Source organism: Strigops habroptila, chromosome 16 (assembly GCF_004027225.2).
Source record: "Strigops habroptila isolate Jane chromosome 16, bStrHab1.2.pri, whole genome shotgun sequence".
In the NCBI taxonomy this organism is placed as follows: Eukaryota; Metazoa; Chordata; class Aves; order Psittaciformes; family Psittacidae; genus Strigops; species Strigops habroptila.
The window spans coordinates 3496882-3618538 of NC_044292.2; the positions used below are offsets into that span (position 1 = coordinate 3496882).

Sequence of the window (121657 nt, forward strand, 5' to 3'; positions counted from 1 at the left end):
TAGAAAGCCTGCAGCACATCACTGGGGAGGAAGCTTTGTGTTCCTGGGTGGCTAACTAACTTCTACTTAAGAACTAATCTAAGAAAGAAGAAAGGCCAGATGAAGAATGCTGTGGCACAGAACCAAGTGTTCTCTTAAGGCTTTATGGAGCTCTAGAAACACACAAAAGTAAAAGCACATGAATCTCTAGCATGTTATTCCCAACCTTTCCTTTATTTATATTGACTAGAGTTAAGGTTTCTACAGCAGTAGAGCTATCCCCCACAGGTTAAAATATGACTCAACTGTGGCATTATGCTACACAACAGTCATTTATAATCTATCTGAAGTCATTTCATCAACCCTTGGGACAATGGCTAACAACACTGAGAAGATGGTTTATTAGACCCTCTTTCCACTAGGTAAAGTTTGAGAAACTGCTTATTTCCCACAGTGCGATGATATTTCACAGCCTTATTTGCAAACACTGCATGAGATGTAAATTGCCTGAATTTGTCCCTTATATGCAACAGGCATTCAGTTTATTCCCTTACCACTAGTAAGGCAGCTGATTCAGAGAGCAGGCCCTGGCTTTTGCTTAATGGGACACCTAAAAACATGCATCATCTTTATACTTGTGCTAAATCAGTGACAAAGCACTGTTTCCCACACAAATCGAACCACTGCCTACAAGAACTTTCCATTCTACCCTAGAAGAGGAGGGGGAAAGAAGACTCTATTAAAATTGCCTTTATTAAAATTGCTGGGCTATTCAGCATTTCCCAGTTAACAAACTGGCCACTGATCTAGCATAGAACAAAGAGCAGATGCTGGGATCTCCCACCATAAAGAACACCAAAAACCACTACCAGACCAGCAGAGCTGACCAGTACTGTCTAGCCTAGAACAAGACATCTGAAAGGTGCAAATGTAGGAGGAGGCAGGCCCCAACCTCTTCTCCTGCTGCTGAGCTCTCCTCACTTTCAAGCTCTTGGAGCGGTATGCCAGATCCTGCATTTTAGCAAGGTTCTCACTACTTTCCTTGCCCCCTGACAATGAGACACATCTCTCACCCAGCATGTTCATCTTGATTCATTATTGACAGAGCCATCTGATTAATGACCAGATTCTCCTCCTTGTTTTCATGAGGAAGTGATACAATGGTGCCATAGATTTCTAATTCTTCAAAGCACTCTGGCCTTGGCAGCCTGATGAGAAGTCAGCAGAGGACAGGCAGGGTTATTTCTATTTGAATTTGTTCTGGTTTTAAAAACTATTTGGGTCTTCATGTGCAGAGGTTGTGAACTCCAGTGTATGAACTTCTCTCTCAAGACAGTGCAAGCATGAATTCTGGGACAGATGTCCAAGCATAGATTTCCTTCCAAGGGAATAGATAAACTCGGCCAGCAACCCACTGTGCCTGCAGATCAGTGAGACTTGGATGTTGAAACAAGCTGACCCCCCAGGAATGCTGAACTATGTCCTTCAAGTATTTCTTATTCAGACAAATCCATGTGGCCACTGAAACATCTGGGTTAGAACAAGGGCTTTCCTGTAATCTAGCTATATAGAAAGGCAACTATATAGAAAGCATAAGCACTAAGGGTTAACATCAGAAGGTGTAAAAGAAAACTTGACAAACACATTCATTTTGGGTCTTACTCTGAGTTACACAGAAGAGCAAAAACGTTATTTCAGACAGTAAAGCACAGGCATTATTCTGTCCAGTGCTGGGCCTGTTTCCTTTAGACATACAGCTGCAATAAGCTGCCATGCTGAGTTTTATTGAAGCTTAAGAATTTTTTAGCAGCTCTGGGAGCTATAGATTTTAGATCTTGGCTAGATATTTAGCTCCACCTTCAACTGAAAAACAGCTTTAAAAAGCCAGAGCAGCATTTCATTTCTTAAATATATAATCGAGCAAGCACAAAACTCCAGTATAAAGGTATAAAGCAACCAAAGGTGATTTAAATAATACCTACCACTAAAAGACAAACCAATATGTGAAGGGAAAGGCCTAGTTATTAAGGTACCAGACTGCAAAGGAAAACTCTTACATACTCTTGCTTGATTAAGCAGCAGTGACTCAGTTTACTCACCCAAGAAATGGGAAGCATATAGTCCAAGCTCCTAAAACCACTATAAAAGTATTAAGATTTTCCACCAGTGATTCAAGATGTGTTAAAAGCAATTGACTGAACAGAAGTACGTCTCAGAGTGTGCAGACACTGCATTTTTTTTCCCCACATGAGTGTACTACCCATTATGCACAACTTACCCACACTCTTTTGAAAGCCCAGCTCTCAGCATCTGTCCAGAGTAAGCCTATTAAGCCATCAGCAAAGGCTTTAAAAATGTAAGATATAGCCAACTAGCTTTCTTCAAATGCCTGTTCCTGCCATTACCTTGCCTGGGCCAGAAGCATCTGTCCAGACATAATCTACACATTAGAAATTCATCTGCAGCCATTTACCTTCCAAGCTTCCTTACACCAGAGCCCAAATAAGGTACAACCAGACAAAAAAAATCTCGCAGACTTACATGAATTCCTGTAAAGACAAAAAATGAGGCAGTTTTAAGTACATATGTGGAAAGTCTCCTTCTCCATTATCCTGAAAATTTTTGACCCAATGGCTGCAGAGGGGAAAAATAGTCCCAAAAATTCCTAGCTGTCATGGCTGTAAAAAAATATCCTCCCAAATAAGACAGATGTGCTGAGCAATGCAATGACCTGAGGCTGGGCAATCCCTAAAACCATACTGCAAGGAGGGACACCCTTCCTTCCTCCTCCAGTAACAACAGTCTGCTACATAAAAGTGTTTTGCCACTCAAAAAGTGAAAGGATTGTGAATCAGCCTCATAGAACAGCAGAGGAGCAGCAAGACCAGAATCTCATCCACCTCCCATGGTGAATCAGGTTTTTCAGCCTATGGAACAAGACAAAAGGTACCAGGGCAGTTCTGGGGCTCTGCAGTGGCAGTGGTCTGCCTGGCAGAGGATGCCTCCGCCTAGGGCACAGGTACCAGCGGGTGCTGCAGCAGTGAAGAACAACGATGCTGCCATCTGCAGACAATTAGAATTACAGCCTCCACCTACACAGGCACAGCATGAAAAGGTGTTCAATGGTGCATGAATCGCAAATCTCTACACATTTTCTATTAGAGGTCCAGTTTCTCTAAAATGAGTTTATGCTGACTACTAATAGACTCCGCCTCTAACAGGAAAAAGCATTAAAATGTGTTTTAAGAGCAAGTGCAGAACCATTACAGTCATAATAAAACCACCAACATGCTGTCTCACTAAAAAGGATACTCTGCAGGCTGGTTTCTGCAGATTCAGAAGTTTCTTTGGGAGGATCCTCGAGCATGACCCATGTGTATCTAGATGCCAAGATAGTCTGTATTTTACCCTCTAAAATTGTCTCCAAATGCTATGAACCTTAGGACGTGTTCTGCATCTCAAATGTAGACAAATACTTCCCAGGCCTAGCTGTCTTATAACCACAGAAAGTCCTGCAAACCCAAACAGGAAATCACTTCAAAGCAGACAATGAGAGTAAGACAGTGTTGCAGGTGAAAGCATTAGCTCCACAATGGTATATAGTCACTAAACTTTACTGCAGGAACTTCTTTCATTCTTTCCTACTCAGATGGATTTTAAACTGGAAGCAAAACGTGAAATCAGACTCATTGAATTGTCTTTGTTTCTGTTTTCACCTATGTGCAACACATACAATAGAGGTGGCAGAGCCAAGAGGTCTCTCTAGACTGTTCAAACCACTTTAACCACATATGAAAAACAACATGAGACAAAGCATGTAAGACAAGTAAGACTTTAGTCTCCTGAAGCTAATTGTACATGCATTTGTATAGTAGACAACACCAGTAACCAAGAGAGGAAAATTTCAAACCATGCTTTAGGCTCATTTATGACACACGTGGGAAGGTGTTACACTGTCACAGTCCTATACAATATAGATCATTGCAAATCAGGAGCAGAGATCACGGCACTGGAAGAATGGCAGAGCACGTAGGTGAGGAAGAAAGTCCATCTTTATTAAGAAAGATTTAAAGTTTAGCTGAAATCTCCTTCCAAACGCTGAAGAGCATTTCTGTTCTTAAAATTCTCCTCATTGATGAAAACACTAAAACCACTCTGAAATCTGCCATTAGTACGAGATGATCACTGCCACTGAACATTTTAACCAATGATAGGGAAGGACAGGACTATGCAATTCAAAACAGGACTTAATACAAAAAGAGTATGATCTTTCATGCACTTAAACACACAGCACACAAAGACCCTCCTCCTTCCAGGAAGATGCTTTAATGTATGTGCAAAAATATAACTGGAGTGATATAAAATAATTAACACAGCATAATTAACAGAATAACATTTGGAGACTTTATTGAAGAAAGGCCAGGAGGTGCTTTAGGATGCATTAACAGACAGGCTACAGATCTGTTCATCTACCAGTGTAGACTCATCACACTGCAATACAGCTCGTGAAGAGAGACCTGAAAGAAGTTTAAGAAGTTTATAGTGAGGGAAAGGAGCATGGGACAGGGAGGAGAAGGGTAGGGAAAGAGACCCAGCATCCTCATCTCAAAACAAACCTATAAAGGAGCCTCTCTTGCCACTCAACGTCTACAAGGAATTTATTTTGGTGTACTTACTGGTTAAGTCATCTGTTACGTTAGCTCATACCTAACAGGTTTTCTAGTACTAAACATGCTTTTTGAAAAGCACACACAGAGATAAAGCACTTTTTACTTTCAAAGCTCTCTATGATGTCAGCTCAGCATCCCTGTGAGGTAGGCAAAAATTAGCTGTTTTCTGAGACACAGAGAAGTTAAATGACTTCTTCAAAGCCATGGTGAAGAATGTGCTATTAATATCCTTAAGAACCTGGAATGATATTGTTTTGCACAGACAGGGAATTGGACACAACCAGCATCTGCTAGTAAGGAATTACTGAATTTTCACCTCATTCATACTATTAAAATGCTTTGAATCCCCACCTTGACAAGTGTTCCACAAACACATACAGGTACTAGTGAGCTCTTCCTTCATCTCTGTAACAAAAAGCACTGGTCCTCTCCAGCAGTAAGCAGACATCCTAGGCAGGGGCCTATTCCCTGCTTGTAAAGGGTAGCCTGGATACAACTAGAGTTAATACACTACTCCAAAGATTATATCCTAGATGTTTCCACTGTTACAGTTACTCTTATCAAAGATATGAGCCAAATATTAGTTCCTTTAAGGAATTTACCTTGAGTACTCTAGTTTATATAAAAGGAGTAGGAAGAAAAAAAAAAGGTAACTATCCAGTCTTTCAAACCAATAGCTATACAAACCCAAGCTATCATGAAATAAAGCACACAGCTGCTACAAAAGGTAGCAACAAAGCCATGCTGGGATTAACCTAATACACCCGCATAGCTGCAATTGCAAGGTTAACAGATCCACCAGCCCAGTCCATATCCCTAGAAAAGCTTTTGCTTTACAGCAAAGTGAAGTGTGTCTCAGAGCCAGGCTCTTCTTTACCCCATAGGCCCACAAAGAAGTAACAGCAGATACTGTGTTGTGTATGTCTGATTTGACAACAGTTTCCAAAACCACTTGGATAGATCTCCTCCATCCAGCTGTGCTGAACTTTACGTCTTCTCCTCTAACGAAATATTTTGCTGTAGAAAGCAGCACACAGTTGCTGAAGTCAGTGTCTCTAGTGAGACCAGAGTGATCATTTGCCCAATTTTAATAAAAGATTAAATTGTGGCTCATAAAAAACACCTGGAAAGAATCCTTCTCCCTGACCACAGCACAGCTGTAAAGCAATAGACCAATTGCTGGGTGACACTGGGTAACCCAAAGCCATGAAACAGTCACTTCAATAGCTGTACCATGTAACCTTGTACCATCAGCTCAGCTCTATTGTCAGTACAACCCACTAAATGTAACACTCAGCTGAACACACAAGGGCATAACTTACCTATGTCAGATGCAGGATAGCCCTATGCTAGCTTATTGCTCTTGTTTAAATGCCCTTCATATAGTGGTTAGCACACTCCTACTTGGTTCAAAAGGAAGGTTGCAACCCAGGCACCAGCAGCTCTAGTTCAACACCTATATCAATTCCTCTAAAGCTTTCCATAACTCCTGCAAACCTTTCACCAAAACCCTGGATACAGGAAACAAATACTTATTCTTCAACACAACAGGGAATCCAGCTGGCACTGAGCAACATGGCATAGATCTAATTCATCTTTGCACTGCAAGTCACGCTTTCTCCCCAGTGTGTTTGGCATGTTCCTCACACTGCTACATAATTGCTGAAACAATCAGTTCTCCAAACTGCCACATGAACATCAAGTGGCAAGATCTGCAGGAGAAAATAAACCACCACCATAAGGTGTACAGGGGAAAGAAAAAAAAAGAGGTGGGGAACTTCACTTCAGAGCTAACATTTAAATGTGATTCAGCCACACAAACTCTGGACTCCAACAGGAAAAATCTTGTTAATGAAAATGGTTTCTTCCCATTTCCAGTCCTAATTTTTATGCAGAGTCAATGGAACAATCCCAATTCCTTTTTTCCAACCCTGAATATCTTTCTCTTTTGCTCAAGGGGGCTTCTCACAGCAAGATATTTCACTGGGCCTCTAAACAAACAGAGAATGACAATTGAAAAAAAAAAACTATTTAATTGAAACTAAGAATTTGTTCTTCCTGTATCCATTAACCCATACCCAGCCAGAGAAATCTGCTGCTCTTGTCTGCCCCTTAACTCCAAGAGTGTCATTTCAGAGAGTAAATTATAAGCAAATGCAAAAATGCAGACCACTTGTTTTTCTATGCATTGAGGGTTTTCAGTTGCATGATGTACAATTACAGCTTCAGCTTTTGTAGCAGAATATAAATTTACTGGGTTTGGCTTGAAGTATGTGCAGTGGGCTATTTGTGCTCCATTTCAGCACCAACATCCCACAGAGATATGTAACTGAAATTCCTAGACTGCAAGGACGAAGAAGAAGCAAGAGCTAATGAATTAGTGTCTACTACATTTCAGTGGCTTGGAAGCCAAAGCTCAAATTTGGCTAAGAGAAAAAAAAAAACCAACAGCAAAAATTAAACTATGCTCACAAGGGAGTGAAGTAATAGCACCTACATTGTTGTGATGCTAAGCATTTGGCAGTGTTTTCTGTTTACCACACAGGAGCCACAGGACTCCTTGACCTTGGTAAGAAAAGGAGTCATATAAGCAATCACTGTGCTTGTGAAGGGAACAGTTTGCATTGGAGGCTCAATCTTACTTTCACTGAGTCAACAGTAAAAGAATTCAGTGGCAGAAGGATGAGTTTCTTTGAATGTTTCCTTGTCTTCACATCACCTTGCTCCCCTGAAAGCTGCACAGTTCACTCCTTCTGAAGAACTGATAAATCCCCTTCTTAAAGTCTGTTGTACAAGCTATCCAAGACCAGCAATTATAGAATTCACAGACAATCAACAGCTCAAGACAGTCTCTCCATTCTTCCCACTGTCCATAACAGGTCATCTACCCCCATCAACCACCACTAACGAGCATTAATACTGAATTGTGAGGCCTGACTCTGCAGCTCCCATTAGAGTTTGGGCAGAGCACCGGCTGGTGCTAGTGTAATACCAAACACATAGAAAAGCCCCAGGAGGAGATTGAGTTTGGCTGTCCGCTGAGGGATTTTGTTGAAGTTCTGACTCCGAAACTGCCTTTCCAGTGAAAACGCCATCGGGATGGTAAGGAGTGGCAATGCCATGCTGATGGTATAGCGTGTGGCCAGCACACAGAAAATCAGGTAGGGCAAGAAGAGCAGCACGGTGTAGAGAACATAGGAGAAGGCAGGACCGATGAGGATAGCCAGGGTGACAATACCCGCCTGCTGGTCAGACTCCATGTCCCGTGTGTTGTTGCTGTGCAGGATGGCCTCAGTACTGAGCGCTAGTGGGATAGCGTAGAGCAGTGGCGAGACAGACAGATAACCAACTTGCACAGCATGGGCAAACATGACAGCCAGGGGCCCAAAGGTGATCAGGATCACCACGTCTCCAAGTGCAACATATTTAAATCCAATTCCTGTGGCAAGACACAAGAATAAAATGAAGCATCATCAAACAACCGAAATCACAGAAGAGAATGGACAATACAACAGATCAGCCCCTTCCACAGAAGTATTGAAAAACAACCGACACATATGTAGCTACAGCTAAGAAGTATGTTACCTCTTTTTTCCAAAGATAATCAAGGAAATGCAGCTTCTCAATTTCTCCATTCAAACAAGTGTAACAGAAACTAAGGGCCAGGCTCTAATGCCCATCTTTGCATCTAGAAGCACCTATTTCTGCAGAAATCTGTAGAAATAAGGCACTCTTTAGCGTGACCACACACACTAAAACCTGACCCTGAATAAACACAAAAAATGCTCAGAACAAAATGCGAAACTGACAAGATTCTTTCAAGGAAACTAACATAACTGTTTGAAAGTCTGACTCAGTTTGAAACCAAGTTTTCCTTTTCCTAATAGTAAGGCACTAAAAATATCCTTCTCTTACTGAGAACAAACACAAATTGCTTGACATTCACAATGAGGCTTCATCTAGAGAACAACAACAAAACATCCGAAAACAAATAACAGATTCCACCAATGGAAAACACCACGTGCAGTGAGCTGTACTGCTGAGGGAGACCAGATACACATCATGAAGAGTTGCAGCAGTGGTTCTGATAAGCATCTAAAGTCACATATATAAATAACAGTGTCTCAACACCACTTTCCAACTTAAGAACTCTGTGTGCTTCTTCCCACAGCAATCAATGGCAAAGAATAGAAGTTCATTTACCAGGACTCCAGGAAATACCACCAGATATTTCCAGGGCAGTTAACTAGATACATCACTTGTGACTCCTAGAAATCCTCGAGAAGTCAACTAATTCTGTCACGTTTAAATTCAGATTTACAGCAAACGGGATATAGTGCTTACCTCCAGTGTAAAGGAAGGAGCTGGAAAGCCCTCCGAAGTAAACCAGGGCCAGGTGCTCCAGTTTGAGCGTTGAGACAGCATAGAGCCCAGCAGCACAGATACAGCCCACAGTATAAAGAAAGACTCCAAACCGGACTACATCCTGAGGCTCCAAAATCTGGTCCACCAAAGTCCTGTCGTCACTCTTCTTGTGATCGATACCTTTGGAGAAGTCATAGTAGGTATTCACCAGGTTGCCGGCTCCGTGCACAGCCAGGACGGTCACGGCGCTTCCCACCAACAGCCCTGGGTCTAGCGCTCCCTCAGCCCGGTACGCCAGAGCGCTGCCGAGAGCCACAGGGGTGAGGGAGGCACTAAAACTCCACGGTCGGAGCGCCAGCACATAGGCCGCGCACTTCTGCCTCCAGCTGCCGGGGGGGGCCCTCTCAGCGCCCGCCAGAGCGGAGCCGGCGTCGTTCCTCTCGCTGCCGCGGGGGCTCTCAGCGCTAACACTGATCTTCTGCGCCAGGTCTGCCGGCCCCATGCTCTCCCGTCCCGCAGCGGCAGCAGCAGCACCTGGAAGAAGAAGGGCCGCGCGTTACCGCGGCGGCCGCGAGGCCCAGCGGGGAGGAGGCTCCGCTGCCGCCGCCATGGCCGCACCTGAGGTAATGGCACGCACCGCCCTTTCCCGCCTGCGCCTAAAGACTGTTCCCTCCCCCCACACACACCTCAGCGCCCCCGCGGCCAGGCGCAGGAGGTTCCGCGGAGGGTCGCGTACCAGAGCAGCTCCCGGCATGAACATTAAACGGACCACGTCGCCACCGCAGCTGCGAAGGGGGGGTGTCACTCTGAGGCACACATCAGCACTGCTAAACGCGCCTTCACGGTACCGGAGGGCCTAACGCCGAGCAGCTGCGCCGCCGGGCCCGCCCCGGCTCCTGCTGTGCGCAGCCGGACACATTTCAGCGGAGCACACAGGGAGCGGCGCTAAGCTACCTCTGCGCATGCGCACATGGCAGGCAGTCATTAGGGAAGGGCGGAAGCCACCCGGCATCTGGGAGGTGGGCCTATAGCGGACTTTTCACCAATCGAGCACGCCTAGCCTTCTCATTGGTCAGTTTTACTGCCACTCGCTCCCGGCTCGCTTGATGATTGGTCTGTCTCACCTTGCGGTTTCTTGGGAGAAGGGGCGGAGCTGCGAGCGCTCCTTCCCTTTAGCTGTTTTTCTACTGGTCAGAGGCGGTGTCTATCAAAGCCGTCCTGGGACGCTATTGGCCAGCAGCCGCTCGCCGGCCCGGCAGGCGCGGGTGGAGGGCAGGGCGCGGGGCCCAGAGCGGGGCAGCCGGCGGCGGTCGGGGCTGAGGCGGTGAGTGCGGCTCCGGAGCCTCCCCTCGGCAGCGCCGTCCCCTCCCTCCCGTCACGGGCTCCCCCCGCGCGTTCCCGCTCAGTGCCAGCCGCGCTGCCGCCTTGCGCCCTGTCAGCGGCACCGGCGCTCCCGCGGGCGCTCGGCCCCGTGCCGCGGTCCCCGCCCGGAGCCGCCTGCCTGAGGCCGCGCGCCCGCCCCGCCTCACCTCACTCTTCTCTCAGCCCCGGCCTGTGGAGCGGCGGCGGCGGGATCTCCCGCCCGCTATCGCGTCCCTCCGCCAGTGCGGCTGTGAGGGAGCCCCGCGCGGGGACACCCCGGCCGGCGGCGGTGGGGCCGCAGCTACGGGCTGCTGTTAGCCCGGGGGAGCTCTTCCTGGCTCCCCGCTGTGGGGCAGCCCTGGAGCCACCTCACGCTTTCATCTGGGGGGATCTGTGTCACCGCGCGGGGATGTTTGGGGAAGAAGGAGTTGAAGTTTCGGTGCCGTGTGTCGCTGTGGGCCCTTTCTGTCAAGTGCTGGGTTTGGGCTTATGTAATCTGGAAATCCGCGGCGGGGGTCCAGCCTCTAGAATATTTTCCACATAAAGAAATGCGATAAAGTTGGGTTATGTGTTGTGATAGTAAACATCCTGCTGCAATGATTAGTGTTGCTATAAGTAGGCTTCCCATCTCTAAATATCTACTGGAGAGTGTAACACTTGCCAGGCCCCGAGCGCTGTCTTCCTTGTGCTGGCATAACGCTGGAATTTCTGTGGAGAAACTTGATTGAAAGTGTTCAAGGAGGAGTCAGATGTGATAACTATATAGTCATGGGGATGATTGTATTATTTATTAGAGTGTAATTGTAAACCCTAATCCCATCTTCATCTCATTCCTGCTATTTTTCACCTTGTTTAGAATTGGATCACCGTGGGTTTGGGCACCTGGAGCATATTTTGGTATTTGAGGAACTAGGGAGCAAGTAGGCTGGGGTCAGGATATTCTGTGGTACAGTTTTACCACAGAGTTGTAAGGCCTGAGGAATGTAGTCGTTACCTGTAATTTTATGCTCTAGTGGCACAGCGTCCTTGCATGCAATAGGGTGCGTGTTTTGGAAACGGGCAGCCTTAAGAAAGAAGCTGAGATATTTCAATAGCTGAAAGCAGTAAAAAAGAAGTGTTTTTCTGAAGCACTTACAGGATTTGATGCCCCCAAGCCCCAGGACAGCACCATCATGTCGGGCACCGTGTCCATCCTCCAACAATTTGCCAATGGCTTGAAGAGTCGCAGTGAAGAGACGAGGGCGAAAGCTGCCAAGGACTTGCAGCATTATGTCACCATGGAGCTCCGCGAAGTGAGTGCTGCGAATGAGAGAATTTATCCTTGTTTTATCATAGGAGTGTAGGATGTGGGCTGAGTACTCTTGGGATGGAGATTTTTGGAATATGGAAGCTGGTCTTAGAGAGGAGGTGGGGCACAGCACGGAGCTTGCCTTTGCCTCAGCATGTACGAGAGGTGAGTGAGTTGGTGGCACGCATGGGTGATTGAGTACCAGAATAAAGAACTCGACATGTCTGGGGCACAAAAAAGAGATAATGTTTTGTGTTTGCAATGTATGGTTGATTTAATTTCTTTAAGCGACCTAAGAAGCATTGTCTTTATGGAGGTTTTGGGATAGGAAGGAGGGAAAGAATGCTGAAAGCTGATTTGAACGTTTTGCTTTTACAGATGAGTCAGGAAGAATCTACCAGGTTTTATGATCAACTGAACCATCATATATTTGAGCTCGTCTCTAGCTCTGATGCAAATGAAAGGAAGGGTGGCATTCTGGCTATAGGTGAGTGACAGTGCGTAATGATTCTGGTGAGTTTTCTCTTCATACATCTGTCTTTAGGAACAGAGTTTCAAAAGGAATGAGCTTTTATAATTGGGGTGTTATGTCTGACTGCTCAGTATGCTGGGTGTGTGCTAGTTGCTGGGCTCTGAAGATCTGTCCATGAGCGCCAGCATGGGAGCTGCTGAGCACTGAGAGTGGCTGAAAACCTGGTGCTTAATGGGCCCTGAGCTCTTCTGAGAGTCGAGCATCAAATGTGAGTGCTGAGCATGTGAAAATTCTGTTCTCAAGCTCAGCTGAGAACAGTTTGTGCTGTCCATCTACGTGTATCAGGGTGGATTGACTTCCTCCGCTCTCTTCTAAGAGAGATTGTTTCTTGGTATTTAAATTTACCTGACTCAGTAACAGCAGCTTATATCCCTGGGAGAGGCTCACATAGCTTCTGCTTTGATTCTGATCAGCTGCTCTGGTTGCGCTTTTGCTGTGCCGAGGCTTAGCTGCCTGTATCTTGACTCTTAGGGAAATCAGCCTGCAGAAATACTTTGCCTTCCAAGTGAGTAGCCTCTCTTGTAGCAGTTACTTTAATAACCAAATAGAGGTACTTAAGGTTTAGGCTCATGGGCATAATCATCCAGTTCATCCATGTCTGAAGACAGTGGGAGCCCCATAGCTAGAGAAATCTTTGTTGGCAACATCTGATTTTAAGCTGAGAGTATCACTTTAAAATTGTTTCTGTGAATCTAGTGCTTTGAAAGGTGCCAGCCCTGGACGCTGATGGCCTCTTTATCTACAGAGTAGGTACAACCCAGGCACCAGCAGTGAAAGCTGCTGCCTGCCAGCATGCCTCCCCCTGGCCAAGAGAGACCACCTTTAGGGCTGAGGGGGAGAGCAGTTTCCTTGGTCCATTCAGCCTTTGACTTCTCTCCTGAGGTGGACCAGCTGTAGTAGTTGCATGTGGATGGATGCCTTTCTATTGGGAATGGGTCTGTGATGCCAGGAATCTTTATTTTATCTTTTTTCTCATTTAAACTAAAAAGCAGGGGGGAATCTATGAAGCTACTGACTGCATTTTCCTGCCCACTTAACAAGTTTAGACTCAAGAATGGTTGCCCTCTCCTTGATTATTTGATTTTTTTATTTTTTTTTCTGGTGGATTTGCAGTTTAGGAGGAGTTAGTGGGAATCTTTAAGGAATGGATAGGGAATACTAACTCTCCTCCAGGGATTACCTGCTGTCTGACTCACTGACTCCTAGGAAGAACCTACAGCATTGCTCCCTTTCCCTACAGCAAGCCTTATTGGTGTTGAAGGAGGTAACGCCACCCGTATTGGCAGGTTTGCCAACTACCTGAGGAACCTCTTGCCATCCAATGACCCTGTTGTAATGGAGATGGCCTCCAAGGCTATTGGGCGGCTTGCAATGGCTGGTGACACCTTCACAGCTGAATATGTGGAGTTTGAGGTGAAACGAGCTCTGGAGTGGCTGGGAGCCGACAGGAATGAAGGTCGAAGACATGCAGCTGTAAGTAATCTCTTTTTGTCTTCACCTGTCTTGGGTTGGGGAGGGGTAGTTAATAGTGGTAGGAGATGTGCACAGAAAGCTGCAGAAAAGGATCAGGTCAGGATCAAAATGGCTGCCAGTCCCTGTCTGGGACTCTCTGATGCTCTCGTGGCAGATACAGCATTGCTTCATTGCTTCTACCTTAGCCCAGTGACTAAAGAAGATTGAGACACCGCTGTGCTAGGAACTGTCAAAGTACAGAGCTGGAAACAGCTCAGTCTCACAGACATTGATAGTCTAAATAAATGATATTATGTTCTGGAAGTTACCAGGTTTGTTTATGGGTGCTCATCCTCACAGACCGTTCCTGTTTCTCTCCCCACCTCCAGGTTCTTGTCCTGCGTGAGCTGGCAATCAGCGTGCCTACCTTCTTCTTCCAACAAGTGCAGCCATTCTTTGACAATATATTTGTGGCTGTGTGGGATCCCAAACAGGCCATCCGAGAGGGAGCTGTTTCTGCCTTAAGAGCCTGCCTTATCCTCACCACACAACGGGAGCCAAAAGAGATGCAGAAGCCCCAGTGGTACAGAGTAAGAAAATAACTTTGTTTTGAAGCAGCTTCTCATAATGCAGGGCATTCTCTAAGTGAGTTCTTAGAAGAACTGTCTAAGCTAAGAACCTGTGTCTCTTTTGTCTGTATGTCTGACTGTCCATAGAAAACTGTCTCCCCTTGAAAGGGTTGAAACTGTAAGGGCTTACAAAATGAGTAGTTTGTTTAGCCCACTGCAAAAGTAATCGAGAGACTTAACTCCATCAAGAATCCATTGTTCTATCTGCAGCTCATTTTCAGCTGTTAGGCCTGACCTAGTTTTACAGTCTGCAATCATCTATCTATTGTCATCTCTTACTAGCAGATGGTTTTATTAGTGTAGATAAAACATGAATGGGAAAGGTAAGGATTCTTTTACCTGAACCTTAGCTTTGCTTCCATTGTCACATGAATTCAAGCTTCATAATATCAAATAAGGTTTGCACAGTGCAGTCAAATGTTGTGAACTTGAATTCCTCATAGTCAAATATGTGATGCAGATACTGATGAAGTTTATAGCATGCCATGGTTGACTGGCTGTTTTATTAGTGCTGCTGAAACTGCTTTGCAGAGAGTCCACAGCTTCTGGGTGAATCTGAATTTGTGGTGGTGTACTCTGTTATTACTCAGTTAAGGCTTGTGGCTACTCTTGGAAAATTATAGGCCATCAGTAACTCTTGACTGGCAGTACTACTTTATTTCCACAGGCTTTGTTTCTGCATGGTCACTGAGATCTTTTTCTTTCCCCCAAGCATACATATGAAGAGGCTGAGAAGGGCTTTGATGAGACTTTGGCCAAAGAGAAAGGAATGAACCGTGATGACCGAATCCATGGTGCCTTACTGATCCTCAATGAGCTAGTGAGAATCAGCAGTATGGAGGGAGAGGTGAGCAGATGAACTAGATGGGGATTATGGCTTGATTGACAACGTGTAGCAACTCAGCAATCTGTGGAAATACTCCATTGTGTTTGAAATGGAGTTGTTGGGCTAAAAAGTCATCTGAACATGGAGTTGGAGCATTACGAATTGAAATGTGTCAGAGAAAGAACAGTGACTGGTTTGGGCTGAGTAGGTATTAAACTCTGATGGAAAGTGCTATTAACTGGATTAATTACAGTGAAAAAGAATTTTATATGGAATGAGGACTCTTGTGTATTAGATACCCAAATATTTTTGCTGGATTTTGCTTAGTTGAAGCTGTACAGCCATTTGGATATCGATTATACAGGATGCTGCTCAGGAGATTTGGGTAGCACAGTGTTGGGAATCTCTTATTCAGCTATGTTTTGGGTTTTGGTTTGTTTTTTTTTTTGTAAAACATACTTTTCTACTTTATCCAGCGCCTTAGAGAGGAGATGGAAGAGATCACTCAGCAGCAGCTTGTGCATGACAAGTACTGCAAAGACCTGATGGGCTTCAGTACCAAACCTCGTCACATCACTCCCTTCACTAGCTTCCAGTCTCTTCAGCCCTCTCAGTCAAATGCTTTGGCTGGTCTTCTGGGGTACAGTGCTCACCAAGGAATCATGGGATTTGCAACCTCACCTGTCCCAGCAAAGTCTACACTGGTAGAAAGTCGATGCTGCAGAGATCTAATGGAAGAGAAGTTTGATCAAGTAAGTGTTTGCTCTTCAACCTGTCTGCCAATGTTCACTACACCGGTTATTGCAGAGCAATTGTCCTCTATGTCCTTACTTAGCAGGCAATACTGCCTGGTGTTGAATTGAGGTGTGAAAACTCATTAATTATGTGTATCCTGGCTTTGTCACTGTCTCTCTTGGAGCAAGTGATTTACTTTTTTGGAAGCTATCTTAATTATCCATCTTTCTGATGGACTCTGAAGCCAAATGTCAGTAGAATGCCTTAAAGCACCCAGGTAGTAAATGATTGTGCACTGGTGCCAATAGCCATCCTTCAAAGCCCAAATCTATCTCCTTTCAGGTATGCCAGTGGGTTCTCAAGTGCAGAACCAGCAAAAATTCTTTGATCCAGATGACTGTTCTCAATCTGCTACCACGGTTGGCGGCTTTCCGTCCTTCAGCATTCACAGGTGACAAGACAGATGGTTGGATGTAAGAAATGCTGCTGAAATTGGGCTGGAAGTTGTCCAGCTCTCTTTGGTCCAGATGAGCTTGCACAGGCAATGCAGCAGTACAAATGTGGTGCTTGTAAGATGAGCACATTCCTCTGTGGGAGGACAGTCTTTTTTTTTTTTTCTGAATAAGTGTGACTGGATATATGATGCCAAAATGTTGCTCTGATGAAGAAAATGGGTTTCAAAACTATTGTCTGAATTCAGTGATAAACACTGTAAGAGAGAGAACCTCCTGTTTGTTTTTTCTCAGTATGTCAGGCTTAGGGTTGAACTCTGCTCTCTTGCTTCCACCTTAATGTATCATAAATATTATCAGCAGAGTTGTCTTCCTTTTTCTCTATTGCATGTGCCAGGAAATATCAAGTAAAAATGACAAATACCTGCCAGTTCAGTTGATTTATCAAGCAAGCTTAGGAGAGTATCCGAGTTAGAAGCGAGTCACCAAGTTGCTCTAAGTGGGTTGGAACAAACTTTGTGTTACTCTAAGTTTCCAGTCACTCACTCTGAAAACAAGATGCTTGAATCTTATTTGTGTGTAAAACCTGTTGCAATGGTATTTTTTTCCCCCCTCATAGCTCTTTTATTTTGGTGATTTATTTTTTTCAAGCCTTCTGGGCTTTGAACACTTTATTATATGGTGACACATGTTTGCACCTGCTTATGGCAGCAGATTTTACATGGCTATGTCTGTTCCTAGTTTTATAATTGTAAAGGTTTAACTGCAAATGTGATGCAACTGTGTAAACCTAAATGAGTTGCAATATCTGTATCGTTCTCTCTTGTGGCAGCTGATCAGTATCTTCCAGACACAATGAATCATGTTCTCAGCTGTGTGAAGAAGGAGAAGGAACGAACCGCAGCCTTCCAGGCCTTGGGTTTGCTTTCCGTGGCTGTGAGGTCTGAGTTTCAAGCTTACCTGCCAAAAGTCCTTGAAATCATAAAAGCAGCTCTTCCACCAAAGGACTTTGCCCACAAGTAAGTATGTGAAGGTTAGAGGAAGGAACTGAAACACTTGCTCTTTGTATAATTTTTGTGATGTGGGATCAAATTATGCTATTAAAATGAGAGGTGTTTCTGTAAGACTGATAACACAGAAGTGGGAAGAGGAAAGATGTTTGAAAAATAGCAGCTCCTCTTAGTTAACTTTTATATGGTCCCTTTCCAGGAGGCAAAAGTCTGTACAGGTTGATGCCACAGTCTTCACATGCATTAGTATGCTGGCACGAGCCATGGGACCCAGTATTCAGCAGGACATCAAAGAGCTTTTGGAGCCTATGCTGGCCGTGGGCCTGAGGTAAGTACAGGGCGCGGGAGCATATTTTTCTGTTAGCCACTGGATGGCATTGTTGGCCATACAGAACGAGACCTTACAAGTCTTCAGATTGAGCAGGAAGATTATTGCTTTTAAATGATCTTTCAGAAGATCAGTATAACTTTCAGAAGCATAATGTTTTAAGTGTTAATGTGTTTGTTGGGTTACTTAAGAGCATTGGTCTCTATGTAAAGAAATATTTTAGTAGAACTAGTGAATTCAAAAGCAATCTTCTCTACTTTCCACTATTCAGACACATTTAGCAACAGCCTGCAAAAATCTAGAAAGCCTCTAAAGGCCAGCACATTTCTTCTCTACCCAATTGGCAGGGAAGGAGAATTGAAGTCCTGAATATTTGCTTCTAGCTTCTTCCATCGTTGGAACTGACAGTTCCTATAGGGAAATTTCCTAGCTCATGATGTTGTTAGTATGTGAGGGCATGGAGGACGTATCCAGGTAGCACAAAGCTGTTTAGGTTAGATTAATGCTGCCAGCTGGAAGTGAATTTAGTCACTTTTGTGTCGAAGTATAAGGAATCACTTAAATTTGTAATTACTCTGGCAATATTGCCTAGTGCAGCTGTAATACTGGCAGTTTGCCCACCAAGTTCATACAAGAAGGTCATCTCATGTGCCCAAGTTCACACAAGGACCTCTGTGCTCTGCTGGCAGGTGTTGCTGTGATCTGCGAATGCCCACAGTTATCTTCTGATGGGCAAAAAGGTGAAATATGCACCTCGTGATTTCTGTTCTAATGACTGTCTGCCTGCTTCTTACCCTCAGCCCTGCTCTAACAGCTGTGCTGTATGACTTGAGCCGTCAGATCCCCCAGCTAAAGAAGGATATCCAGGATGGGCTGCTGAAAATGCTTTCCCTCGTTCTGATGCACAAGCCTCTGCGACATCCAGGAATGCCAAAGGGCCTTGCCCACCAGCTGGCCTCCCCTAGCCTCACCAACATCCCAGAGGCCAGTGATGTGGGCAGCATCACCCTTGCCCTTCGTACATTGGGTAGCTTTGAGTTCGAAGGTAAGATGAAATAAATAAGCAGGGGGTCAAGGGGTGTGCGTTATAAACACTAGTGCATTGGAGTACATGTAGCAGGAAGACTCAGAGCGCTTTATTTAAACATCTATTCCCTGGTAAGACCAGTAATTGAGGTGTAAACCTGTGTTAAAATCCCCATCTTCTTCTTTCCAGGCCACTCTCTGACTCAGTTTGTCCGGCACTGTGCAGACCACTTTCTGAACAGCGAACACAAGGAGATCCGGATGGAAGCAGCCCGCACTTGCTCTCGTTTGCTCACACCTTCCATCCACTTGATCAGTGGCCATGCCCATGTGGTCAGCCAGACAGCAGTGCAGGTTGTGGCTGATGTTCTCAGCAAACTGCTTGTGGTTGGAATAACTGACCCAGGTTAGTCCGGGATTCAGAGAAAAGGCTTCTTCTACCACATGTTGATTTTTAGCATGTGAGCAGGTGATGATATCAAGGTTGTGGTAGAATTTGGACTTATTTGCCACTAACTTAAGCTGTTTCTCATGATAAATTAAAAAGTTCTGCCAATTTATCTTCCCAGATCTTGATTTTTGAGGTATTAATAGAACATCAGTGCAAAATGCTCCAACTGTGCCCTTGGTAATCCTTTGAACTAGGTGGAGGCCTGTGACATTTTCTGCACACTGCCTGCAAATATGCCGCTTGTAGGTGCAAGAGATTGGCATTGTACCAATCTGGTTATCGGGGCAGTGCTGAGCAGCAAGGAATTTGTTGGGCTGACCTGCCTTGTTTCTCCTGTGTGAAACACTGAGGTAGTGTCTCATGCTGGGGAAGTTCTCAACATTTCCCTGAGGTTGCAAAGAATTTCTGAGGCCAGTTTGTGATTAAGAGCAATAGTAAGGACAGGAGCTTCTTGCATTTAAAGAGAAACAAATGTGTTCTTGCAGACCCTGATATACGTTTCTGTGTGTTGGCTTCTCTGGATGAGCGCTTTGATGCTCACCTTGCCCAGGCAGAGAATTTGCAAGCTCTTTTTGTGGCCCTGAATGACCAAGTGTTTGAAATCCGAGAGCTGGCCATCTGTACTGTGGGGCGCCTGAGCAGCATGAACCCTGCTTTTGTCATGCCTTTCCTGCGCAAGATGTTAATCCAGGTAATGAAGGGGGGTGCCTGCAGTGAAAATAGGGTAGTTAGTGTTGAGACTAAGATGGTGTTAAAGAACTGCTTTATCTAGCTGTAGTGAATGTGTGGGAAAGTGGGGGAATATCTCCTCAGGAGGTTTCAGCAAGTGTTTTTGGTGGTAGATGTTTGGACTGAAGTTCTAAGGATGTACTGGGAAGGAAAGGATAGCACTCATTACTTCACCACACATTCATCATGCTGGAGTGCTTTCTGTCTGTATTGAGGAAGAATGTTCTGTGCTACTTTTAGGCGAATGGATGGCAGCACTTCGTAAATGTAGATGGTTTTGGAGCCATCTATTCAGTTTTATGCTAATTAATTTTAGCTTCATTTAGACATAAGTGACTGGATGGGATGTTAATGTAGAACATCCTTTACAAGTGCTAAGATAATTTTTTCTTTATGTTGTCACTGGACAGGAGAGGAGAAAATCCAAAGAATTTTTGCCTACCTCTATTTTTCCCTGTTTTCATGCTTCCGTTGTCTTTCCTGCAGATTCTAACAGAGCTGGAACACAGTGGTGTTGGCAGGATTAAAGAGCAAAGTGCCAGGATGTTGGGTCATCTGGTTTCTAATGCTCCGCGCCTCATTCGTCCCTATATGGAGCCTATCCTTAAGGTAAAGTCTCTGTACACTTCCTAAAGGCTTTGGAGTGAGATGATACAGCAAGGGGATACATCACCCTCAGGAGCTGCAGTTCTTTTGCTTCATCATAGCAGGAAAAAATTGGATTGATGTGGATGTTACCACAGTAATGCATGTGTGTGACAGTGTAGCCTAACTTGATTCTGGTTTGCATAAGTTTGTGAAATGGAAATTTCATTTGCTGTTGAATGCTCACCATGATACAAGTTGAGCTCCCGTGGAATCAATTGCAGGCATAAAAAAAAGGAAAGTTTTGAGTACTCTATGTGCAGCAAAGAGTCTTCTAAACACATTCTAATTTATTTTTCTGTTACCTACCAGGCACTGATTGTGAAACTGAAAGATCCTGATCCAGATCCAAATCCAGGGGTGATTAACAATGTCCTAGCGACCATAGGGGAGCTTGCACAGGTAGGGATGCAGCAGGTACCTCTTTGCCGCGCTTGTCTGTTGTTAAGCTTTTGGCAATGCTAGAAGGAGGACTTCGATTTTTTGTCTTTCAATAGGTCAGTGGGCTGGAGATGAGGAAGTGGGTGGATGAGCTCTTCATTATTATTATGGACATGCTACAGGACTCCTCCCTGCTGGCTAAAAGACAAGTAAGTGTTGGACAACTGCACTAAACTTGCCATCTGTGGCAAGCTGTTACAGCTGTGACCAAAGCTGTGATGAAATATCCATGTGTCCCACCATAGCTGCTAAAATGAACCTTTAAATCACTCTAGTCTCTAGTGGAGTATGTGGTCATGCTCATAGCACACAGGTAGGGGACTGCAGTTGTGACATAGCACAGAGTTGTTATACAAAAAAGAAGAAAAACATAAAAGGAATCAGTTTGTATTGGAAGGTTGACTCACGGAGTTGAATGCCGGTTTGAATTGTATCTCTGAGTGAGGGCAATTGTGGCAGTCAGACAAATTGTTGATTATCATTTGCTTTACTATTATTTATTTAAAAATGCTCTTTATAGACAGTTTCAAACCATGGACTATGGTTTGCAATGTCCTAAAATGCTCATTTGCAGATTCTAAAATGCTCAAGGAAACTACAGAAGTTGAATGACTGATGAATTCAGGAGGCAATAAATATCCTGATGGAAACTAGTCTTCTCTGGGCTTCATCTTTCCAGGTGGCTCTTTGGACGCTGGGACAGCTTGTGGCCAGCACTGGCTATGTGGTGGAACCATACAGGAAGTACCCAACTTTGCTGGAGGTGCTTCTGAACTTCCTGAAGACTGAGCAGAACCAGGGCACCCGTCGAGAGGTATGACCGTGAAGCTATCAAACAACCATTTCTAGAAGTTTTTGGTGGAGAAAGAGCTGTCAAATAAATGAATCTGCATGGATTTGGATGGGGGGGAGATTATTGTGGCTGATAGAAGTACAATAAGCAGAATTAACAGTGTGGAAGTGTTGAGTAAGTGAAATGGCCTCTGGCATTCGGATGGAAAGCATTGATGTCTTTTCCAGGCAGTCACTTTAGTTCCAGATCTTCTCTCTTCAATCCTCGAGACCTTTCCAGATATATGGGTTCATGTTGACTTTTGCTTTGGTGATGAAATCCTGATGAATTATGAATTTCCTTTTGTTTCTGTCTTATCAGGCTATTCGTGTATTAGGGTTGCTGGGTGCTTTGGATCCTTACAAACACAAAGTGAACATTGGCATGATCGATCAGTCACGGGATGCTTCAGCTGTCAGCCTCTCAGAGTCCAAATCCAGCCAGGATTCTTGTAAGCATCTGAATTCCTTTCAAGTGAATAGCTTGATGATCTACAGACAGATCTTGGTTATTTTGTTGTTGTTGCCAGTTTGTCTCCTCTTCTTAACAAATTATTAGAGTACATGTTTTCACCTAATACTCAGATGCTTCTGAACTGGTAACTCAAGACCATTTAACACGCAGTTTGTGACGCTCCCTTCTTTCTCCTAGCGGACTACAGTACGAGTGAGATGTTGGTGAACATGGGAAACCTCCCTCTGGATGAGTTCTATCCAGCTGTCTCTATGGTGGCACTGATGAGAATTTTCCGAGACCAATCCTTGTCCCAGCACCACACCATGGTAGTTCAGGCCATCACCTTTATTTTCAAATCTCTTGGGCTGAAGTGTGTGCAGTTCCTGCCCCAGGTCATGCCAACGTTCCTTAATGTAATACGGGTTTGTGATGGTGCCATCAGAGAGGTGAGTGTACTAGGGACCACTCCATCTTCCTTCCTGTTCTACTGCCCTAAATTAAGAATCCATATTTTAAGAGAATGCGACTGGCTTTGGGCATTGCTGTGCTGTGTGTTGCTGCCAAGCATGCTGCAGAAGTGAGGTTCAGCTTTGCTTTTTCTCTCCTGTGCGCGTTTGGTAGAATATTCAGTGGAAATATTTTTTTGCTTCTTATTGAAACAGCTACTTCTGAGCATAATCGTAAGAAAGCCAATATTTGATTCTGTTTTGGTTTTTTATCAAGCTGGTTTTGTTCAGGAAAACAGCCTGTGCAGCTTCCAGAGCTTTCAGTGATCTCTGCATTAATGTACTGTTGCAAACAGTATTCTTAAATAATTGAGTTACATTCTTTAAATTTCTGATGCAGCCATGTACTTGGGCTCAGCTGTGAGCAGGAAAACTCAATTTGCTGCAGCCTGCTAACATTCAGAGCAGTGTGGGTGGTGATTCCACAGCAGTGCTTTCTCTTCCTTCCCACTTCAGTTACAGTTTTAGAAGGAAATGAGAATTGTGTGAAGATAATAATGGGCTTAAGGTTCGCCTAACCAGAGATGGCTGCTGTTTGCCAAACCTTTTCCTCGGACAGCTGAAATCTCTGGGCTGGGAAGGGCAGTTTGTACTAGTTACTGGTACTGTGTTTTAGAGGTGGGATGGGTGCTCCCTTAGCAGAATCCCAACCCTGCTATAGAACCGCTGTTTTCTCCCAGACTGAACTACTACTCAGATTGGAAGGAAAACATCTCTCACGCCTGGGTTGGCCGAACTCCTAGACCTGACTGATCTAACTTGCTTGAAAGCTATGCAGTTGTGCACACTCTGTTTAAAAATTTTCAGGTAAAAGAAGATGGTGAAAGTGTACTGGGGAGAAGAGCAGAGGTGGGTACACGTGACACTAAAGCCTAAAGGAGGCAGGTCCTTGTCCTATATGTAAGCATCCTCTCACTACACCAAAACAAAAGGCACAGTACAGGAGCTCAGGGTTCATTTCTGGTAAATGAAGGTGTACTGCTCTTGCTAAAGAAGCTGATGTTGTTTCTTACTTAGTTTTCACAAAAATCTGTTACCTCTTTTTTCTGAGCTCTGCTTTGTATTTTGTCACTATAGTCTTCAAATACTGCATGAAGAAATGAAATTTAATATGTGGTAACTTACATTTTCCTGGAGGAAAAACCACTTATCTCATGGACAGAGTCACTTAACCCTCATTATTTCACAACAATCTCAAAAGTAAAATCACTGTCTTGAGTGAATGCTTAAGATTGTATTGGAGTAAAAGAAATTGCAAAACTATGATAGTAAATCCAAATAAAATTGTCAAAATTCTTCTATGGTACAATCAAACATCTTTGAAAAGAGTGATACTTCTGGCAAGGACCAAACTCTCTTCCCCAGTAACTTTTCACCAATATATCTTGGTGGGGATGGGAAAGAGTATCTTAAAATGTATATCATTTTTGTTTACAGGCAGGGGGAAGAGATGAGGGGCTAAATTTTTGGAAGCATCCTTCAAACCTGAATTACAAAGCTCTGTAGCTGAGGGGTTTGTGCTTGCAAATCTGTTCTGACACTGTAAATTTGCTGACATGTGATAACCCCCTATTTATGTGCTTGACTATAGCATATAGACTTTGAGCTCACAGAATTTTTGTTGTGAGGGGGTGGGTGGAGAACCCAACTAAAAACCCCAAAACCACTTCCCCCTCACTCACCCTCAAAAACCCAAACCAGTGAGATGAAGCTGCCAAGAATTTAGCCCCAGATTTTGAGCATGTAGGAGCTATGCATGCTATTTTTTTGGTAAATGAGCTTGTACTTGGCCTGTGGAACACTGTTTACCCAGAGTTGCTTTGATATTTGAATAAGCTGCATTGATCACTACATGTTTCTTCCTCCTTCCAGTTCCTGTTCCAGCAGCTAGGGATGTTGGTGTCCTTTGTGAGAAGTCATATTCGCCCCTATATGGATGAAATTGTCACCCTGATGAGAGTGAGTACAATCTTTAAGCCAGTTGCTCCCAGAAGAGGTGGATAGTGTTTCTGTTATTATCAAATGTATCAACTACTTCATAAACTCATAGAAGTGCAGCATTCCATGTACTTGAAGTAATAATTGCCTTTTGAAATAAGATGTATTTATTACAGTAATATACATCGTTACATAGAACTGCAATAAGAGCAGCTCCTAGGTTCTGCTAGTGCCTGAGTTCTTTTGAGTGCTTGGATTCTGTGCACTTAATACTTTCGGAAACACAGTTTTAGCAAGAGGTCTTTGGAGTTCATAAATAGGTGGCATTTCACTTCATTTTCACTTACTGTTTGCAAACAGAAAGATTAGGAAACACTGGTTGCCTAGGGGTTTTTAACAGCTATAAATATGGTGAAGGCAGAAAGTGATTTAAAAACAGGCAAAACCTGCCAATTTACATTGTTCTATAAGGGAAGTATAGTCCTTGCCTGCAGTCCTGAATTCATCTAGAGACTGTCTCCTGCAGTTTGCTTTTCTTGTGACTGGTACAGCTCAGTTGAAGAACTGTTTAATTTTTTCCTTTTTGATTCTGTAGGACTTCTGGGTCATGAACAATTCCATCCAGAGCACAATTATCCTACTCATCGAGCAGATTGTGGTGGCTCTAGGAGGTGAATTCAAACTTTATCTGCCTCAGCTCATTCCTCACATGTTACGGGTCTTCATGCATGACAACAGCCAGAGTCGCATTGTCTCTGTCAAGGTGAGTGGGAAGCTGCAGGGACATGCCTGATGTGCCATGCCTCAGCAGGGCTTCTTGCTTATGTGCTGCAAGCAAAGGGAGAGGTGCAGTTCAGCAGTGGCTTGGTGTGATAATGATGCAGACAGCACATTGTTTCAAGTGCAGGGTTGTAGCAACTTTTCACTGGGTAGAATTTAAGATTCATCTCTTCATGACTTTGAGTCACATTGGATCATTTTTCCCCTCCAGCTATTGAATGCGATCCAACTCTTTGGAGCTAACCTGGATGACTACCTTCATTTGTTACTACCTCCCATTGTGAAGCTATTTGATGCCCCAGATGTTCCAGTGGTGGCTCGCAAGTAAGTGTTGGTGGCTTTGCAGTCTCTTTTTTTCCCTTGTGATTCTGCAATGGCTGCCCTAGCCACAGGTAGAATGAAATACCACTTAGTTCCTTCCATGGGTTTTCTCTGTGTTAAACGATTATGGTGGAATGTCACAGCACTGTTACTAACTTTCCTTGGGTATAGACTATTACTTTCTGGTTCTTACCTGCCAGTGGTTTAGTCACTGCAACTTGCAAGCTGTCCTGCAAGTACTAGCTGCATTATCAGAGTTCCTGTGACCTGGTTTTCCTATTACTATTGATGCTTAGGAAGACAGAGATGTATTTTTACATCTCATTTCTCCTATTTTATACCACAAGAGATAAGTCCTCTCTTCTTTTTGCTCTGACTTCAGAGCTGCTCTAGAAACAGTGGACCGCTTGACAGAGTCCCTGGATTTCACCGATTATGCCTCAAGGATTATTCATCCCATCGTGCGAACACTAGATCAGAGCCCTGAGCTACGAACAACTGCAATGGACACACTTTCCTCTCTGGTGTTCCAGCTGGGAAAGAAGGTAATACTCTTCTTAGGCTTAAAAGCTCATAAGAGGAGGGACTGTCACAAAGACTAAAGCTTTAAAGATGAATATTTGTAGTGCACTCATTCTGGGTTTTAAAGAAAACAGATTTTTCTTCTCTTAGTTGTTTCTGGAATCAAGAGTTACTGAAATCAAGCTTTCAGAATCATTTTTTTTAATAAGATAAATGAAACAAAGGTGGAATTTTACTGCACTTGGTGACACTGAGTAACTAGCTTGTGATGTATTCCCCTGTACAGTACCAGATTTTTATCCCAATGGTGAACAAAGTTCTGGTGCGACACAGAATTAACCATCAACGCTACGATGTTCTTATCTGCAGAATTGTAAAAGTGAGTTAACAAGTAAATAGTTGTTTGCATAAGGGTGCTTTGGGGTTGTTTTTGTGATGAGAGAGATGCAGCTGGAAACTTCATTTTGAGTTAGAAAACGAAGAATGGTTGTTGCTGTATTTGCGAAGTACAGCTTTTAAAGGACACTGAGATTGCATTGAGAAAATTATTACTGGTATTAATTCTAATAGAAAAATCACTGCAAGTACTAGGTAAGAACTTGAAATTGTAGCCATTGTCATTACTTTTTTCTCAGTAGTTCTTAAACATGGATTTACCCTAGTTTTCGCACAGTTCCAGGACTTAAGCAGACCTTGTTATCTCAGTATTTTCCATAGCCTGTCCCACATTTCAAAAACTCAGTAACTGGTTTGCAACTTGATTAGGGTAGAACAAGCAGCACACTGCTGTTCTTGACTTCCTAGTGAGTCAAATAGGAAAGAGTGCTTGTTTCAAGATGTATTATTCTGGCTTTTAATAGTAGGAGCTAAGATTTCTTAACAGTTAACTCGAATAGAAAAGAAATATCATTAGAGTTCTCTGGTTTATAGGATATAATTATTGTAATGAAACATGGTTGGTTGCTACACAAATTTTGCTGTGAGGTTGGATAGTGCTCTGACTTTATCATCCATTTGGCTTGTAGGAAATTGCTTTTGTGTATGTGGGTGTGATCTTCATTGTAAGCTATTTATTGTAGGGCTATACTCTTGCTGATGAAGAAGAGGATCCCCTGATTTATCAGCACCGAATGTTGAGAAGCAACCAGGGAGAAACTTTGGCTAGTGGTCCTGTGGAAACAGGTCCCATGAAGAAATTGCATGTTAGCACCATCAACCTGCAGAAGGTAAGACCAGAGAACTGCACAGTGTGAGTTTGCTACTGGAGGGAGAAGCTCGTGTCACATCTAAGGAGTTTGTCCAGTGCATCTGAACTACGTTTATTTACATCTCTTTTCTGTTGCCAGTTCTGTACAAAACTAAGGTCAAAGTAGTGTCTGAGACTCTTTAAAATGAGAAGCTGCTAAGCAACTTGAAAGATAGGTGCAGCTGAATTATCAGACTGTTAATGGCCATGAAGTAGTCTTGACACTTCCTTGTTATGTGAAGAATGAACAAGACTTCCTAGGTCACAAGGAATCATCTGTAGCTTCTAGAGGCATTTATTTCAGAGCCTCTGCCTTTTTTCATCAGCCACTTATATCTTAGTACTATATTCTCTTGAAGCCAATATAGAACTTAATAGCTAAGCTCTGGCTAGTTTGAAAAGTGAATGCACGTAGTGTTCAATTCAATAGTAGGATGGATTGGTTTGAAAATGATGGACTTAAAAATTTAATGCTAAATGCATTAAGTATTTTTAAGCTGATGTTTCAACAATGACTTCAGCTCTTGATGTATTTTTGTAGGGAAAGAATTATTCATGTTAAATACTTGGCATGTCATGACAGGAATACATTGAGGGAAGATTTCTTAGAAATGAGACTGAAGTACTGCAAATTTTCTGATAAAGGTAATGGATTTCAGGGTATTGAGAAGGGAATCTCAGCAATGTGATTTGGAGCTGTAAAGAAGTAATGCTGCCTGCTGATGGATTTCTTCTGCTTTTGGGTAGTGCTTCATGTGGTAATTGCACCATCTTGCTTTGTTCTGCAGGCCTGGGGAGCAGCAAGAAGAGTTTCCAAAGATGACTGGTTGGAATGGTTAAGAAGACTGAGTTTGGAGCTGCTGAAGGATTCCTCTTCACCATCCTTGCGTTCATGCTGGGCCCTGGCTCAGGCATATAATCCCATGGCTCGGTAGAGTAATTCTGGGTTTTTTCTGATAATTTGAAATTGCAGTGCAAGCCAGATGTTATAAGGAAGAAGAAAGTTAAAAGCTCTTAGGTTCCATAAATAGAGATAGTTCTTGCATATTAGTCTAGGAATAACACAAGGCACATATAAGTGAAGCTAGAAAAATAGCAAAGCATGAAGTAGTTTTGAGGATCTGCTCACCTCTCATTCTTTTGCTTTCCTCCTCAGAGATCTCTTCAATGCTGCTTTTGTTTCATGCTGGTCTGAACTGAATGAAGACCAGCAGGATGAGCTGATCCGAAGCATTGAATTGGCCCTGACTTCTCAGGACATTGCGGAAGTCACTCAGACACTGCTGAATTTGGCAGAATTCATGGAACACAGTGACAAGGTAGAGATGCTGTTGGGCAGCTCTTCTCTAATGCTGGCTAGCTGGCTGATGTCTAGTCTATGGAAGGGGTACGAAGAGTTCATGCATACTTTCTGCTTTTTTATATTCATCATGCTTTTGATGTATGTGCTTCCACCCAGGGTCCACTGCCTCTGAGAGACGATAATGGCATTGTCCTCCTGGGGGAAAGAGCTGCGAAATGTCGAGCATATGCCAAGGCCCTTCACTACAAGGAGCTGGAATTTCAGAAGGGTCCCACCCCAGCCATCCTAGAGTCTCTTATCAGGTAGGACCACAACTGATGAGACTTCTGCTCTTGCATCAGTACCCAATTTAGGATACCATTAGGATGAATCTAGGCAATTCTTAGGGTTTCACACTCTGCCACAAAACGTTGTTGTAGGCTTACTAACCAGCTTGCAGATGTATGCTCGTAGCTTCTGAGTTCTGCCCTTCCGTTTGGTTAAAATCATGATAGAAGCTGTGGGAAGTTGTGCAGGAAGAAGTGGAGTCTTCCAGTTTCTACTTTTTGCCCTTCAAGTTCAATATGGGATCTCGTGGGGTGGCTGTAAGTTAAATGAGACAGATTTCTACACCTACGTATAAATAAGCTAGAAAAGCTGAAGTTCTTAAATAAAATTTCTCGTCAAGTTCTGCTCATCTAGCTTAGATAGGTCTCACTCTCCATGTGTCAAGAAGAAGATATTATAAGAGTGTATTGTTTCCTGAGCTTTATCAACAAGAAAGATGTTAGCCTGAAATATCTGCACAGGATTTGGTACTAAACTACATGTTTTAAAACATGAATCTCGGTTTCATCTCACAGAAATGTTAACTCTGCCATTTGAGATGGCCAAATTGATTTTGGTTAAGCAAAAACTTAGCTTTGTTTGTGATGGTTTTTTTTTGGTTTTTTTTGTTTTTTTTTCTTCTTCCAGCCCTCCCACTTCGTGGAGCTGTGCTTTCCTGGGGTGTTTTCCCCTCTTTTATTCTTTCATCCTTTGTCCTCTCTTTTTTTTTCCTGAGGAAAATACAGAATTCATTGTATTGCCTTTCCTGGCCTCAAGGGCAGCTGTTTCTGTGTGTATCAAGAAGCAAGTTAAGGAGCAGACTTGAAGTAAAACAGAATCAAAAATGAAAGGCAATTTATTAGAAATGGAAAAGTCTTGAAACCTTTCAAAATCCATTTTATAGACCACAGTTAAAATGGTTCCAACTCTAGTTCCACACAGTTGAATTTTCCAGTATGAATAGTCAAACATATGTAAGGCAATTCCCAAGACATCGTTATCTCCCATTTCACACAACACTGAACAATTTAAATTAGATTGAAACTCTCTTTAAGGTGAGTAAAAATAGATATATTAACGATAGCTGTCTTTTCCAACATACTTAAACAACAGTGTGGTGACAGGAGTGGTCTCTTTCTTTTTTTATCTGTTATTTTTAACACTGTGTTATGTAAAGGAGAAACATTCTGTGTTTTTTACATAACATCTCTAGGTAACTTGTAATTGGGGTGGTTTTCAGAACAGATTTTAATGTTCCTCAGTGTGGTATGCTAGCAAACATTCCCTTATGTTTGAATAACTTTCTGGATTCTCTGGTGCATAGCGGTGTTTTGCTTATGGATACAGTGGTTTTAAGTGCTGGAGTTGAGGTTTTTGGCTAGATGGCCAGGTCTGGACTTCTTTTGCTAATCTGTTGTTCTCTCTTAGTGACATACAGCACACTTATGTTCTAACCTGAACATAATTTGGTGGCAGCCCAGATTTATCAGCCTTCAGGTGATCTGTGAATATGAATAAATATCATGGAGCATATGGGACAAATCCTTTCTCCAGGGTTACTATCTGCTGGGTGCAGCCCCCTGTGGGGACTTCCTTGATGCAGCAGCAGGAGGTGGCAGTAAAACTTAAGGAGAGAACCTGGGCAATACTAACTAATCCAAAATCTCTGAGCTTCATTTTTTCCTCTGTGGGAGCGTAAACCGCATATTATACTCTAAACAAAGGTGCATCTGGCTTGAAATTAATATGTTGTTGTGGTTTGAGTCTCTTTTGGAAGGAGTTACTCAGGAATGCTTGCTCTACATACTGAAGGAGAGGCAACAAGGAGGCTTTCTTTATTCAGTCCCTGCCTGGCTGGTTAACACTAAGGCAACCCACTAGCCACAATGCTAGTGAAAACGCACCAGTAGGTTTTTTGAAGGTGCTGTAAGTGCATTCAGTTATAACCTATTCTAACACAGCATTTTTTTTCCCTTTGGAAAGAGTCTGAAGAGGAGGAAATAAGTCTGAGCCCTGATAACACTGATGGCTGTGACTGGCGCTTAATGTGCCTTAGTGTTTGTGTGTGTACATAGCCAGTATGTAGCTGTTGCACATATTAGATGAAATGAACTATTATTTGGCTGATTTTGAGCAGTTCATTGCCCACCTTCTGTGCAGTGGTATCATGAAACTGTACAAATATTGGTTCTCTCTATGGTTTGAAATCCTCTGGCCGGATTTTCATCTCAACTCTCTTCAGGGAATAGGTTGATCCGTGCCACCCGTACCAGGTGATCCCATCCATGTTCTTGGTGTGTTCTCCTTTCCGGTAGTAAACCCCGTTCAGATTGGAGTCTGTGCAGCAGTTGTACCAATATCCACCTTTTAAAAACCCAAATGAATAGATTCCTGGTGAGTCATTTACTTAAAACAGTATGTTTTGTATTCATCATAAGAATTACTGCTCTTTCCAGAGGAGAGTGACCTGAATGCAGCATTTAATCCCTGGAGCCCTTATAGCTGAGATTGCAGGTAAACTCAAAATTTAACATGGATACTAAATACATGAAGGCTTTACAGTTCCACAGTCAAATTAGTCCAGTGGCTTTTCATTTAGTTGCACATATCTCGTCTGATGTTTCCTTGACATGTTTCTGTCTCTGACTGTGAGAGTTAGCTTAGGAAATGAGTTTGAGATCTCAGCTTGGGCATCTTGAAGCATTTAAGAGGTCTCTGCGCACTACAAGTAAGCTGCACTGTTTTATTGAGGCTGATACCAACAATTTTGTTTGCATGTCATGTGTGGGCATAATGGGGAAATTAAAAATAAAGGGCAAGACACAGTGCAGGCAATTATCTGTGTGACAGACCTCCTATAAAGATAATAAATTGAATGAAGAGAATAACCTTATTAGAGGCTCTTTAAGGTAGAAATAAAGATTGGAATTCAGGTTAAACCTTGAAGTGAGAGTAGGATAATAATATAGGAGAGTAATTACAGGTCCCTGGTACTAGAACTTGAAACCTTATAAAAGAAAACATAAAGATCTTATACAGGAATAACTTCCTGCATCACTGAATTGCATCAAGATCTGAGATAGGCATAATGGGCTGGATAACAGTAGGTGTAGGTGAGAACATGCACTCAATCATTTGAAGAGTACTGATGTCTATAACATGCAGTCTGGCCTATGTAAATCAGCTTTAAGTGCCAGATTGCCCACATAACTGGCAAGTGGGTATTCCAGAATTGATCACCTCTCCCTTCATTTGCCATCCAGATGCTCCTTGCTAGTTACTTGGAATGAAGGAGTCTCAGGCTCTCTACAAATTATCCAGGAGCTCTCTTGGGACAGGAAGGTGTTTATTCATGTTTTACCTTTACGGAACTGGGCGCAGTCATCCACACACTTGTCATTGTCCTTGTCCTTCGTGCTGAAGGCTGTGTTGTTGTGGTACCTGAGGGAATCCCGCCCTGTGTTGCCAGTGTAGTTCCCCACAAAAAGGCGATAGCTGTTGATTTCATTGCTCAGGGTGAATTGCTTATATTGTGCATAGCGTATGTTGCCTTCCCAGTCCTGCCACACAGCAGTGAAGAAGAAATAGGTCCTATTAGTTACCAAAAACTCCACTGTTTATTGTTACATGCAGTGCATGTTACATATATTTTCTCAGTCCCGAATTTTTCATGAGTTTTTTCTGTCTCAGGCTGCAGAACTTCCCTTTTAAGGCAAAGAAACTTTCTAGAACAAAACATTATATTTCCAAGTCTTACCTACATTGGTATTACACAACATGTATGGAAACCTGGTGTGCAACTTTTGCATTCAAAGTCCTTGTCTCATAGTGTGCTGTCTCAAGTAATTTTGTTTTCCTCTCTGAAACACTGACTTTTAGACATAAAGCCTTTTGGCTTGCTTTTTCCATTATACATATCCCATCCCTTAAAACTATTGTGCCAGCTATAAACCTAGTTTAAGTCAAACCCAAGCCTTTAATAGACTGTAGACATTGTTTTGGGGTAATACAATGCAAACTCTTTTGTACACAGGCTGAAAGTTCTGCAGAAGGAAAAGATTCAGAGTCTTTAAAACTTTATGAAGCATCTCTGTGAATCCTTAAATCTGAGGTGGTCAGCAGTTTGATCTCTGTCTGCAGTGGCTTTCACAGCATTCTCTAGAGCCCCACATGTTCCCTAAGACACAACCTGTATGCAGATGGAAGGTTGTCCTACTGACTCTGCACGGTGGAGAGCATAATTCTGTCTTGTCGTTGAATGTATCACTAGGTCTATCCTACTTCCTTCTCCTGCAATTAAAGCATGCAAATTCTTTGGGCTTCCTATAGAGACAGGAGATGGTATGTGCTACTGGAGAATCACTTTGTATTAAAAGCTTTTTTTCTGCCGAAATTAAATGCTTATTGATTACCTCCAGCTCTACTCGCAGAACAGTGGGGCGCCTTGAAAGTCTGTAGATGTTTTCATTTCCCAGCCAAAAATCTCCCCGAATATTGCCAAATCCTTCCTTGTATTGTTTCCAGTCCCTATTGAAAGATGTCAAACCAACTTTACGTCTTTGGATGATAGTCCAGCCACCTCCGTCTGTCTCCATGTCACAGAACACCTACGGCAGGAAAAATGCAGTGTTTACTTGTCAGTAGATTGAAGAAGGTTCAATTCTCTTAACACAAAACAAAACATTGTTCCAGATTTCACAACTTGAAGAAATTCCTTTTTTCTTTAAGTAATGGAAAAAAAAAGTTAAATGAACCCCTTTTCTCTTTTCTCTCTTAAATGTACATTCCTTACTTCCTTGAAGTTTGCCTAAAGATACTGATTCAGTGTAGGGTATCATAACTCAGTATGCACTCTTTTCATCTCTGTAGTAGATAAGTATTTCTTGATTATATGTGAAAAGACATGTAATATACATTGTGTATTTGACATCCTTACCTCCAGCTCTGGACTCCCCAAAAATTCATCAGGAGGTAGCTTGTAAACCCCAGAGATCCGGTAGTTCCTCTGGTAGAGTGAAGAGCAGTCATAGACAGCATCTACTTGAATAGGAAGCAGAAAGTAAGAATGTGAACAGCAAGGACAACTCCCCTGTAAGGGTGGTTTCTGTGAAGCTTAATTTGTAATACAAGGAGTGATTAAGTGAAGATGACTTCCACAAGTCTCATGTTTTCCTGAAATGGTTTAGTTTTGATCAATGCATGCGTTGGAAAAGGAGGTTGTAGCACTGGGACGTTGGGGTTTTTGGGTTTGTTTTTCGCCTCTCCTATCCAAAGGGACATCTTCAGTTTCTCTTCCTATTGCTACCATGTGCTGGAAGGTAAAAAGGTGTATATTTGCTGTCCCCCTCCCATATAATAAAGGCTTCTCTAATAGAATGCTGCCAGATTGATGAAGCTCAACCTGATGCTTGAGCAGGTTAGCCAGGTTTGCAGATGAGGCATATTTGCTCAGCACTTTTTGCACCAGAGTCCGTGACAAGAGCGGGTGGCTTTTAGCTGCAGTCAATGTGTCAGTCTCTGCCAGCCTCCTTCAGTCTCTGCCAGCCTCCTTTCCTCCCTCTGCAGGAGCTGGCTTGATGATAGGGAAATGCACAGTTATTCTTCTGAGGAAGATAAACCAGCTGAAGCAAGGCGTTATCCATCCTGACAGCTTTCAATTCAGTACAGACTAAGTGTCTCTTACCTGGTGAGGTGAGACGAGACACATCTGGTTTAAATCTCTTTACTACAGCTCCAAAGAGACTCATTATGGTAGAATATTTAAGACCTCCAGTAAACCGTGGTGTGTCAAAACTAGCCAAGTGGAACTTTAGGGAAGAAGAATTTAGTAAATAGATTTGCAAGTTTTTCCTTTGCATTTAAAAACAAACAAACAAAAAAAGAAATAAAAAAATTCAAGTGAAGTATTTTGGCAAACCCAGTTCTCCCAGAACACAGCAGTTGATTTGAGAGGAAGCTTTAAGCATGTTGCAGCGGATTTCATTTTAAGAGAAGTCATCTAAAAGGATACTTTCTTCTAGAAGCGGCGTTACAGATAGCTGACCTACAAAATGCACCTTCATTCCATGCTCAGACAGGCCTGTGCAATCACTCTGTGCAGTGAAACTTTCCCTCAGGGAAGAGAGGATTTGGAACAATTTAACTGTTCTGGCGAGGTTTATATCACAGTTTGCCTCTTGCATCATCTACAGCCTTGAATGTTTGAGAATTATCATTCAAATAACAGATAACTCTTTTACTCTGGTTTCAAGATAGTCATAAAGATACAGTTACTAACCTCCAGTATGGCTTGGACAGCATTTCTAATTGTTTTACCAACTTCTAGTTCCCTGTCAGCACTGTGAATGCAGAGGATATCACTGCCAGAGCCATTCTGTGACAGAGCCAGCTCCCTTTCTTTTTGGATTGGTACTGCAGTGCTCAGAAAATGAAATATTAGACTGAGTTCCTCACTGTGCGGATACAGCCCCTGCTCAGTTTTCCCATTCCTTGTTAACAGACATACAGATACTAAAATATAGCTGGACCTTTGCACTTCTGCCAGATGAATCCAAACTAGTTTTCTCAGCATCACCCACCTACAGAAGTACTTCAGGCAGAAGCATTCAGAATGCACACTTGCTAATCACATTAGTGGGACATGCTAGCATTAAGGACTAGTCATAAGTTCATTCTGAGCATCAAGAGGTGTATCTGGGAGCTTGGTGACTCCCTCCTTACCAGCTGAAGTTTGTGTGACCGTCTGAGCTGCCTGGAGCTGCATGATATCTATCTGGTTGTTCATTTCAGAGTACTTGCTCTCAGCATCAATGAGGCGGGACTCCATCTGCTTGGTGCTCCCTTCCAGCTCCATCACCTGCATGACCACGTTCACCCAGTCACCTTCCTGCTTCTTGCTCAGCTCCTGCAGCATTCTGCTCAGGTTGGCTACTTGCAGCTTGAGCTCTTTAATCTCATCACAGCAGCCTGTCAACTTGGACTGTGCATTCCCATTGAGCGTTCTCCTTTTAGGTGGCTTCTGCAGCAGCGCTGGGTAGATTGCCACAGACACAATGACAGTGCAGAGCCAGGCCAGCTGAGCACTGGATCTTGCTGGCATTTTTGCTTACAGCAACAGAAAACTTCCAGCTGACTGTGGGTAGTCTGAATGCAGCTGGAGTAGGTATGAAAGTGGTTGCATGTGTTACAGCACCTAGTTTTCTTCCAATGAAGGGAGTCTCTGAAGGTGGAGCCTGAAGAAATAGCTTTTTTCCAGACCCGTCCTGTCAGAGTCTATGCACTTTGGAAGTCTGTCTCAAAGCATCTTTTATACTATTTTGCTGTTTACCTCCACCCCCCTGGGGCTATGAAGAGCTTTCTGGCCCCTCCCAGTTCATCTGTTCATATCAGGTGTTTACAGGGTGAAACTGGAGCAGGTTTCAGCCAAAAAAAGGTTGGGGAGAGCAGGAGAGACTTCACTCAGTTCTGTGTTGAAGGGGTGTGGTGGAGGGCTAGGAAATGCAGAGAGTTTCCAGCAGTTATTGCCTGTTGGATTGAAGCCCTCTTGGTGACTAGTTCTGGCACTTCAGTAACATTAGGGGAGTGCTAGAGGTCCAGAATGTGAAAAGTCTGTCCCAACAGGATGAGTTTATGAAAGTTCAAGGAATGTAAGTCCCTAGTAGGTTGCCTGAGCTGCAACAAGTCCTACTAATACCAGAAGTTGAGGGGGTAACTCTATGCTTGCAGTATTTCTTAATTTACACAATATTGTGGCAAATTCATCTGTTTAGCATCTGATCCTCCTCCCTCTGGACACTGGTGTCTCTGCACTATTTGTTTTGTAGAATTCAGTGCTGCTGTTGTTAGAGATGGGATATCTGAGGGTGGGATGGAAAGAAGTCTGCAAAACATCTAAGTCAAAACCCATGCCTGTGTTTACTCATAGTGGACAAGCAAAAGGACATTAAGTAATGCTGAAAGACAGATTACTTACAATTCACAAGAGGTGGGTTTTTTAACAGGCAATGTGATCAAACTCCAGTATTAGGGAGGCTAGTAGAGGATTTAGAGGGGAAAATCTATGGGTAATAAAAAGGTCCACAGTTACAGAAAGTGTAGATTTAAGAGTAAACCTTAAAATCTGTAGGCCCTTAGAGTATAGGTCAAGTATCAGTTGGCTGAGATAGCAACTTCCAGTCTCCTCTTTTGTATCTTTCAACAGTTCAAAAGTTGATTATAACTGTTTGATCCCACAGTGGAACTGTTCCAGCAATGGTGCAGCTCTTTGCAAAAGGTCTGCAATTTTTGCTCTAGATCCTTATGGATAGGTTGTTCCTCCACAGGCCAGCTGCTCTGGAATTGCCCAAAGTGTGAGTTCTTGCATCTTCCTCTCAGATTGTGATAACTGACAGAGGTAAGATGGAAAATGAAGGAGTAAAGGGTTCATGTATCTGCTCCTGGGGTAAATGCCATGAAAGCTTCTTGGTGTCCAAGAGAACAAAAGCAAGCTCCTTTCTTTGCTCCTTTTGCAAAGAAAATTAGAAGAAATCCAACTGAGATGTGCTATCCCATCTAGACTTCTCTTGTTGATCCAAAGTGGCTGCAGGATTTCTGCTTGATTAGAAAACATTAGAAAAGGCTTGGTGATCTGACATCCATTTTAGAGAAGTAGGAAGCACAGTTTCTTGTTGGTGCAGTTTCTCTTCCTCCATAGCTTTGCTACACTTATTGCTAGATGCTTTGTTTTCTGCCTCTGATTTGTACCGCAGCTGGCTAATAGTTTTTCTGCAGAATAGCGTTGAGAGACCCCACAGGGTACAAAGGTTTAGGAAGATGAGAGCATCAAAGCACTGAAGGGGTGGAATATGAATACAGATGTTTCGTAAGCCTGAACTTTCTTAGAGGAAGAAGAGGGGATCTTTTGGAGGAGATCAGAATTAGAGATCTCCAACCAGGCAGCATGAGTGCCTTGAGTTTCATTGTAGCTGAATGTCTGTGTGCTGTACGTCAGGTAGAAACCACTGTAGTATCAGCTGATGAGGCCACTGTGTGGTATTGGACCTGAAGTATGCAAGTACAATTTGATTCAAGCACTGAGGATACCTCCACAGCAGACCCTAGGCTTCAGTCACGGTTTTGTCGTGGGCATTCCAGAAACCTTCCATAGCAAAATTGCTTTTTATACTTCAGACCAGAAAGTGCCACTGCACACAGATGAAAGCCTGACCTTTTTGTTCTGCCTCTAATCCTGTCTGAGCCCTCTTCCAGCTGAAGCTTCTGTCATTCCCAGGGGCAAATTCTTCTCAGGCTTCCTGTGATGAGAAACATGTTTTTTGTCAAAGTTGGAACAAAGAATAGGACAGACTCTAGCTTCTCCACCCCAAAAAGCCACCCTACTAACACCCCCATTGTGTTAATAAGATCCATTCTGTTGCTGCTCCTCTCATTCATCGTAACTCTTGTGTCATATACAGTCTGAATTTCACTTGTACTTAAATCATGAGGGGCAGATGTGGAAGAGGGGAGCCACTTGTAAGTCCATGCATTCATTCCTTATACAAGTTTTGGAAGGATCCCAGATTTAGCCAAATTTCTACACAGTGCAGAAAGACCTCCAAATGCCCTCTCTAAACTGGAGTATTTAATTGGAAATGAGGCAGCCAGGGGTTTGCATACTTTGGTTTACCTGTTTTTAAACAGATAATACTTCCTTGTTCTGTGTAAGGGGGAGAAAACAGACGTACTATGCAGGAATGGAAAAGAGCACAAATCTTCCATCTGTCATTACTTTTGAGGAAGCATTAAGAGCGATTTGGGCAGACAGATCTCTCTTGGCAGAGACCTTCGCCTTAATGGAATTTGACTTCTTTATGAGTATCTGAAAGATGAATCTTTCTCTGTTGCTTGGAGAACTGAGTGTAGTCATTTAGGCAGCAATAGCTACTGATGCTAGTCATTGCCAGATCAGATCAGCTGTAGAAGTTGACAGTCTATAGGAAACTGTTCCACTGTCATCTACTGGTGTACTTAACAACTTGAATGCAGGATCCTATTACATTTTGGAAAGAGGCATCATTTTGGACGTAGGAAGAGAAACTAGTTGCATGGTTACTGAATAGGTCCTAGTCCTATTTTTTGACTTTCTCCCAATACTTTTAGAGAAACCCAGTATCATTTAGTCTGAAATCCATTGTCCTAGTTTTCCTCTGTTATATTTTGTATATGGAAATATTCTGTTACAAGCAGAGATCCTAAAGTCAAGAACATGAGGCAAATCCTTTTTGACTTTGTTAACTGTGTAGGTTTGATGTGGCTGGGAGAATTGAGTCTAAACATGGTTGCAGTTTGTATGTACCCTATGCTTATAATGTTGGTTGATGTTACCAAATGCAAGTATATTAGTATTACTTGATTAGAACCAGAAAACTCTTGTCCCTGGAGGGCCGGATTAAATCAGGTGGGTTTAAATAACTGCTTTCTCTGGGAAGCTGTTCTGGCAGGTGTATGTGAAGCTGAGACAAGAAGAAAAGAGCTCAGTGCCCTGTGGCTATTTATTTGGTAGCCAGTCATTGCAAACCCCTTAATATGCATCTGGCAAATGCTTCGAGTGAGGCATTCCTGGTGCTTGCTGAGGCAGCAAAGGCTCTCATCAGCACTCGGAGTCCACACTTTATCAAGGCTCTCTGAAACACAGCTTTCCCCTCCCAGGAGGTGGGAAACTGTTCACCTCTGCTTTTGGAGCTGCTTGTGACTGTTCTAACATTCACTCTGCAATAGCTTTGCAGTGATGACTAAATCCCTAGTAAAGTCAAATGCAATTGTTGCCTGCTGCAAGTAATTGTAAATCTCTGAAGTTATTTATGTAGGAACTGGTGGTACAAGTGAGAGGGCCTGATGAGAAGCAAAACACTGATACTTCCTGTAGTCATTTGTGGTTTCTTCTTTATTTAATGTATCTGTTCTTTGCATAAGCACTACATGAAGACTGTGGCTTTGTGTTTCACCTTTTTCTGCTAAATATCTTCCTTGCCAGTTGTTTTTCTTCTCTGCCTTCAGTGAATCTGGTTAATAAAGAATAGGTGATACAACACCTTTTGCAGGCTGAGCAGCAAGGCTGGCTGAGAATTTTATGGTGACAGTTTTTGCTGCTTTTCCTTTAAAAGTTCAGGAATGGTTTTATTTGGTTTACAAGCATTTCTATCAAGAGTGGGAATTTGGCCGATTTTAATGCCTGTGAGCAATGCAGTGCACCCTTGCTGAAAGATGAAGGGCTGCGAGCCTGGCCTGTAAAGCAGTCCATCCTCACAGCTGTATTGAAAACAGCTCTTTGCTGGTATTGGTTTCTCAAACATGTTTGTTCCCAGCATAGGAATAATTTTTTGTGGTGTGATGGAATTTTGTTGGGGTTTAGAGTTGTTTGGGGGCACTTGGTTGTTTTCTGAGGTTTGTTGAATCAAGGACTCGGGGATGCCTGACCACAAATAAACTGTAGAACTGGGGAAACTGGCCAACAAAGCCAATTCCTTTTGCCAGAGGATTATCTGTTCCCCAAAGTATCCACAAAGTAGCAGGGCCATCCGCTTCTAATCCCAGAATCAAGCTCTCGCTGCTGCTTCAGAAGGAAAAACAAGCTTGGCTTAGGTTGGTCAAATCTGTCACATAGAGGAGCTGTTTAAACAAACTTGGGGAGTCTAACATAAAGGAGAGTTTGGCTTCTTGTCTAGACTTTGCACACAAGCTGCTTTATTGCAAAATAAAGGTTTCTCTCCCATGTTTTGAGATGCTTTCTGGCAATAGGAAATGCGTGTGTTCCCTCACAGATAGGACTTCCTGAAAATGCTCTTTTGTTATTGTGATTGATGTCAGTTTTAATTCTACTGTGCTCAGATACGCAATTAGGTATTGAGTCCAGATGGGACAAACTCCTGCAAAACTTTATAGATAGGAATCAGTTTTGCAACTGATTAATCCTCCTTTTGAAGGAAAGTATAAGGATCTTGTCTTGTTTTGTTGTATCTTCTAATCACTTGGTTATTGCATAAGATGTGAAATCAAGGGGTGGGTGAAATTAGTGAAACAGTGAAATTAGTGCGTTAGTTCAAAGTATAGAAGAATCTTTTTGATACGACTTAGGCAATCTTGTTGTTTCTGTGGACTCCCATTTTAATAGTATCCCTGCAAACATGAAGACAGCTCTGTCTTGAAATAGTTTCAGAAGAGTTTATGTATGTACGTGTGGCATCTAAAATGGTTTTGAAATATTTCACTGGAGCATTAATGCTGGAAGACTGCCAGCCCATACGAGGCAGCATAGCAGGATACTTTGGCCTTTTCCTGGTAGATGACATATGTAACCTATGACCTACCAAACCTATAGCTACAGACTTCCAAGAAAGAGGAGACACAGTAGTCATCTTCTATGGCCTGCTGCTGAACCTTCAAGTAAAGTAAGTGGTAATGGTGGCTTTTTTCTATCTTCTAAACAAAAATTAACAAATGAGTATGTTCTACCCTCAGTCGATAGGGAGAATATTTGATTTGCACCTTAATCATAGAACAGTTTGAAACATACCTTAAGATTATCTAGTTCCAAACCCCCTGCCATGGGCAGGGACGCCCCGCACTAGACCGTGTCACCCAAGACTATCAAACCTGGCCTTGAACACTGCCAGGGATGGATATTAAACTTTATGTTATCCTGAATTAGGAATGACTGCAAGGAAATCTCCTGGTAAACAAAGACTTAAGTTACTATCTGCTGAGTTAGCTAGCAGCATTGTTTCTATCTTGAGAGAGGTTTTCTCACCTCAGCCTTTAATTCAGAAAGATTTTTCTAGTTATCTTTTACCCAAATACGGGGAGAAATCTATCCCTCCAGTTCTAATCCGGTAAACTGCCCTGATTGCCAGCAGCAGCACTGCCTAAAACCCCCTGGCAACTCTGCCTGGCTGGAATGTTAGCCCTTCGGGACCTCTTCCGTGGGCCTGGATGCTTTTCTGTATTGTGTTTCATTCTGTCCAGTCTCCAGCATGATAACTAGAAAACAGCTCTGTGGTGCTTTTGAGTGTTACAAAACTTAAGAAGATTCTGCCTGAGCACAGACCTGATCAGATCTGCACAGAGAGGAGCAATGCCTTAATGGTGAGAAGGTGAAAGGGTAGGGAAGCACAGAATTCCATGATTTCTAAATGTGTATTCTGAATGTGTTAACAGGTCTCCACGTGGAAGTGCTTTTCCAAGAGAAGTACAATCTGCAGGCCCACTCTCAGAGAACTTGTATGCAGAGAGTTGTGGGTCTGTTGAAAACACATTCCAGTCAGCTGTGGTAGCAGTGAATGTTTGAGTCGTCAATATCCTCCCAACAATCAGAGCACACTGAATCCAGCAGATTAGAAAAAGCAGTCAGAGGTCCCACAAGATCAGAACTTAATCCACACACGACTGTGTTTCCCTTAGCCTGTAAAACTGAATAGCAAAACGATGCTGTGATTATCCAGGTTTTATTATTGTGAAGAAGTAAGTCAGTGAATGTTCAGCCAGATTAATAAAAGCCACTTTGATGTGTGAGTCTTGCTTTGGAGGGATTTTTGTACTCTTCTTGGCAGTTGTGCTTCTCTGTTTAGGTCCATTTCTGCTAAAGCAGTGAATGTCCCCATTTTGTGTATATTTTAATGTCGTGCATCAAAATATGAACTGACAGGAGATTTCCCAGTCAGTGGCTACTCCTACTCCACAGAATTACTTACTCACTGTGGACTAGATGTTTTGTTACAAGAGAGTAATTTATGATTAATAATAGCAACCTAGTATTGTATCTACTGCTGTGTGTTCTTTTAAAACAAAGTCTTTCTCCTTTCCCTTCCCTTCTTTCCCCTCCCTTTGATTAAACCTAGACATAGATGGATTTGAAACATTTAATTCTACTTTGGACAGCCAAGAAAGTAAGAAACAAAAAAAAGAGTGATTGAGTGCAGCAGGGAGCATCAGCAAAAGAGCAGTGCTAATTGCTGAAGAATAAAAGATAATGGCCAATTTTGTCAGGAAGCGTTGACAAGAAAGATAACTTGGTAGTAATGAACTGTCTGACATGCTGGAAGTGATGTGACTGCCAATGACTCTTTAAATCATCAGGATATGAAATGTGACAGCCATTTATCACTTTTATGAGGCACTGCTGCCTAGCTTTCCCTTGGGAAGCATGGAGGTAGTGCATTCTTTGGCTGTCTTGCTAAAAAAAGCCATGGCTGTATTTCAAGTGCTTCCCATTTCTGGGTGCTTGTCTTGAGCCATGACTATGGTGCATTTGTAGCCTGACTAAATCTGAAGAAGCTCAACCATTTTGAGGTCCTGTTTCCAAAAGCGTTTTATTTGACCTTCCCGGATATCCAGAGTGTGTTTAGGAGCTTGGTTCTTTAGTTGTCAGGAGAGGAAACCTCCATAGACAGAAAAGAGGTAGGACTCATTTGAAAATTTTCCCTGGTTTGTGTGTTCAGAGTACTCCTTTTAATACTATAGATTTCCTTGGCTCTTATTGATCAACAAGCCTCTCACGTTGGGGGGGAATATGCAGTTGTTGTGATGATAGCAGACAAGAAGGGGCATTTCTGAAAGTTGCCTGTATTTGTAGCAGCATATTCAAAGACCATTGAAAGTCTTTTTGTGTTGCTCTCAGTTGACATATTTTGTTTCTTAAGTTATGCTCTTTCCACTCCAAATGTTAACTAGCATTAATACTGGACTGTAGGGTGTGTTGCAGCATGCTCAATGTCATTGACATTGCTTTGAATGACTTGTGCTTCTTGTTCTCCAGCACCTCTAGGGAAAGAGGAGAGCAATGAGACAGAGACTGTCTGTAAATAAGCTTCATAAAAAGTTAATTTCCTCATTAAATTGGGATTTAGCAGCTCACCAAGCACCAGTGTGCAGACAGAGCCATTTCTGGTGGGAAGATCAGAAACCCAATGTGAAATAGAAATGATTTAAGAGAAGAGCTGTATATCATGTTGCTGAACTGGAGAACCAGGCTTGTGAGTAGCCTGTCTGCTTGTACTTCAACAAATTCACCCTGGTACAGAACTGGGGACTGGTTGTGATGGTGGGAGTTTCTGATACGTTCCTGAAAACCAGCAAAAGAGCAGCACGAGCACTGGTTAGCGCCAGTGCAGATGCATTATATGAAACTGAAAATAGGGTTGCAAGCTTTTTTTGTGTGTGTTCCTGGTGACATTTGTCAACTGTTCTAATGATGTGCATTGTTTTCTGGATCATAAAAACCTCTCCTCTGATGTTTAAAAGAGTTGGTGGTCTGTTTAAGAGAAAGGAAGGGAAAAACCAATACTGATTAAAAAGTTCTTAAGAAGTGCAGTTTGAGAAACTATGCCTTTCGAGCTATTGGCAACTATTCTTCTGCCTGTGCAGGCTGCTATTTAGAATTGATGATCATATGTAATCACTGTTTTGTGTAACAAGCCTTGAGAATATGTGCAGAGAATATGGGCGTACCTGTTGTTTTTCAAATATGTAGTCACCGTGTGTCACTTTGTCTAATCATTCACTTGGAAGTTTTAAACAAAAAGAAGGGTATTCCATTGGTGTTTCTAAATGATGGAGCTTGGGATTATCAAGCAGAAGCTCAGACCAACCCCTAATACTTGCCAACTGTGTGAAATGGTCTTTCTCTTCCTACCTTTTCAGCATTAACAATAAACTGCAACAGCCAGAAGCAGCTGCTGGGGTCCTGGAATATGCCATGAAGCACTTTGGGGAGCTGGTGAGTCCTGCTGGATAACTCTCTTCTTCATGTCTTATGTCTTCATGAGGTTTGTAGGTGGGGGTTTTTCATGTGGTGTGGTTTTGTCAGTCCACCACATCTCTGCTTATAATAGTGCATCTTTCATACTGAAGGTGCCTTGCTGCCACTGGGAGTGTATGCTGTGTACTTCGCAAACACTGTATCTGGGTAAGATAGCTGGGAAAGGCTGCAATAACCGGATTCAGAGGAGCATTTAGCAGCTCTTGTTGACACTAAATGCAGCTGTGGGCAACTAGCAACTTGAGAAAATAAGTAATTTTATTTAGAAGAAGCTGGGAAGGGAGGGAGCAAGTTCCTATTCTGAGTGTTAAGTGCTTGAGGGCTTTTGAGAAACTGCATCAACACATTCCAGGTAAGGATTTAATGGAAGTTGTACCTCTGGCCTCTCATCCAGGAGGCACGTGAACCTGTCAGAGAGTTCACAGATACTATGTAGAATAGCAGATTAGCCAGTCCCTTACAACTTTGACTGTTCAGAGAAATAAAAAAACCTCATCCTTTTCTGTGTTCTGTGCCCTTCTCTGCATGACTTACTCTTTTTCCTTTTTTATTTCTTTTTGATAAGCATTGAAGTTGTGTTCAGGGACTAAAGCATCTGCGCTCTCCTGCCACTTCTGCTTTGTTAAAAAGATGATTTTGCAGTGATAATTCTTGCAATGCCTCAGGGTGATTAGGAAAAGGAAGGCAGCCCTGCAAGCACAGTAAACTAGCCTCTTTCATTAGGAACCACTAGAAAGTGGGAACATGTAGCACAAAATGGTAGAATTCCTCTGCTGTAGTATTATAGTGTGGGTTTGACCTAGACTGGAAAAGAATTCCTTTCTGGGAGAAGTACAGACTTCAGAACATCTTTGCAGCTTATGATTCCTTGGGTGGATTGAGCAAAGCTCTCTGTTACCTAATTCTGACCTCACTCTTTAGCAGTAATGTAGTTCAAAACACAGGGTTTGCCAGAACAGGCAGTGAAGAGAACTTAAGAGGAGCTCTGAGCTCTGCTTTCAGGAACTTACTTAAAACACTATGGGTGAGCTGAGAAGATAAAGGCTGGTATATAAATGTCCTAAGTGGAAGACCCGGCATGCAGAGCGTGGTTTATACTGACCCAGCCCACAGGGCTGGGAAAAGAATCTATTCTGCAGCTTATGTCAAGACATGAGCAGCCAAGGACTGCGTAGAAAAACATTGGCAGGAATAAATATGGAAAATATATTAAGGCGTTTTATTTCTTGAAAATTAGAAACAATCTAGAAACAAAGACTGAAGAAAAGTTTGTGCAGCTGATAAGGATCATTGCTTGGCTTTCTTTTCAAGTCTTTGGTACAAACCACAGCCTTTCCTTGTGAGGGCTGTGATTAGACTCCAGCATCACACTACCTGTTGTCATAAATTCTGTAGCACTACCCAGGCACACAGTGTGCTTTTTGGGTTTGGGTTTTTTTCCAACCCGCTCCTGAACACAAGACTGTTCTTGTTTAAATGCAAACATGTGCAACAACTGGAAGTGGAATATTTTATACATTTACCCTTTTTCCTACCCCACTCACTCTTCCTCTTCAAAAAGAAAAGCAGCAGCTACTGAGCTAGTATTTCACTGGCACTGAATAGGGGATGGTGTTAGATTGGTCTCTCTGGTAAACCTGAATTCATCTCTCTGCAGGTTGAAAAATACTCAGGATTCCTATTTTTGCTCTAGCTCAAGGCTTTTCTCTGCATCACAGAAATGCATGAGGATATTTAGGATGAAAACAAGGCTCAAATGACCACCACAGACACAGAATTTTTCAGGAAAAGCTGCAGTAGTTAATATAGACTCATCAATATTAATCCCACTATTTATTTGGAATGTTTTGGGGTTTTTTTCCTCCCCTTAGGAAATTCAAGCTACCTGGTATGAAAAGCTACATGAATGGGAAGATGCTCTGGTGGCCTATGACAAGAAGATGGACACAAACAAAGATGATCCTGAGCTGATGCTAGGACGGATGCGCTGCTTGGAAGCACTTGGCGAATGGTAAGAGGGGAATGCCTGAAGACTGAGGAAAATGGTGCCTTTAAAAATGGTGCCTGTCTCGTCTCTGGATGCTGTCATCCAGGTGGAATTTTTTTTGCCTGAATTCCTATTTACTCCTGCTTAATAGTTTGAGTATTTCCAGCAACTTCTCGCTTTGTACATTCAACCTGGAATTAGTAATAACATCCCCAAGCCTTTAGGGATAGCCCACCTCGTAAGTTAAGGTCTCTCTGAAAGAGAATCCACAGTCTTATGATCTGATCATCCCCATTTGTGACAGAGCAAGAAACCGTAAATAGAGGGGACCCCTCAGAAGACGTTAACTGGGCAGCACTTGTCAAAAACAATCATAGAAGGAGCTTGTTGTGGCCCTTCTTTTTAAACTCTGATTAAAGCATGAGAGATTTCTGCATTTGTTCATGGTCAGACCTGTGCTTATCCAGAATGCGTGGCCTTTTGACAACTGTTAGTGAAATTGTCTGTAAGTAAGTGTAAGATTATGCCAAATGAATTACTCCCACTTTAAAACCCTTTTGCTTACCTTGTAGCTGGCTGAGTTGTTCATTATTACTCTTTTTTAACATTCATTAAGCATTGTTTTTGTGGACATTTGGTATTTCAAACCCTGTGTTAAGTGTGTACTGTCAACATGTAACTGGTTAGAGCCAGCGTTTGTGAGAGGGTGAGCTGGTACTGACTTAGTCTTTGCTAGTTCACTGTTTTCCTCCCTGTTCAACTCCAAGAAGATAATAGGAGAAGGCATCCTGTGCACTGTAGCATGCAGTTCTACCCAGGGGCATATGTGATTTGGTCCAGGTTCCACCTTCCTACTGAACTTTTCATGTCATGAGCTCTCTCCTGATGAGTCCTGACGTGAACCCATGGGGTGGCACAGAGGAGATTCCTCTTCACTAAAGTCATTTTACTGTTAGAGAAACAGAGCTGTTTGAGAAACTGAATTCTGACAGCGTTTTCTGCCCTTTCTGTTTCTAGATGAGAGTGAGGCATATTGGGTGTAGCTTTTTCAGTAGGAAAAATAGATCCTCTTACTGAGCACAGTCATCTTTTCTTACTCTTACTCAGTCATCTTTTCTAGGAATAGGCAGTTCCCACCAGGGATTTATGGAATTTCTCCCTCCTGCAGGACACGTATTTGTGGAAAGTGTCCTCTGAACCTCCTGCTGCTTCACATATCAGTGATAAATATACTACAAAAGGATGCTTTTCTTCTGTTGGAGCTAGATAACATGCATCTGTAGCGATAAGAGCAGTCACAATCTCACAAAGAATTGTTTGCTTGCTGTTGTGGAACTGCAGATGTCTTACAATTCAGAGGTGCCTTTGCAGAGTGCTGTCTGCTACCTTGCAACTGGCTATAGAGACATCATCCTGAGGCTGAGGGTTCCATGGTTTGGCTGATATTCTTCCATAGTGTTCAACTTGACTCTTTGTGCTGCTGGAGTCTGCTTGCATAATATGACGGTTAATCCAGAACTGAACTATGCAGCATCATTATTTCACTATTCTGTGCAGTGACATTTTGAAAGCACAGCCAAAATATTCCCAGCCATTTGTCTCCTGATGTAGTTATGTCTGCAAGAGCCATACTACTGTATTAGCATCTATAAGGTCCTGATTTACTGCTATTGCTAGGTTTGTCTTGTTTTTTCATTTCTTTTGTGGGTTTAGGTTTTTTTTTCCCTTTCTGGGCCATTAAGCTGTCAAAATTACTGTCTTGCCTGTGGCAGCCCATTGGTTCTGTTTGACTAACTCATCTTCCTTTTGGGGAGGGGAGAAGACGACAGTGGAGAAGGCGAGTTGGCCTCCCACACAGTCGGCAGCTTTTCCACTGCTACAGAGTATCCAGCCTGAGAAATTCAGGAACTGCAACACCCACAGAAATAGGTTTGATTAATGGAGCATTCCCAGTTGATCTCAAAGATGTAAAAAATCCTGATGCTTCCTCTCCACTGGAGATGAAAGATTCAGATCCCCTCTGAGATCTTGCCGTGACAAGTCTTCATCCTAGGTTACAGCAGCATTGATTCTCTAGTCTCTGTCTTCAAACTTGATGATGTGTTTATCCAAAATGATTGATAGCAGGAGCCATGCACAAGCTATTCACATCATATGTTTCTTGTACTGACACTTGCAGGAAAATGTAAGTGTGCCTTGTTTCATGTGGTTTAGTTTCTTCTTGGGAATGGTTTGGGTTGTTTTCTGTATTTGTAGATTAGAGTTGACAGTTCAGTTCGTGAAGTAGTCATTGCTAACTGCTGAGGAACAAATGCAAACTTTTGTCTCTGGAGTTTTGTATTCAAAGCATAATGTGCATTGAAATTATTCTCTGACGATAGGATATTTGTCATCAGCCTAGCACGTCTGCACTGGCCAAAGGAGAAGAATCTTGTTCTCCACTCCATAAAAGAATGATGGGGCTGGTGGTCATCTTATCTGTAGAAAGTGGTTGTTTAACAAGGAGGAATTCTTAGAAGAGGCTTTTTGCTGATCCGAAATTGTGGATTCTTCTTAGGGGGCAGCTCCACCAGCAGTGCTGTGAAAAGTGGACACAGGTCAATGATGAAACTCAAGCTAAGATGGCTAGGATGGCTGCTGCTGCTGCCTGGGGTCTAGGTAATGTATCCTTCTGTGGTGGGGTATGACAGCTCACAATGTGGGAGCACAGATAGTTTTAACTTACTTCAGAAATATAAAATACAACACACAGCAAAATCAAAGAATAAAATTATTTACATTGGGCAATGAAGTGTCATTCGACACTGAAACCCTTTAGAAAATCTGCATTTACATAAGGTCTCTCAGCACGGTCTCCAGTAACGAAGAGACCATCTTACTGGTCTGAGCAGATGATCAGTTGCTTAACGGGTCCCCTTTACTTAGTCTTACATTGAACATAGCTCAGATGTGAAATGACCTTAATAGAACTTCTCTGATTTGTGTCAGACTGTTATTTACAAACCAGAACAATCTGTTGGGCATTTTGCTAAATTGTGTTTGCTGAGTAGACAATCTTAAGTGGAATGAATCTATAAATGGTCCAAATATCTGTTATGTTCATAGCCAGCTGTTTACTGAAGAAGCTTATAAATCACTTGCTGTGTGCCAGCCTGTGCTGAGAAAAATTCATCTTTTGCTTTTGGACACTAATTCACTCAAATGTTCTGGAAATGTCAGCATTTCAACTTCTCCATTACACGGAGTGCAAGAACCTTTTCCATGAGGTTAACAATTTGCCTAGAAGAAAAATGCCCGTGGTTTTGCTTGTCTATGACTCTGTCTATGTGTATATATATACAGTTTATGTGTACGTATATACACAATTTAGAACACAGTCTGTCCCTGCCAAAGACACAAGCTTCTGGAAACCTGGCTTAAATGTCAGCATTGAAGCCTAGTTGCTGATACCTAAGCACACTGTAGCATAGTTCTGTTGCAGAGAAAGCTGTTGTATTACTTGAGGATATCTGTGTCTCTGCAGGTCAGTGGGATAGCATGGAAGAATATACCTGCATGATCCCGAGGGACACCCATGATGGTGCTTTCTACAGGGCTGTACTGGCTCTTCATCAGGACCTCTTCTCACTGGCTCAGCAGGTAATTACCTTCTTTCCCAAAACCTAGTTTAAGCTGAACTAGGCTATACTGGTGCATGGAAAGACAATGGCTTTAAACAGTCTGTCTTAAATAACCTATGAATTGCCCAAAACCTTTTTATTCCATTGATGTATTAGACCTTAGTGATTGAGCTTATCTTGTATCTCCAGCACTGGAACAGCACTGAATATATGTAAAACACATGAATATATGTACAGATAGTAGTGGTCAAGTGCTGTAGAGTGTAAGAATGTTGCACACATTCTTAGGCTTCTTCACTTCTCTGTCTGTTTTCTAGACAGACAGTGCACAAGGACTATCTCAGCAGAGGACCTATTCTACAAGGCACTGCTTGATAAAAGGCATTCATGCCTTAAGACACACACAAGATTCTTCGTAGGTGTTCTTCTGTCTGTTGCAGCTTTTTCAGTGAATTGCTCGTATCCATCATTTACCAGAACTTTTCCTTTACTTTTTCTGGTAACAGTGACAAATCCTAGATTGATAGGAGAAATCAAGGTAAGGAATGATCTGTTAAACAGATCCATATTGGCATGCTTTGTCACAGAAGAGATTTGCAGAGTGACTTTTTCCGCTCTGTAAATGTGGAGCATGTTGTTTACTTTGCAAGGAAGCTCAAGTACCATTTCTCAGAATTCTGTTATGTGCTGGCTTGCCAGCTTAGATAAAGGAGCAATTCAATCTGCTCTGTCAAAACCCATATGTGGATTTTTGGGTGATGTGCACAGTAAAATTAGCCAGGCATTCAGAGGCGTAGAGTTTGTGATTAACCTTTAACATTTTGAACAGGAAAAACTATAGATGAGAGATTATATAATGACTGGAACCAGAGCAGGTTTATTTCATGCTTGAAGAGCATATCTTGGAGGATGAAGAATGGAATTTGCTGTCCTGTAAAGTTCATGAAAACCTGTTGGGTTACATAAAACAGAGAAAGCTATTTTCTATCATTGTATATTATCAAAAGGTGTTTCTTGAGGCCTTTTTGTAACTGACTCTCCTGCACTAAAATGTGAACTTCTCTTTTCCTCTATAAATGTTACTAATGATGATCCCTACATGACAGTAGGATTAGAAATACTGCAATTTAGTATTTTTAGTACAAATTTCAGACTGTGCAGGTAATAAATGAAGCCCCATTGACTTCTCCTATACCTGCCCCCTGTTTTCCTGTCCAATCTTTCCATTGGTAGCATCCTTTCATGATTCTTATTGGAGAATGGGAACAAAGCCAGCTTTGTCCATGAGTTGTGGTAAATGGCTCGATGTCCAGTTGGAAACCTGTAACGAGTGGTGTCCCTCAGGGATCGGTGTTGGGACCGGTCCTGTTCAACATCTTTGTCGGTGACATGGACAGTGGAATTGAGTGCGCCCTCAGCAAGTTTGCCGATGACACCAAGCTGTGTGGTTCGGTTGATACGCTGGGGGGAAGGGATGCCATCCAGAGGGACCTTGACACGCTTGTGAGGTGGGCCGATGCCAACCTTATGAAGTTTAACCAAGCCAAGTGCAAGGTCCTACACCTGGGTCGGGGCAACCCCAGGCACTGCTACAGGCTGGGCAGAGAAGAGATTCAGAGCAGCCCTGCAGAAAAGGACTTGGGAGTGTTGGTTGACGAAAAGCTTAACATGAGCCGGCAGTGTGCGCTTGCAGCCCAGAAAGCCAACCGTATCCTGGGCTGCATCAAAAGAAGCGTGACCAGCAGGTCGAAGGAGGTGATCCTGCCCCTCTACTCTGCTCTTGTGAGACCCCACTTGGAGTACTGCGTACAGTTCTGGTGTCCTCAACATAAAAAGGACATGGAGCTGTTGGAGCGAGTCCAGAGGAGGGCCACGAGGATGATAAGAGGGCTGGAGCACCTCCCATATGAAGACAGGCTGAAAAAGTTGGGGCTGTTCAGCCTGGAGAAGAGAAGGCTGCGTGGTGACCTCATAGCAGCCTTCCAGTATCTGAAGGGGGTCTACAAGGATGCTGGGGAGGGACTCTTCCTTAGGGACTGTAGTGGTAGGACAAGGGGTAATGGGTTCAAACTTAAACAGAGGAAGTTTAGATTAGATATAAGGAAGAAGTTCTTTACAGTGAGGGTGGTGAAGCACTGGAATGGGTTGCCCAGGGAGGTTGTGGATGCTCCATCCCTGGCGGTGTTCAAGGCCAGGTTGGACAGAGCCTTGAGCCACATGGTTTAGGGCAAGGTGTCCCTGCCTATGGCAGGGGGGTTGGAACTAGATGATCTTAAGGTCCTTTCCAACCCTTACGATTCTATGATTCTATGATGGAACAGATTAATTCTGTTAAGGTAAAACTTAGCGCATTTGCCCCAGTATCTTGTTCTATTTCAGTGCATTGACAAAGCCAGAGATCTGCTAGATGCTGAGCTGACTGCCATGGCAGGAGAGAGCTACAGTCGAGCCTATGGGGTAAGTGTGTCTCAGCCTTCATTCTCCTCATTGCTGCTTCAGACTCTTTCTAGAAGTTGCATAAAACTTCTGAGTAGTGCTCGTATTAAGCATAAGACCTGTGTAGGCCCACAAGCTAAATGGCTCTTGTCAGATAAGAAACAGAACTTTGTAGGAGCGGCTTTAGGACATGAGCTCCCCCCAGGAAAGAGATGAGAATTGACATTTAGAAAGTCTAAATTGGCAGATTCAAAGGTGAAGAGCAGCTCTGCTTTGGAGCCAGGCTGAGAGAGCTGGGCCTATTCAGCCTGGAGAAGGCTCCTTAAGGGGAGAACTTAGAGGAGCTCCCAGTGCCTAAAGGGGCTACAGGAAACCTGGAGAAGGGCTTTGGACAAGGGCCTGTAGGGATAGGACAAGTGGGAATGGCTTTAAACTGAAAGAGAGGAGATTGAGATTAGATACTAGGCTGAAGTTCTTACCATATGAGGGTGCTGAGGCACTAGAACAGGTTGCCCAGAGAAGCTGTGGCTGCTCCGTCCCTGGCAGTGCTCAAAGCCGGGCTGGACAGGGCTTGGAGCAACCTGCTCTAGTGGAAGGTGTCCCTGCCCATGCCAGGGGATTGGAACTGGATGAGCTTTAAGGTCCTTTCCAACCCAAACCACTCCATGATTCTATGATTGTCTAGATACCTGTATACAGCAGTGGATCCTTTACCTGTTGGGCAGCATATTGGGCAGTACTTAAGATTTTGATGCCAAAATACTGTTCCTTAATTGTAGATGTGTTCTGTAGTGATTGGAATGGAATGTGATTGTTTCCTTCAGGCTATGGTATCCTGCCAGATGCTGTCAGAGCTGGAAGAGGTTATCCAGTATAAACTTGTACCAGAACGCCGTGAGATCATCCGCCAGATCTGGTGGGAAAGACTGCAGGTACATCTATGCAAAGATCAAGGATGGAGATCCTGATGTGCTGTGTGATGTGCTGATGTGAACAGCTTCCTTTCGAGTCAGTGTGGTGGCTCAGCAAGTCTTTCCATTTCTCTTTTTCTCCTTATAGCATATAAGCTTACATGGCTGTGTGCTTTCTCCTTTGCATCTGTCCTAGTGATTTTGGGTTTTGGTTAATGCTTCTGAGGTGTCTACTGATGTGACACTTAGTAAGGTGATTTAAGCCTTGAAATAAATGCGTACAGAATGGAGACACTAGTAACAACTCCAAGACTGTTTATCTCAGTGTTGGATCACACCTGGCAATACTGGTTTGGATAAGGCTAGTTTGAACTTTTTACCTGGCTGGCTGCATTTTAAGAAGTGCATTCTCGTACGGTGCTGGAAAACTGAACAGAGAATTCATATTTGTAAAAGATTGTCCTGTTCCTCTTGTTTTGCTCTCTTACAAGAACATTTCCAATTGACTGGTGGCACTCAAAGACATGACTTAGTGGTAGACTTGGCAGTGTTAGGTTTATGGTTGGACTTGATGACCTTCAAGATCTTTTCCAACCTAAATGAGTCTGATTCTGTGATTAGCCTTGTCCTCTTGAAAGACCTTTAGCAATGCTGCATTTCCTGCATTTAAAGAGAAGACTGTGCCTTTCTTACTCTAAACAGCAAAAATCCAAAGCACCTCTGAAGATTTAAATCATCCAAATATTTGGAGACTGTTTCCTTACAAGAGGCATCCCTACAGTGAAAGTGAACATCATCAGCTGAAGTAGTACATACAAGAATACTGCTTAAAGTGCTGATTCCTGCAAGGGAAGGGGGGGGGGGGGAAGGCATAATTAGGGCAAAATGCTTTCATTATACCAACTTTTGATATGGTGCCTGGAGGAAGAATTTCTCCCTGTGCAGAGTTCCTCACTCTTGATTTCTTTATCTGCCTCCTTATGAAAGGCTGTTACTGCTGCATATTTTTTAGCTCTTTGGGAAACTGTGACAAAGCTTTTAGTCTCCCATCTGCATTCCTGTCTGGAAAAGCTCGGGACCATTCCCGAAATTGAGAGTGACAGGAAGTGTAATGTCTGACTATAGCTGTTCATAGTCCTAAGAGCAGTACATTCAGTTCTTGCACATTTTATAGCTGCTTTTTAATAATCTTAAAATGCCTGTTGGATTAGCTTTAATTGGGTGTTAGGGAACAAGCCTTGCCTAGCTTCCCAGCCCTCAATTTGGGGGGAAAAGGGAAAGAAATAGCTGTTTTGGTGCCAAGGTGCTTGATGCCATTGGAAATTCTTTTGTTTACCTCAAAACTAAGTGGCCTCTGGATTGATATGAACTTCAGAGCATCACTGTTACCCTGAAGTACTTGGCTATTACATCAAGCACCATGTATTTGGTTGTTACTGTCCCTTCCAGAATTCTACTTCTCTTATAGTATCCTTGAACATCTGAAATAGTCTTGTCCTGCTTTGACAATGTTGTTGTGCCTCTCCCTTCAGACAGACAAGAACCAGACAGTGCTTGCACAAGCAGCATAGCAGTTGGAACTGCAGTTTCTGGCAGAGTTATCACTTCAGTCATGCCAGCCTCTAAGAGCAACACATGCAAGGAGAAGAAAAAGGGCAATAACAAAAATATCCTTGCAACCATTTGGTTTTGTACCATCACCATCTTGAGATTTGTCACTGTTTAAACCAAAAATAGGCATTAAAACTAGGTTGAAGAGGGTTGTAAAACTCTTTTTTTGGAATTGCATAAAGAGCTTTTCTGATTTTTGGATGCATTTCTGCTTTAGAAGCTTTTCTCCTTTTTCCATTAGAGGATATTGTTAGACTTCAAAGACTGAGCTGGCTACAGAGAATAAGAGTCAGGGACTTGACCTTCTCCCCAAGTTACAGTGTTAAAGAAATAGCCACTTAGTTTGTAATGTTGGCCTGCTGTGAATTACGGGTGCTAAAGTCTCTCCATCTTGGGAAAAGTCCCTTCAGATTCTGAATTAAGGCTCCATGGAGGAGATTGGAGATAAAACGCTGACAAGTTCTCTCTTCCTTTTTCTCTCAGGGCTGTCAACGAATTGTGGAAGACTGGCAAAGAATATTGATGGTCCGATCTCTTGTTGTAAATCCCCATGAGGACATGAGAACTTGGCTCAAGTATGCCAGCTTGTGTGGCAAGAGTGGGAGACTGGTGAGCATGATCAGGCTCTACCCTCTAGAGCAGCTGTTTAAACTTTGGCTTTGTTGTGCTGCTTCAACCTTGAACATTTCCAAACACTTTCATTGCCCAAATGAGATGGGCTCTCCTCTGAGGAAGAGTGTTGTTTAAATGCTAAAACTGTAACCAGTGTAGAGTTCATCCTTGTAGTCAAGGTTATTTTTGTGGGACCTGGGAGCTTGGAGCCCATTTTTTATTGTGCGCTATACCTGACAGTTCTTGTGCAACACTGGTAGTTATAATAGTGCTCTCTACATTCTAGATTTGACAGAATGCTTTAGCAGTGGTGTTATCGTTGAACATTACAATCCTGTTTCAACATTCACCACAAGATTTATTACCAAAACTGCTTGAAACAGATTGCACACTCTCTACTGGCTTCTGAAATGAGAATCTAATGGTCTGATCCCAGTGAAGACGTATGGTTTATCATATGATATTCTTACGAGTCCAGGGAGTGGTAACAAAGCTGCTGTGTTTGTTTTATCTGGAGGGTTGGAGGTCTGTTTTTAGTGGCTGGCAGTTCTGTGATCAATATGAAATAGAGGTACGAGTGAGCTTGGTTTAACCTGCTTTTTCTCTTTGCAACTTTCTCCAGGCTTTGGCCCATAAGACACTTGTCCTGCTTTTGGGAGTAGATCCGTCTCGACAGCTGGATCACCCACTGCCAACAGTTCATCCCCAAGTGACTTATGCATACATGAAGCACATGTGGAAGAGCGCCCGCAAGGTACAAAAGAACATCGTACTCTCTGCGTTTCGTTGCTCAGGTTTTGTGCAGTGGCACACACATGAGCTCTTCGTAATCCCTTGAACAAAGTCAAGGCTGAAGCTTTTATTTTCGCTCACCTAAAAAAGCATAAAGAATCCCTTTCCTTATTGTTATTCAGAATATAAGCTTTTGAAATCTTCCTTTGCACCTCTGTAGTGACAGGGAAGGCCTGGCCCTAATTTTATTTCCTACATGGAAAGATTATTTTTACTAAACCAGTATCAGGTACCCAAGGGATGCAGCCAAGATTAATGGTCTATAGTAGTAGCTCTTCTGTCCTCACCAGGGTTTTACTGTGTGGGCTTGGTACTTGACTTTTCATCCACTGTTCTGATTGCCGGGTTTCCACACTGTACCTATGGCCAGGGTTACATGTTGAAAGAGGGAAGGAGGGTTTTTTCATTACTAGTCTTAGGCAGGTATCCTGAACAGTTTGTACTTAGTTGCTGAGTAGAACTGACTTCTATTAAGGACGTTATTGAAAATGTCTAACTGAAAGACAGCTGAAAAGTACATAGGGTTTTGTCATAGGAGCAGTTTGGCTCCAAAGAGCCTGGGGTGAATGTTTTTGACATTGCAACACAGGGAGAATTTACATAATCAAATCCAATAAGCTCCAGACTGGATAACCTATCTATTTTTTTTAATATACATTAAAGCCTCCATTTATCCTCATATTCTGCCACATCTTTTTTATTTTTCCTGTCTTTGGGATTGCCAGCACTGGAGCAGAGCCATTGCTATGGGAACATTGCCATGACCTATTCTCATTTGAATTTAAAAAACAGAAGGAGCTGCTGATGAGGCCCTGTTCTATTGGCTTTGTAAAACTCTGCAATGGTCTCTCACTTGCTTCAGTAAATGACCCAAGAAGCATATGGGTCTTCTCTGCTTGTGTCTTCAAGTGAAAGTGGACTTTTTTGTGTTTAACCTGTGATAAAGAAAGAGAGAAGATGCAGGAAACTGGTGCAGTTGTAGGAAGCAGAATGAAAGAAGGCACAAAGATAAAGGGGGTGGGAAAGAGAACGTATCTAAAATAAACTGGTGCAAGAATATGTGGAGCCCACGAAGACAGGGAAAAAAAAGATCAGAAAAGCAGCAAAGATGAGAAGGAGGAACAGATGTGGTTAGAATCACCTCCTCTTGCTCATTGAATGATTTCCTATTTAAATACAGTACATAAGCAATGTGTCTAAGGGTTTGGGTTTTTTCCTTCTTTCTAACACATTAAAACTGGGCGGTGTTTACAGTGCTGAGGGAGAAATACTTTATCCAAGCTAAGCACTAGTCCTGGACCTGCGTGCAAGGCTCAACCCTTTCTCTGAGTGCTCTTCTGCAGGAAGGGCTGAGTCAATGATTCAGTCCTTTGAGGCACTTGGAAATTAGATACTTATTTGTTAAATTCATGGTTAAAGGTGCTGCTCTGAGGCAGAAGAAGCTATATTAGGGTACAGTAAAGTTTGCAGTCTGGAGTGACACTTAGTGTTTGGTATAAACAACACTTGAAAGTGTTTAGAGAATTCTGGTACCGGAAGCATTATATGGTTGGGTGTATCCTGATGTCCTAATTGAGTGACTGTCATTAAATACATAGTTTTACCCAGTGGCAAATGTAGACCAGAGTTTTATAAAGCTCTGTGTGTTCACTTTTTTTGGTATCCTAAGTAATAAGCTGCTGAAGTAGGTTGCTATGGTAGGAAATGACCATTTTCTCTAGCTGAGTAGTTTAAGGTTGGTTGGTTGACCTGAGACCTTTTGTTTACCGCCAGTTCGGCACTTGCCAGTTTTCTTCCTGCTGGATCTGGCATCTAGGTGGTAACCAGCCTCATAGCACTTGCAGAGCTGCACAAGAATCTTTTCTTAAACATCTAAAAAGATGGATAAGTAAAGCCTATTGCATTTCTTCTAACAAGGACCTTTGCCAGCAGCTGCATTCTACAGACATACACCAGAACAAGGCTTGTGTACAGACTTAGGAATTCAATTGTTGTCTCATTCCTAAGCTCTGCCTGTTGATTTATGGTGATCAGTTTTCAGTATTAGTGGAAACTAAAGAATGGATTGTTGGGTGTGTGCAGATATGAGGGGCACATAACTGTTTGGCAGTATCCTTTTGTCTATTTTTGACATAGACAATGTCAATGTCTGGCATAACAGCCTAACTATTTATAAGATTGCTATTTCCCCCCTGCCCCCTTCTAACCAAGTATCTAGGTTACAAGCTATGGAATGGCCCCTGTTAATGTTAATAGCGTGATACTTTCTTTTATTTCACCCTGGACTAATACTCTTTTTCCTGACAATTGGCTTGTGCAGGCTGACGTTTGAGCAGGATAGATGAGGCATTTCAGCTGAGGTGATTCTTGTCTCACTCTAAAGTAACTCATTCCTCTAGATGGAAGAGAAGTAAATTGGACTCTTTAAAGCATATTCTGCAGTTTCTGACCTGAAATGACCTTGCAGATTGCAAGAGCTTTACTTTAATTGTTTCCAGTGAAGCATGCATACTTTATTTTCATTAAATCTGTAATTTTGGGGTTTCTTACGCCATAATTCTTTCCAAGGAATTTCAAAAAGAGAATTCCCTCAAAATTTGGCAGTGCAAGTTGCTTTAGCGTTGCTGTCTTATGTAATCTGCTGGCAAAGCAGCAATGTACATTTGTACTTCTTGAACAATCTTTAAGGCTTTAATTTGTTAAAACGACTCAAAGTTTACATCCCATGGTATGTACTGGAAGCCTTGCCAAAGCTGAGAGGTTAGGAGGGATGATCAGGAAGCTGCAAGTTTTCCTTCAGGCATTATTTTCTCAAATTGTTTTTCCTGTTTCAGGCCATAGTGTATTATAGACAGGCTTCTCTGGATTTGTGATCCTGTCTGTTATGATAGTGACCTGGTCAGATACAGTTTGTAAGCTATGAACATCTGTTTGATTGTTGGAATTGCTGGACTGCCTTCAATGTGCATGCTCAATTGCAAATGAGACATGTCTGTATCATTACTAGAACCTCATTACTAGAACCTCATTACTAGAACCTCACTCTGCATGGGCACTAACAGGACATTCTCTGATGCTTCTTGTACAGGTGTCATTGTCACTTTGCCAGAGTTGAGTTCTTGCACATCAGAGCACAATGGTGGCTTATGTTATGGGTGGTCATGCATTTGACTGTGTGTATGACATGAAGGTGAGCCTAGCATTGGAAGGATGTAGTTCTTTGTTCCTCAGTGTAGCAATTCAGTGGCCAGATTCCTGAGACATCAAGAATCTCTAACATCTTCATTTATTTGGTGCTACATATGTATGAACTGATTTTAGAGGGATAGCTTTGAAAAGAAACAAAATGTATTTTTTGCTTTCAATAAAAGTTCATTTCCACAGTGTCTTCCTCTCCTGCGAAGTTGTATTTAACCCCTGTGGTCCTTACTGCAACCATCATCCCATTGCAGATTGACGCATTCCAGCACATGCAGCACTTCGTGCAGACAATGCAGCAGCAGGCACAACATGCTATTGCAACTGAGGACCAGCAGCACAAGCAGGAACTCCACAAGCTCATGGCACGGTCAGCATCTGGTGCTTGGATACCCTTTGGCTATTTAGTGAAGCTGATGTCTTTCCTGATGAGGTTGCTGGATCCGTGCAGATGGCACATTTTATATGAGGCCCATGCTTTGATTAAAAGGATTGCTTCTCATTTTGCTGGTAGAGACCCCTTTGGTATTGCATTCTTATCTATCAGGTAGTTTTCAGTAAATGTTATGACACATCAGTGTAAACAAGCTTGTGTTTGTCTCTGGCAGCTGGTTGGATTTTTCTGGCACTGTGGCTCGCTGGCAGAAGGCAGAGCTCTCAGCATGGCTATTTGGTTTTCAGGACATCCAGTCACTAGGAAAGAAACACTTCCCACATGCCTGGCACATCTATGCGTGGCAGCATGTGCCCTTAATAAAACAGCAGTGCTTTGGGCAATAGGTGCCCAGCATGTGATGGTCTCTTAAAATATTTTTGCATTAAAACCACATTTTATAATCTCCATTTCCTCTATGGATCTGGAGGTGCCAGATCTGTTGTTTCCAATTTAAAGAAGCAATTGCATAGTGCTTACAATTGAAGGTTGGCCTTTTTTAAAGACAGGTATGCACTTAATTTGATTTTATGAGAATGGGAATTTGATAACATTGTCATCTAATTTTTTTTTTCGGAGTGACTATCACAGAAGATTTGAGTAATGAGTTGCACACACTATTTTTCTTGCACAATGCTTTCTGGGAAACTCAAAATATAGAAAGGACAGCTGTGTAACTGTGATATTTAAAGCCTGCTGAGGGATCAAAGTATTAAGCTTTGCACAAACCTCCACAGCCCCACCCTGCTGCAGTAAAAATATGTTGTTTTTCCTTTTCTCTGGGAGGGGATGACTTAATGGGGTTCTGGCTTGGGGGAAGAGCAGTTGCTCTGTGTTTCCACTGTTTGTCTGTCACAGTGTTCTCTCCAGAAGGCTAGTTCATATGGTGATAAGTATAGCTAGCCAGCACAGATGCTGTGTGCATTTTATCAATACCAGTGAAGTCTTTTGATGCTCCTGTTAGCTACTTCTTATTTTATAACTGATGTAAGCGAGGAGCAGTTTGACCCTCGCCTTTCTCCCTAAAAATCAAACCGTTTACTAGTTAGTTCCACACTTAGAACTAGGATGTAGGTGTTTTGAACCTTACATGTTAACACACATGCTCTCAGTCTGCAGGAGAGTGGGTTTACCACATGAAATATCTTTCAGGCTTCAGATAAGAAGTCTGCCTCTTAATCCAGCAAGCTTCATTTTCATTCTAGGTTCTGAGTCAATAATCCCTTTGCTTAACCAGGTGTTTCCTGAAGCTGGGTGAGTGGCAGCTGAACTTGCAAGGCATCAACGAAAGTACCATCCCCAAAGTCTTGCAATACTACAGTGCTGCAACAGAGCATGATCGCAACTGGTACAAGGTCAGTAAGGAAAACCCTCCAGCGCCATTGCAGAGATGAGTAAATTTGATCACATCCCATACTACAGCAAAGGAAGGTGTTCATAGGAAGATCTCCTGTAACTATCTGCCTTAACTGCGAGTACAGTTAAAACAGCAGAGAAGGCAGCCCAAGGCAACACTGAGATTCCTGTTTAGAATTTTATCTGGCTTGTAAAACTAGGCCATAGTTCAGTTTCTATTCTTGCTTTTGGGACTTTCTCTCCTGTCAATTAACAGTGAAGGAGAAAGGATAATCTAAATGGAAAAAAAAAGAACTTATTCTGACTTTGTATACTTGAACTAGAAAGTAGCCTTGTTGCTAACTCTCCAAAGAGCCTTTGATTTCAGGGTTGTGAAATTCCAATTAATATTTGGTGCCGGCTCTTCTCTGGGGCAGTCATCTCCTGCATTCCTTCCCATTACACCTCCTCTAGTCCTAACATATTAATCTTCATTTTAAGCTTTGAAAAATTAAGGTGTATGTGAATGGCATGTGATTGAATTTTTGCTACAGAGCTGGCCAAGAAATCACCTGATGTTATTTAAGATAATAAGACAGTTAAAACTACAAGCAATTAGAGAGAGCAAAGCATTGTGTTATCTGCAGGGTATTACTTACTATTGTTGTCTATGAACTCAGAAAGGTTGGATTATTATCTCTAATAATTAGAAATACAGGTTGCAGAAAGGATTCGTCTTCCTTCTGACTTTTGTTCTCTCTTGTTGGCAGGCCTGGCATGCCTGGGCAGTGATGAACTTTGAAGCAGTGCTTCACTACAAACATCAAAACCAGGCCAGAGATGAGAAGAAGAAACTACGTCATGCCAGTGGAGCCAGCATCACCAGTGCTAACACAGAGGGCAGCAATAGTGAGAGTGATGCAGAGAGCACAGAGAACAGTCCCATCCCATCTCCAGTGCAGAAAAAAGTCACTGAGGTACCCTTCTTCCCTCTTTATGTTGAGAGATTGGTACTTACTGCTTAGAAGGAAAATGTTATGGTGGGGAACAAGCTGCTATGTATACCTGACTTGAGGAAGCTGTCTGTGTGTGTGTGTACATACTCATAACTTAGAGCAAAAGTGAGGAGGTTCAGGTTAACTCAGTCTTCAGGGAAACGACTAAATTAATGCAGAGTTAGCTGTGAACTAAAGCAAAGGCATGGATGGCTATCGTAGGTTATCCTGTGTGCACCAACAAGTTCTGCTGCTTAAGATCTTCATGAAAGACTCTAAGCCATCTCTTTTTACCTACCAGTTATAGTAGGTTTGTAGTTTTTAGGCTGCTTTGCTGTCCATAGTTTTGCCAGGAGACTGAAGTATAAAAACACTTCACAGCATGTTCCCTCCCAGGCTCAAAGACCTATGTCAAGCAAAATATATATTCCAGAAGCAACATTTCCTGGGAGGAATATGAGCAAAAGTCAACTATAGTGTGTATTAGGCCTATGTTTCTGCATACTTCTTCCTCTTTACCCTTGCTGAGTTTAGGATTCATGTGGACTGATGTGCTTGTATAGAACTAATGCAGTAACTTTCATTCCAAAAGGATTTATCCAAGACCCTCTTGATGTACACAGTCCCTGCTGTCCAGGGTTTCTTCCGTTCCATATCTCTGTCTCGAGGAAACAATCTACAAGACACTCTAAGGTACATAAAGCACATAGTAAATGAAATCCACCTGATAAGGGCATGTGGTTTAAGATCAGGTAGATGCTGTTGCTGCTTCTTGGTGTTATGGTTAAACTAAGAGAATGCTTCAGTCCAAGCGAATTTATGTTAGGTGGGTTGGCCTTTATACTACTGTCTGTAGGTTCTGGGAAGAAGAGTCACTTGTAAATGGGTCTGAAAGTATTTGGCTGGAATGGGATTTCTTGCTTCATTCCTAACTAACGTATTTCTCTTTTTCAGAGTCCTTACTCTGTGGTTTGACTATGGCCATTGGCCTGATGTGAATGAGGCTTTGGTAGAAGGAGTCAAGGCAATCCAAATAGACACTTGGCTGCAGGTAAGGAACACAAAGGGCTAAGATAAATCTCAGTTCTGGGGGAGCTTGGGGATTTGTTACATGATATCCATGATGATCCTTTGCTAAACAGTTCTCTTTAGGTGAGTGGTGAGAGCAGTGTGCAGTACAATTTGTAAGTGATTTAACAAGCATCTTTAATAGATTATTGCCTTGTGGAATGACTCTTGTAAATAAATAAAAAAAAGCTTTATTTCTTACTTGAGCACTACACTTCAAGACACATCTTACTCTTTCCATAACAGGATCAGGTAACAGTTTTGCACAGAACACTTGTGATCTCAGTGAGCTGTTCTGTGTTTCTGACACTGTTTGGAACTTTCTGTTATCCTCTGACCATTTCAAAGATGAGTGGTGGGCCTCTCTTGTCTGCTTCAGAGACTGTGAGGTCTCTAACTGAGGGCGGAACAGCTCGTGAACTGAACACGTGAGATGACGGTGATGTTTATTTTGCTTATCCTTGCTACTAGGTTATCCCTCAGCTCATTGCAAGAATTGACACCCCTCGACCGTTAGTAGGACGTCTCATTCATCAGCTCCTCACAGACATTGGACGGTACCATCCCCAGGTAGGCTTTGGATTAGAGGAGGAATTTCCATGGACCGATAGCCAGTTAAGGCATTTCCTATGTTCCATTTCACCTAGTCTAGATGCCTGCACTGGAAGTCACAGGAAGTGATGATAGGGAGGATGGGCACTATTTCTGCTGCTGCTTCTTTGACCATAGCACTGTTCACATAAAAATGGAAAGAAGAGGTTAATGAGACGTGCAGCAGGGGAAGTTCTCTCCTTCTAATAGAATACTGGATAGTGCAAAGCATCTTCTTAAATCTCAATAAGTGACTAAGAGGCTACCTCACAGATGCTTTACCTGAATTTCTTCCTACAGTGTGGAAAATCACAAAATGCTAAAAACAGGTTTTGTTCTTCCAATTTGATGTAGGCTCTCAAAGTTATTTTGCTGCTCAGTGAATTAAAGTCTTGTAAGCTTTTCAGATTGGAAGACTTTTAATAGCAAATTCCTATCACTTCTTTCCAGAAGCAAGCTTCCTTTCTCTTGTCCAGCCTTAAAGCTGTTATTTATTAATGCTTTGCTAATCTTTCAATGCATGTAGCTCTTCTGCATGGTTCTAAAGTATTATTGGTTGATGTCCCTTGTAGGCTTTGATCTATCCTTTGACTGTGGCCTCTAAATCTACAACCACTGCTCGCCACAACGCTGCAAATAAGATCTTGAAAAACATGTGTGAGCACAGTAACACTCTGGTGCAGCAGGCAATGATGGTGAGTGTATGGTACTTAGTGTACCATAAAGTGTGTTGTGTTTCAGGAATGGATATACCACAGATATAATAACACAAAATGACTCATTCATTGTTAATTTTGTTCTAGTACAATTAATTTAGGGTGGTTTTGCAATTGGTGAAAGTTAAAGTATTAGTATAATTTCAACACAATGCTTTAAAAAGGACTGTAATGTTCAAACACTGAGTTCTTGTGTCTTCTTATGAATAAATTTAGAGGAGAAATAAATGAAGAATCATTGTTCCATAAAGAGATAATGAAAAGTGAAAAAAAACTCACAGAGCATAGCATGGAAAGAGTAATTTAATTCACTTGCTATGAATTTTTTTAATGAATCAATGAAAAGTAATACTTTCAGGTCAAGCTACACAAATATATTGAAAATGTTAAAGGCAACAAATAAGGTGAGAAAAGCCTCTTCAGCTCCTTGCAGAAAAAGTGTAACAGCATTGTAGGAGTTCTTGTAGCTCCCTCTAGCTGTCAGCAACAAGTATATCATAATCGTAAGGAGAAAGTAGCTTTGCATTTGTAAGTCAGTATAGAGTCACAGTGTTTTTCTTTAGGCATTGAATCATTTTTCTCATCCTAAAACAGGTGAGTGAAGAGCTAATCCGTGTAGCCATCCTATGGCACGAGATGTGGCATGAAGGGTTGGAAGAAGCATCTCGTCTATACTTTGGTGAAAGGAATGTGAAGGGAATGTTTGAGGTGCTGGAACCACTTCATGCAATGATGGAGCGTGGGCCTCAGACTTTGAAAGAGACATCCTTCAATCAGGTATCGCCAAATGGCCAACTATCCATCCGCATGCCCTCAAAACCAGGCAGGACAGCTGCCTGCCCCAGATGTCTTACAAGGACCTTTGCAATCTTAACACAAAGAGTAAATCTCTTGGGACTCATTACAGTAATTGCAGACTTCATTACTGACATTTGTCTTCAGATCTGTATCACTTTGAGGGACTACAGTGCTATAGGGGCCACGGTAGTACAGATTGCCCTGGAGTTTTATATCAGCTGGGTGTCTGATAGGGTCTGGGAAACATACAACTGTTCTGCAGTTTAATTCTTCTAACTCCAGTGTGCTTTGGCAAACGCTGGCACAGATAGTAGAGGTGACCTCTCTCAAGCTAACAAAAGGGATTAATTCAAGCTTGTGAACCTACTTTTAAAGGGTGATTCCATTTCTTCTGTTGCCTCCTACATGAAGTTTATTTGTGAGTAACGTTGTCTGATCAACTCAGTGCATGTCCTGGATTCAGGAATTTCTGGATCGTTAATTCGGATAGGCTATGAAAAAGTGAGATCAAGTATTTATAATGCAGTTTGAAAATAGGCTGTGATGCTTTGTCAGTTAAGAGATCTCCCCCTGTTCCACTATAGTCTGTAGAAATGTTTTTCTTCTGTTGTTTTCCCTAGGCCTATGGCAGAGATCTAATGGAAGCTCAGGAGTGGTGCAGGAAGTACATGAAATCAGGAAATGTCAAAGACCTAACTCAGGCTTGGGATCTCTATTACCATGTGTTCCGGCGTATCTCAAAGCAGCTACCACAGGTAGGGGGAGAGGTACAGTTCTTTTGTGGACCTTACAGTGCAAGTTGTCAATACTATCTTTGATGCATGTTTTTTGGTTATTCAAAACATTCAAATTCAGTATTCTGGAAATATCTCCATATGATTTGCTGCAAGTTTGCTGCTTATGAAGCGCTTCCTGCAAGCATCTGAAGTATTGGCAGTTGCCTGAACTGTTCCAAATCCCTCAACAGCATGAACTCTTCATTGAGAAGAATGAATCTCATCAGTGAGATTTAACTGAAATTCTTGGGGGGTTGTATCTCTTTTGGTTTTGGCAGCTCACTTCTTTGGAACTACAGTATGTGTCACCAAAACTCTTGATGTGCCGGGACCTGGAATTGGCAGTGCCAGGAACGTATGATCCCAACCAGCCCATCATACGCATTCAGTCCATTGCACCCTCACTGCAGGTCATCACATCCAAGCAGCGGCCCAGGAAGTTAACATTAATGGGTAAGAGAAAGCAGTTTTCTCTTAGCTGTTTTAGTGTCTAAACAGTCGTTGCTTTTAGGTCAAACTGCATGTTTACCAGGTAAAACTTCTTCTGCATTTCCTTTCAGATGAGACATTTCTTAGTGGCCTGGTCAGTCTGACTACCACATTTTCCAGTTCTTGGGTGTACTCGTGTCTGTTCAGCAAGAGTAAACTTGTGTATTAACTCCTTTGCAGGAAGCAATGGGCATGAGTTTGTCTTCCTTCTGAAGGGTCATGAAGACCTTCGCCAAGATGAAAGAGTGATGCAGCTTTTTGGGTTGGTCAACACTCTGCTAGCAAATGACCCAACATCTCTTCGTAAAAACCTCAGGTATGTGCTGTGGAAAATCAGTGTGCTTATGCACAGTGACACCCTGTGTAGGTGCAGTTTCCAAGTGACCCTTGGCACGACCAGCTGGTGTGTGAGGAAATGGCAAATCTTGGAACTAAGTTAATTAAAAAAGAAAGAACAAAACATTCATAGAATTCAAAATGGGAGGAAGTGTATCCTGAGAGGATTGCTTGTTTTATTAAATTAAAGTCCCATCCTGAAAATAGTTACGGGTTTTGAGGCAACCTCTATTTCAAGGTAGTGTGAGCGCTGCCTTAGGAGCCTGAGAACAGGGGGGTTTGGCAAGGATTTTTTCATTATAGTCACTAAATAGCTTGGTGAATAGTCACTGACTGCAATTCTGTACAGTGTCTTTCAAGCATGAACGTATCAAATATCATGTGCAAATAGTAGATCACTGTGGGTGATATAACATGTACCTTCTCAAAGCAGTCTTTCAGTGGAAACCACATAAGCTTTGAGAGTGTCTGCAGACTGACAGCAATCTATCCAACTGGATGTTTTGGGTCTGTTTGACAAGAAGAAAAGCAGAGCAGCTACTGAAGAGACAATTTAGATCAGAATCAGATTTAGTGATAGTTGTTTTAAGTATCTTGAAATGTAACAATTCACAATATACAACAATATGATCTCTGATTCTCCTTTTTTTTTTGTTTTCCTGTAGCATCCAGAGATATGCTGTTATTCCACTGTCTACAAATTCAGGCTTGATTGGTTGGGTCCCCCACTGTGACACGCTGCATGCACTCATACGAGACTACCGAGAGAAGAAGAAGATCCTGCTCAACATTGAACATCGCATCATGCTGAGGGTAAAGGCCAAAGCTGGCAGAGTTTTTGGTACATGCTTTTAGGACTACAGTGTATTAATGAAGAATAATGGTGCACAGCTTGTTCTTCCTTTGTCTGCTTTCTGATTGTTATTGGTACCTGCAATAAATGCAGAAATATCAGATAAGAGTTACAAAATGCTACCAGGAGGTAAAACTGGCCGTACTTTTATTTGTTTCTCCTTTCCTGTTTTAGCAGTGACCACAAGTTGGTACCATCTGGTGACTAAAATGTGTTTGGCATTATGTGTGACTGTAATGTGCCTTATACAAGATGCCATGCTGCTGGCATTTACAAACATTGTGTCTAAGCAACAGGGTCAAAATTAGACAGACTGGAGACACTGAACATTACTAGAAAAGTTGGAATTGCCAGCCAAACAGGAAAGCATGTGCCAACCCAGAAGACTTATTTGGATTGTAGGTTTTGAAACAATTTTACCAATTAATATGGCTATGGACAACTTCATGGATGCTGAATCATTTGCTATCCAATTTAAAATTAAGTCTTCACTGTTGGGTGGTCATTTCACTGGCACAGGGTGCCCAAAGAAGTGGTGAATGCTCCATCCCTGGCAGTGTTCAAGGCCAGTTGGACAGAGCCTTGGGCGATATGGTCTAGTGTGAGGTGTCCCTGCCCATGGCTGGGGGGTTGGAACTAGATGATCTTAAAGTCCTTTCCAACCCAAACTATTCAATGATCTCACTGTGTTTGAGAACATACTGGTCAGTCTACAAATAATTTCAATACAAACTTGATATGAAATGATTTGCAATTACTGTGTTTCTCATAGTACAGCCAGGGATTACGGAAGGTGGCACTTTTAAGTTGCTGAGTGTCACTTCTCAATTGTAGATGGCTCCAGATTATGACCACCTGACTCTGATGCAGAAAGTAGAAGTATTTGAACATGCTGTCAATAACACAGCTGGTGATGACCTTGCCAAACTGCTGTGGTTGAAAAGTCCAAGCTCAGAGGTAAGTTCAGCACATGTAATGGCTTGTGTTTGGCATTCAGCATAATGTGGGATTGCCTGCTCTGCAGAATGAGTGAGAGGTGGTGTTTATTCATCATAAACTCCAGATGAATCACTGCAGAACATGTATCCATGAATGTGTATCCCTTCACAAGGGGCCTTCTTACAAGGCTCAGAGAACAAAGATTCTGTCAGTGCAGTCCTAAGTACAAGACTGAAAACTGAAGCTCTGTATGCTGTGCATGGAGAGAGAAAAGCAGGAGCCTCAGAATATATTCTCTTAATGGTTTAGATTTCTAATTCAAGGCAAGAGGATGTTTGAAACCCCCTTAGGTTTATGGAGTGTATTGAACCTGACCGTATCACAGTTTCCCTTTGTGCATAATGCAAGTAGTTAATGTAGAAATCAAAATATAAGCTGAAACATGCAATACGCCTGCCTGGCTTTTCTTTTTTGTCTCCACTTGTAGGTGTGGTTTGACAGAAGAACAAACTACACTCGTTCACTAGCTGTGATGTCAATGGTTGGGTACATTCTGGGCCTTGGGGACAGGTAAGTGAAGTTCTAAAGGTTTCTTTTAAATAAAAGCACAGACTGTGTGTAAGCCTATCAATTCATTCCTTGGATCTGTTCTTATGATAACATCTTTCATTGTGGTCATTGCTCAGTTGTAATGATACCATCTTTCAGGACCTAATTGTGCTGCTATTATTTTCAGCACTGCAGGCAGGAGATGTGTCTTGAGTACAAATAAGAGTTTCTTTCATTTTGAGAGGAATACACCAGAATTACATCAAGGACCACAGGTTCTAATTTGGCCCTTTCCCTTCACTCACAGAATGAAATCCATTCTATGAAACAGAAATATTGTTGACTTTTGCCACCAATCTGTGTGCTTGTGTGTGCTTCATGCATGTGAGATAGTGATTGTTTTGCCAAGTCTGTTAGGACAGTACTCTACAGCCAGCTTCTTGTGGAGGAAAGAAGCGCCATGATCAAGCATCACTTTTTGTTCCCTGAGGTAGCAAAAAGAAAGGCAGAAAATATTCAGTGGCATAGGTCTTCTGAGTCTCCCTCCAAATAGGTTCAGTACCACTACTCATTTTGCATACTTTTTTACTTTGTGGATATTTATTCTGTGAAGCAGGAGCCTCTAGTGCTATGTGTGTTGTCAGAGACACACATGAAGTCCCCATTAATACTCACCAAAGATGGCTCTGTTCGTAAAACAAATGAAAGTTAATGTTGGTTTAACTATTACTTCACATGGTGCTTTTTCTGCCCTGCACTGCAGACATGTTGTGAAGGGAAGTATGGACAATCCAAATGGATTGGGTAAATAATAATAGTAAAGGTAAAATGAATGGATCTTTGATTTTAGTATAAGGTTTACTGTCAAAAGGGGACTTCATAACTTCCAAAATTCTTTTGAAGATAGTATATTTTAGGTTTAAGGTCTGTAATGCAAAAGCAGCTAAACCCTCAAATGTTCTCATAACAAAAGCTTTTATTCCTGATCTTAAAGGTCTTTATAGTGAAATTATAAACCTTTGAAAAGTGAATTAAATCAAAATTGGAACAAGTCAGCATGAATAGCAGCACTGTGGTTTTCCTGTTCTGGATTGATTGTTCTCTCCTGGTGGTAATCCAATTTGCATTACTTCAGCTGTAGCATAATCCATTATATTTTTCTATACTGAGAAAATGAAAAAGCATAAAACAAGTAGAAAAATGTATCCTGACTGAAAAATAAATGTTCATGTCCAAGAAATGAACTGATGCTTCTGGTCCAATGGGTTGTTTATCTTCCAAGGTGAGAAGATCTCTAACTCCTGAGAGGTAATTACAAAAATAATGTGATAGATGCACTGTCAGGAAGCTATTCTGTTCTTCCTGAGATTGAAGATCTCAGCCAAGCAAGCTGTCACTGGCTGTGCTTGTTCATGAAGATAAATATCATTTCAGACTGGAGCTGCTGTGATTTACGTTGTGTTTTTATAATGGTCTGTCACCCTGTTTTTTCTCCTACTCCTTCATCAAAGGCACCCCTCCAATCTGATGTTAGATAGACTGAGTGGAAAGATCCTGCATATCGACTTCGGGGACTGTTTTGAGGTAAATCTTTGTATTTGGAAATTAAACTTTCTGCAGTGATCTGCATTTTCTGGTGGAACAGAAATGAATCTATAAGCCAGGATAAACTGACTTTGGAGTATAATTGTGGGCAAGCTTTTTGGCCCTCTTTTGGGCTTCACTTTACCTACAGGTAAGGTGAAAATAATAGACACTTTACCTCAGAGGCATGTGTTGTGAAATGTCCCAACAGCATGTCTTGGGGATTAGCTGACCTCTGGAACAAGCAAAGAGGTGCTAACAACACTTTTCCATAAAATTTCTGGAAGCAATTTAAGCTGCAGATAGTCTGTGTTACTTGACACTAGCAGCTGGGCACACATTTGAGTTTTCCCTGTTGCTAAGGGGAACTTCTCCCCAGAATTCGTGCAAACTGAGGGACATAAAGCTGAGGCTTCATTTTGTATTTGGAATACAACCTTCAAGATTGTAGCAAAAATCCCACAATACTTCTTAGTTCTTAAATAATAAGTTAGCTATTAATTTACTGATTCTCCATCATTACGTGTTTAGGTTGCAATGACAAGAGAAAAGTTCCCTGAGAAGATTCCATTTAGGTTAACAAGGATGCTGACAAATGCTATGGAGGTAAGCATCCCCTCTTTAATATGAAGGGCATTGTTCCTAGGGAAAATGACACTGATTTCCCAGTTCTTCTTGTACTTTCTGTGGTGGCTAAATCTCTTCACTCCTTAGGAACCGGAGGTGTTAATATTTCAGCTGCCTTTTCTGTAAGTTAAAATATATCCTGTGATCTTTACAATGTATTACAGTGGAAAGCAACTTTTAGTTGATGCAAAAAAAGCCCCTGAAATTCGTCCAATTTCTTAGGCCTTCCTTAGTTTCCTCATTTCAAATAGCTGTTTGCAGGCAAGCCAGTGACAAAGTACTTCACAAAGACTAAGTTAATGGCTGAAGAGAGCTGCTTAGTTTGTAATGAACATCTGTCTTGTCTTAATGAACAGAGCGCACTGAATTCCAGTTCAAAGCACAAGCCACTTCCTGCTCCCTGCATTTAAGGGTTAGAGTTGCATAGCAAATGAAGCAGCGTGGTTGATTCATTTCTTTCTCTCTTGAAGGTGACGGGCCTCGATGGCAACTACAGGATCACCTGTCACACAGTGATGGAAGTCCTGCGTGAACATAAGGACAGTGTCATGGCTGTGCTTGAAGCCTTTGTGTATGATCCATTATTGAACTGGCGGCTGATGGACAGTAAGTGATTCTGAGGAAGCAGTGACAGCAAGAGAGTAATAAGCCTGGTTGCATAAAGAAATCCAGAAGCCTGAACTCCACTGTCTGTTTGAAGACAGTCTGATGAAATGATTGGTTTGCACGTGCTATTTCTGCGTGCACACGGTTTTAGGGATAGTAATGTGAAATTACCACTGAGGTTAAAACCTTAAACACAGATACAGAACTAAGCTACAGGCAAAATTTTTGGGTTGGTTGTCATTAGGAGATTGAAAGCTATTTTCAGGTGACGTAAGATCTGGAGCTAGAGAAAGGCAGTCAAATCTGGATTGTTTGTGGACAAATTTGCTATGAAATGCTGAAACTCCAGTTCATAGTTTTCAACTCCTTATTTTCTTGCAGCAAATACAAAGGGTAATAAGCGCTCCCGGACAAGAACAGACTCCTACTCAGCTAGTCAGTCAGTAGGTGAGTAGAAAAGATGGTGTGTGCCATGAATATTTGGAACAGGTTATTTTAGCAGTGCACAAAACTGGGTAAATATTTTCAGTCCCCAAAAGTGGACACACAAACAGCTTATTGTCATTAGCTGTAGGATGGGCAGTGGTGAGTTCAGTACTGTGGCTGAAGAAGCAGATGCTCCTTTACAGTTAAAGTAACATCCTCTGGAGCACATACGAAGTGATGTACTCCAAGGTGTAATTAATATGTGATTATTTATTTACTCAGCTACTACATATTACTGTGCAAAACCTGGCAAGTAATCATCTGACTGACTGTTGAGAGCTTTCTGTTGAATCTTAGCGGTTGTTTGCTATTGGACTGCAGGATAGGGACAGTGTTCATATGAGGAGCTCTACAAATAAACATACTTATGTGATTGTAATTTTAGCTTAATTGTATATCATTTCAGTATATGTTTCAATTACTCTTTTATACAAAATGTTCCTAAAAGTTGGATCAGGCGTTTTAGTATGTTAGCAGGGGAAAAATAATGTTGGTTGCTGTGGTGTGCTTCCATTAGGGATATGGGTACACTTGGTCCCAGTCAAATATGCTTTTCAAATGAGCTGATTAAGTTTTATTAATGTTTCCAGAAGAACATTCTTTTATTTGCTTTTCAGCTTCATACTTATGCTTCTACGTTTTCATGGTTTTTTCAACAGAAATGTTGGACAGTGTGGAATTGGGTGAGACAGCCCATAAGAAAACCGGGACCACAGTGCCTGAATCCATCCATTCCTTCAGTAAGTTTGATTGTTGTTTCTATGCTGATGCAGAACTTGTTCTTAGATCAGAAAATTTCATCATGATCCAGATACAATTACATGAGATGAGACAGATACAATTCCTTGTCAGCATAAATTAGGAATGTAATTATCTGTGCTCTCAATGCCAAAATGTACTGCTATCTGAGTTTGTTTGCTCTCAAAATGGTATTTGTGGTAATTGGGAAGGGAAGATATGACAGCAGTACAAATGCTTTTATTGTTTGGATGAAGTGCTAATTCTCTTTCCTACTTCTGTCTTTTAGTAGGAGATGGTCTAGTGAAACCAGAAGCTCTAAATAAGAAGGCAATTCAGATTATCAACAGGGTTCGAGATAAGCTCACTGGTGAGCATGTTTTATCTTTATATAGGATAAACATAAAATCTGATGAGGTGGATCAGCACTGCTCTTAGTGTTTGTATTTTGTGTTAATCCTTGAATTTAACATATTCTGATTAAGTGGATGAGGCCATTTTCCTGGTTTAGTCTAACACCTAAGAACTGGTGCCTGGATTTAGGTACAAATGAGTCTGATTCGAAAGTACAGAGGTGTTTGTACCTAAACAGACTTCATATTTTGCATGTCTTTGCTTGTTAAAGGAAGTTGAATTTCTACTGTCCTGGCTTTATAGTTTTGAAATGGTATGCTCTTGAAGTTTATAAGAAACTACCCCCACCTGCCAAATAATGTACTTGAAGGGATTAGGACAAGGATCCCAGCTACTTACTGGAAAGTTGTCTATTGTTGGTTTATCCATTATTTGGAGAAGATAAAAGGAAGAAACCATAATAATAGGGAAAACAGAGTTCTGGGCTCTTCATGCGTTTAGAGATTCTCCATGTTGGAAAAAATTTGCATTTTATACACTCTAAGGGAAGAGTAGTTCAAAGTCCCATCAGACCTTAACTTGCCAGCCAGAAGCAAGTTACGTTACGTGGTTTGTGACTTCCATTTATGGCTTTTTTCCATCCTTTAATTTCAAAGGTCGAGACTTCTCTCACGATGAAACTCTTGACGTACCCACACAAGTAGAATTGCTCATTAAACAAGCTACTTCTCACGAGAATCTGTGCCAGTGCTACATTGGATGGTGAGTTTGTCATTCAGCTACTCCTGCAAAATGCTTCTCTGAATAATCTCAGCAGAGAACAGCTAAGGAAAATGTCACTCGTGTAGTTAGTTATACATAGGAGCCTTACCACGTGTTGGATCTCCCCAGGTAAATTTTGCGAGACTATGACAGTGATGCCATAGACAGTCCTCTAAGAAAGCTGTTGTTATCAGTAGTGACAGGGATTTTAGAACACTTAAAACTGCCATCAGCCTCAACATTTTAAATGTTTGAAATAAGGCATGTGGTAGTCACTTCAGTTACAGTGCAGAACTACATGTTCTAAAGTAAAGATAATTTACTGTCATTCTGAGAGTTAGCTAACTTTGGATTATGCTTAAGGAAATAGATCTTTATAGCATTTTTAAACACTAGTTAGCTGGAAAGCAGCATAGGGATCACCTGTCAACTTTTCTTGTACTAAAATGGTGCCTGGTTAGTATGGAATCTCAGTCCTTCTCAGTGTTGCCTTTGTGAAACTATACGCAAGTCAGCATTACTACACTACCTTTCTTTTCTTTAGGTGTCCTTTCTGGTAACAGAAGATGCCAAAGTATCCACAGCCTTTTATTCTGGAGGCTTTTGCACTCCAAACTTGCTCTTCTACAAACACAAACTGAACGTTGGACTGAAATACAGCCTTTGTCAAATATTTTGAAATGTAAATGAAAAGAGTTATTGTATATTAAAAGTTGGTTTAAGCCAATGTATAGCTGCTGTTGGAAAAACACAAACTGTCTGAAACACAAGACTTGATTTGGGTTTCCAGGACAGCAAAGACTGATTGTAACACAGATGTCTATGGTTCCACTTGGTCTTTGGGGAACTGGTGATCCATTGAAAATAACTATATACGGGTTTTGACTTACTTTGCAATGTAACTAAGTCATTTGCAGATTAATTATTGCCCTGGTCAGTCCTGTTGGTGTGGCTGCAGTGAGTTTAATGCACTTGTGCATTGAAATGAATGCAGGAGGCTTCATTTAGGTTTGGGGGTGAGCTGGATAACTGGAAAGAGAAGCAAAGCAGAGTTTTGCTATTATTTCATCCTGTTACCTTGTTTTCAAACTCAATTCTTGCCCCCCCCAGATTGGGAACTGTATATCCACTCATGACACTAGTGCAGGAGTTGTGGTTCAGACTAGATCAGGGTATCAGAGCTCATCCAAGAGTTGAAGACCTTGAGCTGAGCAGAGGCGGGTGCCTCTGTGCGAGTTGATCCGTGGCAAACTGGATGCAGGGTACAAATGAGATACCACTTGGGAGCTTCCCTCAGTGTCTGGGTTAAAAAGCAGTACTGGGAAATATCTAGGGAAAGTCAGTACTTGGCATAGGAGGCGGGCGTGGGGAGAACTGGTCATAACTTGAAACAGAAAATAATGCTTATTAAACATGAGGGTGAGGATAAAGTTATGATTTATGAATTAAACGTATTAAAAACAATGCACAAAATACAACAGAGTAGCCATGTTTAGATGCGATGTTGTATTGGAATATTTTTGTGCCAATAAATTACACCAAAATGTAAACATTTTGACCGTGTTCTTGTTTATTCCTAAGTACTTTTTAGGAAAAGACAGAGAAGCAGGCTAAGATTTATCTTTTTGTTAAGGTTTCCTGTTGCCATGGATACGACTTGTTTTTCTGCATCTGTTAAGGTGGTTGGCGATATTTCCCTTCTGATAGCAGCTGGAGCCACAGCTACCAAGACCAAATAATGTCTGTTGCTTGTGTAAGAGAAACTTGACCATACACCCTTTAAATTTTAGTTTCCAGCAGATGCGGTGTCATCCGTGTGGTAAGAACATCAGCCTTCTTGGTCTTAGGGTCACAGCTCGAGGTACGGTGTGGGCTGTGTCACTGTCCTGGCTCTGGGGCTCTTTGGGCTTCACCAGCCACTCGTGCTGGTGCTGCACCCCAAAAACGGGACATGAGGAGATGGCAGTCAGGGGCTTTGGGTGGTAACGTCCTCGGCTCCTTTCCAGTGGCTGTTGTGGGGACTGCTCTGTGGGTACTTGTGGGGAAAGAGGGCCAGGGGTCTCTCCTTTGGTAAGCGCTGAGGGGTGTCCCAGGGGGGACCCCCGTTTCTTCCCTCCCAGGGGCCTGTTCCTCCTACGCCGCCTGGGGGCGCCAGAGGGAGGCGTGCGCCTGCGTTTCCGCTCCCGTCCCCTCCCCGCCCCTCAGCGGCCGCGTTCTCGCGAGAGCTCCTGAGCGTCGCCAGGCTGCGGGAGCAACATGGCGACGGCCAGCGGCGAGGGGTGCAGCAGCGATGCGGAGGCGGGCCCGTCGTGGTGGGACGGCCGCAGCAGCCTGTCGGAGCGCACCGCGGCCGCGGAGCGGAGCAGCGCGGCGCCAGTGCCGCTCGACATCGACAACACTGAGGCCTTCGTTAAGGTGCGCGGCCCGGGGGCGGCAGCGGGGCGGGCACAGTGCACTACCGCTCCCGGCGTGCCGTGCGCGGCCCGGGGCATGGCGGGAGCTGTGGTTCTCCCCTCAGGGGGCTGCCCGCCGACCCCCGGCTGGGGAGGTGGCACTCCTGAAGAGATGCGGGGCAGGGTGGGTGCGGGCCGCTCCTGGGGTGCCTTGGGCTGTCACCGCCCCGGGCTTGGGCCTCCTGCGCTGGGTGCGGCTTTGTGAGCGCCCCGGGTCGGGGTTTGCCGCCTCCATGAGATGCAGAGGAGCCGGGACCGCCCGAGGGCCGTTCCGGGGCGTGTGGCGGTGGGCTTTGCCCCTTGGGTAACAGGTCTCAACGTCAGCTGCCTTGTGTTTAACCTGTGCACGCTGCCGCTTCCAAGGGAGGGAGCGCCAGCCGGTTCTCAAGCAGGAAGCGTGTTGGTTTTGTTGTTTATTTGGGGTTTTTTTGGTTTGTTAATAAAGTAATTATCTGCGTTCCTGCTTTCTAGATTGAGTTTTAAGTTTTGTTATTAAGTTTTCATCATTTTATCGGTCTCTGAAGAGACAACATGAACTAAATGACTGTAAACTTCATCCCACTGAAAAGCCCCATGATATTATATAGGAGACCTGCGCAGTTCAAAGAAACTAGGCAAAATGTAGTTCTGCCAAATAATACCCTGGGTAAATGGAGGAACAAAATACCTAAAAAATGCTAATAATGTGGTGTTCTCGCACAGTATGCTCTTGGCACAATGGTAGAAGCAACAAAGGCATCTAACGGGCTTCCTCAGCCTGGCGATGAGTATGACTTCTACCGATGCTTCCCTGGCTTCCGGGTGTACTGTGAAACACAGAGTGACCGTCTCCTGGACTGGTAAGGATGCTTCTGTGCCTCTGGGCCATTGCTGATAGCTTCCAATCCAAAACAGAAGGTAGCACCCTTCTTTAGAGACTCCAAATTTGTTGCAGATGAAAGGATGGCTTATTGTACATACCTAATTGTAGCTACTTTTGTAGCACTCGATAGTTTAAGAAGCAAGTTTAAAGAGGGCCTTTCGTAATGATTTTGATAAGGAGCTGTGCAGGGAGCAGAGGCAGATATAAAACACATTAGGCTATCTGTTTTAAAAGTCACGTGGTTCCTAAGAAATTAATTCTAACACTTAATGCTGTACAGGAGTATCTCCTATTCACTGCTCACGCAATGTTATCTATAGGACCTGCATTTGGTTTATTTTCATGCCTTGAAGATGTATAAAGTTGAAGGGAATTGGATGGTTTAGTGTTCAACATGCCTGCTTTCAAAATGCTAACAGCTGTACTGTTCTCTTGCAAGCATGAGCAAAGTGATGCAGTATTATGGCTGCAGGAGCCACATGAAAGATCACAGCAAAGTGACAGACCTGGAAGATAAATTTGACCTGTTGGTGGATGCCAACGATGTCATTCTGGAAAGAGTGGTAAGCAAATCATTTCTGGTTGTTGCTCTTACAAATCGTTCAGTTACCACACTGCAAGAATGTCAGTGGTAGTGCATTCACAGTTACATTTAGTGTTTCCTCAATCTGGTGGGTTTCCTTTTTATTCCATGTGCTAGGCCAGTGGTCACAGCAGCTGAGGCAGATGGGTTATGGCCCAAAAGGAAGGAAATAATATGCTTCATTGAGAATAGGTTGATGATTGGACTTGATGATCTTAAAGGTCTTTTCCAACCTAAATGATTCTGTGATTCTGTGTGACTTGTGGCCTAAAACCCCACAACCTGAGAACAGGTCTGTAAATTCATACTGCTGCTTCTCTGAGGAAACTTTTCCTACCCCTGATGTTCACCGTATTCCTCCCACATTTGTCTGTCTCATGTTGCATTCAGACATTCATGCCTTGTCTCATGAAGAATTCAGGGGAAATGGCTGTGCAAATACCTATCTGTGTGACTTTATTCAGTCTCAGTGGAGTGGCTGAGTGTGGTAATTTAACAGGGGTTTGGTTTTCACCTTACTTTTCTGGAATTTAGGGTATTTTATTGGACGAAGCATCAGGAGTGAACAGAAACCAGCAGCCAGTCCTCCCTGCTGGGTTACAGCCCCCACAGACGATCGTTTCCAGCTGGAACCGCAAGGTGAGGCCTCTGCTCTCCGTGTGATGTGTTACCATAGCTTTTTTCCCCAGCACTGGCACTGTTAGTTTTCCAGTGGAATTGAGTAGTTAAATGATTTGTCACAATTTTTTACACATCCTAATTCCCTCTTTTTCACTTTTCCTATTTGTTCAAACTTGATTCTGGATTCTGTGTGCTTTCAATTGCCATTTCAGTTTTATGTACACAACAGCTTTTCTTTTGCTTATTCATCCGAATTCAGGATCTTGAATCAAAGAACTTTCACTCTTACGTGCTGGACTCACTGCGAAAGGGTGACTCAGTTTTGAGTTTGGGGTGTAACTTTATTCCTCTGAATATTGGGTCAGGCTGAGTAGAAGGAACTCTGAATGTCTGTTAAATCATATGAGTTTTACCTGTGGTTACCTTCTTTTAAATAGGCAGGAGACTCCCACAAGAGAAATCAAACTGAAACCTTCCGACTGCTTCATGCCAAGAATATCTCTCGACCACAGCTTAAATTTCGGGAAAAGATTGACAATTCCAACACTCCTTTTGTACCTAAACTTTTTATCAAGCCAAACGCTTTGAAACCTTTGCCTGAAGGTAAGAGGTTTATTTTTTGTTGGGTGACTTACGGAGAGTATTTGGCACAAGTCAGTCCTCACAGTCCAGAGGAGAAATCGTTGACAACAGCTAACAGCAGGGGGTACTGACCACTTAAGTGCAGTAAGCTCTGTGACTGTTGTTCACATACATGTAATGTAAGGGTAGGTCAGTATACAACATCTTGTTGGTATACAGTAAATAATCTGTTCCAAGCAGATGCATTGAGTTCTCTTTACCACCATTGAACGGACATGGTGAGAGTCACTCAGGCACCAGAAGTGGTCTTGACTAGTCTAGTTGGCTCGACAGATACTTCTTCCTAATTAGTTAGGAGCACCAGATCTGTGGTTAGACCTAGCTTTGTTTTGGGTGCTTTATCAAAGCCACCAGCATGTCATTCTGCTGCTGGTGATTCATCTTTCATCTGCACTGATGCTGTTGTACTTTTAGAAACTGGGAATGATTGAAAGATTTTTCTGAAGATTTTTCAATCTCTTTCCAAGCTCTTGAGCAGAACCACCTTGTGTCTTCCTTGACAACAGCCTGGTAAAACCTAGTAACTGAGTTGTCACTAGAGGTGCAGACAGAAATCCTACAGCAAAAGCTGCAGGTCTAAATTGTTAGCAATTTTGATACTTTAGGATTTTAATAGGATCTTGTGGTGGGTGGAGGGGAGAGAGTAGTAGGCTGAGAACATGTTATGCGTGGGACCCAGTCCAGTTGTTCCATATTGGTTGTTCAGCCCTCACAAAAAGTGGACGGCAACGAAAGGAGCGCCCTGAGGACTTGGATGTGCCACCTGCTTTGGCAGACTTCATACACCAGCAGAGGACCCAGCAAACTGAGCAAGACATGTAAGACATTAAACTGACAGCAAGGTGCTTGGAGTACCACTGGTGAACATGCACTTGTATGGTTCCATTGTGCCGATGCTCTTCATGTGTGACAGCTCTGCATGTGTTTTGTGTCCTCACACTACGTTGCGTGTGATTTGTTTTAGACATCTGCAGTTACTTTAAACCTGTGCTTAATCAGAGACACAATTTCTACTCATAGGGAAACTGCCATAGCTCTCAGAGTCTCTGTGTACTGAGATGACTGAAATTTAGTCTATCTTCCTAATTTCCACAGGTTTGCTCACCCTTACCAGTATGAACTGGAGCATTTTTCTCCACCAGATGGAGTTCTTCAGAAACCAGAACCCCAGGTTGGTGCCCACATTAGTTTAAGCTTACAGCAGATGTAGTCACCATACTCGATGAATTTCAGAATTGAGGGTGGGGGTCAGGGGTGGGAATTGACAGAGGACATACCGTGCCTAATAATTTGCTCTGCCAGATGTACAGGCCCGTCAAGGAAACACCCTGTCATTTTATCACCACACTGGATGAACTGGTAGAACTAAATGAAAAGCTTATGAACTGTAAAGAGTTTGCCCTGGATTTGGAGGTAATCAGGCTGCCCTTTCTGTTTAAATGTTACATGTGTACTGTTAGTACCTAGGAAACCATTATATTCTTCTAGTGTGTTTTGTAGTCTTCTCTTTCTTCTGCTTATTGTACTTTCTGACATGAAAAGACAGTTCATGACCTGTCAGATATTATCTATAAGGTAGAATTAAACCATGTCAATATTATGTGTTTTCCAAAGGTTGTACTGGCTGCACACTTCATACTGAATTTCATGGTATTACTTCTATAACTGATCTTAGCTTACATCTCTCTCGCACATTTTCAGCACCATTCCTACAGGAGCTTCCTGGGCCTGACATGTCTGATGCAGATTTCCACCCGAACAGAGGACTTCATTATTGATGTACTGGAATTGCGCAGCGACATGTACATTCTCAACGAGACCTTTACGGACCCTGCAATTGTGAAGGTCAGCTGCCAAATCCACCAATTTACCATCAGAATTCCCATTTTTGTTTGGTTTTTTCCCCTTAGTTTAAGTTTTGCTAAAGTTAAAAGCACACTGTGTGCTCTGCCATGGTCACTTGGCTCTGCTTTCGTTTTGTTTGTTTATGTGCCTGTTGCCTTGATGTAAGTGTGGAGTTACTTGCCAAGTGCAGTTATTTAGCAGTTTTACACTGAACAGTGAAGGACAGAGGGAAAAGAAATCTGGTCCTAGACACATCAGTATGAAACCACAGCACAGCCAGCTTGGAGCAGAAGTGTTCTTCGTGTCATTCTCAATTTGTTTTGCTTTTCAAGGTCCTTCATGGTGCTGATTCAGATGTGGAATGGCTGCAAAAAGACTTTGGTCTGTACTTGGTGAACATGTTTGATACTCACCAAGCTGCTCGGCTCCTCAATCTTGGCAAGCATTCTTTGGACCATTTGCTAAAGCTGTATTGCAACGTAGATGCTGACAAGCAGTACCAGCTGGCTGACTGGAGGATACGGTAAAAACTGACCCTTTAAATGGGCTGGAGCTGCAAGGTAGCACTTATCCTTGTTTGTACTGTTATAGCAGGAGCATGTTTCTAGTTGCAAGCCTCATAGTTGTAGGTTAGTCTCAAAATGAATGAGCACAGCATTTACCTGGCTGTGCTGTAAGTTCTTCTATGAGTGTTACATTTTCCCATGTTTCTTTAGAAAATTAGTTCTTTTGGGAAAATAAAGGAAGTTTAAGTAATGAAAAGCTCCTGGACGCTCAGTTCTTAGGAGCAGCACTTAACCACTGCAGTATTATAGAGGAAGTCAGTATTTGCTCCTCTAGAGCCCCCACTAAAACATTCAGTCACCCTCACTAGGTAGAGCAGTGTGCTGTTGGAGCAATGAACTTGGCTATGCACATGGACCCTGCACACCACAGAGGTCCCAGGTCTGCTTTATGGAGGCTCTGCAGAGAGGGAAGAGTTAAACAAATACCATAGCCAGCAGTTCTGCCATATGGCAGTCTTGCTCTCTGGCCTGTGAAGCTGTCTGAATTGGGAAGTGCACAGCTTGTTTACTGCTGTTGCCCAACAAATCCTTCAGTAAGGAAACAGAAGAATTTCTGTATTGGTTCTTGGTGTGTTTTATATGCAGTTTGCCCTAATATGTTTAGTAAGAGGAAAGTGACAGCTTGGTGGGGCAACTGCAATGTATTAGTGTACTTTTGGCTCTTTTTCTAGCCCTCTGCCAGAAGAGATGATGCAGTATGCCCGTGATGACACTCACTACTTGCTCTACATCTATGATAAAGTGAGGGAGGCGCTATGGGAGAGAGGGAACGAGCTGCCCACTCAGCTGCAGATTGTGTGGCAACGCAGCAAGGACATCTGCCTGAAGGTAAAGCTTCACCTGCTTGGATTACCTGGATCAGAGTATGGGCTTAGTAGGACAGAAAGTCCTTTGCCTGTTCTGCATCTAGTGTAGACACAGGTTTTTTTCCTCTGTGTGTGTCTGAAAACAGCTGTATAAACTCTAACTCAGTTGTGTGCACTTGGTTCACTAGCTGCCTTCTTGCTGGTTTTTGGATGCTAGCACTCCTTGGCCTCCTGATGCTTTCAGGTGTGTCTTTTCCAAGAGAGATGTTACATTTCCAGTTCTGCTGGATGTTCCTAGAAGTTCAAAGCCTAGCTGGAGTTGCACTAGGAGATAATTACATTGTGCCTGTGGAAAATACTATCGATGAAAGTAGGCCTTGTCTAATGTAGTAAAGCTTGAAGATACTGTATGTCTAAAGCTGCTCTTGGAGTTCATGAGGGTGGTTTTCCTGTAAAAATGTATGAGATGTATGTTTTTCAGGGATAGGCTCCAACCAGTAGTTTAGGGTGAAAGCTCCAAGACACATTGTACCTGAGTTGATTCAGTCCCCTTATGTCCATGTGAGATTCTGTCTGTCTCAGGCAAACAAGAAAGCACAAATCTGATTCTGATCACGAGTGTTTCTTTTTTTCCCTGTCCAGAAATACATCAAGCCCCTCTTTACAGATGAATCCTACCTTGAGCTCTACAGGAGGCAGAAAAAACATCTCAACACACAGCAGCTATCAGCATTTAGGTTGCTGTTTGCATGGAGAGACAAGATAGCACGGCAAGAGGATGAGAGTACAGGGTAGGAAGGCTTTTCTTAGTCACTGGCTTAATCCTTCAGTGAGTTTCTTGTATTGTGCCCCTCCTGCACCCAAGGTGGAACTACTTTGTTACCTGTAGAAATTGGTGTACTACCTCAGGCTGCTTTTTACACACAAGTCCTGTTATGTTATCAGTATCTAGATCAGTTAATTTCCTTTTAAGTGATTCCATCTTTTCAGACCTTGCAATCGGGGCAGACTTGTGCACTTTGAAGGTATTTTTAAGAGTTTTTAACATTCTGTTACATTCACACCACCTCTTCGTGTTGTAGGTATGTGCTACCAAATCACATGCTATCGAAGATAGCAGAGGAGCTGCCCAAGTAAGTTTTGTTCACCTTTGAGTAGTCTCGTTTGATTTTTAACATCCAACAAGTAATTTTCCTGGTGTGTGATTACTTCTGCAGTTGATCCCTTCCTTCCAGCTGTCAATACTGCTTTTTCTGTAGTTGTTCAGTTTGGAAGAGAAAGAAATAGCAATACTTATCCTTATCCTTAGAAGGATACAGACGGCTTCTGGGATACATCTCTCTCTCTGATTTTATTCCGCTAATAAAACACATTCCTTTGTCACATGTTCCCTCTGATATTCCTACCGTATTACAGAGCAAGAGAGGGATGAGTTCCCCCGTAACATGTATTTGGGTCTTTTTCAGTTCTTAAAGGGATTGGGAGGAGTGCAAGGGGCAGATCCCTTAAATCATCCAATTTATACAACATTTTCCTCAAACACTTGGCACTCATAATCTAACATCCATGCTTGTGTATAATAAAAATGCATGAATTGGTGGTTTCTCCTTATCACAAACCTGGTACAAAAGATTTTTTTATCACAGAAAATAAACCCCGACAGATTAATCTGACTTGTCTTACTCTGTCACAGTCAGGACCGCGGTTATATCTGCTTGGATGTCCTTTGAATACAAATGCCTAATGTATTGGCCATAAATACAGCACACTGAACTTTCCTCATCTCTTTAGAGAACCCCAGGGCATCATTGCTTGCTGTAATCCAGTCCCACCACTAGTTCGCCAGCAGATTAATGAATTGCATCTCCTCATTCAGCAGGCCCGGGAGATGCCTCTTCTCAAGGTAGGAGTAGCTTGTACCACACAAGAGACTCATTTCTTGCTTTCCCTAAGCCAGGGACTGGAGCTAAACGGTGACCTGTGATGCTATGTATGCTGAAGTTTGCTTTTTGAACACTGTGAATATGGTGTTCTGTAGTACAGCAGAAAGATATATAGCAACTTCTTGCCTGTGTCTTGCTGCTGTGTACTGGCTTACACACAGCGTAGTTTCCTGGAGAATTAGAGCAGTAAAAGAACAGACACTACTTGAACGTGGTGCAGTTACATTGCACATCATGTTTGCCTGCGTGAGGAAGAAGTGGACCTTGTGGAATTTGTTGATCATGTAAATGGATTCATAAATCTTTTACAGCTATGGTGAAGCAAAAACAAAACCCCTAGGTGTGAGAGGTTCATTAGTTAAAATACAGCATCAGCATGTTGATATTAATACAGACTTCCTCCTTCAGTGAAACAAAACCATTTGTGAGCATGTATGTGTCCTTTCTGTGTGAGGTGTTTAAATGTATCCATGTGCAAACGCTGCAGGACAAGAAAAAATGTCATTTTATTAACCTGCTAGCTTGTAATAAATGTGTTGAAAATGCTGATAAGGAGGCCAGCCTAAAAGAAATAGAGCAGGTGCATTTAAGTGACTTGATCTTTCTCTCCCATTCTAGTCGGAGGTAGTCAAGAGGAGAGCACCTCCACCCGTCCCTGAGGTACTGTTCACATAATATTTGTTACCTAATGTCTTAAAGCCTTAAACTCAGAGACAAATGCAGCAGAATTCTAGCTTTTAGTAAATGGTTTATTCTCATCCATTTTACATGTCTCTCCATTTTAGCTTATTGTTGCTTCTCTGTGCCAGGCCCATAACATTACCAGCTGTAAATTGGTATTTTACAAAGCACCATAACAGCAGCACTTAAGGCTTCAGCAGCAAACACTCCAGCTGCTGGACAGTTTCGTGTGTGTTAGTCTATATTGACTGATCTCTAAGAAGAGATGTTTCAGATGGGTTTCTAAGGCTGACTTGTTTACTGTCCTTGTATGTATGAAGTAAAGCATCTCTCTTAGCCAATGGGTGTTTGCACAGATAGCCTTTTGATGCCAGATGCAGTATGCTCTGCTGTATTAAGAATATTCAGTCTCTGAATTTCACCCCTTTAGTTGAATTTTCATTAAATTATCTGCAATATGTGGAAACATTCACAGATTTACAGAATAATATATTAATGGTGTCTGTAATTTGAATCTGCAGAAGCCAGAGAATCCCTTCTTTGGACCACATGACAGATCCCGGCATCCTGTGAATCATTTCCAGAACAACTCTAACTTGGGTAATTTGGACTTAACCTAAAAACTGTGCCCATAATGACATGATGTGGCTTTGGCATGGGGAAATAAGCAGCCCTGAAGGAACTTGCAGTGAAATCTCATTACGCAAAAGAGCAGTAAAATATATAGATAATATATCCAATAAAAATTTTGTCTCCTTTTCATCTAGAGCCTGCACCAGTTTTGGAACATAGTCGCCTCTTTTCAGACAACGAGAGGACGATAGATACTGAGGGTGTTCAGCCAGAGTCAACATGTCTTTTTGCTACTGCCACTCTCAGCATATTCAATGTAAGCAACGTGTTTGATAGTGTCAGGTTTTAAGTCGTAGCAAACATACTTAATAATCTGATAAAACTGTGAAAGCGTGGCAAGAAATACTAAGGTGGGGCACACATGGAAATGATACTGGCTTCCTGTCAAGCATATGGTATAATGAAGACAACAAGGTTAGGAGGCTAGCAAGGTAATTACATCTCTCTTGGAGGGTCACTGCCATCAGTGGAGCTTCAGACAGAGTGAGAAATGCCATGCATGAATCAGCAGTAGCAAAACCAACAAAATAGTAATATTTCTTTCTTTTTTTTTTCAGGAATGTGATAAAGATGAAGGAAAAAAGACTTTAACTGCTGCACAGCAGAAAGCTCAGCGTATTATGGAGTCCTTTGAAAACCCATTTAGAATGGTAAAAGCTCCCAGTACATATTTGTTCCAGGCATATCTGAAAGAGCTGGATACAGCATCAGCTGCTGCTCTTATTGAAATCAAGAGATTGTCCTTCTTGCAAAGTTCACACGTGTGGATTTGTTTTCAAAACACACTGAAATGCCTCTTAGATATATGTCTTTCTACATAGTAAACCTTCCACTGGGGTTTTTTTAAACAAGTTTGAGGGTTTCTTAATTTGCATCCCATTTTGATCTCTCCTTTATGGCTAGAGTTAGTGAGCTGGTGTTACTCTTGTAGTGCATCAGCAGAACAATAGAATACTTTGATATAGATTTGGAGTGGCAAATTACTAGGAAATAATATCAAAACAACTTCTTTGGGTGTGTGGTTGGGGTTTGGGGTTTTTGTGTTTGTTTTTAATTTAATGTTTCTCTTGGCCATAGCTGTGCTAACCCTTCTTTTTCCAAAAGGCGTTCTAGCTGTACAATGCTTCTTAAATAGGAACTTTTTGACTTGGAACATGTTAAGTAGCATTTTAGAGGTGAGCTAAGTGCCATGTGCAGTGTTTAAAGCAAAATGGTTTTCCCTCTCTACAGTTCCTACCTGCAGAAGAGAATACTGCCTATGTGTCACAGTCTGCAAAGTTTGACCCGTCATCAAAGATTTATGAAGTAAGTAAGACTTGTGCTAAAATTTCTTGCCAAGTACTACAAAAGAAGGAAGTAAGTAGATGATTTTCCTTTGGGAACTTCAGCAATATAGATTTATATTTTTTTTCTCCTTTAATTCTTCCCAGAAGAAGAAGAAGATTTGAGAAATTTGACATGTTTCTGAATCTGTAGTTCATTGTTTCTGTGACATTAGTATCCTTTGAAGAAGCAGGGATTGGAGACATCCCACTGTATATTCCCTGTCTGTCAAAGCTACAGACTACTGCTGAAGTCTGTATTCTACTTTTGTTCTTATGGCATGTTTGTAGCTCAGAACTTTTAAAGCACATAGGTTTACTTTACCTGGTGCAGCAGATCTTAATCTCTTTTACAATCCAATTTGATCGTTTGTGCTCTTAATGAAGACCAGCATGTGGCAGCAAGTTTATAAACTCCTTTTTGCCATAAAACTTCAAAGAGAGTGATCCCAGGTAATGTTTTTTCATTGCAGATCAGCAATCAATGGAAGCTGTTGACACATTCACGAGTACAGAGGGAGTCCAAGGATGAAGCAAAAAAGAAAGCAGCCCAGCAGTCAGGTGCGGCCATTCTTCCCTTCCTCAGTGTGTTGGCTGTGCTCTTCCCAATGCACATAGGTTGTTTCCCAGTTACAAGAAAACCTTAGGTGATGGATTGCCTGATGGATGAGGTTATTTGGCAAAGATTGTACTCTGTTTAGTTTGAGATTTGCTACAAGCTGGTTTGCTTTTTCTAAGCTCCTAGCAAACTCACTCCTGCTTTTTACAGTAATGCTTGTTTGTTTCCACAGCTGCTCGTGACCAGGCACAGAAGGCATATAAAGAGGAAACAGAAACTATTGTGTCTGTTCGTCAGCAAGCTATGGTATGTCATTGAATTCCCTACTTCCAGCCTTTGCCCCTCGTGACCTTTATTACGTAGTTCAGAATGCAACCCTGAGCCCTAAAACTCTGAAATACTGAATGACAGTCTTTTGATAGTGTGCTTGCTGTGGTTTTGCCCTGTGTGTAGCAGCAGGCCCCTAGCAACTGTGCTGGGCAAATCTTCACATCCCTCCATATCTTCTGTAGGGAATGTTTTCCACTGCTGCACCTCTCTGCTCCTCACTTGCCTGGGTTCCCCCAGATCTGCCTATGGGGCCACAGTGGATTTCAACCTGTCAGTGTCCTCTGAAATGACAACGTGGCTTTTCATCTGAAAAGTCCCTCCTGTGAGGGGGAAGAAAACAAGGCAGTTTAGGCACAAGGAAGAGCACAGTGCTTTCTACCTGCGCTATTATTGCCACAGGCAATAGCTGCCACTGGGCCTAGGTCCATTGGGCAGTTCATCTGCATGCTGGTGTTCCTGCCTACACAGAGATGTTTCATTCTACTCTCCTGAACTTGTCCTTCTTTCTATTCCATGGGTTGCTTTCACAGGAGGAGCAAGCTAGTAAGAAGAGGGAGAGAGAGACAGTTGGAAGTGAAACGGGAACAGAGTTGCCAAAACAGGAGAAGAAACGGCCAAAAGCCTCCCAGCAACCAGAGGAGCTGGAAGCACCCAAGCAGTTTACCCCCTTTGATTACAGCAAGTCCAACTTCAAAGTGTTTGCGGGTAAGATCTGGATCTCTTGCTAGTGTGCTGCAGGCTGTGGAAAATGTTGCCAGCTGAGCCATGAGAAGGCTCCGTGTGTGTGGATGTGGGTGCCAAGGCAGTACAAACTGTCATAATGCACCTACCTTACAGTGGGGAAATACTGAAAGAAATTAACTTGAGGAATGTGGAGTTCAGCATCCCTTTTCCAATTTGGAAACAAAGTCCTGAAACCGTTGGCCATGGGGATTAGAGATTCAGATTTTGCTTCTTTTCTCTGTTTAATTGGACCTCAGGAACTAGGAGGCAAAGTTGTGACTCCTTTGTGACAAGTATCTATGCAAAAGCATCTCCTGCCCCTAAGAGGCTGTTCTGGTTTTTAGCATGTGGGGGACTGCAATGAAACCTCCTTATCATTAGAGGAGCACTGTGGAATGTACTGTTCTTTATGGAAAATTTTAGTGACAGCTCCTCTCCTCTCTCCCTTAGGAAGCAGCAAATCGAAGCAGTCGCCACAATTTGATCCTGCCAAGCAAGCTTACATGGGCAAGGTAGGGACATGTCATGAAAGAAGGAACAGAAATGTTGGTGATAGCATGTACCCAGCTAGGGAAGGCAGATCACTTTTTCTGGATCTGCAGAATGTTCCCTAACAGCACTTAGTACTGAGGTGCAGCTTCCAGTCAGAGGCTCATACTTTGTAATATAGCCTCTTCCCATCCAGGAAGAGCTTTCTTGGGGCCCCTTGGACTCTCTTCTTGTTTCCCACCTCTTCATATATTCACACCTACACCTCCATACATCACAGGCATGATACTTGGACCACAACACATCACAAGTTCCCAATACCAAATTCAAGGCACTCTCAAGAAAAATCAGTCCAGTTATTCCAAGCCATGTCAGCTCTGTGTGTTGCCCACATTTCTCCACCGAGTACTGTCATTAGGAAAACAGTCTCAGCTCAGAGAATTTTTACTTAATTTATTGAGATTGAGTTTGAGAGATTGAAGAGAAGAAAGAAAACCTGAACAATCAAACACACACGTAGGGAAACTTATGATCAGCACAGGGCAGTTTCTCTGTCATCACCCTCTCACCCCACCCCAGGTCCCCCCTGCAGACCTGGGTTACCTCAAACCCCCCACATATACTCTGTGTAGTGTTCATGGCCTGATGTCAGTGGGCAGTCAGGTGTGAAGTAATAGGGTGCTCGTGCATGAACTCATTGGGTTCTCAAGTGTTAATTTAAAGTTCTGAAGCTCATTTTCATGCATTTCAGCCTCTTTCCTGTATATTTAACTGGAGGGCAAATGGTACCAGGGAGCATCTTAGATATTCATTAAAAATCCTGTTTCAGAAGCTGAACAAGTTTATGCCTGATACTGTAGGAAACAGTTTCCTGTGCAATCCCTTTGGTGTGTCAGTTGAAACTTGTTGGGGGGGGGGAATAACCATCTGGTGAATTTGGGACAACCTGTACAGATCTTTCTGACTAGGTGGGTAAGATTTGTCATCAGTGGGGTGTTGTGCCTTGCATGTCAAGGTTAGACCAGTAGAACAGCATTTACTCAGATGCTTTTAGCACATGTACATACAAAGAAGTCCTAAAGCATAAAGCTCACAGTGTAAACTTGAAGTTGGAGGGACCTGACAGCACATGAATCTCATGGAATGTCCTGTATTTGGCAGGTGGCTCACTGTGGTGCTGGTGTTTTTTGTTTCTATTTTCTATGCAGAGATTTGCTGGAGCTAACAAACTTCCACAGTCTGGAAACCGAAGCATGTCCTACCTGGCTGGGAAAGCTGATAGGTGTGTGTCAGCCTGCTCTGCTCTCATCAGTGCTGGAGTGTTTTCACGCCTGTGCCCCGGAGCTATGGGCAAAGCAGAGCTATTGTCCTCTATTGCTGTGGGAGCTTAGGCACATGTTCGATGGGAAGAGGTTGCATCACAGCTTGACGTCAGTTTAAAGGGGAAAAAAAAAGAGGAAAAAAAAATAGCTTTGTCAGGATTAATGCAATCAAACAACAACTCTGGGTGGAAGGTTTGAAATGCTGAGGTTAAAGTTTGTGTTAATAGATGTGGGAGTTGCTTTCTTTGGCCACAAATATAGGTAAAGGTGGGGAGAAAATCTGCCTAGCTGGGGAGGGAGATAAGTAACAGTAATGCCAAATGGGAACATTCTTGTTCTGAATAGATACTTAATGTGTAGCTTACAAGGCTTTGATCCTTGTGTTTTAATTAGTCATGAAAGAGCAACACTATGTAAGGGCAGCATTGGAGGGAGAAAGGTTGTGCCTGCATCATGACCCCTTCAATAGAATCATTGTAGACTGTCATGGCTTTTCAATCTTGAGTGAATTTAGAGCAAGAGTTAAAAGTCTTTCTGCAACTGTCTTTTGCAGGGGTTCCAGACACCACTGGCCAAAGAGATAGATAGTCCCTGTTCCAGGTCCTGTGGGAATTGCTGCTGAACAAATCAAGAGTCACCAGTGTTGTCACCATAGGAAGCAAACACCAGTCATTGTGCAGTTTTTGTACAGAAACGTTTTAAACCCATTAAATCCTTTTTTTTTTTCTTTTTTTCCCCCCAAAAAAAGGAAAACCATCTTAATTGATGTCATTTTTATTGTATTCCTGTGGGGTTTTGTGTAATTATAGTCACGGTGTTGCTTTGTAATTTTGAAAGTTTATCCTGTGTCATCAAATACAGGTTGGCTAAAGCTGTCGCTTCTTGGAGTTGCTTCAAATGCAAACCCAGCATGTCAATGGAGTATGAGGGGACCTTCTTGGCCATCTCTAAAGCCAGCACAAAAATAAGAGAGATTCAGTAGATGTGACTTAAACCCCAGCAGGCTGGAGGAGGAAATGAAGCCAGAGTGTCTTTTATGTTAGACCTTGCTTACAAATTGAACAGCACAGCTCATCTCTTACAAGACAAGGTAATATGAAACATGAGTGTGTTTACCTGGCAGTGTTTGTGTCTTTTTTAAGCAAAGGGTTTATTTTAAGGGGAAAAAAAAAGAGTTAGGGATCAGAGACCAGTGGTTTCACCACTGAGTTACAGACTGAAAGCAATAGCATTAGGTAGAAGGCAGAAATACAGAGTGCAGTATTGGTTTGGGGAAGCCAGTGAGGTTCTGTGCTGCAAATGAATCTCAGCACAGCTGTACTGTACTGAATATTGGGAACACTTCCTTTCCCAAAGGGTGCTCAGGCATTGGAACAGGCTGCCCATGGCAGTGCTGGAGTACCATCCCTGGAAGTGTTCAAAACCACATAGAGACGAGGCCCTCAGTGCCATGGGTTAGTGGTGGCCTTGGCAGTGCTGGGCAATGGTTGGACTTGATGGTCTTAAAGGCCTTTTCCAACCTACTTGATTCTGTGATTCTACTAACACTTCAAAGTTTTAAATACCTGCAGTGAGTTATCCTGAAGTCTTTGTAGAAAGAATATCAGCCCATAATGGGATGGGTGGATGACAGAGCCTAATGTAACTGCTGACAGCTGAAGGCTGGTAGTGCTGCTGCGCAAGAGGTAAGCAATGTTACAGTTTAACAGGCGGGAGTAGAAGGGTAGGGCTGATGTGACTTTGCTTGAAGCCACATTAAATCAGTGGCAGAGCTGCTCCTGGGATTACTGTCATGGCACTGAGCAATAGATCTTGTTCCCTTTCCCAAAGGCTTTGTCTTTACTCTGATTTCCTTCTCTGACTGAGGATTTTTTGTTTCACACTCGCCTGTTTTGGCAATGACAGAATTTACTTCTCTGACTGCTGGGTAGCAGTTAAAAACTTCGCTCTCTTTTCCTACCCCGAGGGCTTTATTTAACAAAGCCTGGGAGGAGGTTTGGGATTTTGTTTGTTTTCAGTCTTTCCCCATATGTCTGTGGAGCAGGGAGCAGAAGGAGCAGAGGAGGGTATCTTAGTGTGAACAGATCCGACTGAGCCAATGCTGTAATAGCAGAACAGAGTCTTTCTGCCCATAAAATCTGCTTGCCTGGCTGAATTTTGGAGAATGGTTTTGAAAAGAGGCAGTTAAATAGCAAATGTGTGTAAGTGCATTTGCAGGGGCTGCCAATTCCCTTTCTTGTCAACTTTACCACTTCCCATAGCTCTGTAACTTGAACAATTTAAGTCTTACCAAGTTGGCCCATTAGCTGCAGAGAGATTAAAAATTCTGTAGTTCCTCTAAGTCTTCTACTTAAAATTCCTTGCAAAGTGACACTTCAAGGATGATCTTAATTGTAATCTTCTGCTGTTTTCTCCTATGTGGCTTACTGCCACAGATCTGTGGTCACCTTTAACAGGGGTGACTAGCAAATCACATGCTTTATTCACCTGGTTACACCTGTGAACGTGATGAAGTTGTAGCACTAGAACCCCCAATCTAGGACTGCGCTGCGATTGCTGAGGGAGATCTTTCTATAACCTGGTAAAAGAACCACTCGTGGTGTAACCTCGGTGTACCACCCCAAAGCCTGCCCTTTGCAGCGTGCACCACGTTTTGTAACGCTTCCGAGCGCTGGGCAGAAACCCGCTTGTATAATATCGGCGCTTGAAATGGCCAAAGGGGACGATTTTCGGGAGTCACTCGCGTTCCCGCAGGCGGCAGAGCCGTCCGAGCGCTGAGGCAGCGCCTCGTCCTCCGCCCGCCCGGGCCGTGCCTCGAGGGGGCGGTGCCGGTGGCGGGACGCGGGGGGCCGGTGCCGGTTGCGGGTTTACGGACGGGCCGGACGCGCCCTTTCACCGCCGCGGCGGAGGCGGCTCCGTTCCGGACGCACCGCCCCACGTGTCCCCGGGCGCGCCGGCGCGTCACCGCCGGCTTGAGCCAATGGTGGCGCGGCGGCGCGCGCGCGGCGGGGCGTGGCGGGGCGGCGCGTGGGCCCCCGCGCTCGGCTCCCGCGCCGGCGGGGTCAGGCGGGTGGCGGCGGAGGCGCGCAGGTGCCCGGTGCGGGAATGACGGAGCGCGGCGGCCGGTGCGGGATGACGGAGCTCGGTGCGGCGGCGCTGATCCGCGAGGGCTGGTTCCGTGAGACGTGCCGGCTGTGGCCGGGGCAGGCCATGTCGCTGCAGGTGGAAGAGCTCCTGCACCACCAGCGCTCCCGCTACCAGGAGATTCTCGTCTTCCGCAGGTGCGGTGCGGCCGGGAGCGCGGCCCGGGGAGGCGGTGGTGTGCGGGAAGGGGTGGGAGCGTGGCGCACAGCGCCATGCGGTGGGGCCTGGCGGCGCTGGGAGGGGGCGGGGGAGCGCGGCCCGCGGGCCGGCTCCAACGCCGCTTCCCCGCTCTGCCCAGCACCACCTACGGCAACGTCCTGGTCCTGGACGGGGTGATCCAGTGCACGGAGCGGGACGAGTTCTCCTACCAGGAAATGATCGCCAACCTGCCCCTCTGCAGCCACCCCGACCCCCGCAAGGTGAGTCGTCCCCGGCCCTCTCCGCGGGGTCTACCCGGCCGGGGCCCGTGAGCCGGCCCCGGGGCCCGCAGAGCAGCTCCCGTCCTCCGAACCGGCCCTTTCAGGGCTGCCGCGGCCGGTGGCTGGCTTGGGCCGTGGCTTCTGGCGCTCCCACACTCCAGGCAGTCCGCGTGGGCCCCGCAGCACATCCATCTCCGAGCGCCGGGGCGGGACGAGCCCACAGGGCTGCTGGGTTTAGGCCGTTCTCTTTAGGCCACGCCGTGAAAGTTCCTCCGTGAGCCCACCTCGCTGATGGCCGGTTCTCTGCCTTCTCCTCTCCCAGGTGCTGATCATCGGTGGTGGTGACGGGGGCGTGCTGCGAGAGGTGGTGAAACACCCGACCGTGGAGTCCGTGGTGCAGTGCGAGATCGATGAGGTGCGTTGGGCTGCGAGGAGGTGCCCGGGGGCTTCGGTGAGACGGGTGGGCTGCCCAGCAAAAAGCAGCCCCGCTTCACAGCATCCCCAGAGCTGCTGCTTCACCTGCTGTCCCTTGTCAGCAGCGTGCGCTTGCTGCCTGTGCTGCTGGCATGACACTGACAGCGCCACCTCTTTGCCTTCCGAGTCATCTACGTGGCAGCTGGCTGCCTCTTTCATGGGATTTCTTTCACACACGCACGGCCCAGGCCCTTCCAGGCCAGCGTGGGCCAGGCACGGGATCTGGAGAAGGAGAGCTCTGGCTCTGTGAAGCTGCTGCTTTTCCCTCCGCCAGTGCGGAGCAGAGTGCTGCTCCTGCCGGAGGAGGAGGGTCGCTTTGTTAAGCAGTCTCCTGCGACTGAAAGCAGGAAATAAGTGGGGGGTATTTGTTGCTGAGATAGATGGGCTCATCCTCCTCCTCTAGGTCAGTTTGTTCTGATGCTTTACTTTCTAAGAAAGTTTTCCTGTGTCCTCAAAGCAAGGCTGTATTAAGAATGGGAAGTGCTGCTCTATGAGACTCTGCGCTCTGTCTGCCAAGCTAATAGGCATATGTGCCTGGTTTTGAACCAGCACTGCCTGACACCAGCATATTTTTTTGTCTCTGCCAGCTGTGAGAAGCTGGTCATGTTCAGTGCAATTGCTGGGCCTAGGGCAGTGGCTGTTAGCAGTTTTAGAATGAAGGGGGTGATGCAATGTAGAGCAGAGGTGGGGATAATTCTCACCTTGCATCTAGAAACCTGCTGGAATGGTTTAATTTAGGAAGAATAAAAGAGAAGTCTTGAGCTGAGATCACCTCCGCAAGTGATGTCTGCAGGGAAAAGGAGCACAGAGCAGTCAGATCTATAATCGTATTCTCTTAGTTCCTCGGGGAGCTTTTAAAGCTCCAAGTTCATCTTGTTGAGTTTGGCAAGGACAGAGCAACAGTGTCGCTGAACCCTGAGGCCATAGGAAAGGGCTGAGCGTAACTTGTTGGCTGAAGATGCTGACAGCTCTTGAGGATCTCGCAGTGAGTCGGGTTTGTGCTGAAGGCATGGAAGGAAATGACTCATTGTGCTGTTCTTGCAGCTGCAGCTGCACAGTAGCCTGAGAAGTAGCTCCTTGTAGCCCCTCCTGACCCCCTTGTGCTCTCTGTGTTGCAGGATGTGATCCAGGTATCTAAGAAGTACCTCCCAGGGATGGCAGTGGGGTATTCCAGCGCGAAGCTGACCTTGCACGTGGGAGATGGTTTTGAGTTCATGAAACAAAATCAAGAAGCCTTTGATGTGATTATCACGGACTCGTCTGACCCCATGGGTAGGAATTCTGGCCATAAAAGGGCACTGCTTTCCACACTCCTCCTCCTTTTCTCCTCTGCCTACCTCTTGGAAGTAATGCCAGCCTGCCCGGGCTCCTTTCAAGTGAAAACTTCTCACTGGGTCAGTTCTTTTGGTAGAGAAAGGAAAGAGTGAAGACCAGAAAATTGTATTAGCAAGGCTTCAAGCCAGCTGTCCTGTTTCTCTCCTCAGAGTTTAACTCCAGCAGCTATTGCTTCTGGCAAAGAGTTGATCCTTGAATCCAGGAATCTCATGGAGGGGGACAGCTTTGCACATGTGTCTGCTAATGAAGCAGTGGCTTGTGTGCTGTTGATGTATCTACATATCCTAAAGATGACTGTAGTGAGGTTGCTATATTTCTGAAGGGGGGAAACTGAGGCAGAGAAGGACCAAGTGTAGTTACAGCATCTCATTTTAGGAGCCTAACAATGAGCACCCAAGTCGCCTTTACTGTTGCTATAGCCAACAGAGGAAGAGGCATCTCTAAAAGGCAGTTTGGAGCAGGAGCTCAGTTTAAAAAGAGCTCACTGAAGCAAGAGGCAGCTGCTAGGACTGTCTTTGATAAAGGTCCGGGGCTTGCTATTAAGCAAAGCTAAAATCCTGATGGATTTGCTGTGCTAGGTGCAGGCTGGGGTTCACCTAGGGGCAAAACTTTTTGCTTCCAGATTATCTCCAACACTTGTGATCGCTGAAAAGCCATTTGAAATACCTCTTTTGCAGTGCAGTCCCTGGGGGCATTCAGAACGCTCTCAGAAGCCCACTGTGTTAGTGTCTCTCTCAACATACCTCTTCCTCACTTTTCTTCCAGGTCCTGCAGAAAGCTTATTCAAAGAATCTTACTACCAGCTGATGAAGACAGCCCTGCGAGAAGATGGGATTCTTTGCTGCCAAGGTGAGGATGCCTCTGGGCAGAGGCTGATGCCAGATCATTGCATTGAGACACAAAGGGGACTCTCTTCTTGGGGAGACATGACACAGGCAGTGAGGTCCATTTCAGCTCCCAGGTACAGGAGCATTTTGATCTGGATACATCAGCTCATTAACTGCTGGACTGCCCTTAGTAAATCTGGCGTAAGGGTGTTATCTTGCCTTTGAAACCACATGAGCTGTGCAGAGTAGAGCAGGTTTGGACTTGGAACCGCTGCTAACCTGGCCCAGGCCTGTGCAGAGAAGAGGAGCAGCTCTCACCTCACATCCCATCTTCCCTTCTCCCTGTAGGTGAGTGCCAGTGGCTGCACCTGGATCTCATTAAGGAGATGCGTCAGTTCTGCAAGTCTCTGTTCCCCGTGGTGGAATACGCCTATTGCACCATCCCCACGTATCCCAGCGGGCAGATTGGCTTCATGCTCTGCAGCAAGAACCCGGTGAGTTCCAGGCACCTCAAGTGCCCTTTTCCACTCTCTGAAAGCACACACAGAGCCTCAGGCTGTCCCTTACAGAGCTTGAGCTGCAGCTCTGAGCTCTCCCAGCTGAGGGGCCGCTAGAGTCATGCTGGGCCCTGGTTCTGCCAGCCCAGGGCCCCAGAGCTGCAGTGCAGCTTGCTCAGTGCCGAATGAAGTGCAGAACTGACCAGTACTTACTTACCAGTGCTGTAACTAGTTGCCTTAGAAAAGGACATTATTTTCTCTCTAGTACAACAAACTTGGAAGGGAGGAAGCTGCTGCCAGTTTCCAGAGCCTGTGAAGGCTTTGGCGTATTGATGCTGGCTGTTATAAAGCAGCACCTGCTTGATAAGAATTGGCTTGTGACTGGTAATCTCATGCAGAGGTCCAAGCGAGCCAGTGTTGGGATGTGGGGTTGTAGCTCTGTGTCACACCACTGAGGTCTGCTCTCTTCCCAATCTGCTGCATTACAGCAGGTCTGAAATGCAGCTGCCACAGCAGCAGTGCTGCTGGCTCCCTCCACCAATGTGTGTGATTGATCAGGGGCCCTGGCAGCATGCGCCGTGCCTGATTTAACACAGACATGGATTCTGCTCCAAAGAGCAAAAGCCTTGCTGCTTAGATGCTGAGGCACAATCTGACAGCTTCATCTGGCACATGGCTCGCGTGCAGTCTGAGCTCATACACTGACATTGTGAATAAGGGCTAGTCACAAGAGGTGCAGAATGTAAACCCAGCCCTGGGGACTGGAGCTGTGCAGAACCTTTGGCCTCGTACTAGAACAGAAAATCATCTGTTCTGCTGCGCATCCTCTTGGTTCCCTGCCATGAATCCGGGTGCCTGTCACACAGCCCTTTGCTCGCTGCCCAAGCACTCCAGAGTTACCTGACTTCTCTTCTGCAGAACACGAATTTCCGGGAGCCTGTGCAGCAGCTCTCGCAGCAACAAGTAGAGGAGAGGAGTCTGAAATACTACAACTCTGACATCCATCGGGCAGCTTTCATTCTGCCGGAGTTTGCACGGAAGGTGAGCGAGGCTGTGCTGCTGTTCCTCCCTCAAGGACAAGGAACAACTTCTCTCCAGCAGGAGAAGGAGCACACAGGACTGAGGATTTCCTGCAGCCTCAAAGGCTTCTGTGGGCAAGTCAGAGCAGGGCAGCATTTAGCACTTTGTATGACGTAGCTGAGTATGAGTCAGTCTGGGAAGATTGGAGTTCAGTTTGGAACTGTTCTTTGGGTTGATGTCCCATGCCTTGACGGCAGATCGCTCCTACTTCACCTACCAAATCCAAGTTGTAGAACTACTGTTTCCCATTGGAAAGCTCCAAAAGGCAGATAAAATGTGGTTGCGGTTTCTGGCACGAACCAGAGGGTAGAGAAACGATGCTGTAGTGTAGTTCAGTCTGCTGCCTTGAAGGATAATCATTCTGTCATCTCCTAACTGGGTTGCAACTGCAGGTTCCAGAAAAAAACCTCCTCAGAGTGCCCTAGGGATGAAGGCAAATGTTGTGTTTCAGAGCCATGTGTCTGTTAAGGACCGGGAGAGCTGCAGCAGGTCCATCCTGACACTTTATTGTCTTTGGCTGTCTCCAGGCCCTGAGCGACGTGTGAGGCTGAGAAGCTGCTTCCTTCCTTCAAGTTGGACCTGAGATCATCAGTGACGTGGTTGGGACCTTCCCAGCAGACTGCAGATTTGCTCTCCACTGTGTGGGATTGTTTAACCCTTTGCCAGCCAACACTCCCTTTGATGATGTGTTAAAGATGATGGTGCATAAGCCAGATAAGACTATTGAAAAGGTCCGCTGACTTATTGCGTGAGGTCAAAACTGTTCTTTCCAGTGCTGGAAACGTAAGATGTCTTTTTCCTTTCCATTCTAAATTCTCCCCTCCCTGTGGCCCCCATCCCACCTCCACCCCCTGCAACTGACATGATGTATTTATAACTGACACTTATTTCTGTCTGGTGATCTTCTGAAACCTGGGAAGAGTGCGGAAGGGTCACTGCCTCAGCCTTAAGCACAGAGAGCGAGAGCTTTGTGCACAGTTGTTGCTCTCTCCTGATGATAGGAGCTCCCTGCTGCTGAGACAGTTTGACTGGTAACGGTGTGAGCCTTCATGTCCCACTGCCCTTCTGCGACACCTGCACTGTTCTGCAGCACAGTTGGAGAAGTCACAGTGCAAACTGTTGCCATTCACAGTAGGTCTCCCTCCAACCCTGATGGAGTAGCAGTATTAAACACCAGCCAGGCAGGCTGGCAGCAAAGTCTTGTGGCTTCTTTTTTGGAAACAGAAGTGCTGAGGTAGGACCGGGCTGACTCCTGTTCTTACCTCTGCCTCAGAGTGGTTCCAAAGAATGTTTATCAATATGGTGATAGGCGCTTTATATATATAAATATAAATATATCTATATAAAAACCAAACCTTAGAGCCATTGCCTGCTGTTAAGTACGGATGCTGGGGAGTCAGTTGTGCTGACAAATCTCTCATCTCGGTCATGCTGGGATGCCTCGAGCCTGGGTATTTGCTAGTCCTTAGGAGGCCTCATTATTTCTAATGCTGCCCCCAGAATCCCCAGATGCACAAGTTGGTTTTTGTTGTACTCTGTTGTGAGCTGGATCTGCCTCCACTTCTTCTGTTTTAAAGACTCCGTACCACCGCTGTGCAGTGGGTACCTCCCCAGCACAACCACTGTGCGGTTGTCACTCCCTTGCACTCAATTAAACACTCGGCTCTGGTTAAGGTGACGTCAGTGTGGGTCAATGTGCTTCTTTGGGGAAGTGTGGGGTGGAAACAGGGGTCCTGAAAGTCTGCTGTGCTTGTCAGGGGTGCTCTGGAGTTGATCTGACTTCCTTTCTCCCTTGGCTCTAGGGATGGCAAGTTACAATCAAAAATAAGCTCTGAAGAGTGATGCATATTTTATATTGTAACCTGTGTAATAGCTCCAGCTTCTGTCATCCTCTGTGCTGCAGAAGTCAGTACCTTCTACCCAAGCTATTCTCCAGCCCAAATGCTGCCTCTGGTATAACAGCTTCCCGAGCTGTTTTCTAGCTGCCCATCTCCCTGATAGCATCACGTAATCCCTGTCAATCGCTGGCCCCACTCAGTTGCACCATCCTTTCCTCTGCAAAAACGCGGTGGCTCCGAGGGTCTGAACCAAGTACTGAGCTCAAGCTGAACAGGCTGGGGACAGTCGCTAGGTGGCATCAGGAGAAGACAAAAAGCTCCTGAGAGAGGCTTTGTCACTTGGTAAGAGAAAGCTATAGAAGGAGCAGACTTCTGCAGAGGCTGGGGTTGAGCGTTACCATTTTTGTGGCTCTGCTAACCTCATAGGTGGTGCAGCCACTGTGTGCCTACAGCAAGGGACTTCTGTGGTGTCAGTACCAACCCTGCTGCTTTCTTCCCTTTCTGATGAGACCTGCCACTTCTTTTCCAATTCCCCCTTCTATTACCAGCATCAGTGCAGCTTCTTTGTAGTCATAGGGGTTTGCAAAGCATTGGTAAGCTGTAGAGCTGAGTCTGGATCTCCTTTGTGTTGAGATTACTGTTATGTCTCCTAATGCTCTGGGTAACTGTCTCCTTTCTCCCACAGCTACTGATTAGTTAGGGCGTTTTCATTGCTCAGCTCTTGTATTTTTATTATAAAGAGCAGAGGCTGGTTCTAGCCACTCCTGTTTAAATTGCTGGGGGACCTGAACCCCATTCAGCCCTTCATCCTTGACAGAAAACTACCTTTGGCGCTTTCTCTCTTCTGGAATGGGAATTAAGACCAGGACTGTTAGTCCAGGAAGGCCTTAGAGCCGCTGCCAACTAGTAACAAGTTCAGGCCTTCCACCCACCCTTGGTGAGTACAACAATGCCCAGGAGGGAAAGGGCTTCCTCAAACCTGTTACTAATCTCCACACAGCTAATTACTCCCTCTTTCATTGAGCTGTCTCCAACTTTCTAAGTTCAGCAAATGGCCAGTGATAAGAGCAGGAAGAAAGGTTGTTTGTCATCCAGGTCACACAACCTCTGTCCATAGCATCCTATGTACAGTTCTCAAGCCATTCCAAATTGCTGTTCTTTACAGGCAGTTTCAAATACATCAGTGTCTTGCAATAGGTGAAGACAGGCATCAGTGCCAGAATCAAGCACTCATAACAGTGCAGCAGGAGGAGAGAGCAAGAGTTTGTGCATCTATAGGTAGGTCTAGGTCCATCTGAGCAGCTTGGAGCACTTCAGGACTATGGTGGCAGCTCCCAGCACAGGGGTGACTTAAGATCTACGTGCTGTTTAGAATAGGTTTTGGTGTGTCAGTCATCTGTCAGGCAGTTGTGTCCACAGGTTGATGATCCCTTCCACAAATATACGTCTGAGCTGTTACACTCCAGGATGCTGTGGCCAAGGATGGTGAGGATTGAAAAGAGACTGGCAATTTGGGTGATGCCCAACAGGGGAGAACTAATGGGGCTCAGATCATGTAGATCTGAGCATTGAACATTCGAAAGCAAACTCTGCAGTGTCTCCAGGTGGACAGCTAAAAGACTTTGAGTTTTAGCTGGCTTTTGCCCAAGGCTAGTCAAGCAACACTGTTCGTAAGCAAAGATCCACAACAATGTTGTTTGTCTAGACATGCTGCAGTCATGTTCCAGCATCTTATTAAGCTAGGAGCATATGAGCAGGGATAGGCTCTGTCCCAAGTAACGTACAATGTCATACCAGTCAGAGCAGGTGGAGACAAGCGAGGGAACAGAGCCTGATGGGCATTAGCGCATCTATTGCTTAAGCCTCCTGGCGCCTTTTGAGCTGTGTCAGACTGTGCTCTGGGCTTTACTCATTGAACTAACTCAATTTTTAGAAGTTCAGAAAAGAGCTTAAAAAAATGAAGAGAAATCTCTTGCCTGTATCTCTTGAGCCCTTTCAGGCAGTTAATTGGCCTGAGTGTCGAATTCATCCAGAGCTAATGTTATTGAGGCTTGGCTGAATTATTGATGAAGCTTGGCTGGAGCAAGAGACTGCTGAAATAAGAATGACAATTCATCTTTCATCGGGGAACAGCAGCCTCAGGAAGCAAACAGCCAGAAAAGTAGTAACAAGTGCCACCAGGTTCAGGGAGAGGAACGTTCCCTTGATAAAATGGTGGGGGAAGAAGAGGTAAAAGTGTGGACAAGTGTGAAACAGCAGCTCAGGTCTGTCAAGAGAGTCAGACAAAATGGTTAAATTTCTTTTCAACAAGTTAACCAAGAAAGAACATCACCTAAACTTCTCAGTGTTTATGTATAGGATGGAGTTAAGTGCTTTCCAAATACGCAAAAGGTGGGGAAATGGAGCGAGGGAATCTCAATCTCAGCACAGTGATGTGTGAAGCAGCTGAAGGAGGGGGGTTTGTTACAGATGTTGGGATCCAGCTGCAGGCCTGTGGCTGATGGGGTTTGAAGTGCTGGTGGTGAGGGCTGAGGACCCTGCGGGAGGGGGCTGCCCTCTCCTTGGTACTGAACAGCCGCTGCAGCAGCGCGGGGCCAGCATCGCCGGGGAAGCTGACGCTGTGTGCTGGGGTGAAGGGCAAGATGATGTATGTGGTGACCCTGCATGTGTTTCATCCTCCTTCAGCTGTAATGAGGAGTAACCAGAACCCCACGCTGTCTGGAGCGCGTGAATTCCTGTTTAAAGCTCTCCCAGCTGAGCGGTCCCACATCTTAACATCCCTGGTGAACTCTTGCTGACTGAATTCCAAGGCACAGTGCGTATGCAATCCCTCAGGAAATCCAAATGGTAAAGAAACATTTCTATCTAAGTCTTGTCCAGCCAATCTTGCCGCCAACAGGACGAGTCTGGTGTAACAGGTCAGTTCACACGTCCGTAGGCAGTAACCCCAGGTGTCCTGGTCCTCCTTTACAGCCTGCAATGACTCCTACGTGGAGCCAGGCATAACATTTTCAGTGGGAAACAGAGGTATTTTGCAATAGAAGTGTTTCATAGCAAGTAGTCACTGTTGAGGGAGACTTTTGGTGGCATAACAGGAACGTTTAACTTTGCATTCTGAAATAACAGTAGGTTTTGAGCATAGCACTGAAGCGTTACGCTCACCCTCCCTTCATCCTCCTGGGGTCGACAGACAGAGAAGGCAGCACAGCTCCCCCAGCTCCACGTCCCCAGGGAGCTGTAACAGGCTCGTAGCCGTGCGTGCTCTGGCAGCAGCATCCCGGCGGTACCCCCCTCCTCCTCCTCCCTGCACCTGCTCTGCAGCTCTCAGCAGAGATGAGCATCATCCCACGCTCACGCTGCCTCTTCCTCGGGGCTGTCAGATTAGTGCCGATGCGAAGCCGTGGCTGGAGCAGCCACCTGCATGCTCCTCGGAGGCCCCCGGGGAGCGCGGTGCGAGGGAATACTGCAAGCCTGGCCTCATAAATGAGCTGTGATTTCAGGCCCATGGACAAATTGGTTTCTCCTTCCAGGAAGGCTCACAACTGTCAGCAGGCTATTGCTGGATTTATTGCATTGGCCTTTGCAACGAGGGACTCTCGAGGGCAAAGAGAAAGGGTTCCAGTGACAGGAAAGTAGAAGCATTTGAACCCTTCCTTCAGCTGCAGCTGAGTGCCTCACCTTTGGGAACCAGACTTTGTTCTGGAAGCCTGATGCAATTCTGGTACGTGCTTCATGGTGATCTGAACCCAAACCAGGCAACGAATGGGCAGAAGACAGAAAATAACCAGGCCGTAGAGGAAAGCATTTGAGAAATTACCTCATTCCTTAATGTGACATTTGGTGCCAGACATAGTCTTAGCTTTTGTGTTCCAGCAATGCCCAGTCTTTGCTGCTGTACAAATGCACTGAGGAATGGTCAGGGACCTCTTTCTTGAAAGATAAAACTTCTCCCATTGTATGATGCTTGTGCCCCTTTACTCATAGAAAAGATGGAGGTTGTCTTATATGATTGTGGAAGCATATTCTGCTGTACTTCTGAACCCACTCTGCACCTCTGCTGAAGCCATGCTAACTGGGGGACAGAGTCCTTGGATAGCCAGGCCTTTTCCAGTTCCTGTACACTGAACTTCCTTCTGGAGCATCCCCACCCTTACCAGGCTCCTGTGGATGTGCTCATGGGCGTCCTGATTTCAGATAGATCTGCCCTCACTGTAAAGTGGTAGAAACCCGCTCAGACCATGTGCAGCTCCGGACAGGAGAGAGCATCAAGGAACACAACTTCTAAAGGGTGAGTCAGATAACAGAGGGAGATAAAGTGGCATGAGGAAATCAAGGAAAGAATTGTCAGAAATGTTTATTCCTCCAAGGGAAGACCTTCAGCTTTTCCTGTACAGAGTGATAAGTGTTTAAGTATGGGCAAAAATAATAATGGTTGCCCTTCTTAAAGGTCAGCCAATGCAACAGGGAATAGGGAACAGCAGGAACGAAGAACAATCCTGGTGCTAGATGTTGAACTCTTTCCGGTTACTAAAAGGAGCAAATTTTATCACCACAGAGTTATTTTACTTCCTTTGGAGAAGGAGATGGTGCTATAGCCTGCGGTGGAGAGATGATCAGCAGTGGTGGTAGCAGAACCAGCAGGGTATCTGCAAAGGGGACGGAAGGGTAGAGCTTAAGGAGGACAGACTAATGTAGGGGAAGTAGCAGAGGGAATGTGAGGAAAGGGAAAGGCACAAGGGAAAATGGAGGAATGTGGAGAAAAGGCATCTAATATTGAAGGATGCTGTAGCAGAGCCTGGAGGGAACCTGTTTGGATTTAGAGATCTGGTCCCGCAGTGGGCACTGGAGTGTGCGTGCTTTGATGTGTCCCTATTCCCCTCCCTCCCACCTGGGAAGGGACCCCCAGCCTTGCCCAGGCTACAGGTACAGGTTTTGGCTGTGCTATGCTCATCAGCAGGGCCACACATCTGCTGCTGGCATATCTGGGCAAAAACTCTCTCCAAAGCCAACCCCCTGAAGAGGTAACAATTATTTTATTACTGCCCTTTAATCCCGGGACAGATTCACTGCAGCCTGGTCGCTGTTTACATCCCTGTGGGTCTCCCCAGAAGCTGATCTCTGGCTCAGCACATCATCCCTTTTTTTAGTGGAAGAGCACTGTCATCCTTGTGACCCCATTCGCTCAATGAAGCGTTGTAGAAAACAGCCCATTCAGAAGGCAAAGCTGCAAACAAACCCGTGTTTATTAGAACAAGCAGTTTGGTTAGAGCAGATGGCCCCCAGCATGGAGAGCTGGCTGCGCTGCTGCTGCTGTCTGTTTAGCTTTTGGGCTAGTAGACTCACGAGGTTTAGTCCTGCCTCATCACCACCAGGATGGGGTTTACTCCTGCCTGCCTGTCAGCCCAGGCACATCTCGTGCTCACAGGTGCCTGCCCTTCGTTCCTCTTGAGCAACCAAGTGTGCTTTCTCCATTTGCTATCCTCCCACTTCTACCTCTCCTGGAGCAAATCGGCTGCGGGTCATTGGGCGAGTGCCTGTGATTTGTCTGCTTGCTGGAGCCTGGGACTCCACCACTCTCTGTCTCGAGCCCCAGACTGGCTGGGAAGCGTTTGACAGAATCCATTACGAAGGGCTAACACAGCAATTCTGATAAACTAGCGAGATCAGTTTGGAAGGAAACAGCTAATGTTTCATCTGGAAGTGCTGTGTGGAAGGCAGCTCTCACAAGGGGGTGAGGAACAATGAGGTTACAAAGTTTTCTGAGGAAGACTGTTTCCAGAAATTGTCACTTTTCCCCACAGGTCTGTGTGACTCTGAAAAGGTTTTCTTCTTTGTATCTTTCAGTGAGGGAATCCAGTGTTTCTTTTCAAATATGCATGGAAGTGATGGCATCTTTTCCCTCAGGAACGTCCAAGGTGGTGTCACTGGCATTAGGAGCTGCATTATTTGCAGGGAAAGCTTCATCATGCTGTTTCCAGGAACTGTAATGCTGGTAAGCAGTAGAAGTGGGGAACAGGTTTTTCTGCCTTCTGTTCTTAGTCCTGCCACAGCATCCCTTTGGCCAAGTCACCTCCCTGTGGGTTTTTCAAATGTGCTAAATTAGGATAACAATTTACCTTTTGACTGTTGTTTGTTGTTAGGGTCAGAAGAGGACTTGCCCTTAGGCAAGTGCTTCTGGAGAAGGGGCCGGTGGTGAGATGGGATCTTAGCTCTGCCTCTGCATCTCACAGGCAGTGATGCCATCCCCAAGTGATGGGGACAATGCAAAGCAGATAGCAGTGCTTAATAGCACCTTCTGCTGGCCTACAAACCAATCCCACTGGTGGGATGGCCTTTTGGGCAGAGGGAGAAGCATTATTAACACCTGCAAACCAGAGATCAGAAACTATAGGACCCTACTCCAAGCAGCGTGCAGTCAGTACCAGCATACCCTGAGCCTTTTTCTGAAGCCTCACTGAGCAAAGCAGCTCCAGCTCTGACCAGCCTTTCAGTGCCTTGTTTTTCCTTTAATACATTTAAGCCCAACATCTCCAAGTCAGGATTCGCTATGTTGACCTCTACTTCCAGGATAGATTCAAGACATATTGAAACAACACTAGGAACAAAAGCCAGTCACCCCCAACTGGCTTCCAGGTGGTCTTATGTAGGTTTGCAAGACAGATTATATTACTGCATAGCTGCACCCTGTGTCTCTGTGTGACTGTACAGGGAAAGCCAGGTATGTTGGCATTCCACAGTGAGATACGTCAATGGATGCAGAGATCCAGATCCAAATCCCCCTAGAGTCTGGAACTCAGGGTCCAAGCCATAATTTGTTTACTGGTGGCCAGAAGTTTTACCTCTTCCCTCTGAATCATCCAGCATTGACCAGAGGTTTGTGCAAGCTGGTGGCCTATTGTATCCAACATTCTATTCCCAAAGAAAATTCAGTTTCAGCTAGGAGAGGCACAGGTAGTGCCTACAATTTCTCTGAGTGAAGAAACAGCATGTTACTGGAGAGTCCCAGTCCTTTGCTTCCTCAGCCTCTGCAGGTCTGGCACATGGAAAGCCCAGAGGCACTGAAGTATCCCACTCAAGCAGCCAAGTGTTAACAACCTCTCCAAAGTCTAATTTGCCTTTGATATAGACTTAATTGTTTGCGTCACCCACTGGGCTGGGGGAGGGCTATAAAAGGGGCTGCAGCCATTGTCTGAGGCAGAAGAGAGCCCAGAAACAGCTCCCTCTCCCAGTCTTCCTCGTTCAGCACAGTAGTCACAGCCTGTGCATCATGCAGCTGGTGGCCAGCCTGGTGTCCGTTCTGCTGCTGGTGTGGAGCGTGAGAGCCACGGCACTGCCTGGAGAAGAGCGACTCGCAATACAGAGCACCAGGGTGAGTATAATGCACCCTGGGCAGGAGCTGGGTGAGGTGGGAGCACACAGGAGCAGGCTGGAGCCAGGGGAGGGGTAATAAGGGCAATTAGGCTTTACCTGATGCAAACTCTTCCACCCCTCTATATTCCAAGGCACTACAGCTTCATGCACTGCCAAGCATGGGCTATTAGTACAACTTACTAGACGATTTACTTAGGAAAGGTACCAGGGCAGGTGACAGAAAGATGCAAAAGTGAAGTCTGAGCTAAGCAAAAACTGGCAAAAAGGACAGAGCAGAGAAAAAAAGGAGAAAATCATATTGCTTAAAGAGTACAGCATGAGAGAATAAAACAGAGTGCTAGGGAGGGAGAAAAAGATACGTAATTGGTAAAATGATCAAGGGAGATGATATTTTAAATAGGACTCATGGGAAGGGCAAATGTTTAAAAGATGGGTTCAGTAGGAAAGTAACAGAGGAATAATAAATGAAGTAATTATATCAGAATAAAATTGCTTTTTCCAGAGTAGTATTCACAAGGGGAGTTATACTGACATAGTTCTGCTAGAATAATTACACTCTGAACCAGCACAGCTCTATGCAGTGACAGAACTTATTATAGCAATATAATTATCCTACCAAGTGGCAAAACTCTAATATTATAATGGCTACAGCACTATAATAACTTTGTTTGTACTATTTCCCTAAGAGGCCAAAGGGGTAGGAAGCAATAGCATAACATAATCACAAGCTGTGTTCTGCTTGCCCTCGTCCCACAGTCTTCTCACCTGCATGTTCCTTGCCATCCCTGCTGTTCCTCTGAGCTGTGGTTACTCACCCCACACTCTGCCAGTCCGGTCCATAGCTGTATCCATAAGGCTGCTGTTGCTTCATTCCCGCAAAGGAGCTACCCAGGGAAGTGAAGGATCCCAGTATTGGTTTCAAAGGCATTAACTTCTCCTTTGTGCATATCCACATCGTTTTTTCTATCTTAGCCTTGGCTGCAGTTCATCCATCAGTGTCTCAGTGCTTCAGGAGTGGGCTCACATCCCATTAACAACAAAACTGGCTGTGAGAAACGTACGCAGTGTGAGGTGCTAGGGCTAGCGTTGTGCTAGAGATCAGGGCTTCTGCAGCTGGCTGGGATTAACCCTTCTGGGGATAACTGTGAACTTCCAGCTGTACATTCTTGCAATGACAAATCCAATACGTAAAAAGTAAACTTTCTGTACAAATCCTGGGGAAAATAAAACCAAGTTGTAGGAGTATATCGGTAAATAAGGCTTTGGTAAAAATTAATTCAAGTGTAATGACTCTTCTACACACTGTTGCTTACAAAATAATGATATAATAGATATAATGATTCTCTTCAGAGCTTTCTGCTAACTGGAAAACTGTTAGATACTAATGAACCAATCCCCACAGGCACCACTGCTGTAACTCAGACAAATGTTGTAAGTATGAAAAATATTTGGATTTTACATATAAACAACCATAAAATGCATAGCAATGGAAACAAAGATCTGTGTATTCGGATGCGCTGGTGGATGTAGTAGAGGGAATTGAGCAGCTACCCAAAGGTGTGCTGTAACCCACCCATGCTAAGATCTCTAGCTGCTGCCAGAGAGCCCTGATCTCTTGCAGCTCAGGAAGAGAAGGGATGTTAGGGAATGGATTACTGCAGGGGAAGAGCTGCCTAGTTTCACTAACAGCTACGGCTGATCATGCGTAAGGAATATCCCCTAACAGCAGGCTTTTTACCTTCCTCACTCCTGAGTCTGAAGCTGCTGCCTCTGCTTGCAGCAGGTTATTTCAATACATAGTGCCTTACAGCTAGGAAGGAAGCTGACAAGATAACATGACCCAGGAGGCACATTTAGCTGGGTTCCCCAGTCCATCGCCTAAAGGCGCAAGTAATTTCTGTACTTGCAGCACAGGAGTAGGAATCAGGACAGGCACAAACTGGCTTTTTTCTTCTGCTACGAACATAGCATGTAATTTTTCTGTGCCTCAGTTTCTCTCGGGGGGGAGCAGGGTTAGTTACTAGAGCTGAGAAAGTGGTTAGAAATTATCCATAAACATTCTGGAACATAAAATAATTGCTGCTGCCTGTATTTATCCATCTTTTAGTTGCTCACCAAGTGCTCCTTAAGAGAGTCAGTGGATAAACGCAGCCGTCCCAGCAGTAAACATGGCATTTGTGAGAAGTGGCATGGAAATGCGCTTCTGAGATTCCCATATGCATGGGAAACAGGATCTGTTCTTGTCAAACCATCTATCCCAGCTTGTCCAGTACCATGTTTCTGCTGATGAGTCTCAGAGACCTGGAATGCTCAGGCAAGAGGTAATTCCTAAGATTTGCTGCATGTAAAGTTAAGAGAAATAAGGTAACTCACAGCTTGTTACTGACGGAAATCCCTCAAGCCCCAAACCATTCCGCTGTGGCAAAGGGATGGAGCTCAGCAACTTGGATCTTCATTCTGCCTTCCCCCGAGGTCAGGCTATTGAAATATGGGTTCTTGGTCTTGAAACACGAGCTGCCTGTCTCCACTGCTGAAGTATTTTGTCCTGAATACTGTGGGTATCTCTCTCCGCACCAACCCAGCCTTCTCCTTCGTTACATTTCATTCTCAGCACTTTACGTTGGGTTGCAGCCCCCGGTGCACTTAATATTCCTGAGGACTTGGTGCCTCTTTCCCAATGTTCCCACAGAGGATGCTGAGCTGTCGGAGCAGTGAAGGGAGCATGGGTTTACTAGGAGAGGAAGCAGCCTGGCATTCAGAGTTCCAATTAGTGCAGGCAGCAAGGGATTTTAGAGCCAATTCATGCCTATTTGTTAGCAGCTCTTTTCCAGTTACAACATGGCATGTGTGCCTGTCCCCTTGCAGCTGGGAGGAGGGAGGAGTGAACTGTGCAGCCACTGATCCCTCACCTCCAGCATAGCTTTGCCGATGGGAAAAGTATCATCTCCAAGGACAGGGCACAGGGGAGGCAGCGAAGTGAGAAGGGACCACATGGGGGATGTCTGCACCCTGCTACATCCCCTGCCTCAATGGTTGTAGGGGGCAGGGCCTCCATCCATCACTTTTCCCTGCCCTTCGCCTGCAGGAACAGAGCACGGTCCGGAAAGACGCGATCCTGAAGATGCTGGCGGGCCTGCTGGACAACGTGGACGTGGGGCGCGACGCGGCCTCCCCGGACGTGGAAGACGAGGGCAAGCTGGAGGAGGAGCGGGCGGTGCTGGGGCGGCTCGCCCAGCTATCGCCGCGGGACCGCAAGGCTCCCTGCAAAAACTTCTTCTGGAAAACCTTCACCTCCTGCTAGTGCCGCCCAGCCTGGCCCTGCCGAGTTATCTGCCCGCCAACACCCTCCCCTCCCCTCAGCCGCCCCGTCCCCCCAGCTCCCTTCCTTTTCTTGTTCACCCCTCAGAATAAAGCATGGCGCCTCGGGGACTTGTCTCTGCCTCTCTGTGGGGCTGTTGGGACCCGGTGGAGGTTGTGGCCATCTTGCAGGTGGCCATGGTGGAGGTGGCAGCCATCTTGTGGGTGTCGATGGTGGAGGGCGCCATCTTGTGGGGGGCTATGGTGGGAGGCGGCCATTTTGGAGAGGGGCTTCACAGCGGTGAGGGTCTGTGGTGGGGTTGTGGTGAGCATGGAGGCTCGTGCCCCGCCGGGAGGAGCCCTCAGCAGGAGCAGGGGCACAGCCACCGTTAAAGGTGCTGCAGCTCAACCTCTGAATTACCAGGTGGGTGTTTGCATCTCTGCCGTGCCAGGGTGGGTGGGTGAGGCAGGCGCTGGGCAACAGGGGTTGTATCCTGAGGGGTGCGAGCCCCCATGGGTAAGGTGCCATGTCACGACTGGGAGAGGATGGTTTGGGAACGTGGGAAAGCATCCCCCAGTGCTCCATTCCACGCTGGCTGTGACTTGAGGATGGCTGAAGCACTCAGTGGTGCTCCTCAGGTGGGGGTGCAGGGGCATTGTCTGGGGATGTGGGAAGGGAGGACGTGCCCAGAGCCTTGGCCCTGGCCTTTGGTTTGCCAGCAGGTATCTCCTGAGCTGTTCCAGGTGCTCTGGGGCTCCATATGCATAGAACTATAGAATCACAGACTGGTTTGGGTTGGAAAGGACCTTAAGCTCATCCACTTCCAACCCCCTGCCATGGGCAGGGACACCTCACACTAGACCAGGTTGCCCAAGGCAACTGAAATGGATTGAAATAAACTGTTCATGATGCCAGCCCAGCAGCTCAGACTGCTCTGGTTTGCTCATAGTTTCTTGGTGTTTTGTTCTCTTGCTTAAAAAATCAAAAATGTAACACCTGATTTATTTACCTTCTTGGGTGCCATTTGCTGTCTGGAGAGGAATGGTTGGTGTATTTCTTCTGCCTTGCCAAGGAGTTTTTTGAACCTTATGTTTAGAACTGATAGGCGGTGTAGAGATAAGAAAGGTAGACGTGTCTGAGTTCAGCACTAAAGGAGACTGCTGAGGCCTTGCTCTCACATGCTGGCAAAAAAAAGGTATGAAATCCAGTTGCTCTATTTGCTTTAATTCTTAGTATTAACAAGTTGAGGTTTGGAGCTACGTTACATTGCTGGGAATGACCTCACTAAATAGCAGAGTTCAGCTGTTACTGAGCTCTATGTGAGTGACAAGTGCTGTGTAAGAGCTAATAATAGCCATTATTGTTAGTAAGACCTGTGTAACATCATGTCTCCAAGGCGTTACTGGCCACAGGTGAGAAGCAGAAGGTAGTTATTTATCGTGGCTTGCTTTTGAACCTTTACATTTTGGTTCTGGAGGACAGTGACCATGAGGTCGCTCATCTCAAGAGCAGCAGTTTGGATTAATCAGCAGCCAGGCTGTGTTCTTGCAGTTGAAGCAACGCTTCCAACTCCCCCGCTCTCTCTGAATAATGAGTGATACAACGGCTCTGGCACCTAGTCGGGCTGGCTTGCCGCTGCCGCTTCGCTCTGTGTCAGACTCCATTTGCACTGTGTCGTTTGCCATAGAGATCTCTGGCTTGCAGGAGGAGTTAGAGCCCTGTGGCTTGGTTTATTTTTCACTCTATAATGAAAAATAAGATCCTTGCTGGGGGAGCTCAACGACTCATATATGGGTAATGGGATATGGAGCTTTCCAACTGCGTTGCCTGCAGCACCCGGCTGGGGCGCAGGAGACATGGCATTTGCGTTGTATCGTTACCTCCCTTTCAGTACCTCAGTTTCCCTGCCTTTCAAATGGGGTGATAGCTCTTGTCTCTTGTAATTTTTCTTAAGGTATGTGGGTGACAAGTGCTGTATAAGAGCTAATAATAGCCATTATTGTTAGTAAGACCTGTGTAACATTATGAGGCCAACCAAGATGCTAGTACTTTAGAAGTGTTCTCATAAGAGTTGCCTTCTTATCCACCATTAAATCTTCTCTGATGATAATGTTCAAGACAATGTGTAGTGAAAATGAGAAACCTCACAGCACATGGACACAGGGATTGCCCCTAACAGAGAGCTGCCTGTTCGGCAAACTCAGTGTGCTGTGTTATTAAGTGTTTCCTGGAGGAGAGAGTAGTGCAGCTATTCTCCTTGTAAATTTGGAAGTGGAACTCTCCTTTCATCCCTGCAGATGGTTCCTGCTAATGCAGGCTGAGGCACACTGGCTGAGCACCAAGCGGGAAGTCTGCACCGCCAGTGCACGTGCTGTGGATAGGGGCCAACGCAGTCGAGGCAGCTTCTTTCATCAGTGCTGAAATCAGTGTTCGAGCTGGTTTTAATTTTGCAGTTTCCTTAGTAAGTCAATGTGCTGAGGCTGAAGCAATGTCAAATCCTGCCTAATGACGGCGTTTAATGTTGGGGAGTGTAGCGTGATAAATCAGAGTCAGTGGGAGAGGCTAAGGGAAGGGTTAGAAACCTGTTATATATGGGCATTTTCTATTTACATTTTCACAAGAGGTTTGTAAGTCTTCTAATGGTATATGGCAAATAGAAGGAGGCAAGAATGTTATTTCTTTTTTAGATGTGATAGCCAATGCATTTTAAAATCCTGCCATAGCTCAGAGTGATTGTGTGTGTGTGTGAGCAAGTGGATAATATCTATGAGCTGTCTCCAGGTTTTTGGAAAAGTGAAGAAGACACATTAAAAAGTAAAAGAAGATGCCAGGAGGAAAACTTTTAACGTCAGCTGATACGCAGCGCTGACCTCACCTAATTCAGTGCACAATCCAGTGGTATTCACTGTATTTATTTATTATGCAGCTTATGCATCAAGCTGCAGGCAAGCGAGGGAATTATCACAGGGACAAGCTCAGCTGTGAACCTACAGTGTGTGCAGTACCCAGGGGTAACTCCGTGTGTGCATATCCTATCCCATGATAAACATGAGGTGGTCCAAGGTAGCTGATTTCTCGATGAAAACAGAGTAAATCTCATTTGCTTTGAGATCAAAGCATGTGCATATGTGGACAGGTAGGACAGAGGAGGTAGGGAGGTGTTCATTTGAAATGTAGTACCCTCCATGGTGACTTGTTTGTACGCGCTTTTAGTAGTGAAGAGCACAGAATCATAGAATGGTTAGGGTTGGATCTCGTTTTAATATGTACTGGCAGGTAAGCTAGCAGGGAATCAATACTTCCCTGTGTGCATTTTCAGCCTCAGACAAGGGAGAGAGTTGCAATCCGACTAGACTTCACAAAGATGCTGTCTGGCTGCAGGTAGCTGGCAAATGGAGTTAAATTTAGTGGAAACACAACAGTATTGCCCAGTCTGGTGGTCCTCTGTCATTCTCGAGCAATGTGTGACCTGTGAGTTACCTTTAGTGTTGATTACAGCTACAGGAAAATAAGGTTAGATCTATATTGCAGGGAGAATGAAGCATAAGGTTGCACAGGGTGTCTTTTGTCTTATGTTCTTATCATATTTGGCTCTGCTCAGAATCTCTGAACGTGCATCTGAAAAGCAGTAAGTTCCTTTAATTAAAAAAAGTCAGTTTTGAGGTTGATGGGATATAAGCAGTCAGGTACAAACTGGGAATAGAGTAACTGGGTTTGCACTAAAGGGGAATTTTCACTGAGTCGAGCGAATTCTGCCGTTGCTTTTGGTCATAGATTAAAGCAGTGGCTCACAGAATGCGTTCTGGAGGGATGCTTGGTTTTGATAACCTGCATCTGCTAAGTTGGTGGTTTAGATAACAACAAAATTGACAACATCCCTGTGACACAGGCAGTGTTCAAGGCCAGGCTGGACAGAGCCTTGGGCAACATTGTCTATGGTGAGGCTTCCCTGCCCATGGCAGGGGGATTGGAACTAGATGATCTTACGGTCCTTTCCAACCCAAACCGTTCTATGATTCTATGAATTAAAGTGCTGCTTTTGTTTTCTTTCTTGGCAGTAAGGGCTCGGAGATTTGCCTTATGCTTTGTGCTTGGTGATGGGAGATCCTGATCCAAGAGACATTCCCCTGTGTCTTCTAACCATGGTGCCACATGTACCTCTGTCTGTAGCTCTGTTGTCTTTCTTGCCACACTAGGTTTTGTTGAGTGGAAGAGTAACACAGGTCAAAGAAGGCATTTGTTCACTGTCTGTTTGTTACTCGCTGTAAATAGCTGATGTGACCTTGTTCTCTGAGCTCTGAAAGCCTCTCTTATGAAGTGGGCTTTGAAGATGTAACTTCAGTTGCTTCTCTGAGCTCCTGTATTCACAGAACCCTCAGCACCAGTATGCTGTAAATGCATTTTACAGTTCATGAAGACTGCTCAGTAAAAGAAGCTGTTACCTTGACCATTCAGAATGTGCACTAGCTTCATGTAAGACATGTGCAACAGAGGAAAACCTGAGTACAAATGACTTGGTGAATCGGAAGGATGTCTTACACAGAGGGATTTTCCTGTCTTTGCTGAACTCTGGCAGAACTTGCAGGGATTTGAGAGGAGGATGCCAGGGAGCGAGAGCGCTGCCAGAGCACTGTAGGTTTTGCAGACCAGGTCAGAAGGACAGGCAGTGTTAATGTGTTGTGGGCTTTGGTGAGACTGTAGTCTGAAGGTCTGTGCTGTAAATGTCTGGGAGATGGGAAGTTAGAAGGTGCTCTCTACTGTTCCAACAAAGATTTAAGAGATGTAGCTTTTCTTCAGAGATTCATAAGCAGTTACAGTCAAGAGTTACTGCTAAGGCAGCAGATGGTGAAGTGCAGGTCGGTAAAATTCAGTTATCCAGAGACACAGAAAACTGGGACTTGTCAGCATAGGGGGAACTTCCAGAATGAAGATTCTGACAGAGCATTACTGCAGAATATTTGTTGTGGTTCAAGTTGCGTTTTCTTTCATAAAAATCCCTGAGCCTTTAAAGCAGGAAATATTTGGGAGTCAAAGGACCTGTCTCATGTAAGTGAGACAGGAGGTAACGGAGAACAGCACATTGCTGTTCAGCTGGGCTGAATAAGCCCTGTGCAGAAGCCTGGGAATACAAGCAGGGACTCTAGAAGCTACTGAGGAGCAGCCGTACCCCCTGCAAAGGGAGATCAGTTTAACTACCTGTGCTGAGCTTGGGAGCCTTCTTGGAACAGGCATGTGTGATCTGTGTGTTCCTCTTTGCCTGCTCCAGCACCTTTGGAGCTGACTGAGCTCTCACTCTCAGATTTGTCTCTCATTTTGCAGCCTTTGGAAGGAGGTACCAGATGAAAACAAGCCAGCATTTCAGTCCCTTAAGATAGGCGCTCTGGAGAGAGCTGTTTGAATCTAGACTCAAACCTTCCAGCACGTCTGCTTCCCACTTGTTAAAATTATATAGGGCTCCTAGAAGGTCTCAGAAGAAACATTTGGGAGGTGAAGGAAATCCGAACAATTCAAATCCATGTCTTCCACCTCCCCAGAGAATGTCTTAGTCTGAAGTGGTAGGCTGGGCTGGGGAGGGGTTGTTGTCTAGCAGGACCACAGCACACAGGGGAATTAAGTAGCTGTGCCAGGGGAGAGAGCATGCTGTTTCCGTGGGCTTGGGGCATTCAGCTGTGCATGAGGAATTTCAGTCCTAGCAGTACCTTGGGGACCTGGAGAGCTCTTGTTTTAAAACAATTAATGTTTAGTGTTAAAAAAAAAAATCATTATAAGCAGTCTGTACAGCTGGGACCTTGTTGAGTTTGGCTGGAGGTCAGGCCTACTTCCTATTGGAAGATTGTTTGCTGGTTAGATAAGTCTGCTGTTAAAAATGTCTTCAATTTCACAGGGCTGTGCTTGGCTGGTGTATTTTAGTCTCTTCTTGACAGAGGAAGAAGCCGAGGATTTATGGCCATGGAAAGCTGCCCATTCCTGGCTTGTACATTCCAGAAATTGCCCGGGAGAGTTTTCATCGCTTAGATGATGTCCATCATTTTAGACACTCAGATCACTTGCATAGAAGGAAGAGTCTTCAAATCTGTTTGATTTCACTGTAACTTTATTTATGTGTTTGAACAAGAGCAGATTGCTAGATAGCACTGGCTGTATTGGTCTGCATTAGCTACTGAACAAGCACAGGCAGCGGCTTCAGTAATAGAAAAAGGGATTGGAGAGCATTTCAGTGATAATGTTTTATACAAAACTTTTAACTCTTCCAGCTGGGACAAGGCTCTGTGCAGAGAGTCTCCTGTTCAGAGTGAAACCCAGAGGTTAGGACATGTCTCCGCAGAAGCCTGGTTCGCTCCGAGAGCTCTGCCTCTGTCCTTGGCCTTGTGCTGCTTCGCTAGTCAGAGGTAAATCAGTGCCATGGTGAGAGGTGCCTTGCCAGAAGCTTAGGTGCAGGTGTACACACAGGGAGCTGCAGCTGCCTAAAAAGCCATGGATTTACACTTTAGGAGCCCAGAACCATGGGGAGCAAACAGCAGTCTTTGTGCTCTAAAATATTGGCTTGCAAACAGTGCTCATCTTCATCTGTGAACTGATGAATTTACCAACTGCTGGGAGCCAGAGGGCTGGAAAGTGCCTTATGATTGCTCTTCCGAAAAGGAGAACTGAACCTTGTTCGGTGCTGGAAGGCAGCTCGTCATGCCGTGGGACAGAGTGGGCTAGAAGCAGAATAACAGAAGAAATGCCACTGGTGGCCTTTTGCTCCATTCCAGAATAAAAATGGAAATGTCTCCATATTGCAAAGCTGTTTAAATAGTGTGTGGGTCAGAAGCTGTGCGAGAGGGGACATAAACCCAGTAAGGTGAGGTAAGGGACTGTCCTCCCTCCCTTTAACCATATAGTCACAGGCAGGCTTGCATTTTGTCAATCTTCTTACTTTATTACTGTGCCTTGGTATAGAATATGAAATTACTGAGTGTTATCACTGCAAGGAGAAAGTGGCTGTGCACATCTGTATTTGCACATCCTTCCATTTTTATTTAACTAGCAGTTTTCCTAAAGGAGTCTTTGAGAGATGATCCACCTTTACCATCATTCTTGTGCATCAAACAAGAATCATTCCTATTTAACAGACAAAGCAAAGTCCCAGCCAATGTAGGAAGCAAGCAGGAGGGTGAGCACAGCAATCCAGGAAGTCTCTCTTGGGGCACAAGATATGGTTATGTCCAAATTGCTGCACCTGGGGAATCTTCACGTAGTTTTGGGTGTCTCTGAACAGTCACAGCCCCAAGCAATGCTCTTGGTGGAAATAACGCACCAAGAACAGCCCATCTTTGTCAGCTCCTGTATCAATTGCAGGATCGAGGCAGGCGGAGAGACAGGTTAATAGGTTTCCTGTTCCTGTGAGCCCTGTTGTGACAGCTGGTCAGCTCTGGCTGGAGGCCTTCATAGCCCTGAATGGCAGGCTATAAATCAGAGCTGGCACTTAAAAGAAGAACTGTAATGAAAGCTGAGAGATTCAAGGAGAATTCTTTTCCTGAGTCCCATCCCATTTTCACATGTGCACGTACAGACACTTGCCCTATCCCTCAGAAACATTTAACCAGGCTTCACCTCCCCGAGAAGACAGACTGCCTGGTAAATGAGATGTCACAGGCAGACACTGCCCGAGCAGTAAGGGGATTATTTCCTAATTATTCGAAATGACTTAGCACGAGCACAGAAACCATAAATAACAAGGAGCACTTTGGAAAGTTGGAGGCAGCCTCAGGAGCTCGTGGGAGCTTCCCAATGCAGAGTACACATGCAAGGGAACTCCATGTCCTAGGGTGTGCTCTGCAGAACAAGTGGGTCACCAAAGCAATGAGCCCAGGGCAGTTTGTTCTGTGTGGCTCCCAGGTCACTGTGGCAGTGCAGGCTGCAAGCGAGTCCTGTCTGATCTGTGTGGCATTGAGTATGAGATGCTCCAGGCTGACCACCACGAGCAAGTTAGCATGAGAGGGGTGTGAAATGCCATTTGCAAAGCACTTCTGGGCTATAGGCGTGAAGTGACAACTTGTGGCACAGGACACTTGGCCCAAGGTGCAGATGGGTCCCATCTTGCAGCAGCCTACTGCATACCTTAACTCTGCATGTTTGTTGGTGGATGTATTATACTGGTGTCATCTAAAAGATGAGCTTTGTTTTCCCACGAATTATGTGGAAGCATTTGACTCTTCTCTGGCATTTGGACTCTGCTTGTGCCTGTTTGTTCTTGGAATCCAAATATCATTAGCAAGAATAACTTGAAGAATGAGGAGTCCTGCTGGGAAATGACCCTTGATTGCCATGCCTATTGCACAGTCCCCTCAATGGCTGTGGAGGCTCTTTTTGCTGTGTCTTACAGGCTTTCATAATACTAAAACACTTGTTTAATTTATCATTACTTCCTGTATTGCAGGAGGCAGAACAGTCTCTCACTGGGGCTGATTCAACAGCCTGTCAGGTCTTTCTTTAACAGCTCTGCCCCCCAGAATGCTGCTTCTCATGCTGAACGGCTTTCAGTATGAGGAGAAAAGGTGACATAGGAGAGGAGGAAAGTGAGAGAACATGCAGGTGACTGTCAAGGCCATCAGCAGATAGCAGTGCTAGAATAGGACATCAGTCTGTAGACTTCCAGATCCAGTGAAACTGTAAGTTTGCAACTTTGAATTGCTCACCTGTCTGAAGACTGCAGTGTATTAGGGGGGAATATTACAGTGATACAGGAATAAAAACCTAACAGTCTTTGGAGACTTTCTTAAAGGAAAAATACATTTCAAAGCAAAAAACCATTTTGGTCCATCTGCGTCCCATTACTAAGCTGGGGCTATCATCCATTTTCATTAGGCAAGGCCTGAGCATGTGGGCGTGGACAGAGGCCCAGGCAGCTGCCCTGGACACCAGGCTAAAAAGCACCATATGGAAAAGCCTAATGTATGTTAACAGGCATCAGAGACCAAAATTGAAAGAATAATGGCCCATCCACATGCGGTAGCCTCAACGAGGCAAACTCTCAGCACCAATCTGTCAGCTGCAATTTTGGGTCATTACGGTGCTGCTAAGCAGAGGCTAACAGACAACTTGGAGTAATCTGACTTCAGCAAGAAGAATTCTTCCAGCTGTGCCAGCGCTCCAGCTCAGCTTCCTCCTTGCTAACATGCATCAAACCAAATATCTTCCTTTCCTCAGAGATTCTTCGTACCTGGCCTCAGGGGATCCCAGACAAACATTTAAATTACATGCAGTAAGCTTTTAATTTGCTGGCTGCTTGGTGGCTCTGTGTTTCTCTTGCCACTTCAGATAAACACATGCTCCAGCAAGACTGTTTCCCTTTTGCCTTCCCCACAGAGGTGTACCTGAAATATTTACATTTTGACCTGCCAGAATTTCTTCTTTTAGTTTTCATTGTTAGCTAAGGAGGCTCAGAGCTTGGCTCAAACCATTACAGGTTGCCCAAAGAAGTGGTAAATGCTCCATCCCTGGCAGTGTTCAAGGCCAGGTTGGACAGAGCCTTGGGTGACATGGTCTAGTGTGAAGCGTCCCTGCCCATGGCAGGGGGTTGGAAGTGGATGATCTTAAGGTCCTTTCCAACCCAAACCAGTCTGTGATTCTGTGATTCTAAGTACTCTGTGCTGTGAGTGCCTTGGCATTCAGGTTGGAATCCAGCTTAGGTCCAGTATCCTTGTACCATCTTAACTCTGCATATAGCCAAATTATCTTGTTTGCCTTTCCAGTGCATTGCTGGAGCAAAGTAAGCTCTTGCAACTGTTTGGTGGCTAGTGGAAGTCACTGGCAGATATTATGGCTGAGGCAATTTCGTTGACTCTGTGCTTAATTTTAAATTAGAGGGCTCCAGCTTCCCTTCGCTT

The 121657-nt window shown here is 44.1% G+C and overlaps 6 protein-coding genes across 15 annotated transcripts; 4 read left to right on the forward strand and 2 right to left on the reverse strand.

Moving 5' to 3' along the window:
• Positions 1-3798: 3798 nt before the first annotated feature.
• On the reverse strand, positions 3799-9931 carry UBIAD1 (UbiA prenyltransferase domain containing 1). Its single transcript, XM_030508265.1, has 3 exons — positions 9751-9931; positions 8994-9548; positions 3799-8088 (listed from the first exon to the last, which is right to left on the reverse strand). The coding sequence occupies exons 2-3, from the start codon at positions 9514-9516 to the stop codon at positions 7601-7603; spliced, it is 1011 nt and encodes a 336-aa protein (XP_030364125.1). The 5' UTR covers positions 9517-9548; positions 9751-9931; the 3' UTR covers positions 3799-7600.
• Positions 9932-10273: 342 nt separating this feature from the next.
• On the forward strand, positions 10274-76674 carry MTOR (mechanistic target of rapamycin kinase). Of its 5 annotated transcripts, none has more exons than XM_030508260.1 (59): positions 10274-10338; positions 11505-11668; positions 12043-12151; positions 13437-13669; positions 14038-14238; positions 14990-15124; positions 15580-15855; positions 16181-16289; positions 17123-17309; positions 17500-17628; positions 18429-18673; positions 18845-19060; positions 19591-19796; positions 20321-20443; positions 20792-20881; positions 20977-21069; positions 21600-21734; positions 22074-22203; positions 22404-22654; positions 23522-23563; positions 24587-24673; positions 25248-25415; positions 25644-25756; positions 26136-26298; positions 26562-26654; positions 27355-27501; positions 28310-28452; positions 28678-28840; positions 28981-29126; positions 44803-44878; positions 46792-46931; positions 49465-49565; positions 50431-50546; positions 52907-52984; positions 53788-53895; positions 55969-56094; positions 56720-56851; positions 60342-60457; positions 61758-61875; positions 62626-62832; positions 63443-63543; positions 63805-63901; positions 64390-64488; positions 65082-65204; positions 65820-66002; positions 66644-66778; positions 67078-67252; positions 67469-67604; positions 68290-68437; positions 69312-69434; positions 69904-69986; positions 71477-71549; positions 72081-72155; positions 72647-72782; positions 73164-73229; positions 73928-74008; positions 74296-74376; positions 75017-75122; positions 75667-76674. In XM_030508260.1, exons 2-59 carry the CDS (start codon positions 11549-11551, stop codon positions 75680-75682), a joined length of 7608 nt encoding a protein of 2535 aa, XP_030364120.1. In that variant the 5' UTR covers positions 10274-10338; positions 11505-11548; the 3' UTR covers positions 75683-76674. The 5 variants fall into 5 exon arrangements, with proteins under 5 accessions (XP_030364120.1, XP_030364122.1, XP_030364123.1 ...); XM_030508262.1 differs by lacking the exon at positions 75667-76674 and adding an exon at positions 75181-75658 and having other exon boundaries at positions 75017-75135; XM_030508263.1 differs by lacking the exon at positions 23522-23563.
• On the reverse strand, positions 31200-36229 carry ANGPTL7 (angiopoietin like 7). The gene is made up of 5 exons (XM_030508266.1): positions 35851-36229; positions 34067-34170; positions 33543-33737; positions 32492-32690; positions 31200-31494 (listed from the first exon to the last, which is right to left on the reverse strand). The coding sequence occupies exons 1-5, from the start codon at positions 36227-36229 to the stop codon at positions 31325-31327; spliced, it is 1047 nt and encodes a 348-aa protein (XP_030364126.1). The 3' UTR covers positions 31200-31324.
• A 529-nt stretch (positions 76675-77203) lies between the features above and the next one.
• Positions 77204-92624, forward strand: EXOSC10 (exosome component 10). Its single transcript, XM_030507771.1, has 25 exons — positions 77204-77537; positions 78278-78414; positions 78877-79000; positions 79555-79659; positions 80079-80244; positions 80990-81101; positions 81379-81454; positions 81586-81696; positions 81985-82128; positions 82461-82651; positions 83366-83522; positions 84143-84291; positions 84583-84633; positions 85292-85403; positions 86062-86103; positions 86646-86724; positions 86892-87013; positions 87315-87407; positions 87988-88062; positions 88553-88640; positions 88871-88944; positions 89499-89673; positions 90142-90203; positions 91389-91462; positions 92056-92624. Exons 1-25 carry the CDS (start codon positions 77379-77381, stop codon positions 92084-92086), a joined length of 2709 nt encoding a protein of 902 aa, XP_030363631.1. The 5' UTR covers positions 77204-77378; the 3' UTR covers positions 92087-92624.
• A 1880-nt stretch (positions 92625-94504) lies between these two features.
• Positions 94505-100956, forward strand: SRM (spermidine synthase). Its single transcript, XM_030507775.2, has 8 exons — positions 94505-94783; positions 94945-95065; positions 95388-95480; positions 96658-96811; positions 97640-97723; positions 98050-98195; positions 99117-99239; positions 99806-100956. The coding sequence occupies exons 1-8, from the start codon at positions 94608-94610 to the stop codon at positions 99821-99823; spliced, it is 915 nt and encodes a 304-aa protein (XP_030363635.1). The 5' UTR covers positions 94505-94607; the 3' UTR covers positions 99824-100956.
• Positions 99972-111916, forward strand: LOC115617380 (somatostatin-2-like). Of its 6 annotated transcripts, none has more exons than XM_030507776.1 (5): positions 99972-100061; positions 103802-105404; positions 106961-107108; positions 108390-108485; positions 111573-111916. In XM_030507776.1, the coding sequence occupies exons 2-5, from the start codon at positions 105355-105357 to the stop codon at positions 111786-111788; spliced, it is 510 nt and encodes a 169-aa protein (XP_030363636.1). In that variant the 5' UTR covers positions 99972-100061; positions 103802-105354; the 3' UTR covers positions 111789-111916. The 6 variants fall into 6 exon arrangements, with proteins under 6 accessions (XP_030363636.1, XP_030363637.1, XP_030363641.1 ...); XM_030507777.1 differs by having other exon boundaries at positions 103802-104837; XM_030507781.1 differs by lacking the exon at positions 108390-108485.
• Positions 111917-121657: the final 9741 nt, after the last annotated feature.

Excerpts from the sequence above, each read along its gene's own strand:
- UBIAD1 (XM_030508265.1), bottom strand. The coding sequence starts at position 9,516 with ATGGGGCCGGCAGACCTGGCGCAGAAGATCAGTGTTAGCGCTGAGAGC. Across the intron at positions 8,089-8,993 it reads CTCCTTCCTTTACACTGGAG|GAATTGGATTTAAATATGTT; the intron begins GTAAGCACTATA and ends GTCTTGCCACAG.
- MTOR (XM_030508260.1), top strand. The coding sequence starts at position 11,549 with ATGTCGGGCACCGTGTCCATCCTCCAACAATTTGCCAATGGCTTGAAG. Across the intron at positions 50,547-52,906 it reads TCTTCTCACTGGCTCAGCAG|TGCATTGACAAAGCCAGAGA; the intron begins GTAATTACCTTC and ends GTTCTATTTCAG. Across the intron at positions 67,253-67,468 it reads CAGGAAGTTAACATTAATGG|GAAGCAATGGGCATGAGTTT; the intron begins GTAAGAGAAAGC and ends ACTCCTTTGCAG.
- ANGPTL7 (XM_030508266.1), bottom strand. The coding sequence starts at position 36,229 with ATGCCAGCAAGATCCAGTGCTCAGCTGGCCTGGCTCTGCACTGTCATT. Across the intron at positions 34,171-35,850 it reads GGTCACACAAACTTCAGCTG|TAGATGCTGTCTATGACTGC; the intron begins GTAAGGAGGGAG and ends TTCCTATTCAAG. Across the intron at positions 32,691-33,542 it reads TTCTGCGAGTAGAGCTGGAG|GACTGGGAAGGCAACATACG; the intron begins GTAATCAATAAG and ends GCTGTGTGGCAG.
- EXOSC10 (XM_030507771.1), top strand. The coding sequence starts at position 77,379 with ATGGCGACGGCCAGCGGCGAGGGGTGCAGCAGCGATGCGGAGGCGGGC. Across the intron at positions 81,102-81,378 it reads CAGCAAACTGAGCAAGACAT|GTTTGCTCACCCTTACCAGT; the intron begins GTAAGACATTAA and ends TAATTTCCACAG. Across the intron at positions 85,404-86,061 it reads GGGAGATGCCTCTTCTCAAG|TCGGAGGTAGTCAAGAGGAG; the intron begins GTAGGAGTAGCT and ends CTCCCATTCTAG.
- SRM (XM_030507775.2), top strand. The coding sequence starts at position 94,608 with ATGACGGAGCGCGGCGGCCGGTGCGGGATGACGGAGCTCGGTGCGGCG. Across the intron at positions 95,481-96,657 it reads TGCAGTGCGAGATCGATGAG|GATGTGATCCAGGTATCTAA; the intron begins GTGCGTTGGGCT and ends TCTGTGTTGCAG. Across the intron at positions 97,724-98,049 it reads TGGGATTCTTTGCTGCCAAG|GTGAGTGCCAGTGGCTGCAC; the intron begins GTGAGGATGCCT and ends TTCTCCCTGTAG.
- LOC115617380 (XM_030507776.1), top strand. The coding sequence starts at position 105,355 with ATGTGCAGCTCCGGACAGGAGAGAGCATCAAGGAACACAACTTCTAAA. Across the intron at positions 105,405-106,960 it reads AGGAACACAACTTCTAAAGG|TGAGGGAATCCAGTGTTTCT; the intron begins GTGAGTCAGATA and ends TGTATCTTTCAG. Across the intron at positions 108,486-111,572 it reads TCGCAATACAGAGCACCAGG|GAACAGAGCACGGTCCGGAA; the intron begins GTGAGTATAATG and ends CTTCGCCTGCAG.